This window comes from Adiantum capillus-veneris, chromosome 6, assembly GCF_014529385.1.
Source record: "Adiantum capillus-veneris isolate H3 chromosome 6, ASM1452938v2, whole genome shotgun sequence".
NCBI lineage: Eukaryota > Viridiplantae > Streptophyta > Polypodiopsida > Polypodiales > Pteridaceae > Adiantum > Adiantum capillus-veneris.
The window spans coordinates 64,786,532-64,917,342 of record NC_140936.1 but is presented as its reverse complement, the minus strand read 5'-3'; the positions used below and the strand labels follow the sequence as shown (position 1 = coordinate 64,917,342).

At 44.4% G+C, this 130,811-nt stretch overlaps 1 protein-coding gene across 2 annotated transcripts; it reads left to right on the top strand.

Annotated features, from left to right (window-relative positions):
- Positions 1-13,253: 13,253 nt before the first annotated feature.
- LOC147455625 (uncharacterized) lies at positions 13,254-106,112 on the top strand. Of its 2 annotated transcripts, XR_015188391.1 has the most exons (5): positions 13,254-13,442; positions 13,636-13,753; positions 102,548-102,700; positions 103,430-103,663; positions 103,985-106,112. XR_015188391.1 is itself a non-coding variant. In XM_086514361.1 (4 exons), exons 1-4 carry the CDS (start codon positions 13,435-13,437, stop codon positions 103,610-103,612), a joined length of 462 nt encoding a protein of 153 aa, XP_086370487.1. In that variant the 5' UTR covers positions 13,255-13,434; the 3' UTR covers positions 103,613-103,926. The 2 variants fall into 2 exon arrangements, 1 of the variants encoding a protein (XP_086370487.1); XM_086514361.1 differs by lacking the exon at positions 103,985-106,112 and having other exon boundaries at positions 13,255-13,442; positions 103,430-103,926.
- The last annotated feature ends 24,699 nt before the right edge of the window (positions 106,113-130,811 follow it).

The window sequence follows — 130,811 nt, the reverse complement described above, 5'->3', positions numbered from 1 at the left end:
AGTCTCATGTATTGTTGATTGCACGTCTGCCATGAAGGTACCTTATCTCTCTCGTTTCTACCCTCGTCTCTTGTCACGACCTTCTTTTGGGTGATGAAGAGAAAGAGAGAGAAATTTGGGCGATATGGGGAGAGAGAGAGAGAGAGAGAGAGAGAGAGAGAGAGAGAGAGAGAGAGAGAGAGAGAGAGAGAGAGAGAGAGAGAGAGATGCTTCCCCTTGACTATTAAATCCTCACTTGCATGCAAGATCTTTTGAGATTTCTCTAAATGAAATCCATTAATTTCTTTGGAATGAAAAGACTCTCTCTTAAGTGATAGCTAAAGTACAAAGGCATCACTTTTCCTTCTCTGAAGACAAAGGCATCTTCTGAGTTTCTTCCTTAAAGAAGTGCTTCCAAAATGGTAGGCATATACTGTATAACCATGTGGAGATCTTCTATTTTCTCTCTAATCACCTCAAAAGAGCTCCACAGTTTTCATGGCCCATACTTCCTATAGTGGTCTTACAAAAGCTACAATAATTTGGTAAACAAGGTGAATGTTCACTATGGCCTACATAATGCTATGGAGAGGAATTTAATAATAAGAGGCTTCTTTGTGAGAGAGAAAACAAGAAAGTGACTGTCACCAATATTTTAAAACATTTCTTATCACAATAAAACGTTATGTTTTTAAAAAAGAAGCATCTATTACATTATATTTCAAAAACACAAAAGACAGTGACTGAAAAAACACTTGGAAGCATCGTAACAAATTGAGAAAAACAAGGTGAAAAGGCAATAAGGCCTGCTAAGTATAAGGGGGGATGAGAGTTATGGAGAGTAGGTTTAAATGAGTGCTTACAATCACATGGAGTTTTTGTTGTGTTATAATATTAAATTGTATTATAAAAAATGTCAACACATCTCACAAGGGCTTACAAGAAATAGTAAAAAAAAGTTTGTTGCCATGTGGCACTAATGAGCAGGCTTTATCCAATTGTCCATAATTGCACCCAAAAAAATCCCTTTACTAATGTCTTATCAGTTCAAAAACCAATGGTTAATTAAAAAGGTTCTTACTAGAACTCAACTATGTGTTCAAGAAACATTCTTTCAACATTCCTTACATTAGGAAACATTCAAACCATATGTTTCAAGAAGAATGTAAATCATCACATTGTTGGTGGAGGTATTGGTATTTCTCAATAAAGAAAAGCCCTTTACATCTGCAAACTTTTCTTGATCTTTCCAGTATATCACCTGCTAATAACTCCTTCACCTTGCTCTTCCTTTGATAATTATACTCTAGTGACTTTATGCCCATGGACGGTCCCACATTCTACTACAGGCCACTAGAGGTAGTTTTTTTAAACCAGGACAAGGCATGCATACACATGAATCACTTGAACCTTTTGCTACATATCAATGCTATCATCTACTTCTCTATCTTTTGAGTTGGCTTGCAATATACAAAGAACAATACCTTTCAATGAACAAAACACACTAGGACATCATAAAATGACGATCAACGCTAAAAGTCACAATGAAACTCACTACAAGCATCAATATCGATTCTCCTACAAAAGAGAACATTTAAGAGGAGTTTCACGCATCCCAACGTCCAAGGTAAAGTTAATTTGACGGGATCATTTTTGTTGCCATGTCGTTGCTTGCTACGTTTGCATGGTGGGGGTATAGGAAGGGGTTTGTAACTCTACCAAAATTGGCATAGTTTGTTAAGGTAATCAAATGGGTTAAACTCCTATTGGTGTGAATTGCTCTAACTTGACGAGTCCACACGCCCTTTCTCTTTTAATTAAGAAATAATCTAGAAAACTCGGTATGGTAGCAATAGTCCTTTGAATACAAGTTGCATGGTAGTGAAGAGAAAGGATATGAGTTGCACAGTTTCTACATGGCCTTGTCTAATGGCTATCTCCTCAATGCAAAGAATGTTAGTGTAACAAGAGGAACATGTATGAGAGCTTATATGTGACTTATCTAGGAGAAGAAACCAATAAGAGAGGCGCACATTGTTTGCGACAACCATAGTAGACAAGAGGTATGTGTGTGTGTGTGTGTGTGTGTGTGTGTGTGTGTGTGTGTGTGTGTGTGAGAGAGAGAGAGAGAGAGAGAGAGAGAGAGATGTCAATGTTGGTAAATGCCACATACAACATGTAAGAAATGCGGAATACAACAAGGATCTAGTAGCAAGGAGAGTAGAGAGAGATATGAGGCAAAGTAGATTAGTGGAAAATCAAAAACTTTAGATTAGCACACTATTAAAGTGATGGCGTCATCCACCCATGCGCTCTCAAGGTAGAGATTAGATGGCAATTTAAACAACTAGAGAAAGTAGGAATACAAGGGACTAACAATACTTCACCAAGGATGTGTTGTGTGCGTCAAGTGTGCACACCATTCTACCGAATTATTCATGAAAAGGCCCCCTTATGTAGATGTAAAGGAGCCTCTAAACGCCCATGTGTAGCCCCCCTTAGATAGCCAAGTCCAACTCAGCCATGCGTCCATGTGTGTGGCTGCCCTTGTGTAACCAAGTCCTGGTAGGACTCTCCCATGAGCCCATGTGTAGCCGCTTTTGGGTAGACAAGTCCTTCTAGAAATCCCAAGGAAATCCGGGCACCAGCCAAAGACCATGGATAACTGGCCACCGGACGGTCATTTTTTTATTGTCTTCCGGCCGCCGTCCAGCCAAGATATTCCGGCGAATAAAAAGTCTTGGGGGCTTCTGCCCCCTTGCCCCCAAAGTTGGCTTGAATTTGCTTTGTACCATCCATGATCACAAATAGAGATCTCATCCGCATGCAATGTTGGAATCCACCAAATATATGTGCACCATTGGCTTCTCCTCATATGGGGGGCTTACAAATTGTGCATCATATATTGTGATGGCAAAATTGAGAGAGGTGGGCATTTCATGTATACCAACACCCCCCTCAATGAACACCCGAAGATGCTCTATGTTATTCGTGCGCCAACTCCAAGTTGATGAAGATGTTGAAGTAGGTGGTCTTTCCCTAGAGCTTTGGTGAAGATATCCGCACAATTATCTTTAGTAGGAAAATACTCTAGCTCCACAATTTCATTCTCAATTAGCTCTCAAACATAATGATACCAAGCCTCAATATGCTTTGTACGTGCATAAAAGACAAGGTTCTGGGCAATCGCCATGCAACTCTGGTTGTCGCATTGAAGTGTTGTTGTTGAATCAAGAGAAACACCTAAGTCCATGAGGACTCGCCTTAGACAAGTGCTTCACATGTTGCAAAACAAGCAGCTTTATACTCTGCTTTCGTTGAAGAAAGAGCAACGATTGGCTGCTTCTTGTTGACCCAAGGAAACACTCCAGAATCAAGTGAGAAACAAAATCCAAAATTTGACTTTCTAGAGTCACAATCTCTTGCCCAATTTGAGTCACAATACCCACTAAGAGTATTTATGTCAATGCCATAGAAAATGCCATGGCCCAAAGTACCTTTGATGTACTTAAGAACATGCATACTTGTCTTCTAGTGAGATTCCCTTGGTTGGTTGGATAGCCTGCTTAAAACACCTACTGCAAAGAAGTATCTGGCCTGGTGTTACACAAGAAAATTAAGCTTCCCACAAGTTTTTTGTATTTTTTGATGTCGACTAAGGGAGAATAATCTTCCATGGAGAGTTATGCATTTACCTCCATTGGAGTGCTCACAGGTTTGTAATCCATCATGCCAAAAGCTGTTAGGATCTCTGTTGCATACTTTTGTTGAGAGATGAAGATGCCTTTTGAGGATTGCCAAACCTCGTTCCCCAAACAGTAATGCAACAAACCCAAGTCTGTCATTTCGAATTCGAAACTCAAACTCTCACGAGTTTGTTGGCTGAGCTCTTTGTGGTCACCTGTGATTATCAAGTCATCGACATACAAGATAATAATGTCTCTCTAAGCACGTATAAATTCGCTTCAGAAGCACTTCTTGTAAATCCAAGTTTTTTAAAAACTTATCAATTTTGACATATGATGCTATTTCAGGCCATATAAAGCCTTCTTCAATCTGCAAATCTTCTGTTTTGAATGAGGCGTCTCAAACCCTGGTGGTTGCTCAATATACACCTCCTCCTTGAGAATTCCATTCAAAAATGCAGACACAACATGCATTTGGTAAACAACCCACAAATAGATAGCAGCAAGAGCAAGCACAAGACAAACAATTGTCATTCAAGCTGTGGAAGCAAAGATGCCAGTAACATCAAACCCTTCAACTTGAGAGAATCCTTGTGCTACTAACCTGGCTTTGTACTTCTACAAAGAGCCATCAGCTTTATGCTTAAGATTGTACACCCATTTTGTGCCGATGACTTTCTTCTTTGGAGGCCTATCCACTACTTCCCAAGTGTCATTCTTTGCAATGTTGTCGTACTCAAAGTGCATCGCTTCCTTCCACTTTGGATCAGCCATGGCCTCAACAACGGAGGGTGGCTCCTTCATAGAGCCCACAAAATTTGTCATGAGAGCCATGTTGACGATGTGTTAGGAGGCTCTCCTTTGCTCCTCTATTCTCTTTGACCTTCACAAACCCCCTCCTCTTCATGAGGATTGTGAACTTGAGGATTTCGAGTGTCAAAAAGCTGTTGATCCTAATTTGGTAGTGGCTTTTCTTGTGATGTTGCAACAAGTTGGTTAGATTTATTTGAGTTGTCATCATCTGACAACTCCTCCTCTACCTGACATTGGTTTGGCACATGGTGAGTTATTTCTTAATTTGATGAGAAAGTGGATGAACCTGGTTTCTCCATCGCATGTGGCCCTTCTTCAAATACCACATCCCGACTGGTGAGTATTTTCTTTGCCTCTGGATCATAGAGTCTATAAGCCTTAGACTCTTCGCTGTATCCGATAAACACACTTCTTGCTTTTGGCTTCTTTGTTCTTTGTGAATCAGGAATACATGCATAACAAAAATGCCAAATGCAAGACCAAAGGTTTTGTACCAGAATAGGCTTCTTGAGGCGTTTTCCCTATCAAAGCCTTTGTGTAGCTTTGATTGAGAATGTACACTGCTATACTTACTGCTTCGGCCCAAAAGGAATCTGGCATATCCTTGGCTTTGAGCATGCACCTTGCCATTTCTACCACCGTCCAATTGCAACGCTCCACAACTCCATTTTGTTGTGGTATGTGAGCTGTAGTACGGTGACCTTTTATGCCATGCTCATTGTTGTAGTAGTTGTTGAATTCATTTGAGATGAATTCTCTTCCTTGATCTGTGCAAAGCTTATTCACCTTCTTTCATGTTTCATTTTCTACAAGCTTTTGCCACATTTTAAACTTTCCAAAAGCCTCAGACTTCTCACAAATGAATTACACCCGCATCTTTCTACTAAAGTCATTGACTAACAACAAAAAGTAGAAAGATCCACCCAAAGAGGACATAGACATTTCAAGCAACATTGCATTCAGTTCCTCAAACATAAGAGGAGCTAGACGAACTTGAGTGTTGAGTGTAGTAACAAGACCATCATATCTCGCCTCCAGAAGTATGCAAATGCAGCATCGAGCTAGATCTTTCGGAGGAATAACCACACCAACGACAACTAATTGATCTTGGAGGTCCTTAATCTGCTTGATAAAGGCCTCCACCTTCTCTCTGTCAACAAGTTTCTCAGCAGCAAGCTAATTTTCCAGATTTTGAATTATGGTGTGATTGTGCACCTCGTATTGGCAAGCTTCATGTGCTTTAGTGGTATGTTGAACCCTCGCGGGATTCACTCTATATACAAAATGAAACACCATCTGCAAGTGGACAGCTTTGATAGAATCCCTATATACGACTCATATTAGGGAATATGACCCCCCTTTCTATGTTTATATGACAATCAATAAAGAAAACTGTCATACCCCTATCTTATATATAAAATTTAGGTCTCACATGATCTAACTGAGTAAAACTAGCTAAAGAGTGTGTAGCATAATGACTGGCAACATACTAAGGAACCACTTCTATTGATAACTAGATGTATCCTCAATGTGTCTTAGTTTGAAGTCCAAACTATGTGCCCAATCGGCCTGCACTCTAGCTACTCGTCCAATTCTTACCCATCCAAAGCTGGTGTGAATCTACCCTTGACCTATTCAAATTCATCCCTTATTAATGACTGGCTTGATGCAAAATTTGATGTGTGATCCGATGAAAAACTTTCCCAAAATTTCGTTCGAGTTCTAGTGCAAACCGATGACCAATCATTACAAGTAATCAACCTAGGTCAAGCCCCCTCCACCCAATAAATATGATACCCCCTCCCTTATTTTTAAGCTTGGGAGATAAATTATTGGGGGCCTACCCCTAACTTATATGCTTATGTAATGTAACTTGTAAAACTACCCCCCTCCTCTGCACTTACGTGGTGCGGTAATTTTTCCATTGTGAATCCCCCCGGGCTTGAACCAAAATGAGGACAAAATCACTTACACGCATGACAATGGCGCATAATACATCTGCATTCCTTCTTTTTCAGGCATGTAGAAGAGTAGCATCCGAGGGAATCACAATGCTTGGATTTGCCGGATCATTTTTTGCAGTGGGCTTCGGGTCTGCACCATTTGGCTCCAACACCGTATCCAAGATTCATATGAATCCAAAATTGCGGAAATTTTGAAATTCCACAATGTGTATTTGGTGTCGTCAAGATTTTCTTCTTGGTGAATGTTGGTGGACGAATGCGAAGCAGAGTAGCATTGTCATATGTCAGATGTACCACTATCTAGAATCCAAGGACCATCAATAAGCGGAGTTTGTGCTGATGAGCATACCTCTTTTATGTCGGCCCATAGTTCAAGGTCTATCTCAGCATTGTTGGCAAATTCTCTTTCCTTCCAAGAAGCTTTCATGGTGCCATTCTTCTTGCCCGCTTCCTTCTTTCTACAGTCTTTAATAGCATGACCCTTTTTGTCACAGTAAAAGCAGGTACCTGAAAATTTTCTCTTCTTGGGCTTCTTCTTAGAATATTTGACGTAATCCCCTTGCCTTTTGCATTGGCTGTGAAGGCAGCATCACCTCCACCATCCTTGGTCCTGAGTCGCAACTCCTCTTCAAGCAACATTGCATTCAATTCTTCAAACATAAGAGGGGTTGGACGAACCTGTGTGTTTAGTAACGAGACCATCATATCTTGCAAGAAGTATGCAAATGCAGCGCCAAGCTAGATCTTTTGGAGAAATAGCCACACCAACTGCAACTAATTGATCTTGGAGGTCCTTAATCTGCTTGATAAAGGCCTCCACCTTCTCTCTGTCATCAAGTTTCTCAGCAAACAAGCTAATTTTCCAGATTTTGAATTCTGGTGTGATTGTGTGCCTCATATTGGCAAGCTTCATGTGCTTTAGTGGTATGTTGAACCAAAGTGAGGACATAATTACTTATACACATGACAATGGCACATAATGCATTTGTATTTCTTCTTTTCTAGGCACGTAGAAGAGTAGCATCCGGGGGAATTACAACTCTTGGATTTGCCAGATCATTTGTTGCAGTGGGCTCCGGACCTATACCATTTGGCCCCAACACCTTATCCAGCATTCATATGAATCCAGAATTGCTAAAATTTTGAATTTCCACAATGCGTAGTTGGTGTCATCAAGATTTCCTTCTCGGTGAATGTTAATGGACGAATGCAAAGCGGAGTAGCACCAACAACAGCACTTGAAGACGCCGACATAATTGGTGTTGCACAGTAATACAAGTACTTATCGTACTTTCTTAGCTAGAGCACCTAGTGCTCTGATCCCATGTAAGAAATACAAAATACAATAAGGATCTAGTAGCAAGAAGAGTAGAGAGAGATACGATGCAAAGTAGATTAGGGGCAAATCAAAAACTTTAGATTAGCACACTATTACAAAGTGATGGCATCATCCACCCATGCGCTCTCAAGGTAGATCGCTAGATGACAATTTAGACAACTAGAGAAAGTAGGAATACAAAGGACTAACAATCCTTCAACAAGGATGTCTTGTGTGCATCAAGTGTGCACACCATTCTACCGAATTACTCATGAGAAGGCCTCCTCATATAGAAGTAAGGGAGCCTCTAAATGCCCATGTGTAGTCGCCCTTAGATAGCCAAGTCCAAGTAGAACTCGGCTATGTGCCCATGTGTGTGGCCGCCCTTGTGTAACCAAGTCCAAGTAGGACTCTCCCATGTGCCCATGTGTAGCCGCTTTTGGGTAGACAAGTCCTCCTAGAACTCGGCCACCGGCCAAAGACCATGGACAACCAGCCATCGGATGACCATTTTTTGATTGACTTCCGGCCGTCGTCCAACCAAGATATTCCGTCAAAAGGAATATTCCGACGAATAAAAAGTCTCGGGGGCTTCCGCCCCCTTGCCCCCAAAGTTGGCCATGATTTACTGTGTACCATCCACAATCACAAATAGAGATCTCATTAGCGTGCAAAGTTGGAATCCACCAAATATATGTGGACCATTTGCTTCTCCTCATATGGGGGGCTTACAAACTGTGCAGCATATATTGTGATGGCAAAACTGAGAGAGGTGGGCATTGCATGTATACCAACACAACAATGCACTAGAGTTTACAATTCGCTAACTTCTAGAGTTGTTTATAGGCAATATCCTTAAGCATGTATTCTCTCCAAAGGGTGATCATGTCCCAACTACAAGCTGATTTTCTTGAGATGGCAACCTCTCCAAGGAATGACAGAAAATACGCGGTATTCAAAACTCTCGTGCCTTGCTAACCACATGCTCGAAGTTGGTTGATGCCTTATGGAAGAAGAATTAATCTCTCCTCATGTCAAAAGATTACAAAATCTTCATCAACAAGCTTGATTTGAATGTTGCACGTCAATAAAACAAAAACCAGAATGACGTTACTGCCACTACTTTCTCAAAAATCACCTTGGAAATTGTAGTCTTGAGTAGCACAACCTGCCACCTCACTTAATTGGGGGATGGTGCAACATTTCTCTACATGAAAACCCCACCCATTGAGGTTACTAACACCACTTTCCTAAAAATATCCTTGGAAGCTGTAGTCTCAAGTATGAGAACGGACCATCTCACTTAATTGTGGGGCAATGCAACATCTCTTTGCATGAAAATTCTCTTTAGAACTTCAGAAGTGGAAATAAAATCTTTTATTGGGTTGTCCCATGTTATTAAAGTAGCAAGTCCTAATCATTCACAAAAAAGCAAAGGAGACATTCCCAGCCAATAGGTATAACCCAAAAATTTGTATGCATGTAAGTCCTCAATATTTGCATGCATTATTTACATAATGTAGGCATGGCTAGAACATGAAAAAGCTAAAAAAATAGTATATGCCAAGGTACCAATGTAACCATCGTCATCTTTGTTGGCATCATCTGGCTAATCACAAGGCGAATGCTTCTCTAGAATCACCCTCAACCTTCTGGTTTGACTGCAACTATAATACATGTTTATGTTGTTGTTAAATCCAATGTTGGAGATTTTAAATAACCCAAATATTTATGGCATAGGTAGAGGCAACTAGAGAGCTCCCAAGTGTGCGATTATGAGGTGGTGAGGTTCCTCCATCGCAAGTGTTAAAGAACTCTTAGTTGAGCAACTACAAGCATCAAATGCATCGTCTTGCATAGAGAGGTCACGAATGGGCCATAGCTCAGTCAATTGATCAACTGTCACCTCATTCACTTTTCTTTCTTACAATCTGATTGATGCTCCCGCCTCACTTCTTGATGAAGCTAAATTCATTTGATTTAATATCAAATTTCCAACTCATCAAACTTTGACCATAACTAGTAGTGTGCCTCATTGTTGTCATTTGCAGTTTGGTCATATGAACCATGCCAATTTTCCAATTCGCTTGTAATGATGTGGGAGGTTTGGTTAGCCTTTCAAAGTGATGACTCCACTTTCCTTGTCCTTCCTTTTCTATAGGTCCAAACCAGGGTGTGGGAAAGCCTTACTTCCCTAGCTGGTCAAATTTTCTCCTTGCTAAGATGGAAACCAGAAGTACTAATAATATTTGCAAAATTACAAGATTTCCAAAATATTTCAAGGTGCTTTTTACCGGTTTACTTTCTTCCTCTTACCCTCAATTGAAAGTTGAGTTTGCAATCGGCTCTAGGATAAGATGAGGCAAATTGTTCCTGCACATTGTCTCAAACTAAGTATTTATGGTACAATTTACCTTGTCCCAATAATGTAAGGTATCAACAAGCTAGAGTCCTTAATCATAAGAAACAGATTCTCCAAAGCCTTTGTCTCTCGGGTAGGACCTTGTTCTCAACCATGATTGGAGGTATTCCCTCCTGATGTCCACATAAAATGTTATTCTATTTTTTTGCTTGTAAAAATTGGTTCGTCATTGTATAAACTTGACAAAGGTGCCCTTACTTCTCTCACTGTACTATTGCCTTTTTAGCTCCCAAAAAACCAACATAAACAAATTTCTCTAACTATCTGTATCTACGTGCCGAAAATAGCTATAACTACAAATGTAGTCCCATAAACAATCGAGAGCAGTTTTGAAAATAAATTCCATAAATAATGATTATAGACATCAAGCACATTTTCAATTGCAGGGTTATCTATCCTTTTGGTAGTACTTTGTGCAGGATGTTATACTACTTACTTGTAAAGAGACATGAGTAACTCAAGCAGAACATGGATCTGGGCAACACTGCAAACGTTCAAGCATTATCTTATATGGACTAGATATGTTTACTGGTGATCTTTACGCTTAAAATTCAAGTGAGATGACCTTCAAGATTTTATGCATGCCTTCCAACTTACCTTGTTAGAAACATGCCCAATCTAGTGGCGTGCATCACTTAGAAAACACAAAGATTCATAAAATATGGTTATGTGCTACCACCTCTTAGCACATGCCATGGAGCGCCACAATTTGGGGCCATTGCAGTCTGGGGGTAGAACTCCGCCATTTGGCAGGGTTGCATAAGGGGAGAACCTCCATGCCTACAAGGTAGCTTAGCAAAAAATAAGGTGATTGCCATCATGCCTTCTTGAGCACCGGGGCCTCACCTTTGCCAAACATGTGTAAGCACCCATCCCACACCATCAATTTCCTCCCACCAAGACCCTGAGCATGCATCAATGAAGCTATTATCGCTCTTCAACACTGCAAACATTCCAAAGTTATACAACATTGCACAAAAGCTTGCATCCAAGTGAATGTTCTGTGATGTCAAGATGTAAAATGTTATGTGATGTCAGGATGTAAAATGCATTGTCAAGATTCCCCTTACCCTCCCTTGCATGATGTGTAGTCATACATCCCATGCTAGCAACCTACTGATGGCAAAGATTCATTGGGTATGTTCTCAAATACCAAGAGCCTATGGTGCCCCTTTGCGCAAAACCTTTAAGGTGAAGCAACTAACATGATTCACAGTTCCAAGGGATTCTACCTTGGCTCTTAAGTCCTCAATGCAGTCCTCCTTAGTCTCTTCATGGCCAAAAAACTTTACGAGAATCACCACCACCTAGCCTATTTCAAGTGAAGTTAGAAGTTGTAGTATATAAGTATGTATCTCTAAATATTGATGTTGTCAAGATCCCGCTCTTCATTTCTTTAGAAAGAAGTTTCTTCTTCTTGAGGAGTAATACTAGAGGATGCCCCTACAACCTAGTATTGTATAGAATGTCATGCAAGGGTTATGGATTTCCTTTAATCCCATCATGCAACATTTATCAATAGGGCAATGTTGTCTGATTTCACAAGCGCGGTGAATCTCTTGGCACTTTGCGCCAATCTAACACCTCCTTTGGCACTCTGCATATCTTCAATATTCTTCAACCGTCTTTCATCATGAATTCTTAGGCTATAACACATATAAAGTTAGCTATGGACCTTGTCAACGTCCTATTGATGAAAAATACTCTTCTCTTTCTTTGAGCTCATTGGTAGATCTGCATCTAAGCAATTACCTAGGGCAAGCCTACAACTTATACAAGAATTGCCAAGGGTTTCAAAGGATTTGAGGATGTCCAAGTAACCTTTACGAGCTTTGCCTCTAAATTTAACCTGCCTTAGACTCTTGTACAACAACATTTATTCAACCCAGTGGTACGTAGCTACATGAGCGGCCTGCACATTGTTGCCAACAATGCAACCATTAACACAATCATCACCCTTTCCCACCCTTTGAGGCCACAATTGTACTTTCTTGTCTTTTTAAATAGAATTTCAGTTTTGCTAAAAAAAACACAATCAACACCACCATGGTCGTGTATGCACGCGCGCGCGCGTGTGTGTGTGTGTGTGTGTGTGAGAGAGAGAGAGAGAGAGAGAGCCATTATCTTTGCACCATCACCCAAATTGGACTAGCGTGGCGACCTCTCAGGAGTCAACATAGCCAAAAGTACTATTGCTCCGTAGTGTAGTGTGTGGCCCACCTTCAACTCTAAGTTGTATGGCATCACTTCGTAGGTAGCCTTCCCATGTGCCTAAAGGTGCCTTTTCTGTGGCTAGCTTGCCGACCTCGAAGGTCCTTTGAAGTGAAGAACACGGCCCCATACCTCCCACTTTGACCGGTTGTAGCCAACCTCAATAGCCTGACATCAAGTCCCTCTCTCATGCGTGGAGTGAAATCGCTTTGGCTGAGTCTTTCAACGCACGAGTCAACAAGCAGTCACCGGTCTCGGAGGTGGGAGATCCTTCTAGAGCCACCCCCAAACCAAATGCACTGTTTGTTTCATTCGTGAATGGAGCGGGCCTATGGGCTTGGCTCTTTAAGGGGTCTAGGGTAAAGGGGCCAATAAAAAACCACCCCCCAAAGAAAGGACAATGACACCCCCAATAATAATACAAAGCTGAACCAACTTTGTGCAATTCAAAAGAATGCTCAACGTTCATTTTATTTGAAATGCAACCTTTTCATTGGGCAATGGATGACTTTAACCCTTGTTGGCACCCATGTCTTTCTTTTGGGGTTGGTGTGTCTTCTTTTTCACACCCATTTTTGTTACACAGGAATGCATAAATGGATTTATAACTTTCGGCTCCGATCATCAAAAAAGTTGAGATCAATTTTTTCGTAAAGCTCTCGACAAAGCGAATCAAATGAGCTACTGACTGGTTATAATTGGGCTTGGAGATCGAAGATCTAGGCTCCCTCTCTTAGGTGGCCTTAAGTGGGGGGTTTTACCCTACGGTCTAAGAGTCTGAACACGCATGCAATCTCCCTTTGTTAGATCCAGGCCGTCCAAGTGTAGGGCGTGAATGAAAGTACGCCTAGCCTACGCGAAGGACAACATTTGAACAAACCGCGAAGACTGCGTTGGCCATTTTCACCTTGCGTTTCACCTTGCGCACCGCAGCGTTTCTCAGCAAACGGAATAACGATCTTTGCAGGGGATGCAGTCCATACATGGCTTAGACTTCTTTTAGTCCTCCGTCAGCAGAAAACTGCTCTGAGGATCAGGAACATGAAAGTGTAAGACATCTCTTCCTTGCTTAAAGACATCAAATTTCAATATGATGTTCTTGAAAAAAAATTTCGATCAGAACTTTCTTATTTTCATGTCTACATTTTGAGCTTATGGCTTCAAGTTTGAGAGCATTAAGTCAATTTTTGGCTTTGCAGTATTCTTAAACTCAAACGCGTTTCTTTGTTTGAATGATGGCAGTAAAGAAGCAAACTCAGGGCTTTTGAGTAACTTTGAAGTGTTGGATTTGCTAAGATCTTGGGGAGCCAGTCAAGAAGATCTTACTGCATTTGGGACAGTTACACCCTCTGAGTGCAAGGTGAGTCATTATCGAGATGAGGTGCATTCGAATAACGCTCTTAGTTTCTTCATGGTAGAATTTAATTACTATGCTCATATAGCAAAGTTGTTCACATTCGACGTATGGGGCAACTTGTACGTTCTGTCTTGTACCACAGAGTAGTACGTTTTGTTCAGGGCTCGTTGACAGTTTTTAGGTCAACGTTGGGGTCTCTATTGATGGGCCTAAATGACCATTTTTTAATGTTGCAGGCTGCTTTTTTGGTCACGTTGAACTCTAGCCCTTTTAGCCCTTTATATTAGTAAGCTCTGTTCCATTGTGTTTATTCTTTAAAGACTCGACTCTCGGCTAAAATAACAGGACCCTATAACATTGTAAAAAGCACATTAAAAAAAAACACACTTGAAAATGACAGCCTGTAAAAGCCGAAGATTAGGGCTGAAGAGCTTGAGAGAAAGACTTCAAAGCTAACTTGAGAGGGACTTCCACAAAGATCTTGAGAGCTCGGATGTCATGGATAAGAACCGAGTGAAGTGACTTTGTATAGACCATAGAGTATAAGGCTTAAAGATTATTTCCATTCTTAAAAAATTATAAGTTGAAGGTTTTCAATCGTTAAGACAAATCATTATATCAAAAAGATTGGCTAGTTCCATGTCTAGAAAGTGTCTGAAGTCCATGAGTATGGTTATATGGAACAGACAACTTCAAGCGGTATGAGCTGGTTCCTCATAAGCAATATGGTTTAGTCAAGTGCACTTGCTTAAAGACTCTTATGAATTTTATCTAATCACACCCTCATTTGTCCTTTTCAAACTATTTGGGCTATTTGCAAGCACACCAAGTGAAACCGGCCGGTAGACTCGCCAAAGGGTGGTAGACTTTAGCTCTTACCCGATCTTTACATTGTTAAACTGTACGACTGAGAGGAACTTCACGAATAAGCCTGTGACTGGAAATTGCACTTCAAACAAAACACGGCCTAGGAGCTAGAATGCTTCCAAGCAGACAGTGACACCGCGTTGGCCCCAAAGGTTGGCACCCCTCTCGGTATCCCTTTCTTCAATCAAAACTTTGGAGAAAACTTGTAAGTTCCAACGAGCTATTCGACTTTTATCGGACTGGAAATATTAGGGATCAAAAGGGGTCAAAACCCTAAATCTGCAAAAATACACAGCAGGCTGTAATATACTGTTTCAGGCTCTGTTTCGCATGCTTGTATTTATTTTACTTATTTGTCAAAGTCTAGGTAGGGCAATTCACTGAGGATGCTATATAAGCAACCCTCAGCCCCCATTGTATATCATCATTTTCATTGCCAAGGTTGGTTGGTTCAGTAGTCTCTCTCTCTCTCTCTCTCTCTCTCTCTCTCTCTCTCTCTCTCTCTCCCCCCCCCCCCCCCCCCCCCCCCCCCCTTGGTGCCTATGCTTGTTGCTTCCGCATTGTCGACTTTGACATGGTATTAGAGCATAGTGCTCCATGACCTTGGACGAGCAAGACGGCTCGGAGAGAAGATCACCCGTGAAGAGAAGAAATGCTCCCCCTCTGCTGGCGGCGTCCATTCCCTCTACTGGCGGTGTTTTTCATTCCCCTCCCTCCTCAAGCAGCGTTCTAGAACGCTAGGGAACACCACTACCGTATCACCCTTTGCTTCTTCCCGTGGAGCGCCACTGAGTTATGCTGTCACCAGCATTTTGAATGTAGGCGTTTGCAAGCATAATCACAGTCGGCACCGGCTTCCCCCCTGCTGCATGTATTGAAACGTCGGCAGGAACACGCAGACCCCTCAAGGCGGCGCCGATGTGAGCCCCTTGCCCTGTCTCTTACGTTTTAAAACGCCCACCACGGCGTCGACCTTCTCCTCCAACTCAGTGGCTCACCCTCTGCTAGCGTTCTGAAATGCGCAACGAGTGGCAGTGACGTGCGTGTGGAGAACAATGACAAGACCCCCCCTTCTTTGCTTACAGTGCTAATGTCACAAACTAGTGATGTGGCAGGCCTCTGGACACACACAACCCCTGAAATGCACCGACAAGTTGATGTGGCAGCAAGCCAGCAGGAAAAGCTCTAGAAAATGCGTTGACATGTTGACGTGGCACGTTGTATGGATCGCCGCAATTTCCGCTAACATGCTGACGTGGCAGTGTATGGATTTCCGGAAATTACACTGGCTGATTTTGGCAGCTTTTGGATTACAGTTGCTTTTGAGATTAAGAAGCTTTTGAGTTTGAGATTTTGGGGCTCTGCTTTTGGGCATCCCTCGTAAGAATAAATAAGTTTGTTGGGCCCTCATTACTCAGAGCATCTGGACGCAGAGTCTGAGTGTGAGTGCTCGTAGTCTCCCTTGTACTTTGCACACAAATTAATATAAAGAAAGGGGCGCCAGTCTTTGGGGCCAATACTTCTGGGCACGGAACTATGCCTGGCTGTGTTGTCTTTTGTGAACTGTTCTAGAGTGAATCTCTGCTGTGTCGCGGTCGAATCTAGACTTGGGGTGTCCTAGTTTGTTACAGTGGTATCAGAGCATAGAAAGATTCTTCTTCTACGGAGGATCCGATCCTCTTTGCAGCACACAGACTTTCGTGAAAGAATCTTCGTGTCCCGACCCCGAACTTATTAGCCATTCCCACCCTTCATACATCGTGCATTGGGCGCGCTCCCGTCTTCATCTCTCTGTCTTACAGGGCATAAAGCCATAAAGAATCCCAGATTACACATGGGTTCTCGTGAAGAATCTGACAGAAATGACACCTCTCAGTGGGAAGGCAAAGAAAAGTTGAAAATTTGGCGCGGGAACTGAAGAAAAGAATGAAGATTTGGGCAATTTTTTCTTTTGGACAAGTTTGCCAAAACGGGGTACAAACGTCAACTGTAGATAGGCATATATGTGAAGAGATTGATTAAGTACTCTAGGGACTCGAGATTGGCATATGTGTGAACAGATTGATTAAGTACTCAAAGGACCCGAGATTGGCGAGACACCTGAAGAATTACCGGATTGATAAGATTTACTCTAGATGTAGGTGCAACGGAATGAATGTTTGATATTTGCTCAAGATGAGTGCTCTGAACTGTGCTCAAGGGTTCCTTTTACTTACGGAAGGGAGAGCCTTCTGTTCCTTCAGTGAGAGTGCAATGGACACTGTGAATGGAAATACATGAGATTGAGAGATAGAGAAGAGAATACGACACCAGAGACGTAAAACCCTCCTCCAAGGGCCCCACTCTCGATGGCGAGAGTGGTCTACTATTGATCACACAATCTCTACAATGCTTGGACTTGTCGACGCTGTCGGCGACGATGAGGACAACGACGAGACAGCTGAAAACTGAAATCGCTAAGGGCTGAAATTTGCAAATCTTTATCTGCTGAATTCTGACTCTATGTCGGTGACGATGTCGATGGCGACGATGCGACGACGACGCGCTGAAAACGCAGATGCTGAAATCTGCGTTTTTCGGGTTGAATCTGTAAACCTTGCGGAATTTGACCGTGCGGCGAGGATCTGCTGCGGGAAGGTGAGATATGCGAGGTTCGGGGGTTCTTCTGCGAGTGCTAAAGGCTGAAAACTGAAAACATTGGTGGTTCTTGATGTTCCGTCGCGGTGAATTTGCAAAACTCCGGGGCTGATTTGCAAACCAAAAACGCTAGGGCTGATTTGAAGTCTTCTGCAAAAACGCTAGGGCTCTTGCTGGTTCTGCTGTTGCCGAATGTCTTGCAAATGCAAAATGCTAGGCTGATCTGTGGTTCTACTATCGCCAAGAATCTGCAAGTGCAAAAATGCTGGCTGATCTGGTGCAAAAACGCTAGGCCTTCTGTTGAGAGAAAACGCTAGCCTGCTGGGGGTCCTGCTGAGAAGGTGCTTGTTGAACTGAGTTCCTGCTCCCTCCTCTGCCAAAAAGTGCTAGCGCTAGGTTTTTATTTCTACAAACTTGGCAAAATTGCCCTACCTACTTTCCAACAAAAGTCACTTAAAAATAATAAGTGAAAAATGTCAAAAATAGGGAAAATAGGTCTATGCACTGTAAAAATGCTATTGATTGGATCTGATTGGAATCTGATGGTCATGCTACGTACAACCAGAGGATATGCATCTAATCTAAGTGTCTGGACATGCACGGTCTGCGAACAGACTCACAAAAGTGCGAGATCACTCCCTATTCTAGACTTGACTTGACTGAATGAACCTTGATCATGTTGTAGCTTGTCCACGGACACAGGGTTGGATGTGTCACGTGACATCCCCTCCTTTTCAAAGTGAGGTACTGGTACCGAACTGTATGGCGTCGAGGGAGATCGCCAATAGCATCCGAAATCCTGGAAGAGACTCTTCGTCGGCCCACTCTGATGTGGGTCGTGCGGTACTTGAACTTCATAAAGGCCTGCAACGCTTGCTTCTTTGGGCCGCGCCGAAAGCGACACAAAGTCTTCTGAGTCTCCTTCAATGCTTCCACTTCTTCTATGGGCGTAGGTCCACCTTCAAGAATCTCCGAAGTTGAAAATTCCTGCAACCACTTCCAACACAAAAACATGAACATACCTATTGGGCACTGACGACGTTAGTGGGGATGTCGTGGTATTTAGTCAATACTATGCATGATGGAGCTGATGGTTATATTGTCTTGTGGGTGACTACCATGGGTCTATACCTTGCACTTTCCTTTAAGGGTGAGTCTGGGCTCATCCTGGATTCATCTAGGTACATATATACCTATTGCATGTAAGGTGACTAGAAAATCTCGTCTACCTAAAAGACTGTGCATGCAATGTAGATGAACAAATAGACGGAGTGCCAAACCGTTCACCACATACACACAAACAATGATAGTGAATCTTTCTCTTCTGATCTAAATCAATCAACTGTGGCAATTCACAACGGAAATGCCCATGCTTGGTGCTCATTCTTTCTTGTGCTCTTTCTACAATTGTGTCGTGCCAAGGAAGAGACATGGAATGTGCCTTCCTTGAATGCATGCTTTTCAGCTTTTCATGAATAATCCGCATACATCCGTGCTCATTCATGAGTGAAACGTGCTCAACGTACGATATGTCATGCCTAGGAAAAGGGATCACATAAAGACGTTGACTGAAATACAGGAAACGATCACGAATGAAACACTCGATCAATGCGTGCTGACTTATCATGCGAACACATAATACTTCCTGTGAGGGTTCTTTGGACATAGGCTCGAGAGCCAAGATCGGTTCATCGTGTTTGATTGAATCTTCCTGTGGGGATTCTGTGGACCTCGGCTCGAGAGCCAAGATCGGTTCTTTGTGATTGATCGAATCTGCAATGAGGTTAGCTTCACTAGAGAAAGTATCAACTAACACATCATCCTTGTGAACAATCACATCATCTTCATGCAAATCATCATGCTCGTGAGAAATCACATCGTGATCATCATGCTTGTCATTGTCATCTAAATCATCATGCTCATCATTATCATTCAAATCATCATGCTCATCATTATCATTCAAATCTTGTGTGTCATGCTTTGGAGAAGAAGAGACTGAGAGAGTCTCCTTTTCCCGAATCTCTTCCATCTGTGCTTGAACTTGAGAAAAGAGTCGCAACATCTCTTTCATGTGTCGGTCGTTCATTGCTTGTCTTGCTTTGTTCTCGCGATCAAATGTTGCTTGTCTTTCTTTGTTCTCGCGATCAAATTCTGCTTCTCTTTCTTTGTTCTCGCGATCCGATTCGTCTTGTCTTACTTTGGCTTCCAAGCGCGCTTGCTCGCACTCATGCGCTATGGCTGCCATTCTTTCTTCGTATTCATGATTTGCGGCTGCCATTCTTTCTTCTCGTTCTAACTTCCTTGCTTCGCGTTCTAACTTCCTTTCCTTAAACAACTGCTTCAACTCCTCCATAGGAGTTAGTGCAATCCTTGGTGTAGATGGGGAAGGGGAAGGGTCGGAAAAACCTCCTGGAGGGGAAAATTCTTCTTCGCCTCTCTCATGCTCACCACCTCCAAGCGAAGTATCCATTCCGCTTTGAGTGACGACCATCCACTAAAGTCTTGGGTTCTTGTGGTCTTGGGTTCTTAAGTTCACGAGGAACTTGGGTTCTTGGGGGTCTTGGTTCTTGGATTCTTGAGTTCTTGAGGTTCTTGTGGTTCTTCTTTCGCTTGCAATCTGTGTTAGAGAAGGATCTTCTCTTCACCCGAGTTCTGCTCTTTTCCGCGGGTGCACCCCTTGGCTGCCTTGCGCTCACACCAAGGTTGCTTTTTCCCACCTCACGTTGATTGGCCGGCCGCTAAGTGCACGGTCCGCTCTCAATGAGTGAAAAGAGGCACAAGGGGAGACTGGACAAGCCCTTCTTTCTTGGGATTCCTGTCACTCTTCAAAAACACGATTAGGAATCGACACGTCCAAGTGAACTTGGGTTCGTGCGACCTCAACAAACAAAAAAATCAAATTATGTGGTTCTTGTGGTTCTTTCCTTGAGTGATAGAGAACACTGCCAAAGCTCTGATACCAATGTAAGGTGCAGCGGAATGAATGTTTGATCTTTGCTCAAGATGAGTGCTCCGAACTGTGCTCAAGGGTTCCGTTTACTTACGGAAGGGAGAGCCTTCGGTTCCTTTAGTGAGAGAGTGCAATGGACACAAACAAAGTGAATGGACACTATGAATGGAAGTACATGAGACTAAGAGATAGAGAAGAGACACCAAAGACGTTGTAAAACCCTCCTCCAAGGGCCCCACTCTCGATGGTGAGAGTGGTCTACTATTGATTGCACAATCTCTACAATGCTTGGACTTGCCGACAATGAGACGGCTGAAAATTGAAATCGCTAAGGGCTGAAATCTGCAAATCTTTATATGCTGAATTCTGACTCTATGTAGGTGACGATGTCGATGGCGACGATGCGACGACGACGCACTGAAAATGCAGATGTTGAAATCTGCGTTTTTCGGGTTGAAACTGTAAACGTTGCGGAATCTGACCGTGCGGCGAGGATCTGGTGTGGGAAGGTGAGTTCTGCGAGGTTCGGGGGTTCTTCTGTAAGTTCTAAAGGCTGAAAACTGAAAACGCTGGTGGTTCTTGATGTTCCGTCACGGTGAATCTGCAAACCAAAAACGCTAGGGCTGATTTGAAGTCTTCTTGCAAAAACGCTAGGGCTCTTGCTGGTTATGCTGTTGCCGAATGTCTTGCAAATGCAAAATGCTAGGCTGATCTGTGGTTCTACTATCGCCGGGAATCTACAAGTGCAAGAACGCTGGCTGATCTGGTGCAAAAACGCTAGGCCTTCTGTTGAGAGAAAACGCTAGCTTGCTGGGGATCCTGCTGAGAAGGTGCCTGTTGAACTGAGTTCCTGCTGCCTCTTCTGCCAGAAAGTGCTAGCGCTAGGTTTTTATTTATACAAACTTAGCAAAATTGCCCTACCTACTTTCCAACAAAAGTCACTTAAAAATAATAAGTGAAAAATGTCAAAAATAGGGAAAATAGGCCTATGCACTGAAAAAATGCTACTGATGGGATCTGATTGGAATTTGATAGTCATGCTGCGTGCAACCAAAGGATATGCATCTAATCTAAGTGTCTAAACATGCACGGTCTGCGAACAGACTCACATATGCACTGAAAAAATGCTACTGATGGGATCTGATTGGAATTTGATAGTCATGCTGCGTGCAACCAAAGGATATGCATCTAATCTAAGTGTCTAAACATGCACGGTCTGCGAACAGACTCACAAAAGTGCCAGATCACTTCCTATTCTAGACTTGACTTGACTGACTGAACCCTGATCATGTTGTAGCTTGTCCATTGGCACATAGGGTTGGATGTGTCACGTGACACGAGATGGCATGTAGCCATTGTTTCTCCTCTCAGGTAGGGAGGAAAGCCGAAAGGACAGACGAGTGTAGAGAAGCTGTCACAAGCTTGGGCACCCCAAGTCAAGAATTTGTCGGGACACGAAAGAGAGAATCACTTAAAAATACTCCACAACTTTAAAATCGCAGTTCAATTTGGTCGACACGGCCCGACGTAGTTCCGTGCCCAGAGAGATTGGCCCCAAAGACTGGCGTCCCTTTCTGTATTTCTTTTATATTAATTTGAGCAAAGTACAACTCCCGAAGGGTCCTCTGCTCTCAGACTCCGCGTCGAAATGCCTGAAGAGTGAGGCCCTTAGGGCTCTTTTATTCTTACAAGAGATGCCAAAAGCAGAGCCCCAAAAGCAATTAAACTCAAAAGCAAATAATCCCTAAAACAATTTGTTTCAAAAGCAATTGATCCCAAAAATCTGCCCAGAAAAAGCATTAGCGCAATTTTCGAAAATCCGTAACAACAACCACGTTAGCATGTCAGCGCGATATGTGAGATCCGTACTGTCGTCCGTACAGTTTCTGCCACGTGAGCACCTGTCCGTACTGCCACGTCAGCATATCTGCTTGTACAGTTTTTGCAAGCGGGTGGTCATGCCACGTCACCACGTCACCATTTTGTGACATACCCTCCCCTTGAAAGGATTGTAATCACCCTTGATTACGCCTGCAAAATAGACATAGACCATAAATTATCTTAGTAGACACTGACTGTTAGTACCGACGCACTAAACACGACACATCTAGCACATGTACAAAGACAACAGACACATCACTACACATGACATCACAGAACATCACATGACAATCAATCACAGAAACATTCATTCCCAATCTCAGACAATGACTGCCAGCAACGTATTTAGTGACCACATCTAGATCCATTCTGGACGTCATTGATGTCTGGTTAACTAATCCCATATTGCGATCATGTTTATAGAGATTTTTTTTTTCCACTCAAGCACTGTCGTGTGCAAGTAGTCATTCGCCTCAAGCACTATCGTGTGTGAGAATCATTTCTGGGGATCCCAATCCATCACTAAGTTTATACTGAACAAAGTGGTCCAATCATTCATTTCATTGAATCAGTCATGATTCAGGATTCGTTATCAGGTTCATTTAGGAGCTGTCATTGCTCCATTTCATTCTTAGTTCTGCTCTTTTTATATTCTTTCATAAAACATTAGGTTTATTCAAAATTTTAAATCATCTTCCAAAAAGTCTTGTTTTTTAAATTTATAAAGCAAAATAATGCTAATTCAAAAATCTGTTCTGGAATGATATCTCCTCGTCTTGCCGTTCTTTCAATCTGTCAGTCATCCTAATTCTTGTGGCCTTTTGGGGCACCGTGTAGCGATATGTCCTTGTTCTCCACATTCAAAACACTTTCCTGCTTTGAAATATTCATCTCTTTGGTCTTGTGTGAGAGAAGGTCGTCTATCTCTTCGTCGATTGTTCTTGCTATGACTTGTTGAAAATTCATCTGATGGGTAAGTCAATTTACCCGAATGTATGGCAAATCCCCACTTCGCGTGTCCCATCAACTTTTGTATAGACTTGGACTTCCTTTCGAGGCAGTAGTCTCGAATTTCTTTGGGAAGCCCACAACAAAATCGTTCAATCTGCTTCTTAAAACTGATCTTCTTAAAGGATGAAACAGGTAGAAAAATTTTCTAGAATCTTTCACAGTAAGAATCCAAAGATTCTGTCTTGACCATCCGAACATGGTTCCATTCAATAATCACGTCTCATTCGTATTCTTGTGTGAGCCATGAAGAAATAAAGAGTTTCTTAAATTTCAACCACTTTGTCGGGGCTTATTTCCTTAACAACAGAGTGGACCACCATGTCTGTGCATTGCCTTTTGAGAAAGGATGCCGCCCGTTTGATCTTGGAGTGCTTTGTATAGCGGCCTCCATGCCTTCAGAAAATGCTATGTCAAACTTGGGAGCATCTCGAAACCCTGAAAGGTGCTCAAACTTTACTACCTGTCCTCCCTCTTTGAATTCTTTGGGCTTTTTGCCCTTGTCATCGAGGAAATCATATTGATTGGCTTTGTAAAAATGCTTTCTTTTTGCATAAAACATGTGATCTTTCCGTCGTGTCTTGCCCTTCCTGCATCACTCGAGTCAGAAGAAGATGAGGTGTCTGAGCTGTCAGAAGACGAGGACGAACTAGGGAATCCTTCAAAGCATACACGCTTCTTCTGCTTTCTTGCGTTTTCAAAAGTGGATTTTTGACCCAAGTAATCCGGGAAACTAGTTCCCTTGTTACGTTGCTTCAATTGCTTTTCTGACGGCTTCTTCGTGTCCAGAAGCTGATTGATTTGGGCATGGACCGGATCATGGAGTTCTTCTTCAGTAAACATTCTTGGAGTAGGAGGCTTCTTGATCGCTGGTTTGATTGGTGGCTTGGTGGTTTTTTGCCATTGAGTATGTACTTCAACGATGGATTGCTGAGACAAAAAATTTGCAAATTTTGGGTCCTTCGCAATTTTAATCATCTGCTTCATGGCCTCGTCAACCAGTTGTCGATGTTCCATCTCTTCAACCTCGAACTGAGTAGGCCGAGGTGGGCCATACTCTTCCTTTGTTTGCTCATGGGAATCTTCTTCGTGATCTCCTCCCGCATTAGCAGATGCAAAAGAAGGCGACTGGTCTTTGTTGGAATCCATAGGGATTCTTTATGGCTTTGTGCTCTGTAAGACAGAGCGATGAAGACGGGAGCGCGCTCGATGCGCGATGTATGAAGGGTGAAAGTCGCTAATAAGTCCGGAGTCGAGACCCGAAGATCCCAAATATACCTCAAATAATAATTTCCAAGAGTGCCTTGTTTGCAATTTGATAGGACCGATATGCTTCGGGAAAAGCACATGTCTGATGCTTTGATGCCACTGTCACAAGCTTGGGCACCCCAAGTCAAGAATCTGTCACGACACGAGAGAGAGAATCACTTAAAATACTTCACAACGTAAAATCACAATTCAATTTGGTCGACACGGCCCGGTGTAGTTCCGGGCCAAGAGAGATTGGCCCCTATGACTGGCGCCCCTTTCGGTATTTCTTTTATATTAATCTTTGAGCAAAGTACAACTCCCGAAGGGTCCTCTGCTCTCAGACTTTGCGTCCAGATGCCTGCCCTTAGGGCTCTTTTATTCTTACAAGGGATGCCAAAAGCAGAGCCCGAAAAGCAATTAAACTCAAAAGCAAATAATCCCTAAAGCAATTTGTTCCAAAAGCAACTGATCCCAAAAATCTGCCCCGAAAAAGCATCAACACAATTTGCAGAAATCCGTACAACAGCCACGTCAGCATGTCAGCGCGATATGCGGAGATCCGTATTGCTGTCCTGTCAGTTTCTGCCACGACAACACCTGTAAAGTATTGCCACGTGAGCACCTGTCCGTACTGCCAAGTCAGCATATCTGCTCGTACAGTTTCTGCCCGCGGGTGGTCATGCCATGTCACCATTTTGTGACAGAAGTGGAACCTGTACACGCAGAAAGGGATGGACGAGAACTCAAAGGACCACCAAAAGATAAACTTGAGAGTTACAGAGCAGCAGTCGAGTGCGGAAGAACATGAAAGATGAAAGCAGAAGTGGTACCACATTGAGTGGGGCCCGAACTGAATCAGATGAACGAAAGTACAAGACTTTGCTGCCCTTGGGGCAAAGTGAAAGATCAGGAAGCCCTCATTTTTCTTTGATGGAGGAGCCAAGGCCAACTTCTTGAATTGCCGGCTCGACTTGGAATTACACCCGACAGGTGGAGGCAGTTCTAGCGGCACCCGGACGGGATGTTGCCATTAGACCGATCATTGGCAAACGTCATTTGCAATGTCAGGGGTATTTAGGGCACGAGGACTTCTACGTAATGCCCTTAGGAAGGTTGTGATGTCCTCCTCGAAATCCCTTGGTACCACAAGAACAACGCCGTGCTTGACTATCAGGCCGAGAAAGCGAGTTCGACAAATGAAGGGCAAAGAGATTGTACTTGATGAAATTTAGTTTCTTTACTCAGATTTGAATGATGATTAAAGGTCGAATATGTTTGACCTCGATAAAGAATGACAAGATTTTTTGCAATAGGGGCTGATTGTTTCTCTGAAGGCGTACAAAGCGAGTTACCTCCTTTACGTCGTGAAGATCACATGATTGATTCGTGGTAGTACACCAAACTGGCCACCTTATAGAATTAGCCGAGGCCAAGATAAAGAAACAATGAACCGGAAGAGATTTCCACATTACGAGGATCGATGATATACTCGACAAACTTCATAATTCTACTTATTGAATTGATATAAAGAGTGATTACCATCAGATGTCTATTGCTCTCGGAGACGTCTACAAGATAGCTTTCAAGACGACCTTTTGGATTTTCATAGAATACCATTTATTTGTGGGTTTTCCAGACACTTAGGAAGCATATATTGCTTATAAATGTGAAAAAAAAGAGCAAGTTTTTTCTTGCGTGAGATGCATTTCTTGAGACACATCGTCTCAGTAGAAAGGGTACAATTAGACTCGGCCATATGCCATTTGACGTGGCCTTCTCTGGAGAGTGGCTCTCAGAACATTCCAGGGAGCGACAGGCGGCATATTACTTCAAAAGAACGGTGCGGATGGATGTCATCACGACTTGGCATCACTTGAAAATGACTAAGAAAGATACATTGGATGACTACTGCCAGAGATTTTGGGATACTTGTTTGCCAGCGTCTTCGTTTCGGAAGATTACTTTGAAAGACCAGATTGAGCGGTTTTGCTGTGGTTTGCTAAAGAGATTCAAGACTATGCTTTAAACCAGAAGTTTGGCTCCATTCAGAGACTTATGGGACATGATGTCACGTGACACATCCAACCCTATGTGTCCGTGGACAAGCTACACCATAACAGGGTTTCCGTCAGTCTAGTGAGTCTAGATTAGAAGTGATCAGGCACTTTGTGAGTCTATTCGTAGACCGTGCATGCCCAGTCACTTAGTATAGATGCATATCCTCTGGTTGCACACAGCATGATCATCAGTATTCCCATCAGAATCCATTAGAATCAGTTAGGGGATTTTTCCAGTGCATTTAACCTATTTTACCTATTTTTGACATTTTTCACTTATTAATTTAAGTGACTTTCCAACAAAAGTAGGTAGGGCAAATTGGGTAAGAAAATATATAAGCAAACCAAGGTTAGCCCTAAACAGCAAATGAGCAAGGAGAACAGCAGGCTTCGGCGACAGGTTCCCCCTCTCTCAGCAAGACTCGCCGAGATTCCCTTGGCGTTTTCCCTCACCCAAGACCTAGCGTTTTGCACCATTGCCAGCAGACCACCTTTGCCTTGGCGTTTTCAGCAAATGCTTGACCGCAGTACTCCCCTTTGCACATAGCGTTTTCATCATCATCAGAAGGCTGCAATTACCTAGCGTTTTCAGCCTTGACCAGCAGCACCAAACCCCAGCGTTTTCAGCATCAGATGGCATTAGATAGGCAGCGTTTTCAGCCCTCAAAAACAGCAGCACATCAGCGTTTTTATCAGGCTACTGCAGCGTTTTTCAGCAGCATAAAAACAGCCTCGAAATCAGTGTTTCAACTTGCAGCAGATCAGCCTTGAGCGTTTTTGGACAGCAGTCAGAAGATTGCAGATTTCAGCCCTTAGGTCAGTGTCGCCATTCCTGTCGTCGTCACCGACATAGCCTCGAGTTGCATCAGTCCATGCATCATCATTGTACCCATTTGTGCAATCAATCATAGACCACTCTCGCCTACGAGAGTGGGGCCTTCGGAGGAGGGTTTTACGTCTCTGGTGTCTTATCTCTCTTCTCTCTATCTCTCAGTCTCATACACTTGCACGCACAGTGTCCACTCACTTTGTTCGTGATCATAGCACTCTCCATTAAGAACGGAATGCTCTCCCTTCCATAAGAACTAAAAGAAACCTTGAGCAAATATGGATCACTCATCTTGAGAAAGTACAACATTCATTCTGCTGCACCTTACACATGACTAAGCAACAATTTGGAATGCATGCCGGCTCATTGACTTATGCGAAGGGCAGGATAGTATCCACCTCAAAAAGGCAAAAGTCTGCCAGTGAAGAGAATGAATCAAGGGAACTAGATGATAGCTCATCACAAGATTCTGGAGAATAAGAGGGTTCCGACGAACAAAGGGAACCAGATGCAAGTTCATCAAAGAAAGCAGAATCAGATGATAGTGCGTCTTAGGGTTCCGATGATTGACTCTGACATGCCAATGGATAGGAGAAGCGAAAGACGCTACCCGCAGGTCACAGGGCACAAGGAAAGAAAGGATAACGGGAATCAGAAAGGATAAAGGGAATCAGCTGGTAGATCAAAACATTCCCTAGACACAGGATAAGATTGAGACTATTCCCAATTGGCCAAATTGGAAGAAAGTTCATGAAGTTGGAAGCTTCTTCAGCTTGTGTTCTTACTATTGGCGGTTCATTTGAAAGTTTGCAGAGGTAGCTTCCCCCTTGCACATTCCGACACAGAAAGGAGTCCCTTTCTTGTGGGGACCCACAGAGGTGACTGCCTGTCAGACACTGAAAGAGAAATTGACTACTGGAGCAGTGTTGGCTTTGCCGGACTTGCAAAAGCCATTCGAAGTATATTGTGATGCTTGTGGTCGTAGTCTGGGTACGGTCTTAATGCAAGAAGGCCATGTGATTGCCTATGAAAGCCGATTGTTTTCAAGGCCAGAATTGACATCATAGATTTATGAGAAAGAGCTTTTGGCATTGATCCATGCTCTTACTCAGTGGCGACATTATCTACTTGGAGCCGATTTCACGGTCTTCACTGATCATCAAAATTTAGGCTACTTCTTGTCACAAAAGCAGCTTTCGGAAAAGCAAATGCGGTGGGCTAATATCTTGTCACAGTTTCACTTCTAGTTGTCCATGTTCAGGGATAGAAGAACTTGGTCGTAGATGCTTTCTCTCGGAAGCCGCTAGTTTTGGCTATTTCCGCGATTCATCATATAAGCTTCAAGGACATGGTTGATCAGTACGCCACAGATCCGGATTTTTCCAATGTGTTCACTCGAATACAGAATGGGGAGGTAGTAGCGAGATATTCCATACGGGATGGCTACTTGATGAAGAAAACGATGTTGTGCGTTACACAACCATTGAGGGAAAAGGTTTTGATAGAGTACCATTGTTCACCTTTTACGGGTCACCGCGGCATCGACACCACCTTGAAGTGTGGAGCGTTACTTCTTTTGGCCAAGACTCAAGAAAGATGTGGACGCCTTTGTACGCAATTGCTTGGTATGCCAAAAGGTCAAGTTTGACAGGCATAAAGCACAGGGATTGTTACAGCCTTTACCCATTCCCACCCGCGCCTAAGAAAGTATTGCTATGGATTTCATTTTTGATCTCCCGAAGACATAGAGTGGGCATGATGGCATTTGGATTGTCATCAACAGATTTAGCAAGCAAGCTCACTTCATTTCAGTGAAGAAAACAGTCAAGCCGGATCATTTAGGGAGATTGATCATTGCACAGATTTTTAGATTACATGGCATGCCTGAGACAATAGTCTCTGATAGAGATCCCCGATTCACACACGGTTGTGGTTCTCGTCATCTTTCCACCCGCAGACAGATGGGCAATATGAGATTGCGAATTCAATCGTAGTGGATTTATTGAAGTCTTACATTTCTCATCAGAAGACTCAATGGAATATTTTTTTCCCCTTGGTGGAATTTGCCTACAATAACACGATCCATTCTTCGACGGGGAAGGCGCCATTTGAGATTATTGAAGGTGCTCCGAAGGTTCCACCCTTAGCACGAAAGATAAGATTTTTGAAGCCGACCAGTACACGAGGGACTTGGACACTGCATTTGCCAAGGTCCGAGAGGCTTTAGCGAAATCTCAGGAACGACACAAAAAGGCAGTAGATTGACACCGTTCTGATTTGAAATTAAAGGAAGATGATTGGGTGCTCTTACGTTTTGAGAAGGCACGCCTAAGAAAGAAAAAGGGAAAGAAGCGGCTTTTTCCAAAGCTTAGCATGAGGTACTATGGCCCTTTCCAGTTAAAAGAAAAGATAAATGATCTCTCCTTTAGATTGAAGCTACATGATACTTGGAAGATTCACAATGTATTTCATGTGAGTCTCTTGAAGCCTTTTAAAGGCGATGTGCCCGATGATGGGGAGCTAGATGAGCAACTTGAAGTGGAGGAAAGCGAGGAGATACTCGTTCGAGAACAGATATTGGCACACAAGGATAGAAAGATTAGAGGTAAAGCGATTAGGCGGTTTTTGGTTAAATTCAAGAACTATCCTGCATTGGATGCGAAGTGGATGGAAGAGGAGGACCTAGCAGATACTCTCAGGTTTTGGAACTTTACCTTGAAGCATTCGGTTTAGCATAGTCTACTCCGATAGAACCCGGTTTTAGCATGGGTGAATCTTGTCACGAGCCTGTGGCAACTTTACTTGTTGATTTCTTTTTGGGCGAAATTTTATTTGACTTGTTTTAAAGCACCCCTCTGGAAATGCCAATGCCCGAGTTGCATGGTGTGAGGCGGACAGTGAGAGTCTAGGCCGGACGGCCATTGAGCACTGAAGTTGGGCAATTGGACTAAGGTTAGCCACGGTGGGGCTACGAGTGTAAATCACCTGATAGCTGGCTCACATTGCATTTTTCGATGTGGTTCCAGTGGTGATTGATGGTCAGATGACCAGTGTGAGTGTCATGGAAGCATCTCCTAAAATTTAGGGAACTGCTATTTTGGACCTGAAAATGTGTTCACGTCATCAGCTCTATAATGACAAGGGGAACATTTTATTGCTTTGCTGCCAAGTCAATTGACACACCAGTTGAGATATTTTTAGCCCAGTTGGCCAAAGTCGGAAATTGGGCGAGGTATCACTCTGTGAGCATTTCTGCCACTCTGGGAGAGTTGGGGCGAGCCTACAAGAGAAAGGGGGCACATGAGCTATGGAGTGCTTCCTTTCCCTCTTATGTACAATGCGGTGCCAGGAGTGATGCTGTTGCTAAATTGGCTTTATCTGACATAAAAATAATTCTAAATGAATTATTGGATTTATAAGTGAGAGGGTTTTCTCGCTTGGAACACCATGAAAAATAATTCTAAATGAATTATTGGAAGTTTATGTGAGAGGGTTTTTCTCCGTGGAGACATCCGAGTACAGAGTATTCCTAGTGCGTCATTGAAAGTAATGACGGGAGCACTGACAACGGGAATATCAGTAAGGCCACTCGGAACGGGTACTTCTGATGCGTCACATCGGATGGGTGACAGGGAGCATCGGAAAGAAGTATCCGACCGTCCGGGAACGGATATCTTTGATGCGTCATAGGCTGGGTGACATAGAGCATCGTGAAGGGGATTGTACCGTAAGTTCGGTAGGAAAGGACTAGGTGATGAGTATTCCTGATGCGTCACAAGGTGGGTGACGGGTGCATCGGAAAGGGGATATCCATAGTCGAGAGGAAATCCGAACTGGAAAGAGGAATATGCGTAAAGACGCAAGTACAAGAATAAAGATGGTTTTAAAGAAGCTTTTCTTAAAAAGCGGAAAATTTGAACGAGTTTTCCGGGAAGAGCAAACGCTTTCCCGTGAGGAATCTATGTCTGCATTGCATTTGTGCAATGTGGTTGCATCCAGGGACGCCTGGGAAGTGTTGTGAAAAGCATCGTTTTAAACTTATAAGGTTTTATTGAGTTTTTGGGCAGGTTCAGACCAATTTTAAAATATGCTGGCTGTCCACTTAATAAGTGGGCAGCCACTTAGAAAATAAAGCAACAAAACCAGCCAACGAATTCTCTCTCCCTATTTTGGGTAGAGTAGAGCCAAAAAAAAAAAAAAAAAAAAACCCGGCCGCGATCTCTACGCGGGTAGCTATTTGTGCCGTGGCCAAGGAGACATAAAAGCACCACATGCCCTCACTGAAAGAGGAGTTACCAATGTCAGCAAGAGAAGACTCTGCCGCCAGATAACGCAAGGATCGCAAGACTACGAAGCACGAAAGTCGCTTTTCCCACGCAAGAGCGACAAGTATCTATTGTGGATTCGCCATATGAATTGTTGTCGCGTGTTTGCGTGTGTTTGCAGGTACTTCATCGCGAAGGAGAAGCGAGAAGGCTTCGGCCTACGCTTGGGAATTCCGGAAACGGAATTCGGAAATTGTCTGCGGAGTCTCAACTCCGAGTACAGACGGAAAAAGGATTGAGAGCTCGTCACTCGGATTTCCCTTACGGGAAGGAACAACCATCGAGTCAGAGATTTAGAACGGAGGGGTTTTCTCCGGTTCTTGTGCTTGTAAAAAGATTCTCCCTAATAAAGGATTCTCTTTAAGGGGGGGGACCAACCCATCTTCTGGTCCCAGTACTGTGTCGATCTTCTCAGTCTCTCTCTCTCTCTATTTATTTCTCTCTATATCCTTTGGCTTCAGTATTAAGTGATAAATTCTATTCATCCGATTGTAATATTATATTGTTATGTGCTCCCGTTTGTGACAGTGGTATCAGAGCATGGTCTCCTCTCTTTTTCTATAAAGGAGGATGACTCTAGGAAGATACGGGAAGAAGCCATGACAAGCCAAGAGAGAAGTAAGCAGGCGGAACCCTAAGCCCTGCAAGAAAAAGCTGGCTGAGTTGGGAAAATTTTTCTCTCTGCAAGAAGTTGACACAAAACTTGGGATTCTCTGAGAAGGCGACAAGAGCATGATGCTCAAGAACCTAGAAAATCCAAGGAGCGGAATGCTCAAGATCCTTTAGAATCCAGAAAATATCCATGAACATCAATCCATAATCATAGCCAAGAAATTCCGTCATTCCGGGAAGGATATGAAGAAGGTCTTTAGACCTAGGAACACTCCAGTCAAGTTTGATACTTTTGACGGAAGGGAAGAGTTCTTGAAAGCTACTGTTTTTCATTCGACAATTTGAAGTTGCCTTTGCAAACGGCAATTTTTGAGAAGCGTTGAAGGTGAGGTATTGTGACCAAACACGTCAAGGGGATTGCAAGTACTTGGTGGTATACCAAAGCTCTGCAAGGAACTTACAACAAGACTTGGATTCAATTCAAGGCTGAATTTTCCGACATTTTTTTTTTTCCTCTACGCTTTTGAGGAAGGCATCTAAGAAGATTGGGTTCGGTTTACCCAATAGAAATACGAGCGAGTCCAAGGAAGTAGTGGTTCACTCTTGCCAAGGTAGCTCCACTCTTGACCCTCTCTGAGGGAGGAAAGATGAAGAAATTCAACAAAGGACTTTTGTCCGAATTTTGTAGACGCATCTTCAAAATACTTTGCAACAGATGGTAGAGTCAGCAATAAAAGCTGAAAGTGTACACCTTAGTGTACATAGAATCCAATCCCCGTAGTGGGACGGGAATCATTGAACATAGAAAGTTTGGAGTAAGGGAATTCAATCTAACTCCTGATTTTTTGAATAGAAGACCCTCAAACTTTAAGTGAGAGGGCAGGTCTTTGATCAAAGTTAAATCTTTGAGGAACTCATCAACTGCGTATTGCTTTTATATGCACGTGTCTAACCAGGACAATCACTCTCGAGTATTTATGAGAGTAAGGTTGAGTCAGAACATTGTTTTATACGATGAACTGCTTTGCTTAACCATTCGGAAGGTCCATGATTGATCTGGTATCTAGTAGTTCTCCAACAAATTACCTGCTATTGCGGGTAGGAAATCATGAAGGAACCATTCTGAGCTTTCAAGCAAAGGAAAGCTTTCATGAAGCTTGAGTACTGTTTAAGCTCACACCCCTTACCCGGTAAGGGAAGATATGGTAGTGCTTTTCGCACAAGTGAATGAACACTCTCTTTACGAGGGAAGGAACAAGCGACGACTATTGCTTGTGCTTGAGGAATCCAAGGATTGAAATCCTAGATTATTTGATGAGCGGGTTTTGCTCTAAGATCGAGCCAAGGGATCGTCAAGCTGAGCGTCCTCGCTCTAAGGATCTTACGAAGGGAAGGTAATTTCCCAGGTTCACCGAAACTTTAACACAGCTTAAGAATTATGTACACTTTTGAGTACATGGATAACACACGAAGATGCAAACCTATGTCAAGGAACTGGATGAGAGTTTTGTTATACTCTCTTGAGCGCCTTTTTGCGCGCAAGGATATTCCGACACGAGAATGTCTATTGGGCACTGACGACGTTAGTGGGGATGTCGTGGTATCTAGTCAATACTATGCATGATGGAGCTGATGGTTATATTGTCTCGTGGGTGACTACCATGAGTCCATACCTTGCACTTTCCTTCAAGGGTGAATCTGGGTATATCCTGGATTCACCTAGGTATATATATTCCGACACGAGAATGTCTATTTGAGATGTGTTCGGTAGAAGGAATTTGAGTTTCTCTACGGAGAAGAGGTTTATTGATGGTCGTTGATCATTGAGTATGCTATGTGCTTTTACCATTAAAGTAGCAACTTTTGGTTGCGGTATATGTTTCTCCATGAGCAGGTCAAGAAGCATTCACACGCTGCTGGAATAAATTCGAACTATTATGTTCGTAAGAATATAGTTCGCCAACCGTTTCAAAATGGTAAGAATCAAAGAGGGTTCGCTCTATTGTGAACCGGGTTTGAACGTACGTTCAGAAAATACTATGGCTAGAATTCTATCTGCTTAAGATTTTGCAAGACGTCATTGATGCTCGCAAGGTGAATCATTTTATATGATTTTGTAAGTAAGAGACGCTAATGGGCGTCGGGAAACACTGCCGGTGGTAATAACTCGCAGGAGGAAAAAGATTGGAAGGAAGTGCCGCTGTGCACAAAGAATCTTCGGATTGGAACCGTCCGCCTACGTTGAGCGACGGCCCGGAACACAGAACCTTCTTTAAGGTGATCGCAAACTTTGTTTGTGAAAGAAAGACATCGAGCTTAATGCTCTATGATTTGGGCATTCCCTATGTGGGAGGACACAAGAGGTTTAATATCCTCAGGACTAATAGCGCAAGGTTATGCGCAAGGACATAGACCTAAATTGATTTTTAGGAGGATTATTCTTCTTGGGATTGAGAAGGTGGAATTGAGTTAACAGATTCTTGGAAAGACGCAATGACGAGTTCTTACATGGCTCGTAAGTTTGATGAATGGTGAAGGATATCCTCGAAGTACTAGAGGAAGGACATGAACTGGTAAGGTAAGTATTGAATTATGAAATTTTTGTTTAATTTACTTTTTAAGGTCTGTACTGAGAAAGGACCAACTCAACTCACCATTGAGCAAGATTTGGAAATTTTCCGGCTTCTCCCCGGCAGTTCAGTTGGACATCTACAGTTGAGGACAACTATTTACAAGTGAGAGGGATGTTGCTAAATTGGCTTTATCTGACATAAAAATAATTCTAAATGAATTATTGGATTATAAGTGAGAGGGTTTTCTCACTTGGAACACCAGGAAAAATAATTCTAAATGAATTATTGGATTTATAAGTGAGAGGGTTTTTTCGCTTGGAACACCATGAAAAATAATTCTAAATGAATTATTGGAAGTTTATGTGAGAGGGTTTTTCTCCGTGGAGACATCCGAGTACAGAGTATTCCTAGTGCGTCATTGAAAGTAATGACGGGAGCACTGACAACGGGAATATCAGTAAGGCCACTCGGAACGGGTACTTCTGATGCGTCACATCGGATGGGTGACAGGGAGCATCGGAAAGAAGTATCCGACCGTCCGGGAACGGATATCTTTGATGCGTCATAGGTTGGGTGACACAGAGCATCGTGAAGGGGATTGTACCGTAAGTTCGGTAGGAAAGGACTAGGTGATGGGTATTCCTGATGCGTCACAAGGTGGGTGACGGGTGCATCGGAAAGGGGATATCCATAGTCGAGAGGAAATCCGAACTGGAAAGAGGAATATGCGTAAAGACGCAAGTACAAGAATAAAGATGGTTTTAAAGAAGCTTTTCTTAAAAAGCGGAAAATTTGAACGAGTTTTCCGGGAAGAGCAAACGCTTTCCCGCGAGGAATCTATGTCTGCATTGCATTTGTGCAATGTGGTTGCATCCAGGGACGCCTGGGAAGTGTTGTGAAAAGCATCGTTTTAAACTTATAAGGTTTTATTGAGTTTTTGGGCAGGTTCAGACCAATTTTAAAATATGCTGGCTGTCCACTTAATAAGTGGGCAGCCACTTAGAAAATAAAGCAACAAAACCAGCCAACGAATTCTCTCTCCCTATTTCAGATAGAGTAGCAAAAAAAAAAAAAAAAAAAAAAAAAGGGCTGTGGTCTCTACGCAAATAGCTATTCGTGCCGTGGCCAAGGAGATACAAAAGCACCACATGCCCTCACCAAAAGAGGAGTTACCAACGTCAGCAAGAGAAGACTCTGCCGTCAGATAACGCAAGGATCGCAAGACTACGAAGCACAGAAGTCGCTTTTCCCACGCAAGAGCGACATGTATCTATTGTGGATTCGCCATACGAATTGTTGTCGCGTGTTTGCGTGTGTGTTTGCAGGTACTTCATGGGGAAGGAGAAGCGAGAAGGCTTCGGTCTACGCTTTGGGAATTCCGGAAACGGAATTCGGAAATTGTTTGTGGAGTCTCAACTCCGAGTACAGACGGAAAAAGGATTGAGAGCTCGTCTCTCGGATTTCTCTTACGGGAAGGAACAACCATCGAGTCAGAGATTTAGAACGGAGGGGTTTTCTCCGGTTCTTGTGCTTATAAAAAGATTCTCCCTAATAAAGGATTCTCTCTAAGGGGGGGGACCAGCCCATCTTCTGGTCCCAGTACTGTGTCGATCTTCTCTCTCTCTCTCTCTCTCTCTCTCTCTCTCTCTCTTTATTTCTCTCTATATCCTTTGGCTTCAATATTAAGTGATAAATTCTATTTATCCGAATGTAATTTTATATTGTTATGTGCTCCCGTTTGGGACAGATGCCCCGCACGCTACACATTGCGCTCTCTCTCTCTCCCCTACGAACAGTTATGTTACGCCCCTCAAGTGGGCTTCTCATTTGACCAATGTACGGTTGTGTGGGTTCATGCGTGATTGTTGAGGCAAGAGCCTCTTGTAGAGGTACTGGATTAGCTAGTGGCTAATCCCCCGCAGGTACAGATGAATTCAGAGAGGTTTCACGTGAGAAATCTCGTCCGATTCAAAGGGCAAGTAGCCCTACAGGTGCGGGAGCTCGAGGGCTTGCTACGGATGTGACCGGCACGCGAAACGGAGCCCGAAACAGGGAATTACAGCTTGCTGTGTATTTTTGTAGGTTTAGGGTTTCGGCCCTAGACGGTCTCTAATACCCCAGGAGGTTCGGGGACGCGAAGGGACGGCTGTAGAGGTGATATGGCGCATTTTCGGGGCAGAAAACAGAGAATTCAGCGTGTTGCAGATTCTCGCCAAGTTTTGCAAAGTGACCTTATGCGTCGGAAAGTCATCTATTGCGTGGAGATACTGACTATGAATCGTCCTAGTACAATTATGTTGCCGAAATCGGGCCAAAACAGATGGAATTCAGCCCAGATTGTGCGGGGCAGCTTGTAGGAGATCACAGGTTTCATTCCCTCCGTCAAAGAATAAAGAATATCGAAAGGGGCGCCAACCTTTGGGGCCTACTAGTGTCAGTGTCTGCTTGGGAGCATTCTAGCTTCCTGGCTATGCTTTTGTTTTGAAGTGTAATCCCATTCCCAGTTACAGGTTCCTTTTAAGTCATTGCTTTGTGTCGTATAGTCAAGTGTTAAAGAATCAGGTGAAAGCTAACGTCTACCGCCCTACGAGCCGGTTTCATGGTTCCTTTTAAGTCATTGCTTTGTGTCGTATAGTCAAGTGTTAAAGAATCAGGTGAAAGCTAACGTCTACCGCCCTACGAGCCGGTTTCATGGTCCCGTCGAGAGTTCATTACCGCCACTGTCTACGCCTTTTGTTCGTGTGAATTCACAACGAGAACAGGTTCAAGGGTTCATGATTGGGCACTTTGAAAAGGATGCGTTCAGGACACAATTAGTTGCTGCTGTGAATGTCTTCACTCAGTTGGTGCAGAATCCCAAGTTTATGGATTATCTGCAAGCACCATTAAAGTCACAGCAGGCAAGGGAATGCCCTTAGTGTATAGAGCTCGTTGAGGCTCAAGCCCAGGTCCCCCATGCGACTGAGTAGGATAGGGAGCATTCACGTCAGGCTCCTAGACAGGTCCCTCCTGTGCACGAACAGGTGGCAAGGATCCCTACTCCACAGGTTTTGCTAGTTCAGCCCGCCACCTTTCAGGGTCAAAATGTTGCATTGAATGGACAGGGAACCAGTCTCCAGGCAATGCATCAGGTTTTTCCACCACCCACGGTACATCCTGGGTATTTCGGGGGTGGATCCGTGTTTCAAAGTATGGCTGGTTATGCGCCTGGAAATCAACAGTACATGCCTGGAACAGTGTTTGGGGGTATGCATGGCATGACGCCAAACCCCATGTGTGGTAACATTGACATGCAGCAAGGCTTTCAGAGCAATCAGGGCCAGTATGGTGTGCCACAAGTCAATCTTGGCATGGCTGGTTTTTCTGGACAACAGCCAGATATGGCACCTTTGATGTAGAATCTCAATGACCAAAGGGCACAGATGGTCCCTACTACAGTGCCCATGCTGCAGACGCTTCCCTATGACAATTTGGGGCCAATAGAGAAGCCAAAACCATACAAAGAAGGAGGTGCAGCTTTGAAGTTCAGCACCTTTAGTGGCTTCGAGGATAAAGCAAAGGCTCTTACTTTCCTCCAGCAGTTTGATAAAGCTTCTGCAGGAGGAAATTTTACGGAGGCCTCTAAAGTAAGAAAAGCTACCACTTTCTTAAAGGACAATGCTCTTACATGGTGGACGACATTGTTAGTGCAAGGGTGCCACTTGGGTTTACTTCAAGCAAATGTTTGCATCTGCTTGGCTGTTAGATGAATTTTAAGCCGACGTCATGACAGATTGGCATTAGCTTACTTCGGCTACATGCAAGAGTACAATAGGAGGTTTTGTAAAGCGTTACTCTCAGTAAGCTCCTACAGATTTGTGCCATTGATAGAGCAGATAGAGAAGTATTGTTGTAAGCTGTCTAAAGGGCTTCGTGATTACTGGACCAAGAACATAGTGGCTACCCTTACTCAGCTTATGGAAGTTGCTAACACTGGTCTTGCCTTGTTGAAAGGAGAAGATAGTGGGTTTCCGAACAACGAGAAAGGAGGGCAGCAAAAGAAAAATTCAGCAAAGCAGCCCTTTACGAAAGCGGCACTTGAAGCGTCTTAGGGGCCAGCGAGGTTCAATAAAGGCAAAGGTTCAGCCAAGACTTCTAGAGCGTAGGCAAAGAAGCAGAAAACGAAGCCTTTTATGCGTAAGATGCCCGAGGAAAAGAAGGTCTTGATGGCTGAAAACAAGTGCTTTATATGCGAGCAGACTCGTCATTTTGCAGCCAACTGTCCACAAAAGAAAAGGCTAGCTGACTCAGATGATAAAGAGGACAGGAAAGGAAAGAAGCCTATGCCCTCGGCAGGTTTAGTGCCAGACATGTTGGGCGACAGGCCTAGTACAGATGCCAGTGAGTTATGCAGAGCGTGGGGTAAAGTTAGAGACGAGATGACACTCATCTTCTTTGATCCAGGTGCCAAAGCGAACTTTATCACGCCAGAACTAGCTATGAAGCTAGGCATCAAAGCTGAAGAGATGGGGTACACCGCAGAGGCAGGATTGGTATGTCCTGGCCACTCAGAATGCGTCACTCCCATCATTGGAAAGCTGCATCTGCATATTCAGTCGTATGTGGACACAAAAGAGTTCTACATCATGGCGTTGGAAGGATGTGATGTCTTGTTGGGGATCCCGTGGATGTTCCGAGTCATGGAGTCTTGGATGCCTACAACACAAAATCACTGTACAGCATAGGGGCAAAACTCTTATCTTGGATGTAAAGTTAAAAGGAGAGTCAGTCCCTATTGTATCTGCTTCTGCTATCACTTCTGTAATAAAGAATCGTCTTTGTGCGTACTTGGTTTTTGCACGTGATGTTTCAAATAGCTGCCATTAAATTTATCTGTGTTAGATAAAGACAGGTTAACATTTTTGCAAAAGTTTAATGGCTGTTTTTCTGATTCATTACCGTCTCAACTACTGCCGGAGAGGCCCGAGGATCATGCGATTGATTTGGTGCCAGGTTGTAGCCCACCAAATAGGCCACCGTATAGGGTTAGCGAGGCGCATCGGAAAGAGATTATGAGCAAAGTGGAGAAGCTCTTAGAGAAAGGGCTGTTTCAGCCTAGCTCGTCACCCTATTGCTCTCCAGTGCTCTTAGTACAGAAAAAGGATGGCTCGTGGCGCATGTGTATTGACTACCGTGCGTTTAATAAGAATATCAGCAAGAATAGGTTTCCTATTCCAAGGATTGATGATATTCTTGACCGCCTAGAGGGTGCGGTGATTTTCAGCAGGATCGACCTTAAAAGTGGGTACCATCAGATTCGAATTAGGCATGAGGATGTGCACAAGACTGCATTTAGAACGACATTTGGTCTCTATGAGTTCTTATTGATGCCATTTGGTCTTACGAATGCTCCTGCTACATCCAATAGGATGATGGATAGGATATTTCGTCCATATCAAAACTTTGTTGGCACATTCTTTGATGACATGATAGCCTGCTCGAAGAATGAAGAGGAGCATAGGTATCACTTGACCATTGTGTTCGAAGAGTTGCGCAGGAACAAATTGCTCATCAATGGCAAGAAAAGCGAGTTCTTCTTGGAAGAGATCCCCTTCCTTGGACACATTGTGTCAAAGAATGGTGTCCGAATGGATGTTGCGAGGTGGAAGCAATCAAGACATGGCCAGCTTTAAGGACTGTGCACAATGTCCGTAGCTTCTTAGGGCTATGTTCTTACTATAGAAGATTCATTCACAACTTTGCAGAGATTGCTTCACCTTTACATGCTTTGCAAAAGAAAGAGGTCACTTTAAGATGGACCCAAAAAGAGATTTCAGCTTTTAATCTCTTAAAGGAAAAGATGACTTCAGCTCCAGTCATTGTTTTGCCAGATCTCAGGAAGTCATTTGTGGCCCAGTGTGATGCTTGTGGCAGTAGCATTGGTTCAGTGCTAATGCAAGATGGAAGGGTAGTAGTCTATGAGAGCAGAATCTTGCAAAGGCCAGAGATGACCATGCAGGTCTATGAAAAAGAGTTACTGGCTGTGATTCATGCCCTCTTAAGTTGGAAACACTATCTGCTAGGTGCTGATTTTGTTGTCCAAACGGATCATCAGACCTTGCAATACTTTCTGACACAGTCAAAGCTATTGGAAAAGCACATGCGATGGGCAAACATTCTCTCCATGTTTCACTTCCAGATTGTGCATGTGGAAGGCAAGAAGAATGTTGTGGCTGATGCGTTATCAAGAAAGCCACAAATTTCAGCTGTGTCAATTCCTTATCATCATGAGCTTGATGACATGAAGGAACAATATGCGAGTGACGAAGATTTTGCAAGGATCTTAGAACAATTACAGGAAGGACAATGTCATGAGCACTACCTCCTTAGAGACGGTTTTATGATGATGCATGGTAGACTCTGTGTCACTAGGCCATTGCGACATAAGGTCATGGTAGAGAGTCATGTCCCATCGTATGCAGGGCATCGTGGTATAGATGCTACAATGAAAGCGGTTGAGACATTCTTTCATTGGCCTACCTTGAGGAGAGATGTGGATGCCTTTGTGCGAGCATGCTGATTTGCCAAAAGGTCAAGTTTGACAGTCAAAAGGCACCAGGGCTGTTACAGCCATTGCCGATTCCAGATAAACCATGGGAAAGCATAGCTATGGACTTTATCTTTGATCTTCCCAGAACACAGATAGGAAATGATGGAATCTGGACCATTATTTGCAGATTCAGCAAGCAAGCTCATTTCATTCCTGTGAGGAAGAAGATAAAACTAGATCAGTTGGTACGTTTCTTTATATACAATATCTTTAAGTACCATGGTATGCCACAATCGATTGTCAGTGACCGTGACCCACAGATGACAAGTCTATTGTGGAGAGGCATATTTGAGAATATGGGCACTATGCTTAAGTTCTCATCCTCGTTTCATCCACAGAGAGATGGGCAGTCAGAAGAGGCAAATTCTACTGTCTTGGATCTGCTTAAGTGTCATGTGTCAGAGCACAAGGCGAAGTGGGAGCTGTATTTGCCGTTGGTTGAATATGCGTACAATAATATAGTGCATTCTTCAACAGGCAAAGCACCTTTTGAAATTGTCGAAGGTCATGTGAAAGTTCCTCCCATTTTGTATACCAAGGAAAAAATCTTTCAGGCAGATCAATATGTACAGAATACGGATGAAATGTACCAGAAGATAAAGCATGCCCTTGAAAGGACACAGGCAAAGCAAAGAAAGCTGTTGATCTCCACTGTCGTGAATTGCTGTTTTCACTTGGTGATTGGGTATTGTTGCGGTTTGAAAAGGCACGTTTAAAGAAGCTAAAAGGTAAAGAAAGTCTCTTTAGAAAGCTTAGTATGCGTTACTATGGACCTTTTCAAGTAACAGAGAAGATCAGTGACGTCAGTTATAGACTGAAATTGCCTGAGAACTGGAAGATTCACAATGCTTTTCACGTGAGTCTTCTCAGACCATTTATTGGTGATATGCCAGAGGATATGCCAGTTGAAGAGCAGCCAGAAGTTGAAGAGCTTGATGAAATTTTGGTCCTAGAACAGATCATGGCACACAAGGAAAGAAAAGTCAAAGGCAAGGTTATAAGACGATATTTGGTGAAGTTCAAGAACTATCCACCTATGGATGCAAAGTGGATGGAAGAGAGCGAATTGTTAGAGTCACCAAATGTATTGCAGCTATACCTTGAAGCCTTTGGTTTACCACCTACATATTCTCCAACTCAAGTAGAGAAAAGGTCAAAAGGAAAGAGACGTGCGCTAGAGGGGGGTGATCCAAGAGCTAGCACTTCTCATGTATCTATGGATTTAGTGCAATAGAAGTGTACCCTGCTTGGCAAGTGCCCTTAGGGAATAAAAGTTTTGTCCAAAAGTTTGTTCAGTGCTATAGAAGTACCCTGCTTGGCAATTGCCCTTGGGGAATAAAAGTTTTGTCCAAAAGTTTGTTCAGTGCTATAGAAGTATGTATGTCTTGTCAATTGTCAAGAGTACAGTAATTGCTTCTAATGAGTACATGTTCACGCATTTTTAAACTGTTGGTTTATTATGCTTGAAAGGATTCGAAGTGTACTAAAAGTTATGGACTCTATTAAAGCCAATGGCATAGTGTGAAAGCTATCTACTATGTCAATGAAACAGTCTCACAGATAGACCATACATGAGTTAACAAGTGTTGATTACACGAGTGTTAACTACGAGCATGTATGCCTCGTACCATGTCGACCAGGTGTGTACACACGAAAAGGTTGACAGCCGTGACACGGTGTCCATGAAGTGCTGTACACACTAATGGATTGATATTCATGCAAACGAGGACGTTCGCGATTTCAAGAGGGGGGTATGTCACGAGTCTGTGGCAACTTTACTTGTTGATTTCTTTTTGGGGGAAATTTTATTTGACTTGTTTTGAAGCACTCTTTTGGAAATGCCAATGCCCGAGTTGCATGGTGTGAGGCGGACAATGAGAGTCTAGGCCGGACGACCAGTGAGCACTGAAGTTGGGCAATTGGACTAAGGTTAGCCACGATGGGGCTACGAGTGTAAATCACCTGATAGTTGGCCGACATTGCATTTTTCGATGTGGTTCCAGTGGTGATTGATGGTCAGATGACCAGTGTGAGTGCCATGGAAGCATCTGCTAAAATTTAGGGAACTGCTATTTTGGAACTTAAAATGTGTTCGCATCATTAGCTCTGGAATGACAAGGGGAACATTTTATTGCTTTGCTACCAAGTCAACCGACGCACCAGTTTGAGATATTTTTAGCCAAGTTGGCCAAAAGTCGGAAACTGGGCGAGGTGTCACTCGGTAAGCATTTCTGCCACTCTGGGAGAGCTGGGGCGAGCCTACAAGAGAAAGGGGGCGCATTTTTCAACAGTGAGGCGGATTGCAACAAGTGCAAGAGCTATGGAGTGCTTCCTTTCCCTCTTATGTACAGTGCGGTGCCAGGAGTGATGCCCTGCACGCTACGCACTGCTCTCTCTCTCTCCCCCCTATGAGCAGTTATGTTATGCCCCTCAAGTGGGTTCTCAATTGACCAATGTACAGCTGTGTGGATTCATGCGCGATTGCCGAGGCAAGAGCCTCTTGCACAGGTACTGGATTAGCTAGTGGCTAATCCCCCGCAGGTACAGGTGAATTCGGAGAGGTTTCACGTGAGAACTCTCGTCCGATTCAAAGGGCAAGTAGCCCTACAGGTGCGGGAGCTTGAGGGCTTGCTACGGATGCGACCGGCACGCGAAACGGAGCCCGAAACAGGGAATCACAGCCTGCTGTGTATTTTTGCAAGTTTAGGGTTTCGGCCCTAGACGGTCTCTAATACCTCCAGGAGGTTTGGGAACGCGAAGGGACTGCTGTAGAGGTGAACTGGCGCATTTTTGGGGCAAAAAACAGAGAATTCAGCGTGTTGCAGATTCTCGCCAGGTTTTGCAAAGTGACCGCATGCGTCGGAAAGTCATCTATTGCGTGGGGATACTGACTGTGAAGCGTCCTAGTACAGTTATGTTGTCGAAATCGGGCCAGAACAGATGGAATTCAGCCCAGATTGTGCGGGGCAGCTTGTAGGAAATCATAGGTTTTATTCCCTCTGTTAAAGAATAAAGAAATACCAAAAGGGGCGCCAACCTTTGGGGCCTACGGGTGTCGCTGTCTGCTTGGGAGCATTCTAGCTTCGTGGCCGTGCTTTTGTTTTGAAGTGTAATCCCATTTCCGGTTACAGGTTCCTTTTATGTCATTGCTTTGTGTCGTATAGTCAAGTGTTAAAGAATCGGGTGAAAGCTAACATCTACCGCCGTACGGGCCGGTTTCAGAATCTAGTGTACTCGGCTTGCACAAGAGGGGAGTCACTCCGCTCCTTTGTCAACGGATTACCCCGATTTTGATATCGAGTCACTGATGTCTCTTTAGGTTTCGAGGATACTGCTGGGCTGACAGTATTCTGTTGTATGACTTTATGAACTGGAATTCCCGAAAATGAAACTCATTGATTTGTACTTGACTTTTTTGAGTGCAGGAACTGAAAGACGAAATAAATGCATCATTTCGGTCTCATAAATCTCTATAGACATGATTGCAATAAGGATTAGTTAATCAGGCATTCGTGAGGTCCCCACTGGATCTAGATGCGATAACTAAATACGTTGGCGATTAATCATGGTCTGAGATTTGGAATGAACTTGAATGTGATTTGTCAAGTGATGTCCGGTGATGACTGTTGATTTGTACAAGTGCTAGATGTGTTGTGTCTAGTGCGTCGGTACTAACAGTTAGTGTCTAGTAAGACAATTTATGGCCTCTGTTTGTTTTGCAGGCGTAATCGAGGGCGATTACAATTCTTTCAAGAGGGGGGCATGTCACAAACTAGTGACATGGCAGGCCTTCGGACACGCGCACATCTCCTAAAATGCGCCGACAGGCTGACGTGGTAGCAGGCCAATGGAAAAAGCATCGGAAAACGCGCTGACATACTGACGTGGTAGTTTACGGATTTATGAAAATTACACGGGCTGATTTCGGCAGCTTTTGGATATTAGTTTTTTTTGAGATTAAGAAGCTTTTGAGTTTGAGATTTTGGGGCTCTGCTTTTGAGCATCTGTAACAAACTTGGACACTCCAAGTCAAGATTCTACCGCAACATAACAGAGATGCACTTCAAAAACAGTTCATAAAGACGACACGGGCCGTCGTAGTTTCTTGCCTAGAGGTATTGGCCTCCAAGTTTGGCGCCCCTCTCGGTATTTCTTTTTATATTAATCTGTGTTCAAAGTACAAAGAGAGCCTGCGGTTGCTCACTCTCAGACTCTGCGTCCAGATTGCTCTGAGTAATAAGCCCCAAAGGCCACTTATAAAGATTACATAGGGTTGCTAAAAGCAGAGCACCCAAAAGCTTCAAACTTCAAAAGCAATAATTTTCCAAAAGCAACTGGGCGTCCAAAACTGCAAAAAGCTATCAGCGTAATTTTCGGCCAGTCCGTATGGTTGTCAACGCGATTTGCGGAGATCCGTACAGCTAGCGTGATTTGAGGAAATCCATATGCCAGCCACGTCAGCAGCCGCTTTGCATTATTTTCTTGTGTCCCCGAGGTCCCCTTGTCACTTGGCCGTAAGTTGGGACAACTTCTAGGGTTGCCATGTCACCAATTTGTGACATACCCCCCGCTTGAAAGAATTGTAATCGCCCTCAATTACGCCTGCAAAACAGACAGAGGCCATAACTTGTCTTAGTAGACTCTAACTGTTAGTACCGACGCACTAGACACAACACATCTAGTACTTGTACAAATCGACAGTCACATCACTGGACATCACAAGACATCACTTGACATCACAGGATATCACATGACAAATCACATTCAAATTCATTCTAAATCTCAGACCATGATTAATCGCCAACGTATTTAGTTATTGCATCTAGATCTAGTGGGGACCTCACGGATGCCTGATTAACTAATCCTTATTGCAATCATGTCTATAGAGATTTATGAGACCGAAATGATGCATTCATTTCGTCTTTCAGTTCCTGCACTCAAACAAGTCAAGTACAAATCAATGAGTTTCATTTTCGGGAATTCCAGTTCATAAAGTCATACAACAGAATATTGTCAGCCGAGCAGTATCCTCGAAACCTAAAGGGACATCAGTGACTCGATATCAAAATCGGGGTAATCCGTTGACAAAGGAGCGGAGTGACTCCCCTCTTGTGCAAGCCGAGTGCACTAGATTCACCCATGTTGAAACCGGGTTCTATCGGAGTAGACTATGGTAAACCGAATGCTTCAAGGTAAAGTTTCAAAATTTGAGGAGTATCTGCTAGGTCCTCCTCCTCCATCTACTTCGCATCCAATGCACGATAGTTATTGAATTTAACCAAGAACCACCTAATCGCTTTACCTTTAATCTTTCTATCCTTGTGTGCCAATATCTGTTCTGGAACGAGTATCCCCTCGCTTTCCTCAACTTCAAGTTGCTCATGTGGCTCCCCACACATCGCCTTTAAAAGGCTTCAAGAGACTCACGTGAAAAGCATTGTGAATGTTCCAAGTATCGGGCAGCTTCAGTCTAAAGGAGACATCATTTATCTTTTCTTTTAACTAGAAAGGGTCATAGTATCTCATGCTAAGCTTTGGAAAAAGCCGCTCCTTTCCCTTTTTGTTTCTTAGGCGTGCCTTCTCAAAACGTAAGAGCACCCAATCGTTTAATTTCAAATCGCGACGGTGTCGATCTGCTGCCTTCTTGTGGCTTTCTTGAGATTTCGCTAAAGCCTCTCGGACCTTGGGAAAAGCAGTGTCCAAGTCCCTCGTGTACTAGTCGGCTTCAAAAATCTTATCTTTTGTGCCAAGGGTGGAACCTTCGGAGTGCCTTCAATGATCTCAAATGGCGCCTTCCCCGTCGAAGAGTGGATCGTGTTATTGTAGGCAAATTCCACCAAGGACAAATTATTTTTCCATTGAGTCTTCTGATCAGAAATGTAAGACTTCAATAAATCCAATACGATTGAATTTGCAATCTCAGATTGCCCCTCTCTTTGCGGGTGGAAAGATGACGAGAACTGCAATCGTGTGCCAATGTTCTCCCAACTAGCCTTCCAAAACAAACTCGTGAATCGGGGATCTCTGTTAGAGACTATTGTCCCAGGCATGCTATGTAATCTGAAAATCTGTGAAATGAACAGTCTTGCTAAATGATCCGGCTTGACTGTTTTCTTCACTCGAAGTGAGCTTGCTTGCTAAATCTGTCGATGACAGTCGAAATGCCATCATGCCCACTCTGTGTCTTTGGGAGATAAAAAATGAAATTCATAGCAATACTTTCCCAAGGGCGGGTGGGAATGGGTAAAGGCTGTAACAATCCTTGTGCTTTATGCCTATCAAACTTGATCTTCTTGCACACCAAGCAACTGCGTACAAAGTCGTCCACATCCTTCTTGAGTCTCGGCTAAAAGAAGTAACGCTCCACACCTTTCAAGGTGGCGTCAATGCCGCGGTGACCCATAAAAGGTGACAATGGCATTCAGTTAGAACCTTTTTCCTCAATGGTTGTGTCACGCACAACATCGTTTTCTTCATCAAGTAGTTATCCCGTATGGAATATCCCGCTACTACCTCCCCATTCTGTATTCGAGTGAATACCTGGATTTGTGGCGTACTGATCGACCATGTCCTCGAAGCTTCTATGATGAGTTGTGGCAATAGCCAAGACTAACGGCTTCCAGGACAAAGCATTTGCCACCAAGTTCTTCTGTCTTTGAATTTGGACAATCAGGAAAACCGTGACAAGATGTTAGCCCACCGCATCTGCTTTTCCGAAAGCTGGTTCTGTGACAAGTAGTGTAAACTTTGATGATCAGTGAAGACCGTAAAATCGGCTCCAAGTAGGTAATGTCGCCAATGAGTAAGAGCATGGATAACCGCCAAAAGCTCTTTGTCATAAATCTGTGCTATCGATTCCGGCCTTGAAAACAATCGGCTCTCATAAGTAATGACATGGCCTTCTTGCATTAAGACTGCACCTAGACTACGACCACAAGTATCACAATATACTTCGAATGACTTTTGCAAATCCGGCAAAGTCAATACTGGTTCCGTAGTCAATTTCTCTTTCAATGTCTGAAAGGCAGTCACCTCTGTGCGTCCCCACGAGAAGGGACTCCTTTTTGTGTCAGAATGTGCAAAGGGAAAGCGACCTCTGCAAACTTTCGAATGAACCGCTCGTAGTAAGAACTAAGCCCAACGAGCTTCTAACTTCATGAACATTCTTCAAATCGGGCCAATCACGTATAGTGTCAATCTTGGCTGGGTACATCTCTACTCTTGCTGCTGAGACGATGTGTCTTAAAAAGTGTATTTCCGGTAAGAAAAATTCACTCTTCTTGTGTAAGGTGCAGTGGAAGTGAATGTTGAACTTTGCTCAAGATGAGTGCTCTGAACTGTGCTCAAGGGTTCCTTTTACTTACGGAAGGGAGAGCCTTCCATTCCTTAATGAGAGAGTGCAATGGACAGAAACAAAGTGAATGGACTCTGTGCGTGAAGGTGCTGAGACTGAGAGATAGAGAGAGAAGAGAATACGACACCGGGAAGTTGTCAAACCCTCCTCCGAAGGCCCCACTCTCTATGGCGAGAGCGGTCTACTATTGATTGCACAAATCTCTACAATGCTTGGACTTGCCCATGATGTCGATGACGACGAGAGGGGCTGAAATCTTAAAGTGCTAATGGCTGAAATCTGCAAATCTTTATTTGCTGAATTCTGACTCTATGTCGGTGACGATGGCGACGATTACGATGCAACGACGACGCGCTGAAAACGCAAATGCTGAAATATGCGTTTTCCGGGCTGAAACTGTAAACCTTGCGGAACCTGACTGTGCGGCGAGGAACTGTTGTGGGAAGGTGAGATCTGTGAGGTTCGGGACTTCTAATGCGGAGTGTGACTGCTGAAAACTGAAAACACCGGTGCTTGTGGAGATTCCGTCGTGAAAATCTGCAAAAATTCTAAAAGGCCTTGCAGATGCAGAAACGCTAGGGCTGAAAATCCTCCTACTGCTAGTGGATGTCCTGCAAATGCAAAACGCTAGGCTTCTTGTTCTGTCTTGCTGCTGTCGGGGCTGATCTCCTATGCACAAAACGTCAGGCTGCCTGTGGATGAAAACGCTAGGTCCTTGCAGATGCAAAAACGCTAGCCCTGCTGATGTAGTGGGTCTTGCTGAGAAGGTGCCTGTTGAACACATTGGTTCCTGTTGCCTCTTCTGCCAGAAAGTGCTAGCGCTAGGTTTGCTTATATTCAAACTTAGCAAAATTGCCCTACCTACTTTCCATCGAAAGTCACTTAAAAATAATAAGTGAAAAATGTCAAAAATAGGGAAAATAGGCCTATGCACTGTAAAAATGCTCTTGATGGGTTCTGCGTGAAATCTGATGATCATGCTATGTGCAACCAAAGGATATGCATCTAATCTAAGTGTCTGGACATGCACGGTCTGCGAACAGACTCACAAAAGTGCCAGATCATTTCCTATTCTAGACTGACTTGACTGACTGAACCCTGATCATGTTGTAGCTTGTCCATAGACACATAGGGTTGGATGTGTCACGTGACATCCCCTCCTTTTGAAAGTGAGGTACTGGTACCGAATTGTATGGCGTCGACGGAGATCGCTAACAACATCCGGAATCTTGGGTAGGACTCTTCGTCGGGCCACTCTGATGTGTGGGTCGTGCGATACTCGAACTTCATAAAGGTCTGCAATGCCTCTTCTTTGGGCCGCGCCGAAAGCGACAGTCTTTTGTGGCTCCTTCGATGCTTCAACTTTGTCTAGAGTCGTTCTTCTTTCTGCTTCAAGAATCTCCATGGCTGAAAATTCGTGAAACCACTTCCAACACAACAACATGAACATACCTATTTCATGAAAAATGACTGGAAAAATTCTATTCCTTTGAACAAACTGTGCATGCAATGTAGATGAACAAATAGAAGGAGTGCTAAACCGTTCACTACACACATGCAAACCATGAGATCGAATCTTGTCTTTCTGATCTAAATCAATCAATTGTGGCAATTTACAACGGAAATGCCCATGCTTGGTGCTCATACTTTCTTGTGCTCTTGCTACAACTGGGTCGTGCCAAGGAAGAGACATGAAATATGACTTCCTTGAATGCATACTTTTGAGCATTTCATGAATAATCCGCATACATCCATGCTCATTCATGAGTGAAACGTGCTCAACGTACAATATGTCATGCCTAGGAAAAGGGATCACATAAAGACGTTGATTGAAATATAGGTGTAAGGTGCAGCGGAATGAATGTTGTTCTTTCTCAAGATGAGTGATCCATATTTGCTCAAGGTTCCTTTTAGTTCTTATGGAAGGGAGAGCCTTCCGTTCTTAATGGAGAGCGCTATGATTACAAACAAAGTGAGTGGACACTGTGCGTGCAAGTGTATGAGATTGAGAGATAGAGAGAAGAGAGATACGACATCAGAGACGTTGTAAAACCCTCCTCCGAAGGCCCCACTCTCGTCTGCGAGAGTGGTCTACTATTGATTGCACAAAGTGGTACAATGACGATGCATGGAAAACTGATGCAACTTGAGACTATGTCGGTGACGATGACGGGGACGACGACGATGACCTAAGGCTGAAATTTGCAACCTTCTAATTGCTGTCTATAAAAACGCTATGGCTGAAAATCTGGAGCTGATTCGGGGCTGCTGAAAACGTTGATCTGACTGCGTTTTTGGGAGGCTGAAAATGGTGTTCTTCTGCAAGTGTCTAGGGCTGAATCTGCTGCTGTCCTTAATGCTGAAAACGCTAGTACATCCGCTGCAAAGAGGGCTGAAAACGCAAGTGCTTGCAGCCTTGCTGGCGTTAGTGAAAACGTTAGGGCTAGGGGGATGTTGGCGATGAGGGGAATGCTGAAAACGCCAGCTTGCAGGGGAGGATGGCGATGCTACAAATGCTAGGGCTGAAATGCGGCGATGAGGGTGGAACCAAAACGCCAAGTGCTTGAGGGGTTCTTACTGAGAGAGGGGAGTACCTGTTGCCTGGGGCTTGTTGTGCTCCTTGCTCGTCTGCCAAAGAATGCTAGCTTTGGTTTGCTTATATATTTTCTTACCCAAATTGCCCTACCTACTTTTGTTGGGAAGTCACTTAAATTAATAAGTGAAAAATGTCTAAAATAGGGAAAGTAGGCTAAATGCACTGGAAAAATCCCCTAACTGATTCTAATGGATTCTAATGGAAATACTGATGATCATGCTGTGTGCAACCAGAGGATATGCATCTATGCTAAGTGACTGGGCATGCACGGTCTACGAATAGACTCACAAAAGTGAAAGATCACTTCTAAATCTAGACTGGCTGGACTGACTGAACGCTGATCATGTTGTAGCTTGTCCACGGACACATAATGTTGGATGTGTCACGTGACAATAGGAAACGATCACGAATGAGACACTCGAACAATGCGTGCTGACTAATCATGCGAACACATAGCACTTTCTGTAAGGGTTCTTTGGACCTAGGCTCGAGAGCCAAGATCGGTTCGTCGTGTTTGATCGAATCTGCCTGGGGGGGTGTTGTGGACCTCGACTTGAAAGCCAAGATCGATTCTTTGTGATTGATCGAATCTGCAACGAGGTTAGCTTCGCTAGAAAAAGCATCAACTAAACCATCATCTTTGTGAACAATCACGTTATCTTCATGCAAATCATCAAGCTTGTGAGAAATCACATTTTGATCATCATGCAAATCATCACGCTTGTCATTGTCATTCAAATCATCATGATTAACATCATCATGCAAATCATCTGTGTCATGCTTTGGAGAAGAAGAGGCTAAGAGAGTCTCCTTTTCTCGAATCTCTTCAATCTTCGCCTGCACATTAGAAATGAGAGAGGAAGAATGAACAACGTTCTTGCGATCCAATTCTGTTTTTCTTTTTGCATACTTGCGATCAAATTCTTTGGCATCCAAGCGTAATCGCTCGCGCTCACGCTCCATGGCTGTCGTTCTTGCCTCGTGCCATGTTGTCATCATGTCCATCATCGTGTTGCACCAAGCCTCCATAGGATCTGGTGCAATCCTTGGCGTAGATGGGGAAGGGGGAGGGTCGCAAAAACCTCGTGGTGGGGACAATTCTTCTTCGCTACTCCCATGCTCATCACTTCCAAGCGAAGTATCCATTCCGCTTCGAGTGATGCCCATCCACTGAAATCGTGGGTTCTTAAGTTCACGAGGAACTTGGGTTCTTGAGGGTCTTGAGGTTCTTGGGTTCTTGAGGTTCTTGAGTTCTCGAGGTTCTTCTTTCACTTGTAATCTGTGTTAAAAAAAGATCTTCTCTTCACCCGAGTTCTGCTCTTTTCCGCGGGCGCACCCCTAGGCGGCCTTGCGCTCACACCAAGGTTGCTTTTGCCCACCTCACGTCGATTGGCCGGCCGGTAAGTGCACGGTCCACTCTCAATGAGTGAAAAGAGGCACAAGGGGAGGCTGGACAAGCCCTTCTTTCTTGGGATTCTTGTCACTCTTCAAAAACATGATTAGGAAGCGACACGCCCAAGAAGTCTTGGGTTACGTGCGACCGCAACAAGCAAAAAAAATTCTTGTGATGCTTGTGGTTCTTTCCTTGAGTGATACAAACATTGCCAAAGCTCTGATACCAATGTAAGGTGCAGCGGAAGTGAATGTTGAACAGTGCTCCAAACTGTGCTCAAGGGTTCCTTTTACTTACGGAAGGGAGAGCCTTCCGTTCCTTAATGAGAGAGTGCAATGGACACAAACAAAGTGAATGGACAGTGTGCGTGAAGGTGCTAATACTGAGAGAGAGAGAGAGAGAGAGAGAGAGAGAGAGAGAGAGAGAGAGAGAGAGAGAGAGAGAGAGAGAGAGAGAGAAGAGAATACGACACCGGGAAGTTGTCAAACCCTCCTCCGAAGGCCCCGCTCTCTATGGCGAGAACTATTGATTGCACAAATCTCTACAATGCTTGGACTTGCCCACGATGTCGACGACGATGAGGACGACGACAACACGGGCTGAAATCTGCAAATCTTTATTTGCTGAATTCTAACTCTATGTCGGTGACGATGGCGATGACGACGATGCAATGACGACGGCTGAAAATGCAGATGCTGAAATCTGCGTTTTCCGGGCTGAAACTGTAAACCTTGCGGAATCTGACCGTGCGGCGAGGAATTGCTGTGGGAAGGTGAGATCTGCGAGGTTTGGGACTTCTATTGCGGAGTCCGACTGCTGAAAACTGAAAACGCTGGTGCTTGTGGAGATTCCGTCGCGAAGATCTGCAAAAACGCTAGGGCTGAAAATCCTCCTATTGCTGGTGGATGTCGTGCAAATGCAAAACGCTAGGCTTCTTGTTCTGTCTTGCTGTTGCCGGGGCTGATCGGCGGTGCACAAAACGCCAGGCTGTCTCTGGATGAAAACGCTAGGTCCTTGTAGATGCAAAAACGCTAGCCCTGCTGATGTGGGGGGTCTTGCTGAGAAGGTGCCTGTTGAACACACTGGTTCCTGTTGCCTCTTCTGCCAGAAAGTGCTAGCGGTAGGTTTGCTTATATACAAACTTAGCAAAATTTCCCTACCTACTTTCCAACAAAAGTCACTTAAAAATAATAAGTGAAAAATGTTAAAAATAGGGAAAATAGGTGTATGCACTGTAAAAATTCTCCTGATGGATTCTGACTGGAATCTGATGATCATGCTGTGTGCAACCAGACGATATGCATCTAATCTAAGTGCCTGGACATGCACGGTTTGCGAACAAACTCACAAAAGTGCCAGATCACTTCCTATTCTAGACTGACTTGACTGAACTGAACACTGGTCATGTTGTAGCTTGTCCACGGACACATAGGGTTGGATGTGTCACGTGACATCTTGGCATTGATAACTAACTTGTGATCTCGCAATGTTTGAAAGACCTGAAGTAGATGGTGTCTATGTTCTGCCTCATCCTTGGAGAAGACTATAATGTCATCAAAGGAGGTGCCAACAAATAATCTGTACTCTCTAAAAATCCTATCCATTATTCGGTTGAAAGTCGCTGGAGCATTGGTAAGGCCAAAAGGCATGACCAAAAATTCATATAAATCGAAGCTCGTCCGAAAACCTGTCTTGTAGACACCTCCTGGCGCGATTCTGATATGATGATATCCGCTTTTTAAATCAATCCTGCTGAAACAAGAGGATTTTTGTAGTCGATCAAGAATATTATCGATCCTCGGAATTGGAAGTCTGTTCTTGATGGTGATTTTATTGAGAGCTCTGTAATCTATGCACATTCTCCAAGATCTGTCTTTCTTTAAAACCAACAACACCAGAGAGCAGTAGGGTGAAGTACTCGGTTGGATAAGACCCTTTTCCAAGAGGTCTTTCACTCGGTTCATAATCTCTTCATTCTAGGCTCGGCTAACACGGTAAGGTGGCCGGTTTGGTGGCGTGCTTCCAGGTATCAGATCAATGGTATGATCCTCAGGACGAGATGGTGGCAACTCGCCTGGCAAGCCCTCAGAAAAGCAATCGGCACGAGTGTAGAGAAAATCTTGGCGTTCTTTATCAAGTTCAGACATATTCGTTTTGTGTTCATCATTTAACTCTTTCAAATAGATCAAGTACACAAACAAACTGGATTTCATTAATTTGGAAACGGTCGAAGCCGATCCAATAGGGACAGTGTCACGAGGACGTGGCAGCTGTTAACTATGTCACGAGGACGTGGCAACTGCTAACCTTAGTTGTTGGTTTCTTTCTAGCGACTTTTGTTTTATTTTTGAGACCCTCTTTTTAAAGTTGCAAATGGTCAGACATTGTATGGCCAATGTGAACGGTAGTTTCACCCGCAGACGGGATGTTGGTCGGCACTGGAATTCGTATAGTAAGAGGATGTCTAGGCTCAGTGCAAGATCATGTAGGTCTCCCCGTCGCACTTAGCAAGTTGGTGGATATTAGGAAGTGAACTCAATAAAGGCATAAAGTCAAGGTGGGATCACCAACGGAAAGTATCTGACAGTTGGGCCACATTGCACTTTTGGATGCGGTCCCAATGAGGATAGATGGTCAGATGACCAGTGGAAGCCCAACGGAAACATCTCCTAAAATTTAGGGAACTGATATTTTGGGCCGTGAAATGTGTTCGTGTCATTACCTTCGGTATGACAAGGGGAACATTTTACAACTCTGCCGCGAAGTCAATTGGGCAACCGGTCGGGAGATTTTTAGGCGGCAACCCTGAAACGGGAAAATGCGTGTAATTGTGCCAAGTGGCACATTTCTGTGCACTTTCCTCATGCAAGAGAAGATAGCGCTGAATTTATAGCTGGGAGGCTCATATTGGAGTTCTCTGTCACATGTTAAGAGCTATGGAGTGCTTCCTTTCCCCTCTATGTACACTGTGGTGCTAGGAGTGATGCCTTGCACACTACACACTGCTCTTTCTCTCCCCTATGTGCAGTTATGTGATGCCCCACAAGAGGGCTTTTCATTTGATTGATGTACAATTGTGTGGGTTCATGCGCGATTGCCGAGGCAAAAGCCTCTTGCACAGGTACTAGATTAGCTAGTGGCTAATCCCCCACGGGTACAGGTGAATTCGGAGAGGTTTCATGTGAGAAATCTCGTCTGATTCAAAGGGCAAGTAGCCCTATAGGTGCAGGAGCTCGAGGACTTGCTACAAATGCGACCGGGTCGCGAAACGGAGCCCAAAACAGGGAATTACAGCGTGCTGTGTATTTTTGCAGGTTTAGGGTTTCGGCCCTAACGGTCCCTAATACCCCCAGGAGGTCTGGGGACGTGAGGAGACCGCCGTAGAGGTGATTTGGCGCATTTTCGGGGTAGAAAACAGAGAATTCAGCGTGCTGCAGATTCTCGCCAGGTTTTGCAAAGTGTCCGTATGCGTCGGGAAAGTCATCTATTGCGTGAAGATACTATTTGTGAAGCATCCTAGTACAATTATGCTACCAAAATCGGGCGAGAACAGGCGGATTTCAGCCCGGATTATGCGGGACAGCTCGTAGGAAATCACAGGTTTTATTCCCTCTGTTAAAGTATAAAGAAATACCGAAAGGGGCGCCAATTTTGAGGCCGACAGGTTGTCGGCGTCTCCTCGGAGCATTCTACCTTCCGAGCCGTGTGTGTGCTTAAGTGTTAATTCCCGTCACAGGTTTCCTTTGCACGTTCTTTGCGTGTGTGTCTAAAGTAAAGAATTTCGGGTGAAAGCCAAAGCCTACCGCCCCACGGGCCGGTTTCAGACAGACTCGCCCTTCAGTTTTACATCAAGTACAATTTTTCGGCCCTTTTCATTGTCAAAGTCTCTTGCTTTGCTCGATAATCGACCACGGCGTTATTCTTATGGTACCAAGGGACTCCTAGGAGGATGTCACAACCTTCCAAGGGCATTATGTAAAAGTCCTCGTGCCCCAAATACCCTTGACAATGCAACCAAAGTTTGCCAATGACAGGTGTAATGGCTGTCCCGTCCGGGTGCCGCTAGAACTGCCTCTTGTGGTGGTCCCATTTGATCGGGTGTAATCTCGAGCCGCGCCGCCAATTCAGATGAAATGAACTTGACTCCTCCATCAAAGAAAATTAGGGCTTCTTGATCGTTCACTTTGCCCCAAGCTCGACAAAGTTCTGTACTTTTATCGATCATGCTTGGGTCAATACCCATGTAATCTGGAACCAGTCCTGCTTTCATCTTGCCTTTTTTGCACGTTCCTCAGTTGCTCTCAAACTCTCTGGCGTGTCTTCATGTTGTTCTTGTTGCGCCTTTTTTGGGCACTTCGCGGAGACGTGCCCATGTTCCCCGCATCCAAAACACTTCCCTTCTTTGATGTAACTTTCTTGTCTTTCTTTTCTTGGAAACTCTTTTTCTTTCTACTTTCATTGTGGGAGGTCTGTTGGGTTCTCTGAGTCAACATCTCATCAGTGGGGTAGGTCAAATTTCCTGAATGTATCGCAAGACCCCGTTTTGCATGACCATCATTCTTGAATAGAACTAGACTTGTGTTCTAGACTATAGTCTCGGATCTCTGTAGGGAGTCCGCAGCAAAACCGCTCAATCTGTTCCTTAAACGAGACCTTCTTAAATGAAGAGGTTGGTAGAAAAGAGTTTCAAAATTTCTTGCAATAAGCGTCCAAAGAATCTCCCTTGATCATCCTAAAATGATTTTGTTAGGTGCAACGGAATGAATGTTTGAACTTTGCTCAAGATGAGTGCTCCGAACTGTGCTCAAGGTTCCTTTTTCTTATGCAAGGGAGAGCCTTCCGTTCTTAATAAGAGAGTGTAGTGAACACGAACAAAGTGAATGGACATGGTGCGTGAAGGTGCATGAGACTGAGAGATAGAGAAGAGAATACGACACCAGAGACGTTGTAAAACCCTCCTCCAAGGGCCCCACTCTCGATGGCGAGAGTGGTCTACTATTGATTGCACAATCTGGTACAATGCTTGGACTTGCCGACGATGTCGACGACGATGAGGACGACGTCGAGACGGGCTGAAATCTGGAAACGCTAATGGCTGAAATCTGCAAATCTTTATCTTTTGAATTTTGACTCTATGTCGATGACGACGATACGACGACTACGCGTTGAAAACGTAGATGCTGAAATCTGCGTTTTCCGGGCTGAAACTGTAAACCTTGCGGAAACTGACCGTGCGGCGAGGAACTGCTGCGGGACGGTGAGATCTGCGAGGTTCAGGACTTGATCTGCGGGGTCTAAGGGCTGAAAACTGAAAACGCTGATGGTTCTTGAGGTTCCGTCGTGGAGAATCTGCAAAACGCCGGGGTATAATGCAGATGCAAAAACGCTAGGGCTGAAAATCTGTTGCTGTCGTCGGTTGTTCTACAAATGCAAAACGCTAGGCCGATCTGCTGTGTCTTGACGACGCTGATGCTGTCTGTTGTGCACAAATCGCCAAGGCTGATCTGATGCAAAAACGCTAGGTCTTCTGTGTAGAAAACACCAGAGAAGTCGCGGGGGTTGGTCTTGCTGCGAAGTTTCCTGTTGAGCAAGGTGCTCCTGCTGCCTCTTCTGCCAGAAAGTGCTAACTTTGCTTTGCTTATATATCAACTTAGCAAAATTGCCCTACGTACTTTCCAACAAAAGTCACTTAAAAATAATAAGAATGTCAAAAATAGGGAAAATAGGCTAAATGCACTGGAAAATTCACTTGAAGGATTCAGATGGATTCTGATGGCAATCCTTATGATCATGCTGTGTGCAATCGGAGGATATGCATCTACACTAAGTGCCTGGGCATGCACGGTCTGCAAACAGACTCACAAAAGTGCTAGAACACTTCTAAATCTTGACTGAGTGGACTGACTGAACCCTTGTCGTGCTGTAGCTTGTCCACGGACACATAAGGTTGGATGTGTCACGTTACATCCCCTCCTTTTCAAAGTGAGGTACTGGTACCGAACTGTATGGCGTCAAGGGAGATCGCCAATAGCATCTGGAATCCTGGAAGGGACTCTTCGCCGGCCCACTCTGATGTGTGGGTCGTGCAGTACTTGAACTTCATAAAGGTCTGCAACGTTTGCTTCTTTGGGCCGCGTGCAAAAGCGACAAAGTCTTGTGTGGCTCCTTCAATGCTTCAACTTTGTCGAGAGTCATGCTTCTTTCTTCTTTAAGAATCTCCATGGCTGAAAATTCCTGAAACCATTTCCAACACAAAACCATGAACATACCTATTCCATGTGAAGTGAGTGGAAAAAATCCTGTCGTCCTAATAGACTGTGCATGCAATGTAGATGAACAAAGAGATGGAGTGCCGAACCATTCACCACACACACACAAACAATGAGATCGAATCTTTCTGTTATGATCTAAAGCAATCAACTGTGGCAATTCACAACGGAAATGCCCATGCTGGGTGCTCATACTTCCATGTGCTCTTTCTACGAATGTGTCATGCCAAGGAAGAGACATTGAATGTGACTTCCTTGAATGCATACTTTTCAGCTTTTCATGAATAATCCGCATACATTCGTGCTCATTCATGACTGAAACGTGCTCAACGTACAATATGTCATGCCTAGTAAAAGGGATCACATAAAGACACTGACGAAAATACAGGATAAGTTCACGAATAAAACACTTGAACAATGCGTGCGTATGAATCATGCGAACACATAATAGTTGTTGTGAGGGTTCTCTGGACCGAGGCTCGAGAGCCAAGATCGGTTCTTCCTGATTGATCGAATCTTCAACGAGGTTAGCTTCGCTAGAAAAAGCATCCACTAACTTATCATCCTTGTGAAAAATCACGTCATCTTCATGCAAATCATGACGCTTGTGAGAAATCACATCTTGATCATGCAAATCATCATGCTTGTCAGTGTCATCCAAATCATCATGCTCATCATTATCATTCAAATCATCATGCGTATCATCATGCAAATCATGTGTGTCTTGCTTTGGAGAAGAAAAGATTGAGAGAGTCTCCTTTTCCCGAATCTGTGCAAACTTTGCTTGCACAATAGAAAAGAGTCGCAAGAACTCTTTCATGTGTTGGTCGCTCTGTTCTTGTCTTGCTTTGGTCTCCCGATCAAATGTTGCTTGTCTTTCGTTGTTCTCACGATCCAATTTGGCTTGACTTACTTTGGCCTCCAAGTCGTACTTACGCTCTATGGCTGCCACGCTTTCTTTGTAGTCACGATCTATGGCGGCCATTGTTTCTTCGTAGGCCTTTCTTTCTGCTTCTCTTTCTTCGTGTTCTAACTTTCTTTCCATAAACAACTGCTTCAAAGCCTCTATAGGAGTTAGTGCAATCCGTGGCGTAGATGAGGAAGTGGGAGGGTCAGAAAAACCTCCTGGTTGGGAAAATTCTTCTTCGCCTCTCTCATGCTCATCACCTCTAAGCGAAGTATCCATTCCGCTTCGAGTGATGACCATCCACTGAAGTCGTGGGTTCTTGTGGGTTCTTGGGTTCTTAAGTTCACGAGGAACTTGGGTTCTTGTGGGTCTTGGGTTCTTGGGGGTCTTGAGGTCTTGATGTTGTTGAGGGTCTTGATGTTCTTCTTTCGCTTGCAATCTGTGTTAGAGAGGGATCTTCTCTTCACCCGAGTTCTGCTCTTTTCCGCGGGCGCACCCCTTAGCGGCCTTGCGCTCACACCAAGGTTGCTTTTTCCCACCTCACGTCGATTGGGCGGCTGCTAAGTGCACGGTCCGCTCTCAATGAGTGAAAAGAGGCACAAGGGGAGGTTGGACAAGCCCTTCTTTCTTGGGATTCCTGTCACTCTTCAAAAACACGATTAGGAATCGACACGCCCAAGTGAACTTGGGTTCGTGCGACCTCAACAAGCAAAAAAAGATAAAAAAATTCTTGCGATTCTTGTGGTTCTTTCCTTGAGTGATACAGAACACTGCCAAAGCTCTGATACCAATGCTAGGTGCAGCGGAATGAATGTTTGAACTTTGCTCAAGATGAGTGCTCCGAACTGTGCTCAAGGTTCCTTTTTCTTATGCAAGGGAGAGCCTTCCGTTCTTAATGAGAGAGTGTAGTGAACACGAACAAAGTGAATGGACACGGTGCGTGAAGGTGCATGAGATTGAGAGATAGAGAAGAGAATACAACACTAGAGACGTAAAATCCTCCTCCAAGGGCCCCACTCTCGATGGGGAGAGTGGTCTACTATTGATTGCACGATCTGGTACAATGCTTGGACTTGCCGACGATGTCGACGACGATGAGGACGACGTCGAGACGGGCTGAAATCTGGAAACGCTAATGGCTGAAATCTGCAAATCTTTATCTTCTGAATTTTGACTCTATGTCGATGACGACGATGCGACGACTACGTGCTGAAAACGCAGATGCTGAAATCTGCGTTTTCCGGGCTGAAACTGTAAACCTTGCGGAAACTGACCGTGCGGCGAGGAACTGCTGCGGGAAGGTGAGATCTGCGAGGTTCAGGACTTGATTTGCGGGGTCTAAGGGCTGAAAACTGAAAACGCTGATGGTTCTTGAGGTTCCGTCGTGGAGAATCTGCAAAACGCCGGGGTATAATGCAGATGCAAAAACGCTAGGGCTGAAAATCTGTTGCTGTCGTCGGTTGTTCTACAAATGCAAAACGCTAGGCTGATCTGTTGTGTCTTGACGACGCCGGGGCTGATCTGCTGTGCACAAATCGCCAAGGCTGATCTGATGCAAAAACGCTAGGTCTTTTGTGGAGAAAACGCCAGAGTAGTCGCGGGGGTTGGTCTTGCTAAGAAGTTACCTGTTGAGCAAGGTGCTCCTGTTGCCTCTTTTGCCAGAAAGTGCTAACTCTGGTTTGCTTATATATTAACTTAGCAAAATTGCCGTACCTACTTTCCAACAAAAGTCACTTAAAAATATAAGTGAAAAATGTCAAAAATAGGGAAAATAGGCTAAATGCACTGGAAAATTCTCCTGAAGGATTCTGATGGGAATGCTTATGATCATGCTGTGTGCAACCGGAAGATATGCATCTACACTAAGTGCTGGGCATGCACGGTCTGCGAACAGACTTACAAAAGTGCCAGAACACTTCTAAATCTAGACTGATTGGACTGATTGAATCCTTGTCGTGCTGTAGCTTGTCCACGGACACATAGGGTTGGATGTGTCACGTGACAGATTCCAAGCAGTTCGTATATCTCGTTCAGACTCCTGAGTCAGCCAAGAAGAAATAAAGAGCCTTTTGTATTTCAACCATTTAACTGGAGCTTGCTTTCTTCTTCTTTCCTCAGAAGAAGAGTGGACCACCATGTTCGAGCATTTCCCTTGAAGAAAGATGTAGCCCTCCTAATCTTGGAGTGCTCTGAGTAAAACTATGTCAAACTGTTGAATGAAGGCCAAACCCCTCTGAGCATCTCGGAACCCAGAAAAGGATTCAAACTTAATCCACTGTCCACCTTCTTTGAATTCTTTTACTTTCTTGCTTTTATCTTTGAGAAATTCATATTGGTTGTCTCTGTAAAACTGCTTCTTCTTTGCATAAAACATGAGATCGTAGTAGTCCGAACTGTCTGAGGATGACTCCTCTGTAGACTATCAGAAATTGGGTGAAATCTGGACTTCTTTGCCTTTTTCTTGCCCTGTCCGAAGCTTTGCTTTTTGCTTCGCTTTTTTCCTTCTTTGTCTTCCTTGCTCAAGTCAGAAGAGCTGGAAGAATTGTTAGAAAAGAAGAAGAAGAAGAAGAACTGGGTAGTCCTTCAAATTGTACACGCCTTTCGAACTGCGTAGTTCTGTGCCCAGAGGTATTGGCTCCAAAGACTGGCTCCCCTTTCGGTATTTCTTTTTATATTAATCTGTGTTCAAAGTACAACGAGAGCCCAACGTGCTCACTCTCAGACTTTGCATCCAGATGCTCTGAGTAATGAGCCCCAAAGGCCACTTATAAAGATTACATAGGGTTGCTAAAATTAGAGCCCCCAAAAGCTTCAAACTCCAAAAGCAATAATTTTCCAAAAGCAACTGGGCGTCCAAAACTGCCAAAAGCTGTCAGCGTAATTTCCGACCAGTCCGTACTATTGTCAACCCGATTTGCGGAAATCTGTACAGTCAGCGTGATTTGCAGAAATCCGTACGCAAGCCACGTCAGTAGCCGCTTTGCATTATTTTCTTGTGTCCTCGGGGTCCCCTCTTCACTTGGCCATAAGTTGAGACAACTTCTAGGGTTGCCACGTCACGAGTTTGTGACATATCCCTTGTAAGAATAAATAAGTTTGTTGGGCCCTCATTACTCATAGGATCTGAACGCAGAGTCTGAGTGTGAGTGCCCGCAGACTCCCTTGTACTTTACACACAGATTAATATAAAAAGAAATACTGAAAGGGGTGCCAATCTTTGGGGCCAATACTTCTAGGCATGGAACTATGCTGGGCCGTATCGTCTTTTGTGAACTGTTTTAAAGTGAATCTCTGTGTATCACGGTTAAATCTAGACTTGGGGTGTCCAAGTTTGTTACAGCTAACGGCCACCACTAACCCAAGGTTCAAAACGATGTGGGTTGAAGTGGAAATTGCAATTTGGAGCTTCATAAAGGGTGTTAAAGTTTGGCTTCTGAGAGGGACAATTTGTAACAGACTTGGACACTCCAAGTCAAGAATCTACCGCAACAGAATCAAATAACCACTTCAAAACAGTTCACAATTTACAATTGATTCAACACTGGCCTGGCGGAGTTCCGTGCCTAGTGATATTGGCCCCAAAGACTAGCGCCCCTTTCGGTATTTCTTTTTGTATTAATCTGAGTTCAAAGTACAAGAGTGCGGGTAGACGCTCACACTCAGACTCTGTGTCCAGATGCCCTGAGTTATGAGGCCTGCTCACATATTTAATGGTTACAAGGGATGCTAAAAGCAGAGCCCCAAAAGCTGAAAATCAAAAGCTCAAAAGCTTCTTGCTTTTCCACAGGCTCTCTCTCTCTCTCTCTCTCTCTCTCTCTCTCTCTCTCTTCATCAAATAAAGCAAAAGGGCATTTTTCTCTCTCCAATTGCGTGGAGCAAAATAAAGCAAAAGGGCTTTCTCTCTCTCCAATTGCGTGGAGCAAAATAAAGCAAAACTGCCAAAAGCTGCCGCACAAAAACTGCCAAAAAGCTGTCGTATGGAATCCCGCAATTTGTGCTGCCTGCCATGTGTCATTTCTGCCGTTAGGGTTAGGGTTTTTGCAATTAGGGTTTTTGGCAGAATTAGGGTTTGTTTGGCAGCCACGTCATCACTTTGTGACACAATTGCCCTGCGTTATTGGCTTGGGAGACAAAGAGGAGGACAGGATTGGCCTGGGATCAGCTTGGTTATTTTTTTCCGGCTTGGAATAAGTACAGAGGAGTGGATCTGCTTGGTAATTGTACGACCCTCGGAGTGCGAGGAGCAAAAGTATCCAGATCTTGCAACTACAACATGGCCCTCCCTTGCTCGAGCACCCGCGACATTGACCAAAACCAACTATTGGCTATGGATAGCAGATCACCATAACATCCAATTCTCAAGGAAACCGGCAAATTGTTTGGCTCGAGATTATGAAGCCAATATCAAATGGATGAGTTCACTAGAGGGCAGAGACAAAGGCAAAGGCAGGCTTGACACGGACGACAATACCGGTACTCAGTTAGCTGCGTCGGTACCCACGAGGACCACAAGTGTTGTAATTGTGACACGACTCTTTGTTTGGCTCGGGAGTTTGAAGCCAAAGGCAAAAGTAGGAACTCATAGATAGACAAAGACAAAGGCAAGCTGGACAGAGGTTATGATAATAAAGATTTGACAGAGGAGATCGGCACGTCACACGTGGCGGCGGCCACAGTGGCCTCGACGTCAGATTTCTAGTCAAAGTGCAGTTGTCGCCACTAGCTTCAGTTAAAGAGAGGCTTGTGAGTGCCAGAGAGAGGCAAGAATTACTCCGTATAATTAATTTGGACACTTGTGTTGGAGTTCAAGTTGTCGGTGTTTGAACCTGTAGGTCGGAGTTAAATGCACATGGATTTGGCAGGGAACCAATCAGACGTATCTAAAACACTATGGATGAGTGCACCAATCCATTGTTGTTGGTTGGATTATGGACAAGATGTGTTTCAAAGTTCATTATCTGGAAGGTATATTTGGACGTGATGTGTTCACAGTCCACGAATGGGGATTCTTGGACGTAGTGTGGTCTACAATTCAATTTTCTAAAAGGCAACCAACGCTCAAGATTGCATTCTTCTAAGGAGCAAAGTGGGAAGCAAACCCATATAGTTGCTAAGGTGTCCATGGTAGCTTCTTCATCAACTTGGTCTCATTATTTATGTCCACTATGAGTTGCAGAGAGGATGTTATAGTTTTGGCATCTCAAGTGAATTGCCCAATGTGATCCCATTATTTAGTTTGGCTTTTATGTATTTATTTTACTTATTTGTCAAAGTCTAGGTAGGGCAATTCACTGAGGTTGCTAGATAAGCAACCCTCAACCCCCATTGTATATCATCATTTTCATTGCCAAGGTTGGTTGGTTCAACTCTCTCTCTCTCTCTCTCTCTCTCTCTCTCTCTCTCTCTCTCTCTCGCGTGCTTTGTCCCCTCGGTTCCTACGCTTCCGCATCGTCGACTTTGACACTACGGATGTGTGTGTGATAGAGAGAGAGAGAGAGAGAGAGAGAGAGAGAGAGAGAGAGAGAGAGAGAGAGAGAGAGAGAGAGAGAGAGCGAACTTTCGATCAACTTTTACCATGTGTTGCACTTGGGCATACATATTAGACCAAAACAAAGCACTTGGGCGTACATATTAGACCAAAGCAAAGCAGTCATGGAGTATTTTTTCAACAAACCCTAACTAAAAATAACCATGATTTTTTTTGCCCAACCCAAGGTCTTGCATAATGCCACATGCTTGCAAACTGCAATAATTTTGAGTCAAACCCTGTCATTGCATTCAATGGAAATAGCCTAGAGCCTCCTGGCCTTAACTATTTCAAGTCCTTACACTTGCCATAAGCCTTCAAGATGCAAGCATAGGTGATCACATTTGAAGAGAATCCCACAGTATGCATCTTATGAAAATAGCATAGAGTATATTGCTCTCTTTTTATTAAGCCTTCCTTGCATCAAAAGATCGTTGTGCTTTCAAAAGTTCTAAGCTTTTTGTTTGAAACTCATGAGCCTGCTATTGTTGTGCTACCTTCAAGAAAGAATCCACTTCCAGTTGGGTGCATACTTGGCTACCCACACTATATGCACCTGGTGCAAGGTCTCCCCTAGACACTATAGTGTAAATTGATGGCTTGGATTTTCATGCTTCAACTCTTGAAGAACCAAGGGTATGGAGAATCTTCTAACTTCTAGATGGGAGAGAGCTTTTTGCAACTTTGCCACCTGCTGTTGGAGGAGGGTGAACTCTATCTCACGTCCTTCCATTTTTGTAGTTTGCCAAGAGTCGTCAATCCCTTAAGAAAGAGAGAGATGACCTTGCTCTGATACCACTGCCACAAAAATACGGAAGCGTAAAGTAACTTTTATATTGCAATTCATATACTCAAGAGAATTTGGTGAAAGAGAGAGAGAAAGCTTGACACATCATTGGGGACCAGAAGATCGGTTGGTCCCGGCCCATAAAGAGAATATCTTTATTACTAAGGGAGATTCTGTACAAGCACAGGAATGGGGCATCGTCCGTCCTCTATTCTTCTTTGTTTTGTTTTGACTACTGATTGAGAGTGTTTCCACTCTCCTTCTGCTAAGAGGAATTCCCCTCTTCTGTAAGTCTTGTTGGAAGCTCTCGCAACAGAGAGTTTATCTTCCACTATGTGTTGCCCTTCATGCGCAATCATTCATGCATCGAACTTAAGAGAGAAACAAGCAAAATGCACGCACATATGCTTGTTGTAATTTTTTGCACATAACCTGAAATTCTTACCTGTGCGGGCTCCTAGACCAAACCGAAGACCTTCTTCGCAATGGAATCGCACCAAACCTTGCGTAGGCGTAGGATAAGTAGAGAGGAGTAAAATTCTATGAGTGCTCCGCTGAAAACAGCCCTAATCGAGGTGATTAAGGCTGAAAAGAGAGAATTTACAGCCACTGTTCTCTATTGAGAGAGTTCCTGTTGCAAACTCCTCGCGACGAATCTTCACCAAAAGGTGGGCATGACTGTGAGAGCCCTTGTTCTAGACAATGGGAGCACGAGGCTACCACATATGTTGCAAGGGGCTGCTCTTAAGCTTCAATGGAGGGCTCCATTGCGTAGAGCATGCTCACATTGGGGGGGGGGGGGGGGGGGGGGGGGGCGCAGTGCACTGCCAACCTCAGAAGAGGGGGAGAGGCTGTTGTCATATAGCCAGCCAGAGAGGGGGCGCTAGAGGATGAGGGAGGGTGAGAGAGTCACTTTTGCATGGGTAAGTGTGCCAAGTGGCACACTTAACTTAAAAACCATTCAACTTTTAACTTTGAAATGTGCAAATTAACTCACAACTGCACACATGAATGTGCTAATAATGAAATGTGCAAATTAACTCACAACTGCACACATGAATGCTACTTATGAAAACGTTAGCTGCTCCCCGACGTAATGCCGTACCGGCACTACTCCTGCACCACTTGTTCGCACTTGTCCGGACATTTGGTCTTGGCACTAATTTAACTTAATTTAACTAGCTTATCCTAGGGCCTTATTAAAAACAATTCCGGCCCTAGGATCATTGTTCTAAGGACCCCATCTCATTCTTGTGTTCGCTCTAATGCACGTAGATTTTCTGAACCTGAAAGCTGAGGCTATTGCCTACCCCTTATTGAAGGCCCGATTTCCCAATCATTAGGGCTTCATGTTTTTTTTTCGCTAGGGTCTCTTTGAGGTGCTCTGCTATCTGGCCCACGTTTGGGCGCACTTGAGGCCCTAGAACTGCTAGCTATTTTGATGTGCACAAACTAATTAGATAACCATTTTCTCGTAAATAAATTAATTATTTACAAAGAGTGACATTGTTACACCTTGAGTCCTCCAGACAATTAGCTTTACAGGGGGACACATCATGGTGGTATGTGCAGATGTCCTCATGGTTCTAGATACATGGCTTCAACATGGACAGCTTGCCTCCATTCAATACTCCCTTGATGCACCATCATTGTCTCTTACACGGTGGAGATTACTAGACTCATTTGCCAAGACGTGGCCTAGTTGGACACGAGGAGGACATGGATAGAACCGACACACGAGTTGGGCACGAAGATGGCTTTCTATAGAGAGCATCTTCTCCAACTCACAGGGGATGGGTTTGCGATTCGACCCAGCTATAAGGATACACATCTCTCTTATGAGTTACGGTGTGCCATTGTCCAGATACAGACATCTTCACACCAGCTTGAGATTGAGACTGGTAGATTCAGAGGGATACCAACAACTAGCAGGATATGCCGCCTATGCCATACATAGCTAGAGACGTAGATGCATTATATATGTAAATACACAGTGTATTACGAGATATGGGGTCGCTTCTACTCTCTATTCAGAGAAGGCTTCGGACTAGTGTAACAGGGAACAGGCGGAACCCAGCCCAAACGTTCCGAAATGGCGTTCCGGACGAGTCCCGTTCCCGAAACAAAGTTGGGACGGAACACCGTTCCGGAACGGGGGGGGGGGGGGGGGGGGGGGACGAGAAAAAGTAGGCGTTTGGGGGCAAAAAAGTAGGCATTTGGAGGCAGATTTGGGACTGTTTGGGAGACATTTGGGGCAGTTTGAGGGCAGGTTTGGGGACAATTTTGGAGTTGATTTGGGACTAAGCTGAATGGAGGTAATTCAAGCTTTACTTTAGTCGACCATTCCATCACCGTTCTGTAACAAACTGCTGACGTGTCAAAGCCTAAAGAAGGGAGCCAACTTACATATGCCGGCCGAGGGGCCTAAACCCTAAGAAGAACAAGTAGCAGCAGAAGAAGAAGTCCTACCAACTTATGGGGACCCCGTCCGATGGGGTCCCAGTGACAAAGGGATTAAAATAAAGCAGGACCCGCACACACGCAAACATTGATAACGTGGCAGATTTTCGAAAATTGTGCTGGCATGATGACGTGGTAGGCTGTACGGATTTCCGTAAATTAAGCTGGCAGCTTTTGGCATTGCTTTTTGGACCAGAAGCTTTTGAGTTTTAAAGGCTTTTTACTGTAACTGCTTTTCAGGCCAAGGGCCTTTAAAAATGAGGTTAGGGCTCATTCTCTGGCATGCTTCCTAGAGAAGGTGCAGAGTCTGGAGTACCGGCTTGTACTGTCTTGATGCAATATAAAGAATTACCGAAAGGGGCGCCAAGGTTTGGGGCCAATACTCGGTGGAATTCCGCCACTCCGTGTCGCGTGTCGTCTCTCTCTTTTAGTTCAGTTGTTATCAAAGTGCTAAAAGTCTGTTCAGTCTGTTCTTTTGTATTGGCACGTGGTGCTTGTCTTGTGACACATTCCCCCCCTCCCCGTTTCCGTCCCGTTTTGGACCCTCCCATTCCCGTTCCCCGTTCTCGTTCTCGTTCCGGTTAATTGTGCTTCAAACCCTCCTCCAGAGTCATGAGCTATCAGGACCAGAGATGTCTTGGATTGTATCTATTGGAGTTACACAGACATAGAGATAGTTTACTGAGGAGATCTGGAGAGAGAATCCCAGAGACAAATTACTAATTTCTTCACTTCAGACACCAGACAAATAGAGGAGCAGCCACCACTGCAAAGCTCAGCTCATACTCACACCCGCGGTACTCTCATTGTCCAAGCATTGGAGCTAGGGAGATCGAGACGCCAACAACTGAGGAGAGGTGTCACGTGCACATCTAACCCTGTGTGTACGTGGACAAGCTACTTCATGACGTGGGTTTAGTTCAGTTAGCTTAGGAAGTGTTTTGGCACTTTTGTGAGTCTGTTCTTAGACCGTGCATGTTGAGGCACTTAGAGTAGATGCATATCCTCTGGTTGCACACAACATGATCATCAGATTACCATCAGAACCCATCAGGAGCATTTTTACCGTGCACAGATCAATTTCTCTATTTTAGCCATTTTTCACTTATTATTAATAAGTGACTTTGTTGGGAAACTGGGTAGGGCAATTTTGACAAGCAAGTATATAAGAAAACCTAGCATTGACACTTTCTGGCAGAAGAGGCAGCAGGGACCCGGCGTCCAACAGTGCACCTTCTCAGCAAGACCCCCCAAATGACACCAAATCTGCCCTAGCGTTTTTGGATCAGCCTCAAGCTCTAGCGTTTTGCAGATTTCAGCCTTACGACATCGCGACATGATCCTTGCTGTAGTAGATCTTCACCGCATCGGTTCCCCCATGACAGATCAGCCCTAGCATTAGCAGAAATAGCAGATCCAGCCCTATCGTTTTTGCATTTGCAGACCTACACCAGCGTTTTGCAGACTCGCCCGCGATAGATTCAGCGTTTTGCATTTTCAGCATATACACCGCAGGACAAGTCCGAACCTCGCAGATCTCACCTTCCTGCAGCAGATCCTCGTCGCACGGTCAGATCAGCCAGCGTTCTCAGATTCAGCCCGCTATTCGCAGATTTCAGCATCTGCGTTTTCAGCGCGTCGTCGTCGCGTCATCGTCATCGCCGTCGTCACCGACATAGAGTCAGAATTCAGCAGATACCAGCTTTGCAGATTTCAGCCCTTAAAGTTTTCAGATTTCAGCCCGGGTCCTCATTGTCGTCGACATCGTCGGCAAGTCCATTGCATTTAGACCATTATACGAGATTTGTGCAATCAATAGCATAGACCTCTCTCGCCATAGAGAGTGGGGCCCTTGGAGGAGAGTTTGACAACTTTTCTGGTGTCGTATTCTTCTCTCTATCTCTCAGTCTCAATACCTTCATGCACAGTGTTTACCCACTTTGTTTGTGATCATTTGCACTCTCTCACTAAAGGAACGGAAGGCTCTCCCTTCCGTAAGTAAAAGGAACCCTTGAGCATAGTTCGGAGCACTCATTTTGAGCAAAGTTCAACATTCACTTCCGTTGCACCTTACATTGGTATCAGAGCTTTGGCAGTGTTTCTGTATCACTCAAGGAAAGAATGCACTCAGCGGCCGGCCAATCGACGTGAAGTGGGAAAAAGCAACCTTGGTGTGAGCGCATAGGCCGCCTGTAACAGACTTGGACACTCCAAGTCAAGAATCAACCGCGACAGCACCAAATAACCACTTCAAAACAATTCACAGATCACAATAGATTTGCACTGGCCCGGCGGAGTTCCGTGCCTAGAGATATTGGCCCCAAAGACTGGCGCCCCTTTCGGTATTTCTTTTTATATTAATCAATCATCAAAGTACAAGAGAGCGGTTAGGGTTTCACTCTCAGACTCTGCGTCGAGATGCTCTGAGAAGTGAGGCCCTCACCACTAATTTAAAGGTTAAAAGGGATGCCCAAAAGCAGAGCCCCAAAAGCTTTTAAAATCAAAAGCATCAGTTCTCTCTCTCTCTTGAGAGTCTTTTCTCTTTTTTTTATAAAAAAAAAGCAAAAGCAAAATTCGCGTCGCTCATCATTTTCCAATTTTTTTTTTTAATTTAATAATCCGCCTCGGCGATTTCCGGAATTTAGGGTTTTTGGCAAAAATTAGGGTTTGCAGGAATTTTAGGGTTTCTGGCAGAAATTAGGGTTTCTGCTGTCCGCCACGTCATCACTTTGTGACATACCCCCCTCTTGAAAGCATTGTAATCGACCGCGATTACGCCTGCAAAACCGACAAAAGCCATAAACCGTCTTAGCAGACACTGACTGTTAGTACCTACGTACTAGGAACACACATCTAGCACATGTACAAAATCGACAGTCACATCACACGACATCACAGGACATCACCAGACATCACCAGACATCACAGGACATCACCAGACATCACCAGACATCACAGGACATCACATGACATTCAACATTCATTCGGATCTTAGACCATGATTTATCGGCAATGTAGCTAGCAATCACATCTAGGTCCAATCGGGACCTCATCGATGTCCGATTGACTAACCCCTATTGCAACCATGTCTATTCGAGATCAATCAGACCAAAATGCTGCAGTCATTTCGTCTATCAGTTCCTGCACTCACAAGAAGTCAAGAACAAATCAGTATCATAATCAGGAATTCCATTTCATAAAGTCATCCAGTAGAATACTGTCAGCTCTCAGTATCCCTGAAGCTCAAAGAGACATCAGTGACTTTAGTATCAAAATCGAGGCATCTGTTGACAAAGGAGCGGAGTAACTCCCCTCTTGTGCATCCCACTGCACGAGATCTTCGGCCAAGCTGAGTTTTTGGGTTCCGTTTGGAGTAGACTATGCTAAACCAAAACATCGAGGTAAAGTTTCACAATCCGAGGAGTATCTGCTAGGTCCTCCTCCTCCATCCACTTCGCATCAAATGCAGGAAAGTTCTTGAACTTAACCAAGAACCCGCCTTCGGACTTTACCCTTCTTCGTATCATTATGTGCCAAAATCTGTTCAGGATCAAGGATCTCCTCGTTTTCTTCCACTTTGGGTTGCTCATCAGGCTCCCCATCATCAGGCACATCACCCTTAACAGGTTTCAAGAGACTCACATGCAATGCACTGTGAATCCTCCAATTTTCTGGCAGTTTCAATCGGAAGGAGACATCATTTATCTTGTCAGTAATCTGCAAAGGTTCGTAGTATCACATACTAAGCTTTGGAAAAAGCCTCTCCTTTCCCTTTTTCTTTCTTAGGCGTGCCTTCTCAAAAGTAAGAGCACCCAATCATCCTCCTTCAGTTTCCAGTCGCGACGATGGCGATCCGCTGCCTTTTTCTGTCGTTCTTGAGACTTCTGTAAAGTCTCGCGAACCTTGGAAAAAGCCGTATCCAAATCTCGCGAATATTCATCCGCTTCAAATTTCTAATCTTTCGTGCTCAGGAAGGATGGAACCTTCGCAGCAGTTTCAACAATCTCTCATGGTGTCTTCCCCGTCGAAGAGTGTATCGTGTTATTGTAGGCAAATTCCACCAAAGGTAAGTTCTTTTTCCATTGAGTCTTCTGATGCGAGATACAAGACTTCAATAAATCTAAAATCACTGAATTGGCAATCTCAAATTGCCCGTCAGTCTGCAAGTGGAACGATGACGAGAACTGCAACTACGTGCCAATGTTCTCCCAAATTGCCTTCCAAAACCAACTCATAAATCTGGGGTCTATGTCGGAGAGAATCGTCTTAGACGTGCCATGTAATCGGAAAATCATCGTGATCATTCTGTATTCTCGGGAGATAAAAAAAAATGAAATCCATTTCAATATTTTCCCAGGGGCGGGTGGGTATGGGTAAAGGCTGTAACAATCCCTGTGCCTTATGCCTGTTAAACTTGACCTTCTAGCATACCAAGCAACTGCGCACAAACTCTTCCACATCCTTCTTCAGTCTCCGCCAAAAGAAATCTCTCTCTACCCCTTTCATGGTGGTAGCAATGCTGCGGTGACCCGTAAAAGGTGGACAGTGGCAATCAGTCATAACCTTTTCCCTCAACGGCTGTGTAACGCACAACATAGTCTTTTTCATCAAGTAGCCTTCCCGAAGGGAGTATCCAGCTACTGTCTCCCCATCCCGTATCCGTGTGAAAATATCTGCAAAATCTATATCTGTGGCACACTGATCGACCATATCCTCGAAGCTCCTATGATCTATCGCGGAAATAGCCAGAACCAACGGTTTCCGAGACAAAGCATCTGCCACCACATTCTTCTGACCCTGCACATGGACAATCTGGAAGTGAAACTGTGACAAGATGTTCGCCCACCGCATCTGCTTTTCCGAAAGCTGCTTCTGTGACAAGAAGTAGCGCAAACTCTGATGGTCTGTAAAGACAATGAAATCCGCTCCGAGTAGGTAATGCCGCCACTGAGTAAGAGCATGGATAACCGCCAAAAGCTCTTTCCCATAGATCTGTGCTGTCATCTCCGGCCTAGAGAACAAACGGCTCTCGTAAGCTATGACATGGCCTTCTTGCATCAAGACCGTACCCAGACTACGACCACAAGCATCACAAAATACTTCAAATGACTTCTGCAAGTCCGGCAAAGTCAAAATAGGTCTCGTAGTCAATTTCTCTTTCAATGTCCGAAAGGCAGTCACCTCTGTGGGTCCCCACGAAAAAGGTACTCCTTTCTGTGTCTAGGTATGCAAAGGGGAAGCAACCTCTGCAAACTTTCGTATGAACCGCCTGTAGTACGAACACAGTCCCAAGAAGCTTCTAGCTTCATGGACATTCCTTAAATCGGGCCAATCACGGATAGTCTCTATCTTGGCCGGGTTCATTTGCACTCCTGCTGTTGACACAATGTGTCCCAAAAAATGTATCTCCGGTAGGAAAAATTCACTTTTCTTAGCATTAATCACTAATGTGTGATCTCGTAATGCCTGAAAGACTTGAAGCAGATGATCTCTGTGTTTTGCCTGATTCTTGGAGAAAACAATGATGTCGTCAAAGAAAGTGCCAACAAATAGCCTGTACTCTCGAAAAATCCTGTCCATCATCCGGTTAAATGTCGCAGGAGCATTGGTTAAGCCAAAAGGCATCACCAAAAACTCAAATAACCCAAAAGTCGTCCGAAAAGCTGTCTTGTAGACAGCTCCTGGCGCTATCCTGATCTGATGATATCCACTCTTCAAGTGAATCCTGCTAAAGCACGAGGATCCCTGTAACCTGTCGAGTATATCATCGATCCTAGGAATCGGAAATCTGTTCTTGATGGTGATTTCGTTGAGAGTGCTATAATCGATGCACATTCTCCAAGATCTGTCTTTCTTCAAAACCAACAACACTGGAGAGCAATACGGTGAAGTACTAAGCTGGACAAGACCCTTTTCCAAGAGGTCTTTCACTGAGTTCATAATCTTTTCATTCTGTACTCGGCTCACACGATAAGGTGGCCGATTCGGTGGCGTGCTTCCAGATATCAGATCAATGGTATGATCTTCAGACCCTCTCAAAAGCAATCGGCATGAGCGTGGAGAAAAAAAATCTTGGCGTTCTTTTCTTCAGGTCAAAACATATTCAACCTTTATCCATCGTTCAGTTCTCCCAAAAGAATGAGTAAGAAAACTGAAGTTCATCAAGTACAACTCTAAGCCCTTCATTGATCAAAGTCACTTTCTCGGCCCGGTAGTCAACCACGGCGTAGTTCTTGTGGTACCAAGGGATCCCGAGTAGAACGTCACTCACGTGCCCTGAACACCCCTGTCATTGCAAACGAAGTTTGCCAATGCTCGGTGTAATGGCAACATCCCATCCGGGTGCCAGTCGAACTACCTCCGCCTGTGGCGTCAGTCTGTTAGGCGCAGTTCCAAATCGAGCCGCCAATTCCAAGTGAAAAGAAGTTGGCCTTGGCTCCTTCAAAAGAGCTTCCTGATCCTTCACTTTGCCCCGAAAGCGGCAAAGTTTGTACTTTCATTCATTAGATTCGGTGCAGGTCCCACGCCATGTGGTACCAGTTCTGCTTTTCTATCTGCCTTTTCTGCCACATTCCTCAGCTGCTCTCGAACTCTCAGACCTGTCGTCGTATTTATCATTCTGTTCTTTCTGTGCCTTATCAGGGCACTTTGCGGAAATATGTCCATGTTCCCCGCATCCAAAGCACTTCCCCTCTCTGATGAAGCGAGCTCTCTCCTCAGGAGTAAGCTTGGGTCGTGCATCCTTTTTTTTCTCTGGGTTGCTCTTTTTCATTCTACTTTCATTCCCAAAAGTCTGTTCGGCTCGTTGTGTCATGGCCTCATCTGTGGGGTAGGTCAGACTGCCAGAGTGAATGGCAAAGCCCCGCTTCGCATGACTCATCAACTCCTGAATAGAAGCCTACTTCTGTTCCAAGCAGTGATCTCGGATCTCTGTAGGTAGACCCAAGGTAAACCGCTCAATCTGTTCTCTGAACGAGATCTTCTTGAATGAAGAGGCGGGTAGAAAAGAGCTCCAGAATCAATCACAATAAGAATTCACTGTATCGCTCTTGGTCATCCGGAGATGGTTCCAAGCAGCTCGTATATCTCGCTCAAACTCTTGAGTCAACCAAGAAGAAATAAAAAGCCTCTTGAATTTCAACCATGTAACTGGCACAATCTTGCTTAATAGAAGCGTGGACCACCAAGTACGAGCATTCCCCTTAAAGTAAGAGGCAGCTCTCCGAATCTTGGAGTGCTCTGAATAGCGTCCTCCCGCGAAAGCGATGTCAAACTGCTGTATAAAAGACAAAGCCTTCGAAGCATCTGAGTATCCTGAAAAGTATCAAACTTGATCGAGTGGCCACCTTCCTTAAACTCTCGGACTTTCTTGCTTTTATCTTCGAGAAAGTCATACTGGTTGGCTTTGTAAAAAAAATTCTTCTTGTTCGCATAAAACTTTCCGTCATCGGAGTCTGAGCTGTAAGTAGACGAGTCCTCAGTAGAACTGTCAATCTCTGGGCGAGATGTAGCCTTCTTTGCCTTTTTCTTGCCCTTTCCGAAGCTTTGTGTCTTGCTTCACTTTTTGCTTTTTTCTGTCTTCTTCGCTCTAATCCGAGGAGCTAGAAGAACTGTCAGAAGAAGAACAAAAAGAACTGGGTACTCCTTGAAATCGAACACGCTTCTTCCGTTTCTTTGCTTTGTCGAATGTCGACTGACGACCCAAATATCCCGGGAAGTCAGTACCTTTGTTCTGCTTTTTGCCATGCTTTTTGCCTTTCTTTTGCACGTCGAAAAGCTGAGCAATCCGTGCATCAACCACGTTCTCCAGTTCCTTCTCCGTATATTTCTTGGAGGCAGAAGGTTTCTTGAGAGCGGGTTTCGGGAGTGGTGTTGTGGTTCTCTGCCACTCCATCTGTACCTCTTTCAAAGAGGTCTGGTTCATATATTTTGCCATCTTCGGGTCCTTGGCAAAATTAAGAGCATAATCTTTGTTGCATCACCAATCAATTGACGACGCTCCATCTCTCTTTGCTCCGCTTGAGTAGGCCGAGGCGGGCCATACTCTCTGTCTGAATCTTCGTTGTGATCCCAGCCCGCATCTCCAGATGTAGAGGGAGTCGACTGATCATTGCCTGAAGCCATAGGTGCCGCGGAAAAAAATTTTCGGGGATCGGATTTCCCGTAAAAGAGAAATCGGCCGTGCTCTGATACCATTGTAACAGACTTGGACACTCCAAGTCAAGAATCAACCGCGACAGCACCAAATAACCACTTCAAAACAATTCACAGATCACAATAGATTTGCACTGGCCCGGCGGAGTTCCGTGCCTAGAGATATTGGCCCCAAAGACTGGCGCCCCTTTCGGTATTTTTTTTTTTTCGAGAAAAAGATGCTTCTATTAGTTAATGAAAGCTGCCCATAGGGCTACATCCACCTTTGCAAGAGAGGGCTACAACAAACACGATGGGGAGACTCTCCCAATGAAAAAAACAGCATATATACAATGGGGCTAAATCAAGAAATGGGAGGAGGGAAAAGCCACACAGGTGGACAATAGTGCCATCTGAGCACCCCCTGGACCATGGAGTAAAACGGCCCAGGGCGCCAGAGACGAAGGAAAGCCTCGCGGCGCTCCCGCATGCGGTCGGAGCTGCCCTATAGTCCCTCAAGCTGTCCTTTGAGAGTGTGGATCAGCTCTAGCCAAAAGTCATGAACAGTCTCCGCTGGTGGTACAGGGCGAGCCTGAAAGATGCGGAAACAACGGGCCCGCCAGATGAACCAGAGAGCTAGGCCGCTAATGAGCTCCCAACACTCCCCTCTCTCACTGCTCCACTCCTGTGGAGTAAGGTCTGTAGCAGGCTGGAGTGTAGGTCGACCCCCCTGTATCACTATCATCCTGCTGGTCGAAGATAGCTCAAACTGAAGTGCCGGGCCCGTGAGGGTGGACCAAGCCGCCGCCCCCCAAGTGTACTGTCGAGCCGTGGAGAGGGCAGGCATCAGCCGAAGAACTCGTAGCCACACCTGCTGGGCCGAGGGGCAGTCCCAAAGACAGTGTCGCTGACTCTCCACCAACTGGTCATAGGCTGTACATGCGGCTGAGAGACCACTATGTACAAGCCAGCTCCCTACTGCTGTGGCTCTGTGTGCAACCAACCACTGGAACAAGGTGACGCGCCTCGGCTGTCTGGAGTCCCACAACCTCTGCCAAAAAGCTGCCAAGAACTCAACTGTGAGACCCTCCTCCTGCCAATGACGTGCTGCAGTGGGGCGGGCCTCTCTCTGTGCTGCAAGTATATGACGTCCAAGCCGAACAGTGTACTGAAAGAAAGGGACTCCTGGGCGGTCTGCAGAAGAGAATGGGTCCCTCCATAGCCACTCACCAGGATCCCACTGTACTCGTGCCAGTGGACAGCACTCCCAAGCCCATAGCCTCCAGTGTCCTGTCTCAAGAGCTGCTGGGTCAGGGTCTATGACGCAAGTCCTCCCACAGATGCCCACAACTCGGATCCTCTGGAAACAACACTCTGCTACCTGCGGGGCCTCTACTGCAACTCTCTGTAATCGTCCCCCACCCTGAAGCTCGAAGAACAGGGCTGGGACAGTCTCTGAGCAAGCCTTGACTGAAATGAGAACCTCCAGTCGTGTGAAGGCTCCCATCCACCGGGGTGCTATTGGCTCGAGAGGCGTGAGCCAATTAGCTGGAACTGACTCTGAGATGTCCTGACACATGCTCTGAACCCCTCTCATGCCCTGTAGCTGGACAACCTGCACCTCCTCTGACAAACCTGTGAACTCTAGCCAGTCACCTAGAGAGCGCGCTGGACCTGCTGCCATGGGACCCCAAGAAACATGAGGCCTACTCCCAACCAAGTGGCCTCTCTGAGTGCTAACCATGGGGTTCCAGACGAGGGGCTGCCGTAGGCGCTCCTCCGTGCACGTCGGCTGCCGCTTCTCTAGGCCACGCCGCAATAGCTCCCAAGAATGAAGCAAACTCACAGCGAATCGGTCCTCCAGTCTCCTGCTCAAACCAATTCGGCGCAACTCTGTAAAGATCCATCTGGTCGAAGGTTGCCAAGGGCCTCCTGACTGAGGCACCCTGGCACGAAGCCTCTGCAACAAGAACTCCTTCCAGGGCTCCTCGCCTGGAAGAAGTCCTCAGATGACGAACTTCCCAAGAAGGGCTCTGCTCTGCTGTGCTGGATCAATGATCCCAAGCCCTCCCTGAGAACAAGGAAGTGTGATGACCGACCAAGCCACCTTGGCTCGGGCAATCTGAGTGTCGCAACCAGACCAAAGGAAGTTCCTGATCAACCTCTCTACCTGGCTGATGCAAGAACTCGAGAAGATCCAGCAAGAAGTGATGTACCACATAGTCGCCAACAACACCTGGTTGGCAACTACTACTCTACCAGCCAGCGAAAGTCGTGCTGAGCTCCAATGTAACAGCTTTCTCCTGATGGATAGGAGAAGAGGAGCAATCTGCTGCTCGGGGGACAAATCCAAACCAACCTGACAACCCAAGTACCGAATTGCAGTCCCTGGAGGAATCCACCTGAAACCCTCTCCTGGCATCCAATCTGGCACAGGAGCACTACCAACTGAGAGAGCCACTGTCTTTCTCCAGTTGATCAGTGCGCCCGATGCACAGCAGAAGGTCTGCAAGGCCTGCCCACATCTGTGCAAATTGGCCTCCTGGCCCTCTAAGTACAAGGCTGAGTCGTCGGCAAACTCAGCGTCCAGAAGCTCATCTCCCCGTATAGGGAGTGCTAAGCCCCTCAAACCAACCTGCTGTGACACCAAAAATCTGCTCATCGCCTCCGCATAGAACAGAAAGAGAAAGGGGGCAAGAGGACAACCCTGTCTGACCGATCGTGTGAGCATGAAGCGCTCACCTCTACCTCCTGCCAAAAGCACCTGACTGTGGGCCTGCCTGTACAAAGCTGACACCCCTCTGATCCAAGCCTCTGAGAAGCCCATCCTACGTAGCGTGCCCTCTAGAAAGTCCCAGTCAACTCTGTCGTATGCCTTCTCAAAATCGAGAAGAAGAATCACAAGGTCCTCCCCACGTAGCCGTGCAAGGGCAGAAGCCTCCCAAAAAGTGAAGATGTTGTCAAGGATACTGCGTTCCTTGACAAAACCTGTCTGAGTCCCATGTATAAGGCTCTCCAAAAGTGGCTGAATCCTCAAACTCAGAGCCTTGGCAAGAATTTTGTAGGCTGAGTTGAGAATGGTGATGGGACGCCACTGTCGAATCTCATCCAAGGAGCCACCCTCCTTTGGAATGAGGTAAATCAGGCCCTCACTCATGCTATCCGGCATCACTCCTGTGTGTAGAATGTACTGAAAGGCACTACAAAGATCTGGGCCAAGCAGGTCCTAGTACTCCAAGAAGAAGGTGAAAGTCAGCCCATCCTCACCTGGACAGCTACCACGAGGGAGGGCCCTAAGGGCCGTGTGCAGCTCCTCAAGCTGAAGAGGTAACTCAAGCCTCTGCCGCATCTCCTCAGTCACAAGACAAGGTATCTATGCCCAGACCTGCTCCCTGCATGCATCCTGTCTCTCAGACTCGGGCTCAGCCGACAGTAGCTCACGGTAAAAGTCAGTAGCAACTGCACGCATATCCTCTGGCTCACAAACAACTGACCCATCGGCTCTCCTCAACTGATTGACCTTGGCATGTGAGTGCCGAGGTCCCACTGTCTCAAAAAAAAACACCTGTCACTCTGTCACCCACCTGAGTCCACTGAGATGCCTGTCGGTGGAAGGCAAACTCATGGCGCCTCTCCTCTGTGCAAGCAAGCTCCTGTCGAGCCTGCTGTAGCTGCTCCTCCAACCATGGACTGTCTGGATGCTGCTCCTGCATCCTCTGTAGTGAAGCAATGCCTCGTCTGAGACGCTGCTCCTCCTCTCTCGCTGTAGCCCGTCGAGCCAAAGACTCCTGGAGAAAGAAGTGGCTAAGCTGAGCTAGGCCTGAGGCCACTCTGTCTGCAGGTGGAGCCTGGCTGTCCATGCCCTCTGTCCATAGAGCCTCGACCCTCTCTCTGAGTGCTGAGTCCAACAAGACCCGCTCTGGGATGTGAAGCATCGTGCTCCCACTCCTCTGCCTGTCTGCCACTGTGAGGATCACTGGTGCATGGTCCGAGAAGGATGTCCCTGCCAGGATGCCCACTGATCCCCCCAAGTCACTGAAGTGGTCACTAGTGTAGAAGCGATCTATGCGCGATAGATTCACTCCTCCCACTCTGCGGTCCAATCTAGAGAAGGCAAGACTCTCTGGAGGCCTCACAAAGCCAGACTGCTGCCATGTATCCGAGACCCTCAACGTCATACAAAACCTCTCCCAAGCTGCTAACTCGACTCCATGCAAAGTAGCATGGCTGCCTCGGATCCTGTCAGAAGGGTCTTCCAACATGTTGAAGTCCCCTCCTACACACCACTGGTCAACCTGTGGCAAAGACTCAACAATCTGTGACCAAAACTCTGCACGAGCACTCGCCACATTGGGCGCATAGATGTTCAGGAAACCCACAAGGCTACCCTGAACCTGCATAGTAATCCACTGAGCCCTGCCTGGTACAATAATCCCTCTGCCCACAATGGCCTGCTGTAATGAGTCCGCAATAGTCATACATACCCCACCATGGATGCCTCCAGGTCCAAAAGCAGCTGACCAAAAGGTATCATAGCGTCCACGCAAAATCTGACCACATCGCCGAATGCGGCTCTCAGACAAATGGTGCTCCTGAAGCATAAGGAGATCAATCTCTCCTCCCACAAGGCAACGCTGAAGCTCCTGACGCAATCGGCCCCGCTGTCGCTGAAACTGGGGCCCACCTAGTCCCTGCACGTTCCACGAGACGATCCTCATGGGGAGCGAGAGAGAACAGATGTTGCCGCAGCAGCAAGACGAGCTATCTTCGAAGCAGGCTTGGATGGGGAGTAATCCGCATCCGAGCGTCCTCTAGATAGGCGAGACTGCAGTGAGTGCCTGGTCCAAGCCCAAGTAGAGCGAGCCGTGCGTAAAGCAACCTCCTCTGTCTAGGAGTCCTCATGAATGAATACATAGCAAGGCAAACACTGCGTATCAACAAAAAAGTACACCACAATGTGTCTACATCCTGCAGAATCTGGGGGTGTCACCGCAAACTTGGCCAGTGGCCACAAAGTCTGCAGCAAATCTGTAATGCCAAGTTCTCCCATGTGGTGAGAGAACTCGAGAACCTGTGTATGCAACCATCCCACCACTGAGTCGAGGGACCACTCTGTCTCAGTCCTGCCACATAGGGGGAAGGAGAAACCAACTGCTGAGTCCAAGGCCTCTGTCCCCCTAGCGGCGAGGAACAAAGCGTGGACTCTGAAGCAGGCTGCCTCGTGGTCTGCTGCGGAATCGCCAAGAAAACGAGTAAACCCGTAATCGAAGAAATCCCAGCGGCGTCGGAGGTCGAAGCTCGTCAAACCACGAGGGATAGCTGCAAGAGGAGAAGTCTGAATCTGCAGTGGGGGCCGCATGAAGGGCTGACCCTCTCTCGCTAGGCGACTCGTAGCGAAGGCGCTGCCAAGAGATCTCCTGGCCGCCGGCAAGGGTCTAGTCTCCTGAGCCGATTGTGGTACTGAAGCAGGAGGAGGGGGAGAAGGGGCTGGGGGGGGGGGGGGGGGGGGGGGGGGGGGGGGGGGGAGAGGAGAAGCGGGGTGGGGCGGCAGAGACATGGGGGGGGGCGAGGTGGGGAGTGAGCGGTAGCAGAGGGCGGGGGAGGGCATGAGGAGGAGGAGGGGAGATCGGAAGGCGGAGCGGCTGGCGAGGGTGAAGCGGAGGTGGTGGCTGGCGTAGGGGGCTCCTCCTGCTCAAGAGGACCAAAGCGGTTCCCCGTGGGAACCCAGTGCTGCTGAGAAGGCACCTGGGGCCCACTCTGAGTGCCAGGCTGTCGCTGTGGCCCCTGGCGTCGACGGCCACGGGCCTGCTGCCACCCCTCCTCCGCTGGAGCCCTAGGCTTCGAGGGTGGCGCTGAATCTGTGCTCTGTGTCGCTGGCTGTGGCTGCGGCCCAGCCTTGGCAGGCTGGGGCTGAGGCTGGGGTGCGGGTCGTGGTCTCCTCCGTGGACAGGCCTTCGCTAGGTGGCCCATCTGTCTGCAAATGAAGCACTGGTTCGGGAGACCCGAGTACTCCACACTCTGTCTAAACCAACCCCCACTCACCCGAGGTAGAAGGATGACCTTCGGGAGCGTGTGGGTATCTCTGACCAAAACTCGAACTGAAGGGATGCCAGCCGCCTTGGCAGCTACTGATGCTGCCGTACGAGGTGTCTCCAGGACAGTTTCGATGGCGGAGCCAATCTTGGAGAGAAGTGGAAGGTACTCCCTCCGTAAACCCGGAAAGCAGACTGAGATGGGGATGTCCGCCTCCTCTACTAGCACATCCGAAGATGGGTCAAAACCATGTCGCCACTGTCGAAAGTGGGCGCGTGATGCTCGGATGGCCAATGGACTCATAGCTATGACCTTGGAGGCCATCTCGGAAGTCTCGAACTCAATCTGGTAGTACCCCCGTCCGAGAATCTGGACATCCAAGATCTTGCCCACCTCTGCGAGGAGGCGGGCCTGGAGAAGGTCTCGCAGCTCTCCTCTGCTGGGACGAGTGTTGAGAACCTTGCAGATGACAGAAGTCGCCTGCAAGCGTTCTACCTCTGTGGCAAGGCTCGCTTGCTCTGCCGGCGTAAGAGCAAGTCGAATGGTGGGCTCAGCGGGGTCGAGCGAGGGGGCTTCATTGGAGTCCCTCTGCGGTGGAGCATGAGCTGCCATTTGTGTCTGCTACTGGTAAAGAAAAGGTGGAGGATCGTCGACGAAAAAAGGGGGGGAAGACCTGTTGGACCGAGCACGTCAATGGTGCTGGCGACGCCCGTCAAGCAAGAATGGAGAGGGAGAAGGCTAACGGTAAAAAGCAAGCGATGGGGGCGGACAGTGGGAGGGGGCGGGCTGGCGTGGTTGACTACGGGAACTGCTTCGGGCTGGAGGGGCAGCAGGCAGCAACGGGGGGCAGCGCGAGAGGGGGGGGGGGGGGGAGCGGCAGGGAGAGCTGGCTGAGCTGGGCAGCGGGCAGCTGCGGGCTGCCAGTGCAGCGGACAGCAGCAGGGGTAGCGCGAGGGGAAGGGGGCAGCGTGAGGTGGACAAGCGGGAGAGCAGCGCGAGGGAGTGAGGGAGGGCGATGGCGCAAGGGGGGAGAGGTGCGAGCAGCAGCGAGTCGTCTCGCCCCTTTCGGTATTTCTTTTTATATTAATCAATCATCAAAGTACAAGAGAGCGGTTAGGGTTTCACTCTCAGACTCTGCGTCCAGATGCTCTGAGAAGTGAGGCCCCCACCACTAATTTAAAGGTTACAAGGGATGCCCAAAAGCAGAGCCCCAAAAGCTTTTAAAATCAAAAGCATCAGTTCTCTCTCTCTCTCTCTCTCTCTCTCTCTCTCGAGTCTTTTCTCTTTTTTTTTATAAAAAAAAAGCAAAAGCAAAATTCGCGTCGCTCATCATTTTCCAAAATTTTAAAAAAATAAAAAATAAAAAAAATAATCCGCCTCCGCGATTTTCAGAATTTAGGGTTTTTGGCAAAAATTAGGGTTTGCAGGAATTTTAGGGTTTCTGGCAGAAATTAGGGTTTCTGCTGTCCGCCACGTCATCACTTTGTGACACCGCCAAGGGGTGCGCCCGCGGGAAAGAGAAGAGCTCGGGTAAGAGAAGAACCTTCTCTAACACAACGTGCAAGCGAAAGAAGAAGCTCAAGAACCTCAAGGAGTCAAGAACTCAAGAACCCAAGGACCCAAGAACCACAAGAACCCAAGTTCCTCGTGAACTTAAGAACCCACGACCTCAGTGTATGGTCATCACCTGAAGCGGAATGGATATTTCGCATGGAGGTGATGAGCATGGAAGTGGCGAAGAAGAATTTTTCCCACGAGGAGGTTTTTCCGACCTTTCCTCTTCCCCATCTATGCCAAGGATTGCACCAGATATTATGGAGGCTTTGGTCAAGATGATGATGGAGAGGAAGCCACAACGTGAAGCAAGAAAGGCAGAATTGGATCGTGAACATGAAGAAAGAAAAGCAGAATTGGATCGCGAGCACAAAGAAAGAAAGGCCGAATTGGATCACGAGCGCAAAGAAAGACGGTTAGCCTTTGAGCGTGAGCGTGAGCAAGCGCGCTTGGCAGCCGAAGAAAGAATGACAGCCTTTGAGCGAGAGTGTGAGCAAGCGCCCTTGGCGGCCGAAGAAAGAATGATAGCCTTAGAGTGTGAGCGCGAGCAAGCGCGTTTGGCGGCCAAATAGAGAGACCAACGCACACAAGAGTTGGTCCTACTATTTTCTAATGTGCAAGAGCAGATTGAAAAGAATCAGGAGAAGGAGACTCTCTCAGTCTTTTCTTCTCCAAAGCACGACACATGATTTGCATGATACTGATAAGCATGATGATTTGCAAGATCAAGATGTGATTATTCACGAGCGTGATGATTTGCATGATAAAGATGTGATTGTTCACAAGGATGATGGTTTAGTTGATACTTTTTCTAGTGAAGCTAACCTCGTTGCAGATTCGATCGATCACGAAGAACTGATCTTGGCCCTCGAGTCGAGGTCCAAAGAACCCCCACAAGAAGTATTATGTGTGCGCATGCTTAGTTAGCATGCATTGTTCGAGTGTTTCATTCGTGATGGTTTCCTGTATTTTAGTCACTGTCTTTATCTGATCCCTTTTTATAGGCATGCCATATTGCACGATGAACACGATTTAGTCATGAATGAGCACGGATGTATGCGGATTACTCATGAAAAGATGAAATGTTTGCATTCAAGGAATTCACATTTCCTCTCTTCCTTGGCGTGACATAGTATCCGAAAGAGCTCAAGAAGGATTGAGCATTAAGCATGGGCATTTCCATCGTGATTTGCCACAGTTGATAGATTTAGATCAGAAAGACAAGTTTCGATTCCATTGTTTGCATGTGTTTGATGAACGGTTTGGCATTCCGTCTATATGTTCATCTACATTGCATGCACAATCTTTAAAGAAGAGTAGAATTCTTCTAGTCACTTTACATGGAATGGGTATGTTCATGTTTTTGTGTTAGAAGTGGTTTCATGAAGTTTCATCTTCGGAGTCTCTTGAAGAAGGTAGACGCATGACTATAGGCGAAGTTGAAGCATTGAAGGAGCCACAGATAACTTTGCGTCGCTTTCGGCGAGGGCCAAAGAAGCAAGCGTTGTAGACCTTTATGAAGTTCAAGTATCGCATGACCCACGCATTAGAGTGGGCTGGCGAAGGGTCTTTTTCAGGATTCCAGACGCTGTTGGCGATCTCCCTCGACGCCATACAGTTTGGTAGTGCCTCACTTTAAAAAGGAGGGGATGCCACCGTGCACAATTAACCCTATGTATACGTGGAGAATCTACTTCATGACATGGGTTCAGTATTAGGAAGTGTTTTGGCATTTTTGTGAGTCTGTTATTAGACCGTGCATGTCAAGGCACTTAGAGTAGATGCATATCCTCCGGTTGCACACAACATGATCATCAGATTACCATAAGAACCCATTAGGAGCATTTTTACAGTGCGCATACCTAATTTCCCTATTTTAGACATTTTTCACTCATTATTAATAAGTGACTTTGTTGGGAAACTGGGTAGGGCAATTTTGACAAGCAAGTATATAAGAAAACCTAACGCTAGCACTCTCAGGTAGAAGAGGCAGCAGGGACCCGACGTCCAACAATGCACCTTCTCAGCAAGACCCCCCAACAGACACCAAATCTGCCCTAGCGTTTTTGGATCAGCCTCAAGCTCTAGCGATTCGCAGATTTCAGCCTTACGACATTGCAACATGATCCTTGCGGTAGAAGATCTTCACCGCATCAGTTCCCCCGTGACACATCAGCGCTAGCGTTAGCACAAACAGCAGATCCAGCCCTAGCGTTTTTGCATTGGTAGACCTACACCAGCGTTTTGCAGATTCGTCGCGACAGATTCAGCCTTTGCATCAGCGTTTTGCATTTTCAGCGTATAGACACCGTAGAACAAGTCCCGAACCTCGCAGATCTCACCTTCATCAAGCTTTATCAATGACCTTCGACTTTGAAACAAGCAATGTCCTCTTCTAAATCAAAAATTGGTTGATCTCTATCTATGCAAGCATAAAAGGGGGAATCATGATGAGGAATGTAGCAACCGGCTATAAAAATGGGTGATTTTTTTGGTGTCATAATTTTTAGCCATACATAATGTTTGTACTTGTCATCTTTCACAATAAATCCAAAATCTTTCAATCCTTTCTTAACCATACATGCTACCCCTCCTTGCCCTCTTTGTTGCTTGAGATTCTTTGACTACATCAACAAATGTACATTGTAATCCTCCAAGCCAATAATCCTTTGTATATCATGCTCCCAAGTTTCAACAAGAAGTACAACATCGGCTTACATGGTCGGTGAGGTGGATGTCCGGTTTGCGGAAGAAGCCTCCTCCCAAGGGAGACTGTGTACTCAAGAAAGGGTAGAGGGGCTCCATCATTGCTCAAGAAAGGCCAATGTGTCACGTGCACATCTAACGCTATGCGCATGTGGACAAGCTACTTCATGACAAGGATTCAATTAGCTTAGGAAGTGTTCTAGCACCTTTGTGAGTCTGTTCGCAGAGGCCGTGTATGTCCAAGCACTAAGAGTAGTTGCATTTCCTCTGGTTGCACACCGCATGATCATGGGATTATTGTCAGTATCCATCAGGAGCATTTTACATTGCATAGAACTCATTTTCCCTATTTTAGCCATTTTTCACTTATTGTTATTAAGTGACTTTGTTGGGAAACTAGGTAGGGCAACGATGAGGACTGCTTGTTGATCAGGTGAAACCACCCTGGAAATCGTGACGTCCATGATGGTGAGTGTCAGCGATGCTAAAGACTAGAGTCTCTTGCTGAGCAACAATTGGGGCTTCTGAGAGGGGATCGAAGCACATCCACCATCCTTGATGAGAAGGTAAAGGAGTTTGTCCCTCGATGCAGGTATGCCAGTAAGGTGGAATGGCCTCATCAATCTCTCGTCGCCCTCTTCTTACGTCACAGCAGTAGACACAGATGGAGGCTCTAGCTTTGCCACAGAGGGGCTCACCAGAAGCCCCCTCGGCCGACCCCGCTGAGCCCACCATTTGACTTGCTCTCTCGCTGACAGAGCAAGCGAGCCTTGCCGCAGAGGTAGAGCGATTGCAGGCGACTTCGGTCATCTGCAAGATTCTCGGCACCCGACCTAGCAGAGGAGAGCTGCGATACCTTCTCCAGGCCCGCCTTCTCGTAGAGGTGGGCAAGATCTTGGATGTCCAGATTCTCGGATGGGGTTACTATCAGATCGAGTTTGAGACCTCCGAGATGGCGTCCAAGGTCATAGCTATGAGTCCACTGGCCATCCGAGCATCACGTGCCCACTTTCGACAGTGGCTACATGGACCCGGCTTCGGATGTTCTAGTAGAGGAGGCAGACATCCCCATCTCGGTCTGCTTCCCGGGTTTACGGAGGGAGTACTTACGACTTCTCTCCAGGATCGGCTTTGCCATTGGGATTGTCCTGGAGACACCTCGTACGACAGCATCAGTAGCTGCCAAGGCGCTGACATTCTCTCAGTTCCAGTTTTGGTCAGAGATACCCACACGCTCTCGAAGGTTATCTTTTTGCCTCGGGTGAGTGGGGGTTGGTTTAGACAGAGTGTGGAGTACTCGGGCCTCCCGAACCAGTGCTTCATTTGTCGACAGATGGGCCATCTAGCGAAGGCCTGTCCACGGAGGAGGCCGCGACCTGCACTACAGCCTCAGCCCCAGCCTGCCAGGGCTGGCCTGCAGTCACAGTTAGCGGCACAGCGCACACATGCCGAGCCACCCTCCGAGCCTGGGGCTCCAGCGGAGGAGGGGTGGCAGCAGGCCCGTGGTCGACGACGACAGGGGCCACGGCGTCAGCCTGGCACTCAGAGTTGCCCTCAGGCGCCTACTCAGCAGCAGTGGGTTCCCACGGGGAACCGCTTTGGTCCTCTTGAGCAGGAGGAGATCCCTGCGCCAGCCCCCACCTCCGCTTCACCCTCGACAGCCTCTCCCCGCCCCAGAGTTCCCCCCCTCCCTCATCCCCCCCCCCCCCCCCCCCCCCCCCCCCCTCCCCCCCCCCCCCAGTTGCCCCATCCCGCCCCTCTTCTCCACCGCTCCCCCTAGCTCCTTCTCCGCCCCCTCCTACTCCAGTTCCACAGTCGACCCAGGGGGCAGGGCCTTCTCCGGCGGCTAGGAGATCTCTTGGCAGCGCCTTTGCCACGAGTCGCCTAGCGAGAGAGGGTCAGCCTTTCTTACGGCCCCCTCTGCAGATTCAGACATCTTCCCTTGCAGCTATCCCTCGTGGTCTGACGAGCATTGACATCCGGCGCCGCTGGGACTTCTTCGACAACGGCTTCACTCGTTTTCTCGGCGATTCCGCAGCAGACCATGAGGCAGCCTGCTTCAGGGTCCATGCTTTGTTCCTTGCCGCTAGGGGGACAGAGGCCTTGGACTTAGCAGTTGGTTTCTCCTTTCCCCTTTTGTGGCAGGGCCGAGGCAGAGTGGATCCTCGACTCAGTGTTGGGATGGTTGCATACATAGATCCTAGAGTTCTCTCACCACATGGATGAACTTGGAGTTATAGATATGATGCAGACTTTGTGGCCATTGGCCAAGTTTGCGGTGACATCCCCAGACTTAGCAGGATGTAGGCACATTGTGGTGTACTTCTTTGCTGATACGCAGTGTTTGCCTTGCTATGTATACATTCATGAGGACTCCTGGACAGAGGAGGTTGCTTTACGCACGGCTCGCTCTGCTTGGGCTTGGGCTAGGCACTCACTGCAGTCACGTCTATCTAGAGGACGCTCGGATGCGGATTACTCCCCATCCAAGCCAGCCTCGAAGATAGCCCGTCTAGCTGCTGCGGCAACATCTGTTCTCTCTCGCTCCCCATGAGGATTGTCTCATGGAACGTGCAGGGACTAGGTGGGCCCCAGTTTCAACGTCAGCGGGTCCGATTGCGTCAGGAGCTTCAGTGTTGCCTTGTGGGAGGAGAGATTGATCTCCTTATGCTTTTGGAGCACCATCTGTGTGAGAGCCACATTCGGCGATGTGGCCAGATTTTGCGTGGACGATATGATACCTTTTGGTCAACTGCTTTTGGACCGGGAGGCATCCAGGGTGGGGTATGTATGACTATTGCGGACTCATTGCAGCAGGCCATTGTGGGCAGAGGGATTATTGTGCCAGGCAAGGCTCAGTGGATTACTATGCAGGTTCAGGGTGGCCTTGTGGGTTTCCTGAACATCTATGTGCCCAATGTGGCGAGTGCTCGTGCAGAGTTTTGGTCACTGATTGTTGAGTCTTTGCCGCAGGCAGATCATTGGTGCATAGGAGGGGACTTTAACATGTTGGAGGATCCTTCTGACAGGATTGGTGGCAGCCATGCTACTGTGCATGGAGTCGAGTTGGCAGCTTGGGAGAGGTTGTGTATGACTTTGAGGGTCTCGGATTGTTGGGGGTAAAGGCCCCCTGTGGCCCCCTTTTCTTGTATAGTGTACACATACTTATACTTAAAACTCACTTATAAGTGAGTACACACATTTTTTATTAAGTGTTCGGCCACTTTGGCCGGACAACTTATAAGTGTACTTAAATAAAACAAAGAACCCTCAAAATGTAGAATCGTGGGTTTCTTACGTTGGAGCTCTCTCTCTCTCTCTCTCTCTCTCTCTCTCTCTCTCTCTCTCTCTGCTGCGCACCCTACTTCCTGCAGTGTGTGCCCATCTCTTGCTGCTCTCACACACTCCCTGCGCTCAACAAACTGGTATCAGAGCAAGGCTACGTGCCTTGGGCGAATCTCTCGCGCGTAGGAAAGAGTTTCTCTCTTCTGTGCAGATTTTCTCTCTCTAGAAACAGTAGCGCGCAGCTTTCTCTCTCTTCTCCAAGTACAGTACGTCGACTACCGTTGCTTACACGTTGAAAACAGGGAATTACAGGTCCTAAACAGGTGTTTTTGGCTAAAAACAGGCCATTTTTTGCATATTCAGGTGTAAAAACAACAAAAACAGGTTTACAGGTTGTCACAGGGCACTTTGGGAACCCAATTTCACGTTTGGAATTGAGGTTTTCTACCACTTTGCTGAAATTTGTCAAATTTCAGCAATTATTCGCGACAAAACTTGGGGCTTTTGCTAATTTCAGCAAAAACTATCAAGTTTACTCCTTACAGGTGCAGGTGGCAAAGCTACAGTGGAGAATTGAGCTGTGAGAATTTGGGGTTTTTGCTGAATTTTGAAAAATTCGGCAAACTTTCACTTATGTACTTACATTTGTGGTCAATTTGAGTAGAGAGATTGAGGCTTGTGGAGCCTACAGGTGTTTATTCAATTATTTGAGCAACTTTCACCTCTTATGTGTATTGCCAAATGTACTTTATGTAGTGAAACTGTGGCATGTACATCATTGGGGTCATTGCAAATGCATTTGGTGATGTATACTTGATGTGAGGTCGTTCTATGCGTTGAGTTTGACATGCTCAATATGTAGTCTTGCTGAAAATTTTACTTTTGAAGTAAATTACAACATTATATTTGCTCTTGCAGACACTTTTACAGTGTATATTTGCATTTGCTTTTGCGGTACAGTGATTGTACTTCTTGGCTGAAAATTATCAGTTTTTGTTTTGCCTCATTATGGCTGACACTTCGTCATCCTCGGACTCTAAGAGCCTCTTTGAGATCCGTAGGTTTGATGGTACAGGTTTTGATTTGTGGAAGAATCGCATGCAGGGCATTCTTTTCTTGAAAGAGTGCGATGATGCATTGTCTGCAAATAAGCCAGAGGGTATGTCAGATGCAGATTGGACTAAGCTTAACAGGAAAGCCATTACTTACATCAAGATGGCTGTGACTGATGATATCCTTGTTGACATCAAGGGACTTGACACAGCTATGGCTGGATGGGATAAGCTTATAGCTACTTATGAGAATACGACTCCTGTAAATCAGGTCCATCTCATGAGGAAGCTTGTAAGCTTAGAGCTTGATGAGTCCAAATCTGTCTCTGATCACTTGAATGCCTTTAGTGGGATTTTGAGTCAGTTGAGTGATTCAGGTTTGTAGGCTTTTGAGGATGATAAGCTCAAGGCTATTTTTCTACTTATGACACTGCCAGAGTCTTGGGAAGCATTGGTTGTTTCTTTGAGTAATAACTCCAACTTGACCTATGATGGTGTGCGTGGTTCTATCCTCGATGAGGAGATTAGACGCAAGTCAAGTGGGAGTGGCAGTGGATCAGCCTATAATGTGCGTGGACGCAATGAAAAAAGGCAAAATGTTGCAAATAAGCAAAGAAATCGCAGCAAAAGCAAAGAAAAACAGCAAGACATCACTTGCTATCAATGCGGAAGAAAGGGGCATAAAAAGCCCGATTGCAGATATTTTAAGAAAGAGCAGGAGCGCAAGAAGCAAATGAATGCAAAAGGCAAGAAAAATGACAAAGAGGGCAGCTCTACCCCTAAGGAAAGTGAGCCTGAAAAGGCAAATGTGATCTCTAGTGTTGTCATTAAAGAGATTGATGAAAATGAAGACACTAGTGATCTTTATGTTGCATCTTTAGATCCACATGTCATGACTGTTGAGGATATGCATATCACTAAGCATGATGTGATAGATGCTTTGCTTTCTACTCATGATGGCCTGTTACAATCTTGGATTGTTGACAGTGGTGCCTCTTTTCATGTAACTCCCTCTTTGGAGTGTTTTGCCTCATACACTGCAGGAAACCTTGGAAAAGTGTATTTGGGCAATAACTATGCTTGTGACATTGAGGGAGTTGGCACCATACACCTGGCACTTGATAATAGCCAGGAACTCACCCTTCATGATGTTAGATATGTGCCTGGTATCAAGAAGAGCTTGCTTTCAGTTGGGCAGTTGGATAGCAGAGGCTTCTTCACTACATTTGGTGGTGGCATGTGGAAGATCCAAAAGGGATCTATGCTTGTGACTAGAGGCAGTAAGAAGGGTACTTTATACTATCTGCATTGCAAGGCATTACCTGGTCGTTTTGTTGCAATTGCAGAAGTGCAATCACACATGGAGCTTTGGCATAAGCATCTTGGACATATGAGTCATAAGGGACTGCAGACTCTTTCCTCCCTTGGTAGGATTGATGTAAAAAGCTCTAAACTTGATTTTTGTGATGATTGTGTACTTGGGAAGCATGCAAAAGCTTCTTACTCTCATGGAGCCTCTAAAAAGGCTAGTATTTTGGATCTTGTACATTCTGATGTATGCACAATGCCAATAAAAATTCATGGTGGTTCTTGTTACTTTGTGTCTTTCATTGATGATTGTTCACGTAAGCTATGGGTTTATTTGCTCAAGGACAAGAGTGAGGTTTTAAATGCTTTTAAAAACTTTTATGCCTTTGTTTGTACTCAAAAGGGTTTGAAACTTAAATGCATACGTACAGATAATGGGGGGGAGTATGTTTCTAAAGATTTTAATGTTTTTTGTGATGAGAATGGGATTAAAAGGGAGCTCACTGCCCCTTATAATCCATCTTCAAATGGTGTGGCTGAGCGTATGAATCGCACGTTATGTGAGAAGATTCGGTGCATGCTGTCTACAACTAATCTCTCGCAATTGTTTTGGGGAGAGGCACTTAAAACCGCGGTGCATATATGCAACCGATCTCCACATCGTGCACTTAATGGTGGCATCCCTGAAGAGGTTTGGTCTGGCAAACCGGCTTCATATGACCACTTGAAAGTCTTTGGTTGTGAATGCTATGTACATGTGCCTGTTGACTTGAGGACCAAACTCGATATGAAATCCTTGAAAGGCATCTTCTTGGGCTATGGAGATGAAGGTGAAATGGGATATAGAGTTTGGATTCCGGGGTCACATAAGGTAATTCGCAGCCGGGATGTGGTATTTAATGAACCTAAGCTGCTGAAAAATGCCACATCCAGTGACTTTGATAAGAAAAAGGTGAAATTTCAGCATGATCAGTCACTTTCACAGCCATTTTCTACTGAAAATTCAGCTCCCTTTGATGCTGGTCATGAGGGTCAGCGTGTTATCATTGAGCCAGATGATAATGGACAGCAAGGGGATGTTGAAATTCAGCCTGAGGGTCAAAATCAGCATGCTGAAAATCAATTACAGCAGGGTATAAATGCTGAAAATCAGCCTCTAATTGATGGGGTTAATGTTCCGCATGATGTAGAACCCTTGCCGGTTAATGTAGATCATTGGGTGAGGCGGTCTACACGTGTAAGAAGACAACCAGAGAGGTTTCAGCCCTCTTTGGATTGTGTCTTGTTGACGGATGAGGGAGAGCCTCTTACATACAAAGAGGCCCAGTCATGTGAAGATAAGAGTAAGTGGGAGCTTGCTATGAAATCTGAGATGCAATCATTGTATGCAAATAATACATGGGAGCTTGTGCCTTTGCCCAAAGGAAGGAAAGCTATTCCTAACAAGTGGGTTTATAAGGTCAAATGTGTTAATGACAAACCCAAATACAAAGCACGTCTAGTTGCTAAGGGTTATGCACAGAAGGAAGGCATTGATTTCCAGGAGATTTTTTCACATGTGGTAAAGATGTCCACTCTCCGTGTGTTGTTTGCTTTATGTGCTATCTTGGATTTGGAGCTAGATCAAATGGATGTGATCACTGCTTTCTTACATGGTGGCTTGGATGAAGAGCTGTATATGCAGCAGCCTGAGGGTTTTGTCATTCCAGGGAAAGAGCATTTGGAATGCAAATTGAAACGTAGCTTGTATGGGTTGAAACAATCCCCTAGACAGTGGTACAAGAAGTTTGATACTTTTATGCTCAACCATGGGTTCAAACGCAGTCATGCAGATCACTGTCTTTACACTAAAAAGGCTGAGGATGGAAGCCTTATTGTGTTGGTCCTTTATGTGGATGATATGCTACTTGTAGGAAAGCATAGAGCGACATTAGATGCATTGAAGAAAGAGCTGAATTCAGCCTTTTCTATGAAGGATTTGGGTGCAGCTGAAAATATTTTGGGCATGTGCATTAAGCGAGATAGAAAGAAACGATTGTTGTTTCTCTCACAGGACAAGTACATCAAGAAGGTACTTGAACGTTTTCATATGGCTGATGCTAAGCCTCTTGGTGTGCCTTTACCGCCACACACAAAGCTTAGCAAGCTTGATTGCCTAAAAGATGATGCTGCCAAACAAGTCATGAAAGGGATTCCTTATGCATCCGCCTATGGTTCTTTGATGTATGCCATGGTTGCTACCCGTCCAGACATTGCTCATGCAGTGGGAGTTGTTAGCCGGTTTATGTCCAACCCTGGCAAACCACATTGGGAGGCAGTGAAATGCATCTTTAGATATTTGAAAGGTACACAGGACATATGTATATGCTATGGTGGGAGTACACTTGCGCTGCGGGGTTATTGTGATTCGGACATGGCAGGTGATCTTGACACTAGGAAATCTACCAGTGGGTATGTCTTCACACTTGCTGGAGGTGCTATTTCTTGGTGTTCAAGGTTGTAAAAGATTGTCGCACTGAGCACTACAGAGGCTGAATATATTTCAGCCACAGAGGCTTCTAAGGAAGCCATATGGCTTGGCAGGTTGGTCAGGGATTTTGGTCTTCCTGCACATGCTCCAGTGCTTGGTTGTGATAGTCAGAGTGCTGTATGCCTGGCTAAGAATGCCATGTTTCATGCTCGTACCAAACACATAGATGTGCGGTACCACTTTATACGACAAGTCTTGGATGATGGTCTTGTCTCATTGACAAAGATCAAAACACAAGACAACCCTGCAGATGTCCTCACTAAAAGTCTTGCAAAGTCTCAACATGAGCATTGCATACGCTTAGTGGGAGTTGCTTAAAGGTACCACATTGGGCCTTTAAGTGGGAGGTTGTTGGGGGTAAAGGCCCCTTGTGGCCCCCTTTTCTTGTATAGTGTACACATACTTATACTTAAAACTCACTTATAAGTGAGTACACACATTTTTTATTAAGTGTCCGGCCACAACTTATAAGTGTACTTAAATAAAACAAAGAACCCTCAAAATGTAGAATCGTGGGTTTCTTACGTTGGAGCTCTCTCTCTCTCTCTCTCTCTCTTTCGATCTGCTGCGCACCCTACTTCCTGCAGTGTGTGCCCATCTCCTCCTGCTCTCACACACTCCCTGCGCTCAACACGGATGCATGGCAGCACTCTGGTTTTGTGAGGTCCTCAGACAATCTTGCCTTCTCTAGATCGGACTGCAGAGTGGGAGGAGTGAATCTATCGCGGATAGATCGCTTCTACACTAGTGACCACTTCAGTAACTTGGGAGGATAAGTGGGCATCCTGGCAGGGACCTCCTTCTCGGACCATGCACCAGTGATCCTCACAGTGGCAGACATGCAGAGGAGTGGGAGCACGATGCTCCGCATCCCAGAGAGGGTCTTGTTGTACTCAGCACTCTGAGAGAGGGTAGAGGCTCTCTGGATAGAGGGCATGGACAGACAGGATTCTCCTGCAGACAGAGTGGCCTCAGGCCTAGCTCAGATTAGCCACTTTTTTCTTCAGGAGTCTCTGGCTCGTCGGGCTGCAGCGAGAGAGGCGGAGCAGTGTCTCAGACGGGGCATTGCTTCATTACAGAGGATGCAGGAGCAGCATCCAGACAGTCCATGGTTGGAGGAGCAGTTACATCAGGCTCGACAGGAGCTTGCTAGCACAGAGGAGAGGCGTCATGAGTTTGCTTTCCACCGACAGGCATCTCAGTGGACTCAGGTGGGTGACAGAGTGACTGGTGCTTTTTTTGAGACAGTGGGACCTCGGCACTCGCATGCCAAGGTCAGTCAGTTGAGGAGGCCCGATGGGTCAGTTGCTTGTGAGTCCGAGGATATGCGTGCAGTTGCTACTGACTTCTACCGCGAGTTACTTTCTGTTGAGCCCGAGTCAGAGCGGCAGGATGCATGTAGGGAGCAGGTTTGGGCACAGATGCCATGTCTTGTGACTGAGAAGATGCGTCAGAGGCTAGAGATGCCGCTTCAGCTTGAGGAGCTGCACACAGCTCTTAGGGCCCTCCCCCGTGGTAGCTATCCAGGTGAGGATGGGTTGACTCCCAGCTTTTTCTTGGAGTACTGGGACCTGCTTGGCCCAGATCTCTGTAGTGCTTTTCAGAACATTTTGCACACAGGAGTGATGCTGACAGCATGAGTGAGGGCCTGATCTACCTCATTCCCAAGGAGGGTGGCTCCTTGGATGAGATTCGACAGCGGCGCCCCATCACCATCCTCAACTCAGCCTACAAAATTCTTGCCAAGGCTCTGAGTTTGAGGATTCAACCACTTTTAGAGAGCCTTATACATGGGACTCAGACAGGTTTTGTCAAGGAACGCAGTATCCTTGACAACATCTTTACTTTCAGGGAGGCTTCTGCCTTGGCACGGCTCCGTGGTGAGGACCTTGTGATTCTTCTTCTCGATTTTGAGAAGGCATACGACAGAGTTGAGTGGGAATTTCTAGAGGGCACTCTACGCAGGATGGGCTTCTTAGATGCTTGGATCAGAGGGGTGTCAGCCTTGTACAGACTTGTACAGACAGGCTCACAGTCAGGTGCTTTTGGCAGGAGGTAGAGGTGATCGCTTCATGCTTACACGCTCGGTCAGACAGGGCCGTCCTCTTGCCCCCTTTCTCTTTCAGTTCTATGCGGAGGCGATGAGCAGATTTTTGGTGTCACAGCAGGTTGGTCTACGAGGCTTAGCACTCCCTATTCGGGGAGATGAGCTACTGGACGCTGAGTTTGCCGATGACTCAGCCTTGTACTTAGATGGCCAGGAGGCCAATCTTCACAGATGTGAGCAGGCTTTGGAGACCTTCTGTTGTGCATCGGGCGCACTGATCAACTGGAGAAAGACAGTGGCTTTCTCGGTTGGTAGTGCTCCTGTGCCAGATTGGATGCTAGGAGAGGGTTTCGGGTGGATTCCCCCAGGGACTGCAGTTCGGTACTTGGGTTGTCTGGTTGGTTTGGACTTGTCTCCCGAGCAGCAGATTGCTCCCCTTCTCCTGTCCATCAGGAGAAAGTTGTTACATTGGAGCTCAGCACGACTTTCTCTGGTTGGCAGAGTTGTAGTTGCCAACCAGGTGTTGTTGGCGACTATGTGGTACATCACTTCCTGCTGGATCTTCTCGAATTCTTGTATCAGCCAGGTAGAGAGGCTGATCAGGAACTTCCTTTGGTCAAGACGTGACACTCAGATAGCCCGAGCCAAGGTGGCTTGAGCCAAGGTCATCACGCTTCCTTGTTCTCAGGGAGGGCTTGGGATCATTGATCCAGCACAACATGGCAGAGCCCTTCTTGAGAAGTTCATAGTCAGAGGACTTCTTCCAGGTGAGGAGCCTTGGAAGGAGTTCTTGCTGCAGAGGCTTCGTGCCAGGGTGTCTCAGTCAGGAGGCCCTTGGCAACCTTTGACCAGATGGATCTTTACAGAGATGCGCAGAGTTGGCTTGAGCAGGAGACTGGAGGACCGCTTCGTTGTGAGTTTGCTTCGATCTTGGGAGCTCTTACGGCGTGGCCTGGAGCAGAGACAACCGACGTGCACGGAGGAGCGCCTACGGCAGCCCCTCGTTTGGAACCCCATGGTTAGCACTCAGAGAGGCCACTTGGTTGGTAGTCGGCCTCATGTTTCCTGGGATCCCATGGCAGCAGGTCCAGCGCGCTCTCTAGGTGACTGGCTAGAGTTCACAGGTTTGTCAGAGGAGTGCAGCGTTTCCAGCTACAGGGCATGAGAGGTGTGCAGAGCATGTGTCAGGACATCTCAGAGTCAGTTCCAGCTGAGTGGCTCACGCCTCTTGAGTCAATAGTGGGAGCCTTCACACTATTGGAGGTTCTCATCTCAGTCAGGGCTTGCTCAGAGACTGTCCCAACCCTGTTCTTCGAGCTTCAGGGTGGGGGACGACTGCAGCGAGTTACAGTAGAGGCCTCGCAGGTAGCAGAGTGCTGTTTCCAGAGGATCTGAGTAGCGGGCATCTGTGGGAGGACTTGCGTCATAGACCCTGACCCAGCAGCTCTTGAGATTGGACACTGGAGGCTATGGGCTTGGGAGTGTTGTCCACTGGCACGAGTACAGTGGGATCCTGGTGAGTGGTTAAGGAGGGACCCCTTCTCTTCTGCAGACCACTCAGGAGTCCCTTTCTTTCAGTACTGTTCGGCTTGGACGTCATATACTTGCAGCACAGAGAGAGGCCCCCCCCCCCCCCCCCCCCCCCCCACCGCTGTAGCACGTCATTGGCAGGAGGAGGGTCTCACAGTCGAGTTCTTGGTAGCCTTTTGGGAGAGGCTGTGGGACTCCAGACAGCCGAGGCGCGTCACCTTGTTCCAGTGGCTGGTCGCACACAGAGCTACAGCAGTAGGGAGCTGGCTAGTGTCTTTGGGACTGTCCCTTGGCTCAGCAGGTGTGGCTATGAGTTCTTCAGCTGATGCCTACTCTCTCCACGGCTCGACAATACACTTGGGGGGCAACGGCTTGGTCCACTCTCACGGGCCCGGTACTTCAGATTGAGCTATCTTCCACCAGCAGGATGATAGATACAGGGGGGGCGACCTACACTCTAGCCTGCTACAGAGCTTACTCCACAGGAGTGGTGTAGTGAGAGAGAGGAGTGTTGGGAGCTCATCAGTGGCCTGACACTGTGGTTCATCTGGCGGGCCCGATGTTTCCGCATCTTTGAGGCTCGCCCTATGTCACCAGCAGAGACTGTTCGTGACTTTTGGCTAGAGCTGATCCATACTCCCAGAGGACAGCTTGAGGGACTACAGGGCAGCTCCGACCGCATGCATTTTCAGCGTGTAGACACCGCAGAACAAGTCCTGAACCTCGCAGATCTCACCTTCCCACAGCAGATCCTCGCGGCACGGTTACCTCAGCCAGCATTCACAGATTCAGCCCGCTATTCGCAGATTTCAGCACCTGCGCTTTCAGCGCGTTGTCGTTGCATCGTCGCCATCGCTATCGTCATCGCTGTCGTCATCGAAATAGAGTTAGAATTCAGCAGATTTAAGATTTGCAGATTTCAGCCCTATGTCAGCGCGTCGTCATTGCATCGTCGCCATCGTTGTCGTCATCGTTGTCGTCATCGAAAGAGTTAGAATTCAGCAGATACAAGATTTGCAGATTTCAGCCCTTAGCGTTTTCAGATTTCAGCCAGTCTCATCGCCGTCCTCATCGTCCTCGACATCGTCGGCAAGTCCATTGCATTGTAGAGATTTGTGCAATCAATAGTAGACCGCTCTCGCCATAGAGAGTGGGGCCTTCGGAGGAGGGTTTGACAACATTCTTGTGTTGTATTCTTCTCTCTCTATCTCTCAGTCTCAGCACCTTCATTCACAGTGTTTGCCACTTTGTTTGTGATCATTTGCACTCTGTCACTAAAGGAAAGGAAGGCTCTCCCTTCCATAAGTAAAAGGAACCTTGAGCATAGTTCGGAGCACTCATCTTGAGCAAAGTTCAACATTCATTTCCGTTGCACCTTACAAGAGGAGCTTCACAGCATCGACGGAGACTACAACAAAGGATTCAAGCCATACTATCTCGACATCCAGAGTACAGATGAGGATGGATTCATCACCCATTATATCTCTCTTGTATTTTGGCACCCAATTGTATCAATCATCACACATACCCCACACAGTTCCAGCTAGTAGCACTTCTAGATTCAAAATAGTATCTCTTTTATTTGTACTCAGATATGGTATCAGATTCACCATTTTGTAACAGATTGGTCTCATAGGTCATTTTGGCCTTTTGAAGACGTTAATTTCCTCTCTCTCTCTCTCTCTCTCTCTCTCTCTCTCTCTCTATGTGCGTGTGTGTGGGAAAAGGGGCTGTATGCTGTGTACAGAAGAGACCTCTGGAGATGCTCAATGACCTCTGTGTGTGTGTGTGTGTGTGTGTGTTGGAAAAGGGGCTGTATGTTGTGTATAGAAGAGACCTCTGGAGATGCTCAGTGGCCTATCACCCAGAGGAAGTACAAAAGTGGGCTCTCGATGTGTAGGCTTTGTAAACATCAAGGTGGCCTGTATGATGAATGTAAAATGAACCAATGGCGGTGCATAATGTCACGTGATGTGGGCATGATCCCGACGGAACAGAATTGATGATCTCGCCCATGTGTAAAGAAAGACGCATCGACGTTGCTTCGTTGCCCTGGAGGAGCCGGCTGAAGAATCCCATTGATTGCGAAAAGTATCTAGCAGCTATGTCTAAATGGTTGTCAAAATGGTCAACGTAGGGAAGGACCAAGAGCCCAGAATGTGGGCACACCGAGTTTTCCACATGGTCGGTGAGGTGGATGCCGGGTTTGCAGGAGAAGCCTCCTCCCAAGGGAGACTGTGTACTCAAGAAAGGGTAGAGGGGCTCCATCATTGCTCAAGAAAGGCCAATGTGTCACGTGCACATCTAACGCTATGTGCATGTGGACAAGCTACTTCATGACAAGGGTTCAATTAGCTTAGGAAGTGTTCTGGCACCTTTGTGAGTCTGTTCGCAGAGGCCGTGTATGTCCAGGCACTAAGAGTAGTTGCATTTCCTCTGGTTGCACACCGCATGATCATGGGATTACAGTCAGTATCCATCAGGAGCATTTTACATTGCATAGAACTCATTTTCCCTATTTTAGCCATTTTTCACTTATTATTATTAAGTGACTTTGTTGGGAAACTGGGTAGGGCAACGACGAGGACTGCTTGTTGATCAGGTGAAACCACCTTGGAAATCGTGACTTCCATGATGGTGAGTGTCAGTGATGCTAAAGACTAGAGTCTCTTGCTGAGCAACAATTGGGGCTTCTGAGAGGGGATCGAAGCACATCCACCATCCTTGATGAGAAGGTAAAGGAGTTTGTCCCTCGATGCAGGCATGCCAGTAAGGTGGAATGGCCTCATCAATCTCTCGCATACGGGCATCAACCCCTCTGCGGATGCTGTAGGTTGCTTCAATAACATGTGCCCCAACCAAGGAAGCATCTGACCAACGGTGTAAAGAGCTTGCTGGCCCGTCATCACATCCAGCCTAATCACTGTGAGTCCTCTCGCCTAGCTGACGACCTTTTGCATTTGTCATATATGCGTTCCATACAAGTGGCTGCCTCGCTACCGGTTTTTGGATGCATGCCACTGGTTGGCTTTTGTGAAAACATTACTTGGTGTAGGGTTAAGCTTCCTAATATCCATGAGTGGTGCTAATGCTGTAGATGCTTTGTTCTATTTGTGATTCTTTTGTGTTGTTACTTGTGTGCCAAATAAATATTATATTGATTGTGAGCGACATATTGGCTCGTTTCTAGTTCTATTAGCCCGAATCGTTGCAGATACCTTCAAGATTCCTTCCATTCTTCACAATCTAGAGTAAAACTTTCATGCAAGAGATGGATCCGAATCACAGACGTCGCGAGCAATGGACTTGATTGTTTTCCACTAACCATCACACCCATGCCTTGTCGGTGACTCGGTGCCCATCCCATGAAGCCCGCAATATAGCAAAAAAGAATACTCTGCCTGTTGTTATTCCCCTCCCTCACCTGGACCTGGCACTCATTGCTCTTGACACCATTGCATGTCAGATGCGGCGGCACCTGCAGAGACTCGTCGCCTCCTACGGGCACCAGGCCCTTGCGCTCCTTCGCCTTGATAGCGTTTTCGTTTCCTTTCATTGCAGGCAGAATCAACATTGATTCTCCTCTTCCTTTCTATTTTAAAAATCGTTGGCACATACTGTCATTCTTTGGTTTGGTATAAAAAAAGCTCTTGTGGCTCTGACATGGCGGTTTTTCTTTTTGTTGCCCAGCAACCAAGCAAAGTTTGTTTACTTGTAATGTCTGACTCTCATAGGTGACTGATGCAGGTGTATGATTACCTTGCTCAAACGCCAGCAGGTACTCAATCACGAGATGTGTTGCACAATTTCATTGAAAAAGTAGAGAAATACAAGCTAACAAAAGGGGAGCGTCTTCAAGCCATGAATGTCAGGCCCTCATCAGCAGTGGAAGTTCATCTGGTAATACTCTGTATGTGAAGCTAACAACAACCCACCTTGATTCTAGCTACCCGTTTATTTCAAAAAAAAAAAAAAACCCAGCCTGAAGTTAGTGAGCTTGCAGTGCTGACATGATGTGGCTTAGTGAGAAGCTTCATGCATCCAGCTAGAATACGTTTTTCTTCTTTTATTGTTTGTCCTTTTCGTGTGTTGGAACATTGGCTTTTTCTGTAATGGTGGAAGGTATATGGATGGGGAGTGGTTTTAAAGAAATTGCACAGTGCTTATCTTAAGTCATTACTTTTTTATTTTATGATGGACAATTAGTGCTTACTTTACTGTATCTAGTTAGGAGTACGTCCTTGGTGTCACAAGTTGGACTTGATGCTATGAAGTATAAAAAAGGTTTTCAGAACAGAAAGCTAGAATTTTGTAGCAAATTGATAGGTTGATTTTTAACTGATCTGAGTTATGAGGAGGTCCTTGAGATTTCATAGAGATAATGAGCTCTGCACAGAATATGAAAAACGGAACTCCAGAATAGTTCTGGATTTCTGGGGAAGCAGTTCTTAAAGAGACTAGGCAAGCTTTCAGCAAGATTATTTAGAAGTACACATTTAATTATCCTTAAACAAAAAATGAAGTATAGTTATAGTCAATGCAAATCTACAGTCATGGCAGGGATTGGATTTTCTTGAATCTACCTGAATTGCTGCTAAAATATTAGTGTTATTGGTTGTCATTTGTTAGATTGTGGAAGATTGCGAAGAGAGGATGACGGTGGAGTCTGTGGAGCAGTTCTTAGAGGAGGTAAAGATCTTGCCGCAGCCTCCAGAGAAGCCAGAGGAAGAAGTGAAAGAAGAAGATGATGGGGCTGAAGATGAGAATGATGATGCAGAAGAGGGTGATGAAGAGGAGGATATGGAGGAGTGAGATTTTATGGTCGTTGAGACCTACGGCCATCCCCTTTGTAGTCTACACCAGGTTTACCAGTTCATAATAGTTTTCAAAAACATTTTGTAACATGTGAAACTTTATTTGTTTGTGTACCTTGTCTTTTAGTATAAAGGCTGATGTATGAAGTTTCACCAAGCTTGTTTGTGAGACATGAAACAAGGTTGTTTATTTGTGTGCTCTCCTCTTTTAATCGGGTGACAAAACAAGAAAGCTTCAACCATTATTGCATAGTACTAATGGAAATGACGAAAGAAGTACGCTACTTATCTCGTTGAAGTTACTTTAGTCTACATGTGGCTGAGCAAATGCAATTATGGAGTAATATCTAAATGTTGTGATGTTTAACAGGATCCACGTTTATAATGCCTACGAAATAAAGTTTGATCTCTTAAATCGAAAGTTAGTGAGTCAGCTTGAGGTGGCAAATCGGCCTACAACACTAGTGCAATGTGAGTCATTTGGGGCTTGGCAACAACGATCCCTATATCGGCACTGACCTGACCACTATGATGCTGCACACTTTGGTGGAGAAAGTGGTCAAGGCACAAAGACTCAAGGCTCCAATAGCACAAGCTAGTGGTCCTTCAACAAGCAGTGTGGGTGTTTTGGGTCCACCGTATGCAGGGGGAAGTGACGGTTGTGCCAGAGGCTCAAAGAGGAGTGGGCAGATGTAGCTGTGTTTAGCACACGTGGCAGGTTTGCATTACATGCTACCCACGTTGGCAGGTTTGCATTAAGGGCTTCTGACCTAGGATTTGGTGTGGACACTACATAAGGGAATAACACATCGGCATAGAATATCTGGAGACACCTTGGTGTGACATTTGCCATAATAATACACACGGAACAGAAGTTTGTGTATATAATGGCTGAAGCCAAAGAATGGGCAGTCTCCAGTCGACCGGGTATGGGTCGAGCAATGGACAACTTTCTTAGCCGGTAATATCACCCCAAGCTCCCATATACACACCAGCTGCTCAACCCCATCCCCCGGCAGTGTATGCTCAGTTGCCAGCCTATGCAGCTCCTATGCTGGGAGAACAATATTTAACACCACAAAACATGTAATAGTATTTGCCACAAGGGTGCGCCAAACATGCAATAGTATTTTCCACAAGGGTGCAGCCAAGGCTGCACTCATCGATATTATCATCAGTTAGTTGTTGCCAATGCCGAGCCAGCCGCACCAATTGAACAAGCCAAGAACCAGTCCAGCATGGAGGATTTGACAGAGGCTTTGGCCGAGGTTATGGCCAAGGCTGAGGAAATCAGAGTGGCGGTGAAGGAATAGAGGATGTTATTATTGAGGTATTGAGGCAGTTTCTATTGTGGAAGTAGACAACCTAGGACCTCCTTTATCGGTGCTTGCAGTACCCAAAAGTAGAGCTTCAGCCAAAGGTGGGCTTGCACTTCTTTAGGCACATCAAGGCTGGTCAGCAAGCGGCGGTCAAGTGGGCCAACAGCGGGAACAGGTTATCAAGATGGTTAAAGAAGCTTAAATGCGGATGCAGACAAAAGCACGCTTGGCTTAGCAAGCAACCAAGAAAAAAAACCAGTCCTAGGCATTGGCCAATGCTATTCCACTAAATATACACTGGTTAAGCAGGACTAGCAAAAGTCTCGGTCAGAGTGCAAGGCACATGAAGTGCAGGACGAACAAGAGGCCCAGTGAGCAAAAGAGGTGCTAGAACTTGCTGTCAAAGAAAGCAATCCACAATGCAGAGTGCATTTGTAGTATTTGCTTCATAGGGATGAGAGATTTGAAGCAAACTTGACTAGGAAGCAGAAGAAGAAGGAAATTGGTGAGTTCTCTCTATGGGAGCAGTTGAGGTACTTACCTTTGTTGATGATGACAACGCAGTTGCTTTAGTTGGTGCCAACATTTTGAGAATGACTGGTGAAGGAAATTAACCAAGAGGCCAAGCAGGGTTGACCCAAACTGGTTCAGGAAGAAGCCGCGCTAGAAGTGAACAATGTAGAAGTTGTGCAATTGTATTTGATGAGCAAGTTCCTGTTGTCAGCATACAAGGAGTAGCTATGCCGAATGTCTTGCGGGATGGTGGCACTGGGGTAAATGTGCTATCAAAAGTGCTTTGTGCGTAGTCTAGTGTTAAGGAGCTTGAGCCAACACCATTTGTAGTAAAGATAGCTGACCAAAGAAGAATACAACCACTGGGCCTTGTTTTAAACATCTAGAGGTTCAAATAGCTTGCATGCTGTTCATCAATGCGGCTGTAGAATGGAGGACATCAGTGGAGCCTATCAATTGTTACTGGAAAGGCCTTGGATTCAACAAGCTAGGGCAAAGCAAAATTGGGCAGTGAACACATTGAGAATCCAAAAGGCAAACGCAAGATAAAGGTTTGTGTGCATGCCATCAAAATGTGGCACCTAGTGTGGCCAAAGTATGCTGAGGGAGTATACCTGGAGGATCTGTATATGACCGAGAATTTGAGATTTTTTGACTTGTTTGAGATAGATGTTGCCAAATTATTATAGAATCATAACAAAGAGGAGACAATAGTGCCTAGGATATGCCGGTACATTGATTAACTATGAAGGATGCAGACATGACTAAGGAAGAGATTGCTGAGTTAAAGAAGTCTAAAATTAAGGAGGTATTAGAGGATTGGCTAATGCAACAAGCAGTTTTTGTAACAGCTGAAGGCCACAATCGGCTACAGAAGAAGACATTAGAAGCTCCTCTAATGCAAAGCTGAAGAAAACGCTTTTATGAAAGATTGAATCTCATAACTATCAAGCATCCTAAGCCAGTATGGATTAGTGCCGATTTGCTCAAAACAGAGCTCGAGGAATTGCTTAACACTAGTTTGGTACCAAAACAGGACACTTATCTTTTTTTAACAAATTTGAATTAATAGCTACTTGCATTAGATAGTGTATTTAAGAAGATCTTCGACATGAAATATGTTAGCTAGATTGTCTTTTAAAAATGTAACCTTGCATTCTAGAAGCTACCATGATCAAGAACTATACTAATCAAGTTGACCCTCATAAGAATGCGATTAAAGCTTTAAAGAGATCAACTTTATAAGCTCAAGAAGCGACCTTGTAGAAGATTTTACGCAAGTTTTCCATAACTTTGTTATAGATAATTGAAAGTTCCATGTGCAAAAAGAAAATCACTTGCGAGTATATATAATAATGGAAAGTTCTACATGTTTCATATGGCCATTTCAAGCATATCATTGTATACAAAGGAAAATATGTTTTTGATGTATTTGTGAGTTAAGTGAAACATTGCTTACCCTTTCCATTGAGGACTCAAGGTGGCAAGTAGAAGGGCTTTGGTATGCAACAATTATTAGATCATTTCAAATATTCAAATTGCACAAGAGAAACTTGAGACATAAGCATTCAAAACCTCAACTTATATTAAACTTTCTACGTAGATAAACTAAACCGTGTGGTACATACACAATTGTGGTACCTAAAACCTTATTCTCAATGTTATTAAGATTTTCAAGAGTTTTTGCACAATAACTATTTCAAGATTGAGTTTAAGTAATGAGATTTAACCGAGTAAGGGAGCCCAAGTAATACGTAGTTTCTTGGTATCAACATATTAAATAATTTGTAGTTGTTAAATTGCACTAAAATAGTCCCAATTCCATGAGGGAACCTTTGGAAGACAAAAAATTATGCTCTTATTCTACCCGTGCTTAAGTACGAAATTATTTCTATAACTTGTATGTGACTTGGAAGATATCGTCTTTGAAGGAAATTCCATTGTTTTGTAACATTAAGTACTAACACTTCGCTTTTATAAACATAAAAAAGGTTAGGTCTGTAAAATTTTTATAATTTTTTAGGTAAAACAACTCGAATTTTACTAAAATTTATGACTTAGAATTTATCATAATTCTCTTCGTAGGGCTTGCATTTTGACATGGAGAAAAATCGAGTGTTTTCTTTCCCTCATAGCCAACCTATGGTAGAAGCAAGGCAAATAAATTGACAAGGATAGGGAAAATAACCAAGACATTGTGTTATCTGGATATTTGCCACATCTTATTGTACGTATAACCATTGGGCATAGACACTTGTGTCCAAAACAAAAGTGTTTAGCTCTATTATCCCTTTTTCATGTTCTTTACTTGCGCTTGAGAGTTGCTCCATGATCATATTCATATTAGTCATTTCTTCTAGTTGCTTGCGGATAGTCTCTTGCAAGCTTTTGATCTCTTCTTGGGATTGATCATGTAAGCCACTACATTCTTCCAAGAATGCATCTGCCACTTCAAGACGTGGTGAAGTAGTGGCGAGTACTCTATTTCATGAATACACTGTTGGAAAGTGTATACTGCATTCTTCATTTTTTCTATGATGTGATGAGCAAAGCTAGTGTAATCTTCAATGTCCTTTGTGGGAGCTATCTGGGATATACAAACTTCCCAAATCTTCATCTTTTTGCTCAACTTGCTCTTTTCTAGTTTCTTGAGGTGTTTGGTTTTCTGCTTGGTCTTCTTTGCTTGTGTCGTCTTTTGTCTGTCTCCATACTTGTAGTTGTTTGCTATGGAGTTTCAATGGGGGGACTTCCTTCATGAGGTTCTTCAAGGATAGGTGACAATGTGGTATATTGGGTTGTTGAACCCTTAACGGTGGGTGTGGTTTCGACTATCATTGAATATCCTTGTACGTCTTTTCCCTTTGTATCCCTTTCTTGGGCTCTTTCTCTCTCTCCTCTAGACCATAGAGCAACTCTAGCCTTGCTAGTGCTCTTTTCTTTTTTTCTTATCGAAACATTGGCTTCCTTGTTCTAAGTTTTTTGGGTTTGATTGCAAGAATTCCTCAAGTCTCCTTGAACCACTCTTTCTCTTTTAAATGCCTTCTTTTCTCTTTCAAGCTAGGAAACTCGTTTTGACGGCTCCTTGATGTGCTTGTTGCTTTGCTGACCCACTTCTTGCTTTCCATTGACGACCCTTTTATTTTCTTCTTTTCTTTAAAGTTCCTTGTGTACCTTTGACGGGTTCCACTAGAGTTTTATCCATGAGCACATCTTCTAACCCTTAATCTTTAAATTCCGTATCATCTTCTTTATCTTTCTCCTTGTCTTTAGAGCGTTCCATCAACTTTCTCTTGGAACATGTAGCTAGGGAACTATCCATTTTGGCTTCATCTTTTGCTTCTTCATTCTTTACTCTTGTTGGAAATAGGGTTGCAGGGAAACACACACGTCTTGGAGAAGATGAAGAAGCTCAAGGCACACAACAGAGAGTAGTATTACTTAGTGTGCAATAGAAAGATAATATAGCCCTAAAGTGATAGGCATATATACAATGCACAGGGGAAAAAACCTCCTAGTGAGAAAAAAAATTCCCCGGCGATCCTAAGTGTGTTCACACACATCACTACCACATATGTATTGTAGCAAATCCTCCCTAGAGTGATGCGGTGAACGGGAGATGGCACATAGTGTATAGGGAAGTGTCATGCCTTGAGTGCATGATAAATCTACAAAGGGAACTAAGCCCAAAACTTTGCGAGAAGCTTCAAACTTCTCACAAGGCAATGCCTTTGTGAATAGATATGCAAGGTTGTCCTGTGTTGGCACATAAGCCAAGCTCATCACTCATGGTGAGAGTCTCTCCTTGACATAGTTATAATGCACCTCAATGTGTGCTTTGTGCGAGCATGAAAAATTGGGTTCCTCGCAACTGCCAATGCTCTCTGACTCTCAGTGTATATGATGTTGGCAATGTCCTGTCCAATACCCAAATCAACCATAAGGCGTCTGAGCCATACACACTCCACCATAGTTGTTAAGACTGCCTTGTACTTAGCCTCACAATTGGAAGTGGACAAAATAGGTTGCTTCTTGCTTAACCATGATATGCATGAAACAAAAACCACTTGTAGACACTCACATGTAAGAACAACTAGTCCAATCCTAGTCCAAAAAAACATGTAAATATGGTGCCATCGATCTCCCCTTGGGATAAAAAAACCCAAGATGCAATGTGCCACTCAAGTAGCGAAAAATCCTCTTGACAGGTTGCCAATGCTTAGGCTCTGGGCTATGCATAAATTTGCTGACCTATGAGATTGCAAACGGAATATCAGGCCTCGTGTTGCATACATAAATAAGGCATTCAACAACAATTTGGTAAACAGTGATATCACCAGGATCAACAGCATCATGAAGACTCAATTTCAAATCTATGTCCATGGGAGTACCAATAGGTTTGTAGTCTTCAAGTCCAAACTTACATAGCAATGTCTCTATGTAACTTGTTTGACACAACGCAATACCACCATCACATTGTTTAAACTATATGCCCAAGTAATGATGCAACAATCTCAAATCTTCTATCTTGAAAGTAACATTCAAATTGGATTTAAATTCAGGAATGTGTCTCATTTGGTCCAGTGATCAACATATCATCCACATATAGAACAGCAATGAGAAATACATTATCCTCACGCTTAACATACAAAGTGCTTTTTGTTGGACTATAAGAAAGCGTCATTTAACCAAATGAGTGTCAGGTTTCTCATACCAAGCACGAGGAGATTGCTTCAACCCATACAAAGCTTTCTTACATTTGCATACTTTATCTTCTTGTCCTTTTATGACAAAACCGCAAGGCTATGTCACATCAAATTTCTCAAATATGTCACCATTCACGAAAGAAGTAAGAATATTTGATTGTACATCCCATTCAAAATGAGCCGCTAATGCACATAGAAAATGCACAATAGTCATACGACAAGTGGGAGCAAAAGTCTCTTCATAATCTATGCCTTTCTGAGGTGCATAACCTTTTGGTACAAGTAGAGTCTTATAGAAATCAATCTCACCATCAGGATTCTGTTTCAACTTGTAAACCCACTTTGTACCAATGGCCTTTTTGCCAGGAGGAAAATCACATAAAGTCCATGTGTCATTTTTTATAAATGCATCTTATTCTAATTGCATGGCAACCATCCATTTTTTTTAAATTCTGTGCTTCATCAAAAGAAAGAGGTTCCTCTTCAGCACATTTGCTAGAAACAGCCAAAGCATAACAATATGATGCATAAGATGCATGGCGAGAACATGAACGAGTACGGATAGACAAAGGTGCATCCAATTTATTGTCACGCAAAGTATGCACTAGCCATTTTGGCATGCCTCTAGCCTACTCATTCTCAACCCTCTCCCCATCAAGTACATCATGTACATCTTCGTCAGTAATAGGATGATCCGTAGCATTTTTTGAAATCCCCATAGGCTGTACATTTGCCTCATTGAAATTTACATTCAAGTTTCCACCACTGAAAAGAGGCAACAAAGTGTCATAATTGTCTCTAGTACATGATCGCAAGGACTAAACATGATCTTCCACAAACAAAACATTTCGTGAAACCAAGATACGCTTTGTTCATGGATGGTACAACCTGACTACTTTGCTTTTAGTACTATAACCAATAAAAAATGCATTTAACAGCGTGATGATCCAATTTTCTATGGTGCATTTCTGGCAACAAAGCATAAGCCAAACAACCAAAAATGTGCATGTAATCAATAGATGGCTTCTTGTCATGCCATGCTTTATAAGGAGTCATAGACTGCAAAGCTTTTGTAGGACACCGGTTAAGTACATAAGTAGCACACATGGTAGCCTCAAGCCAAAACGAATGTGGCAAAGCTCGACCTTTGACCGTACATCGTGCCATTTTCGTAAGTGACCTGGTTTTCCTTTCAACAACACCATTTTGCTGATGTGTATACGACACTGTACATTGGCGTTTTATCCCAAGACTAGCCAACAACACATTAAACTCATGAGACATATACTCCCCCTCTAGATCTCCCTCGATCTGAACGGAGGGTGTCCATAGTACATTTAAAGACATTTTTAGCCATAGCAGAAATTGCTTGAAGCACATAAACAATTCAAACTTATATTTAAGCGGATATAGCTATGCATGCCTAGAGTAATCATCAATGAAAGTCACGAAGTAAAGGTAATTGCCTAAGGACGGATTTTGCATAGGCCCACAAACATCACTATGCATAAGTTGCAATTTGCATTTACCCCTAACTGAACCATCCTTTGGAAGCTTCAAACACTGCATCTTACCCAAAAATACAACCTTCACAAACATGCTTCATAGGTGCTTCAAGAGGCAACAACAAAGCAACCATATCATATTTTTGCAAACACAGCAAACTAACAAAATTTAGATGCCCAAAACGTGCATGCCAAAGTTTTGCATCTAAACCAACCGTTGAATCCACAATTGCATTTGCAAAATCTTGCCCACACTTGTTATACAAAGTGAACTTACACATTTCATGGCATAAAATTCCAGATGTAAGAATTCTATCACCAAAACTGAGATCACGAATTGTACATCTGTCATCCACAAATTTCACAACAAGACCAAGTCTAGCAAGTGCAGATACAGACAAAAGGTGATTTTTGATCCCAGGTACATAAAGTGCATCAACAAGTGTGAAACAACTATCATTCTAAGCAGTCAACACAATCTTTCCAACTCCCTTGACCAAATAAGAGGCATTGTTAGCACAAGTGACTGTATTCCCATGAGGGACAGCCTTGAGAGAGGTAACCATGTCACAATGTGAGTGATGTGCTTTGTAGCACCACTATCAAAGTACCACACATGTGAATCTGCAACAACTGACATACATGCATCATGGACAAAAGGATCATAAGTGCACTCTGTTTTTAAAGCCCATTCTACATCCACATCTGCATCACAATCTCCTTTCACAGAAGACTTCACAATAGTTGCACTCATAGTGAAACTAGCCTCTTTCTTCTTGGCCTCTTTTTCCTTGAATTTAGGACACTGCTTGATCAAGTGATCATTAGCCTTACAATAATGGCAACACATCTTATTTTTGCCCTTTGTATCAAAATTCTCAGACAAGGTTTTTCTAGTAGAAGCATTGGAAATAAGTGATTTTTCACTTGTTGAAGAACCATGAGAAGTGGTTACATTGCTGTTACCACCTTTTCTTTGAGCAACAACAAAAGCCTGTTCAATTGTACATTGTTTAGCTTTGCTCTTTCTTGAAAGTGACTCTTGCAACAACAATGTGTATAATGCATCAAACTTGACAACATCAGGATTTCCTTGGGCCGTAAGTCTCCAACTACTAACTAGCAAAAGTCTGGTAATAATGTGGCAAAGCATCAAGAATAGTGTGCACAAGGGAATTGTCAGAAATGGGTTTGCCTATGGAAATGACTCGCTCATTGATATCCTTCTTACCAAGAAGGAAAGTGTCCATGTCATCTTCCTCATGCATAATCTTGAATTCCAGATCTTTACGCAAGAATGCAATTTTAGCCTCATTGTGACTTGCATAAAGACTAGCTAGAATATCCCAAGGAATGTGTGTGTGTGTGTGTGTGTTTGTATGTATGGAGAGAGAGAGAGAGAGAGAGAGAGAGAGAGAGAGAGAGAGAGAGAGAAGGGAAGATAAAGAGAGGGGAGAGGGGGAGAGAAAGAAAAAGGCTCGCTCCAGAAGCTTCCTCTGAAAGCTTTGTTTGGAGTGAGCTTTTTGGAGAAAACTTTCAACGTGAGATTTTGTACTAATTTTGGTTAATAGAGCAATATCCAAAAAAAAATTCACTCCAAAGCTTATTCCATATCAATCCCCTTTTAGGCAAAAATTGATCTTAAAGGAAATGTAGAAGCACCGTGACAAGCTAAAGCCAACATTGGAGAGAATTTTTAAAGGTTTATAAAGGAAGAGATTGTTACCTCTTGTGTGATATTTGCATGAAAATCAGATTTTTAAAGGCCAAAAGTGCTTGAAATATATTGTAAAAGACCTAATTAGCTCCAAATTTTCAAAAAATTGCAATTTTAGGCTAGTTGATAATAAGCGCTTTTTTTTGTCTGAGAACGAAATTGAGCTTTGAGTCAAGTGTTGTCTTGCCGAGGTGAAGTATAAGAAGTTTTGTGAAGGCTCAACAAGTTTTGAGCTCATTTGATTCAAAATTGATGCTAGATCTACTTCCATCTCTGATCAGTTGGTAAGTGAAGGTGAGTACATCAAAGTTGATCCAAATTTGTTGAAACTTTTGAAAATGAGAATTTTGGCAATTTGGGTACATAGATAATAATCATGCTTATTATCTCCACCTATAGAATTGCATTTTTTTTTTCATCAAATGAGCATACCACACATTCGGCCATAGTGTATTGAGCTTATATTTTGATGTCATTTGGATTTACTGTGTGCCAATTGTACCAAATTCTCTTTGGAATCTGATATCAGCTACAAAAAGTGGGCTAGAAACTTGAAAATTAATTTGAAGCTTTTGTATTAGTACATGAGTAGCCATTCAAACCATGCATGGACATCATTTTATGAATTGGTTTGAAGTGCCATTGGTAGGTCTTGTCAACTTCACCAAGTTTAATGTACCAAAAAACCCTTGTCTTTCCGAAGTGGCTAAACTTTTCCCTCAAGAAATATACCACATCGGCTACACATTTTAGAGGAGTCCCATCTACCTTCAATTGCTCATGAGTGAGTGCCCTTTTTATCAATGCACCGGTGCCATCATGTTTGGATTTTCCATGATTGGAACCAAAAAATTTCTAGCATATGTCAGCAAGCAAGCAAGCACATTTTTTTCCTTTCAAGACAATGAGAAAACCTCATCATACAACTAGTCGTTCTTTTTCTCAAATTTTTAAATACCATGGCTTGCAAATGTTAGTTGTCTCTAACAAAGACCCACATATGAAAGTCTCTTTTGGAAAGAATTGTTTCATAATCTAGCTACAAAGTTGAAATTCTCTTTTGCTTATCACCCACACGTAGATGGATAAAGTAAATTTTTCAACTCCATTGTGTTGGATCTACTTAAGTATATTATAAATAAAATGAATCAAAGAAATTGATGGGGTAAATATTTGCCACTACTAGAATATCCTTATAATAACAAAGTGCATACTTCTATCGAGAAGTCTCAATTTGACATTGGTGAAGGAATATCTAAGGCTCCTCCGATTTTGAGTACATATAACAAGATCTTAGCTATTGATGGCCATATGTTTTGCATAGTGGATTTAAAAATCTTGAAGATGCCATAAGTTACTCTTAACATAAATTACAACTACATGCAGTTAAGCACTACCTTACTCTAAACATCAGTGATGATGATTGTGTTTTCCTCAAGTTTCTAAAAGCTCAATTGAGACACACAATGGAAAAGAATAGTGAAGGTGATAAAACTAGACATCAAATGCTCTAAACAAAGCTAGCTTGCTACTATTATTGGCCATATCAAATTTAGTACAAGACAAACAATATGGCATATAAGCCCAAGATTCTATCTCACAAAATATACGTTATTCTTTACTACTAAACTAATCTTCACTAAAAATAGTGCCCTCATTCCATCTAGGTGCACGCGCACGCGTGTGTGAGTGACATATAAGCCCAAGATTCTATCTCATAAAACATATGTTATTTTTTTACTACTAACCTAATATTCACTAAAAATAGTACCCTCACTCTATCTAGCTGTGTGTATGTGTGTGCGTACACATGTGCATGCCTAGAGCCTTTTAGGGAAACATAGGGACACCTAGGCTCTACTAAAATATTTTTCAAAGCTTTGCTCTACTCCCTTATCTATGCTTAATGACAATCATCAATGAATATACCACCACATCTTCTACTTGTACTTCATGGAGCATAGTATGAACACAACAATGGCTGAGAAGTGTGGTGCCTTTTAGAATTAAAGAGCTACATCAATTTCATATAGAGGCATTCACTCTTTCCTTCTCCTCAATGTTGTGTTATATACCACACTAGTGGGTGTCTTCTTCATAATATATATAACCATAGAAACAACCTCAACTCAATAACAATGAGGTGCATTCTTCTCATTCGTAATTGCCCTTGTAACTTTTAAAATGTGCCTGTTCTTTCACTTAAAAATATTTTTTGAACTATGAGGACCAATACATGTACGATGCATGACGAGTTACAATAAATCATGCATGTGTTGTGTTCTCTCAAGCCAAATGGAAAATACACACTGCACATTGGAGTGGAAATATATATCTTGTAATATAAAGGAAGATCATGAGGGCTTGCTTAAGGGATTTGTAGAGGCTAATACATTAGCTAAAATAATGGTAAGCTCATTGGTCTTATGTTTTAGCAGGTGGGACTGTCACTTACACTTGCCTTGATTAGGCATGTTGCTTATTCTTCTTGCTAATTTCTACAAGCACAAGTACTTCTCTAATAGCTCTTACTCCGGTATGTCTACTTTCTACTTTCTCTTGCCCTTAGGGTCTATCGGGACTTGTTCTTGGGTGATAGCGTTAGACTTGGTCAATGACTCCACCAATCCTCCCTCATCAACAATAATCTTCTCGATAAGTAGTGGAATGGGAGTTGGTCTCTTCAGACAGCTTACTCCAGTGTCAAAGTTCAAAGCTATTGATTATTCGGTAGTTCAATTAGTGAGAACTGGAACAAAGTACTGGACTGTAATAGAGAACTAAACTGGAATGATATACTAAAATGAAAGTCAACAACGGAAAGATGGGAATTGATATTTGTAGATTTAGATCATTAGCTCATGGATAACTAGTACAGAGTATAATAGACTTAAGCTCAAATGGATTACATGAGTAATGATTACAAGGATGAATCTAGAAGCTAAGAGCTTGTAAACCAAAAGTGTTTAGAAAGCCAAAAGCCAAAAAGTCAAGAAGCCCAATTACAGTGTAGCGGGTCCTATTTATAGCTCTCAGGAGTTACTATAGTAACTGCCTGCGGTAATTATTGCCAATGTAGCTGTTTTCGCTTCCCACTGGTCGGCCTTCTAAGGGGTAGTTCTCGCCTTCTACATCCTTCCCTCCTTTCTTGAATTTTGGTATAGCTCCCAACTTTTTGAAAAAACTCCACCACTTGATTTTGATTTGGTGTTGAGAAACCCATCTGGTTTCCTCACTTGGCCGATGTTCCTCATGATAGTATTCTTTTGGTATTGCTAGCTTTATGCCATACTTCATGCTTGTTGAGTGCTTGACACCCATATAGTTGTAATTCCAAAGGTACCCAGTATCCTTCCACTGAACCTGCTTCCTTTTGTTCTTCTTCTTTGTTGGTGCCTCATAAGTCCCAGTGCCAGCATTGTCCTTCTGAATAAGTCTGTAAATGGACTCCTGCTCAAGCTAATCCCGTCTTTCAATGGAAATCTCAAATTCATAAGGCATGAGGGCATTGTAGGTTTTGGTGTCGGGATCATACAAATTGCATTTACCCTTTGTCAGACGGGTTCTGGCCAGTTTATGACAATGTGAGGCTGTGTGGATCCATCCTTGCGAGAGAGGTTGATTCGCCTTAATTCTAGCTTCAAAGAGAATCTCAGCCATCTCTCTGTATTGTGGTCCCAATCTTGGTTGGCAGTGATATCCTTTTCAAGAATCTTGGAAGACTCCATAGTTAGTTGAAGTAACTAATTTGTGATCTTCGTTAATCCACAGAGCTGATCTTCCACTGTCCCATACAAAGTTTGACCTTTTGCATTCCTCCATGCAGATCCATGACACTATCCATTTTGAGGACGTCATTGATCAGTGATTTCCAGGCTTTCCATTCCATAGTGGCTCGCTCATACCGATCCTTGAGTTCATTAATGATGCTGAAGTAAGTGAGCGGATCCACTGTGTTCTCAATGCTAAGGATACAAGGCTAGGAAAGATCTAGGCCGTTCAACCTCTTTAGCACGTAATACATACAAGAGAACTGGAGAATTAGGCACAAACTCCAAAAAATTAAGAACAGCTTGGTTCTCCTGCTGCATCATCTTCCTAGTAACTCGGACCATTTGAAAGAGTTTTTGGAGAGCAGTTGCCTATTCTCCTACTATCATTTGAGTTTGGGGTCCTTTACTGCTGGGAGATTGATCTTCAATTATGGCCTGCACCCTCTGATCCAAAACTCCTTTGGCAATTTGCAACTGAAGCAAGACATCTTTCAGTTGAGTCTTGACCTCCTTCATACATCTGTATGTCGGTCTGTTTCCTAGTAGTAGATCCAGTTCAAGAGCTAGAGAGTGTCGATCTGCAGTGGACTGTCGCTGCCAATTAGAATTGACTGTCATATCATCAGAAGTCAACGTCCACTCAGGTACCCTTTCCAGTAGCTGGATTCTACTGGTATGCACAACTAATTGACACAACTCTTGATCATGAAAGGCAGCTGAATTCCAATGCTAAATCATTTCTCTGGCTTCTACATACAGCCTTTCAAAGCGTTCCAGATTAGAGATAAGAGTGTCATCCTCCAAATACTTTCTAGTAATGGGAGCTTATTGATGTCGCAATCTCTTGTTCAGTGTGATGAGCTGTAATGAGTGTTGCTCATCACCCTTAAAGAATGCAGTCACAACTTTGGCTTTTCCTTTTTAATTTGCAATGTGTCGTGGTTGGTGTACTGGAGAATCTCTAGTGTTGCCCTGATTGTGCTGTCCACTACCTACTGATCATCAGGCTGCTGGTCATCCAACTGCTGGTTTGGTTGGTCTTTGTTCTGGTATGGATGGTCTTTATTGGGTTGACTGTCCCTTGTAGCTGTTGATCCACCAGCTCCAGACAGAGCCCGAGGGTGGGACGGAGAAAAATCATCATCATCATCATCAAGTTTGTCTGCCTGGTTCTCCTCCACTTCCTTATCCTGCTCTTCTTCCCTCTCAAACTCCTCATTAGGATCATTTTGCTGATTGATATAATCTATGATGGCCTGATTTACTAAGGCTATGTTGTATTTAGAAAGCTTTTTTGGCAGATCACTTTGCATAGTCTCCACAAGTGCCTTCAAATTTTCCTTATTCAGAGTGACATTGCCTTCTGAATTTATCAGAGTAAGATTATTATAGATATCTCTCTCTGTAAGGGAAGCCTTCAATGCAGTGTGGGCTGTCAGCAGTTTGTTGAAGTCTACACGCTTCATTCGTAGCAGAGTATGAAATTTGTCATCATCTCTTGAGGCTGCTGCCTTGTCTTCCTTTAGTCGTCGATTCTCTGTTTCTAACTTGACATCTTTGTTTGTAGATCCTTAATTGTTCTTATTGACTGATTTTTAGCTATAGTATGCCTGAGAGATTGTGCAACCCCGTTCTTCTTAAGTTTCTGAATTTGTTGCTGGCTGCTTTCTAGTTCTTCTTTTAGCTTAGCCACTTCCTCATTGGAAGCTGACGCATCCATCATCTGGCCTAAGGCATTGACAATGGTGTTCCATGATGCTTGGATAAGTGCTGAGCAGCCATTAGCTACTGTAGCTGAGTCAGATTGAGTTGGCTCATAAACCATGACGGGAGCTACGTATGGTAGTGCTGCCAAATCTAGTTTTTGAAGAGTCATTCTTCCTTTGAGAAGATTATGCTGTAATTGTTGAAATCGATCCTTCTTGCTTCTTGGCTACAGATAAAGCCATTTCACTGAAAAGAATTTTAGTGGCTCGGTTGGTTGGTGCTAGACCCTTTCCTTGGTCAGTATTGACTGCTGCCTGTCCAGTACTTGGCGTTTCTTGCTAGCCTGTTCTAGAGCTGATTTCTGTTGGAGTCTGCTCTTCAGGTATTGCTGAAGTCTGGCTTGCTAAGGATGTTTCAGTAGGCAAGGGTTTGACCTGACTCTGCAGTTGCTTCAGTAGAGCAGTACTCTTTGACAACATAATCCTTGGTTTCTTTGAACTACTGGCCTCCACCTGTACAGCCTTCCTCTTCTGTCCAGTTATGGCCAACTGATTGCCTAGAGCTTCTTCTTGTGAAGATAGCTCTACATTGTTAGTGACTGGAATGGGCTTCAGGTTCCAAGCCATCTTTACCTGGAAAGAGGATTTTGGAGCAATAGCCCAATACAGAAATTGCTAGACATACCAAGCTTTGAATACACTATGAGATTTTAGCTTGGTAGTCTGCCGTAAAACATTGTGAGACAAGATCTGGCACAAATTGATTTTAGCGTTAGCATTCAGCCTTTTTGTGAGCAGCATGTCAAACACCTTCTTCGACACATATGTAGGGTTGTTCTTCAAACTGACAGCCTCAGCAACAAAAAACCTATAGGCTGAGGGGGTGTCCAACCGTACTACTAGAACCCCTTGTGCACCAGCCTTCCTTTTCTTTTTGGCTGCTTCATCCTCCTTCAGAGCCAGACTTATCTACTCGGCAGATGTCGAGGTTGGCTTCTTCTTGTTGGGCACTTTGAAAGCGTAGTCAACGTTGTCAAAAGTTGCTGTGATTTTTACTCCACTAACAATGGCTCTACCCTCCTCGGCATTAAAAGAATTAAGAACCTGTTTGATAATGGCTAAGTCAAAATCCAACCTTTTAGCCTATGCAACCACATGCAAATTCCATAGCTGCAGCAACGATTCTGCCCGCACAGTAAACACATATCTGTGTATTTTGCTGTGTGGGATAAGTGATCGGGAGGCTTGAAGAGAAGTGATGATTGCTGGGTGCTCGTCTATTGTATCTTGCATCTTTTCTGACATTTTCTATCTACCCATACACTGTGAGGGTGGCAAGTCTGTAGAGGAAGAAGACTTTCTTGAATATTCAAAGCCGCAACAAGGTGTGTCAAGTAGAGACAAAGAGGGATCAACAGAGTCTTTGGACGAGGAGGTTTTTGGCTGTAGTGAAGGGTCTTCTCACAGCTTGGCGGTGGCAAATGTATAACAGCATGTAGTCTTCATGCAGGAGACTTGTGAGGAAGAATGCCTACCCGCCTTACTGTTATACGCATACGCGCCATAAAAGCTCCACTACTTGCCGTTCCTAGAGTTTTGTGCACCTTTGGCGATGTGGCACACATGCATTGGCCAATTTTTTCCATAATCCCTTTAATGATTACCACATTCATTCCCATTGGCCCTTTTCCCCATAGGAACTGGTACTGACTCTGGAACTCGCTTGACTCTGTCACACTGGTACTGTTTTGTCACTTTGAGACTTTTTTGGCACTGTCACTAGTTTTGGTACTGGTTGTACATGGAAGAGATTTAGAATGGCTAGGTCTGAAAGTCCCTGGTCATCAGTACCTAGAATACCAGTATCCTCTCCTCTGGAGGTCTCTTTTTCATTAGAATAATATAGCTTGATCTTGGCCCCATTGTAAACACCTGGCAGTAGTAATCCAGATAAGTCCTTCAACCTTATTGTGCCATTGGAAAACACCCAATCGACTTCATATGGAGCAGCCCAAGCTATCTTTAAATTAGGTTTCTTAGGGCCCAATTTGGACTAATAAATCAAAACTAAGCCGCCCTTTAGGAACTCCCCAACCTTGATTCTTCTATCATGCCAGTGCTTTCTTCTTTGCTGAACAATCTCCTGTTCAGGCATGGCTCTTTGTCGTAACTCATCCAATTACACTAATTCCTCCAGTCTATGTTTGAGATTATGATTAAAATCTAATCCATACTCAACCGCCATTCTGAGACTGGGAATCACAAATTCCATAGGCAGTACAACTTCAGTACCATACACCATTCTGAAAGGTGTCATTCCAGTGGTGACTTTATAAGCTATTCTGTAGGCCCATAGAGCACTCTGGAGCTTAAAATCCCAATGGTGTGGCTCCTTCTGCACAATCTTGGTGAGAATATTCTTGATGGTTTTGTTACTGCTCTCTGCTTGACCATTGCACTTGGGATAATACAGAGTTGATTTCCTGCGCTTAACTGAGAGCATCTCTATCAAAATTTCCATGGTATCATTAATAAAATGTGTCGCTTGATCAGACACAATCTCAATGGGACATCCATAGCATAAAAGAATGTTTTCAAAACACAGCAATGAACTTCACAGTATTATCTAGAAGAGCCTTGGCCTCTACCCATTTAGTGCCATAACAGGTAGCCATCAATATATACCGGTTCTTCCTTGGAGTGACCTTCTTGAATGGTCCCATGAAGTCCAGACCCCATTTCATGAATACTCCCAGTGGTTGAACTGGAGTAAGTGGAGTCATATCAGCTGCTATTGGTCTATCCATTCTCTGACATATATCACAAGTTTTGCAAAAACTTCCCAGCATAATCCAGCTTACAAAATCTTCTTATAAGTGATATCAGTGGAGAAATGTCCTCCAGAATTTCCATCGTGTGCTTCAAAGATGACTTGCATCCTTCCTTCCATTGGCATACACCTTTGAAGAACCCCATCTACACCCAATCTATAGAGAAATCCTATGATGGTGAACTTCAGACTCTTAATAATCAAAGATCCTCGTCCCACTTACCCTCTTGCAATGAACAGGGCTAACCTTTCATGGACAACTTAAGGACCTCTCTTCTTAAGCAAGAAATGGGAAACCAATAGCTCTAATACCAATGTTATTGAAATGGCCTATGAACATTGAGAATAGTGGAATTAAGAAAACTGTAGTGAAAATTTTTATGAGACTACTTTGAGAAAATAGAGAGTGAACTTGAGTAGAGGTAGCAACATAACCATTATACTTAATTAAATTGGCATGAACAATAATTTGTCAAGATTAAGCATTGAAGCATGGTTCTTGGTTGGATTTGCATTCCATGGCCAAGAGTGTTGGTGTAGGCTCTCAACTTCTCAACAAGCTTGGAGAAGGAGATGAAGTTCTTGCACTTAGCACTTCACACAATGAGAGTGTGTGTGAGAGAGTATATGCCCCAGGCTAGCCCTCTACTTGCATGGTGGACTCCCTCTTCTAGCTCATGCTTGTGGCTGATTGGTTCTCTCAAGCCTAGCAATTCACAAGCCTTGGTCACAACTAGGCATCCCACCAACCGCGAGGAACAAAAGAGAGCCGATAACCTCAGCTTAATCTTCACTAGACACGGAATCATCTCGCTAACCGCGAGGCACAAAAGATATTATTTAAACAATACTTCTCTTTAAATGATTCTTCAAAAACGATCAACCAACTCTTCATATCAACCAATAACAACTTATAAGACAATAACAATTTATCAAGCAATAATAATTTAACAAACAGTTCTTTCACTAGTCTATGAAAACGTATGCTTGTCTCTTGTGATTTATCACGTTTCCTAGATAGTTTAAGGGAATCCATATGCTTAGCTTCCCAAGTCAACATGCATAGCAATGCAAAATTATAAATTTGTCTTACCGGATTAGCAACATGTTTGATTATTTCCCGTATTGGAGGTTGGACGATTTCACCTTCTCTCGGAGTCGATACCTCCGCTTGAGTTATGATTGAAGTAGATGATAAATTCTTTTGCACCTTCCTTGGAGGTGGAACGACAAGAGTATCCTTGGAGCTTTGAGTCACTCGCTTCGGGGCCATCGCATTGAGGTAGGGAAAAGGGAAAGAGAGAAAGAGAACTCAAGAATTTGAAAGGCAATACGATGATGGTAGAGAGGGAGTTGGAGATAGAGATGGGTTGAGGGCGAGAGGGTAACTCCGACGTTATGGCAAGAGCACTTCCGCTTATGATAATTTCTGTGTGTGTGTGTTGAAAGTGGGGGAAGAGGGGCCTTTATATAGACTCTCAAGAGGAGCCAAAAGCACAATCTAAGAATAGCGAAAAATAGAAAGATAAGTTCGCGGCAATTTTTATTTTTATTTTTGGCCATGAAGCATTTCGATACGCGATTTCGATTCTCTAATTTTAGAAAATGCTTGGATTTCAAAACAAGAACTCTAAACTTGACTCCCTCTTCTTTATTTTCTAAAAATACTCCTTCTACTCTTTCTCTTCTGAAAATACTCTTCCTTTCCTCTCTCTTTCTTAAAAATACTCCTTCGTTTTTTGAGGGTCAACTCTTATCTTTAGAAATCGATTTGAGGCTTAAGTTTTCTATATCAACCTATTGTTTCCAAGTGAATAAAGACCATAATTAATAGTTCAAGAACTTGATTTTTGATCCGATCGTAACGCTTTATGACTTAACAAAATTCAAACCTTAAATACTTTGCAAAGTAAATGTAATGGTTTTATCGAAAAATATTGGGTACATTACAATGTCCCCAACTTAGGGATTTGAGATGTCCTCATCTCGAGAAAAAGTGAGTATACTCCCACTCTAATTACTATCTCGATCATCATTATATCCAAAAGAGTGGTGTCCTTAGTCTACTTCAATTGTTATTGTTGCTCCATTAGTCAAACATAGACAAGGGTTTTGATAATGTCCTAACTCTCCACATTCAAAGCATCAAACATTCAAGCGTGGAGGATCTTGCGCATTAGCCGCATAAGCTCTTTGTGGTTGTGTCTCTCTGAAGCTTTAATTTTGCTCAATTCTTTTTGTAATCCCTTCTTTCTTCATCAAAGGTTTAGCTCGTAGTAAAGCATCTTGTACAGTGATAGGTCTCAGAGCTTCTGATTGCGAGTTAATTGGTTCTCTTAAACCTTGACAAAAGCGAGCTACCTGCTGCTCTATGGTCATTGGTGGTGCGTAACGTTTAAGCCTTACAAACTTTGAGTAGTACTCTTTCAAGGATAAAATGTATTGTTTCAAGCTAAAGAACTCATTCATCTTTATTGCTTCATGGACAGAGGGTAAGTATCTTGTTTGATTTCCCACCAACTCTAAGAGTTCTCCAGCACTCCCATGTCACGACAATGTTATTTCCACCATAATTTCGCTTCCCTTGAGAGGTGAAACATCCCTAGTATTGCTTGATTTGCAGGTGTGGTCATTGCAGCAGAAGAGTAATCATCCATAGCTTCAATCCATACTTATGCATATTTCTCAATATCAGCACCCTCTCCTTTAAAAGAAGGTGGTTGCATTTGTTTGAGCAACAATTTCTTCTCTTGAATCTCTGTATAAATAGCATCGTATTGAGGGTTTTCCATTATAGGAGTGATTTGAGGATTTCCCTGAGTGTACATCAATGTTTATAATAACTCAAATAAATAGGATATTTATTAAACTTAAACTTATCCAGTCCACTAAAATCTCAATTGTATGAGTTAACCAATCATTACTTATCTGATTCATTAAAACTCAATCACCTGACTTATCCAGTCCTTCAAAACTCAGTCACATGACTTAACCATTCATTATTTATCCAATCCATCAAAACTCAATCACATGACTTAACTAGTCATGGGTTATCTAATAACATGACTTAACCAATCATGGCTCATCCAATCCACCAAAAACCTCACTTACATGACTTAACCAATCAAACAATTTCTTTGTAAAAAAACAACTCAATCTTCTATTCATAAAGTCATCAAAAGGTCATATAGGGGTCTACAAAATATCTCTCCATGACAAAACATAATAGAGGTTTCAACCATAATTATGGTACATATCAATGTACATAATATCATATCTCTGCGAGTCGGGTAATGGATATAGAAAACCATACACACAAGGAATCTTGAAGTAGCCAGTTAAATATTTTTAACCTAGGCTCTAATACCAATTGTGAGGTCCCCAACCCCAGAAGATTGGGGCGACTTGATAGATGACCTTTCTTTATTACCCTTTTCTATTGACACCCTACTCCGTTTCCACAAAGTAGAGATACGAGCAATAGAAGAGAGGAAGTCCTGTATCCATCATGTTCATGGTTATACACCATAGGCTAGGTCGATAAATCAAGGATTCTAATGGAACCTAATTCCTATAACATAGAGATGAAATCTCATTGACATGTGTAGAATCCATAAACACCGTCTTTTTTCCCACATTTAAGAGGCACGGCCTCCATTCATAAACTCTGAATATGATATGAGATATAGTCTAAACTAACTAGTAATCTTGTGAAAATTACCCGACTAATCGGGTTCATAGCTTTCAGGGGCACGTATATTTGGGACTTCTCGACTCTTGGCAGAATGAGTCTCTAATTTTGCTTCTCTTATCAAGAGGGAGTGGAGAGTTTCTTGACTATTGATGATCACCCATCCTTGACTGGCAACCTAAGCCAGCCCCCCACTTTCCACCCCACACTCACACATTTTAACTTTTTTTTTAAAAATTACTGCCACACTTTTTTACATATACAAACAATGTTCCTCAATTAATTCCAGACACAGGTTCTTTTATACAGCCCTTCAAAAAATACCAAAACAATTCAAACAAGGCATAATAAAAACAGTCCTATATTTCAACAAAAAGAACTTTTCCAATTTCTTATGAGTTTGCCGCTATCTGCAGACTTTCTCAGTCACCAACAGAGCCTTTGTAAAGGATTTATTCGCTAATCGCGAATTACGCAACGTTCCCATCACGCTAATCGCAAGGCATCCCACTAACCTCCAGGCATCCCGCTACCGCCAAGGCATCCCGCTAACCGCAAGGAACAAAAGAGAGCCGATAACCTCAACTTAATCTTTGCTAACCGCGGAATCATCTCGCTAATCGCGAGGCACAAAAGATATTCTTTTAACAATTCTTCTCTTTAAATGATTCTTCAAACATGATCAATCAACTCTTCATATCCACCAGTAACAACTTATCAGGCTATAACAATCTATCAAACAATAACAATTTAACAAACATTGATAATTTATTAAAAAGTTCTTTCACTAATTTGTAAAAACTTATGCTTGTTTCTTGTGATAGAATCACGTTTCCTAGATAGTTTAAGGGAATCTCTTTGCTTAGCTTCCCAAGTCAACATGAATAGCAATACAAAATTATAAATTTGTCTTACCAGATTAGGGACATGTTCGATTATCTCTCGTGTTGGAGGTTGAACGATTCTTTTGGAGTGGACCTCCGCTTGAGTTATGATTGGAGTAGATGATACATTCTTTTACACTTTCCTTGGAGGTGAAACAACAAGAGCATCCTTGGAAATTCGAGTCACTCACTTGGGGGATATTGTATCGAGGTAGAGAAAAGGAAAAGAGAGAAAGAGAACTTAGGAATTTGAAAGGCAACACGATGATGGTACAGAGGGAGTTGGAGATAGAGATGGGTTGAGGGTGAGAGGGTAACTTTGACGTTATTGTTGGTATACTTGCAATGCCCACCTCTCTCAGTTTTGCCACCACAATATATGCTGCACAATTTGTAAGGCCCCCATATGAGAAGAATCCAATGGTGCACATATATTTGGTGAATTCTAGCTTTGCACACTGATGAGATCACTATTTGTGATCGTGGATGGTACGGAGTAAATTTAGGGCCGACTTTAGGGGCCTCGAGGATGGAAGCCCCCGAGAGTTTTTTTTTCCTTTTGCCAAAATATTCCGCCGAAATATCTTGGCCGAAATTTCTTGGCCGTCCGGTGGCTGGTTGTTTGTGAAATTTGGTCGGTGGCCAGATTTCCTTGGCCGGTGGCCGATTTCTAGGAGAACTTGTCTACCCAAAAGCGGCTACACATGGGCGCATGGGAGAGTCCTACTTGGACTTGTCTATCTAAGGGTGGCTGCACATGGGCGTTTAGAGGCTCCCTTACATCTATATAAGGAGGCCTTCTCATGAGTAATTCGGTAGAATGGTGTGTATACTTGACGCACACAACACATCCTTATATAAGGATTGTTAGTCCCTTGTATTCCTACTTAATTTAATTGTCTAGATCGCCATCTAAGCTCTACCTTGAGAGCGCATGCGGGGATGACACCATCACTTTGTAATAGTGTGCTAATCTAAAGTTTTTGATTTGCCACTAATCTACTTTGTATCGTATATCTCTCTACTCTCCTTGCTACTAGATCCTTATTGTATTCCGCATTTTGTACATGGTATTAGAGCACTAGGTGCTTGTAGCTAAGAAAGTACGAGAAGTACTTGTATTACTTTGCAAAATCAATTATGTTCGGTGTCTTCAAGTGCTGTTGCAGGTGCTACTCCGCTTCACATTTGTCCACCATCATTCACTGAAGGAAAGCTTGACAACACCAACTACACATTGTGGAAATTCAAAATTTTTGCAATTCTGGATTCATATGAATTGTTGGATACGGTGCTGGGGCCAAATGGTGCAGAGCTGAAGCCCACTGCAACAAGTGATCTGGCAAATCCAAGCGTTGTAATTCCCCCGGATGCTACTCTTGTACATGCCTGGAAAAGAAGAAATGCAGATGCATTATGTACCATTGTCATGTGTGTAAGTGATTCTATCCTCACTTTTGTTCAGCGTACCACTAAATCATATGAAGCTTGGAACATATTGGCTCACCAATATGAGGCACACAATCACACCATAATTCAAAATCTAGAAAATTAGCTTGTTGTTGAGAAAATTGCTGATGGAGAGAAAGTGGAGGCCTTTATCAAGCAGATTAAGGACCCAAGATCAATTAGCTGCCGTTGGCGTGGCTATTTCTTTGAAAGATTTAGCTCGGCGCTGCATTCACATGCTTCCGGTGAGATATGATGGTCTTGTTACGACACTCAAAACTTAGGTCCGTCCAACCCCTCTTATGTTTGAAGAACTGAGTGCAATGTTCCTTGAAGAGGAGCTGTGACTCAGGACCAGGGATGGTGGAGGTGATGCTGCCTTCACAGCCAATGCAAAAGGCAAGGAGACTACGTCAAATGCTTCTAAGAAGAATCCCAAGAAGATAAAATTTTCAGGTAGCTGTTTTTACTGTGACAAGAAGGGTCATGCTGTTAAAGATTGCAGAAAGAAGAAAGCAGACAAGAAGAACAGCACCATGAAAGCTTCTTGGAAGGAAAGAGAATCCGCCAACAATGCTGAAATAGACCTTGAACTATGGGCCGTCATAGAAGAGTATGCTCATCAGCACAAAACTTTATTGTTGATGGTTCTTGGATTCTAGATAGTGGTGCATCCCGACATATGACTAGTAACAAAGATTGGTATAGTTCTTGGAAGCCTCTACAGGAACCTATAAGTGTAATTGTTGGGAATAATGCCAAATGTCCAGCCGAAGGGTCTGGGATAATTTTTTTCAGCAGCTACATGTGAAACTAAGGAGCTCTCTAATGTGTTGTACGTGCCTCAAATCAAGAATAATTTGTTGTCCATTGTTGCAATCACTCATCGTGATCTTGAAGTCCGTTTCAAGAAAAATGGAGCAAAAATCTTGGATTCTAAAGGTAGCACAGTGGGAAAGGGTGTAAGGTGCAACAACCTCTACAAACTTTCTGCACTTACTATTACTACAGAAAAAGGTACAACTCAATTATGGCATGAGAGATTTGGTCACTTAAGAATTGCTGTGCTAAAAGAGATGCAAAAATGTGGGATGGTGGCATACATGCCTCAAATCTTAGATATGAATGAAGTTTGTGAAGCTTGCATGATGGGCAAGCAACAAAGAAAGGCATTTCCACAAGAGAGTAGTCTCATCTAGAGTTGGTACACGCAGATCTCTGTGAAAGAATGTCTACATCCACTTTGGGTGGATCTTTCTACTTTTTGATGTTAGTCAATGACTTTAGTAGAAAGATTTGGGTGTATTTCATTCGTGAGAAGTCTGAAGCTTTTGGAAAGTTTAAAATGTGGCAGTAAGCTTGTAGAAAATGAAATAGAAAGGTAGGTGAAGAAGCTCCGCACAGATCGAGGAGGTGAATTCATCTCAAATGAATTCAACAATTACTACAACGAGCACGACATAAAATGCCACCTTACTACAACTTATACACCACAACAAAAAAGTTGTTGTGGAGCGTTGCAATCGGACGGTGGTAGAAATGGCAAGGTGTGTGCTCAAAGCCAAGGGTATGCTAGATTCCTTTTGGTACCGAAGCAGTAAGTACATCAATGTACAATCTCAATCAAAGCTACACAAAGGATTTGAAAGGGAAAACACCTCAAGAAGTCTATTTTGGTAAGAAACCTTCAGTCTTGCATTTCAAAACATTTGGGTGTTTCTTTTATGCACATATTCCTGATTCACAAAGAACAAAGTTAGAAGCCAAAAGCAAGAAGTATGTATTTCTCAAATACAGTGAAGAGTCTAAGGCTTATAGACTCTATGATCCAGAGGTAAAGAAAATACTCACTTGTTGGGATGTGGCATTTGAAGAAGGGCCACATACGGTGGAGAAACCACGTTCGTCCATGTTCTCATCAAATGAAGAAATAACTCACCATGTGCCAGAACAAAGTCAAGTAAAAAATTAAGAGGAGTTGTCGTCTGATGATTACTCAAATAAATCTAACCAACCTGTTGCAGCATCACACGAAAAGCCACTACCAAAGTGGGCTCAACAGCTTTTTGACGCTCGAAACCCTCAAGTTCACAATCCTCATGAAGAGGAGGGGGATTTGCGATGGTAAAAAAGAATAGAGGAGCAAAGGAGAGCCTCCAAACATATTGTCAACATGGCTCTCATGATAGAAATTGTGGGCGCTCTGAAGGAGCCAGCCTCCGTCAAAGTGGAAGAAAGCGATGCAGTCTGCATACAACAACATCACAATGAATGACACTTGGGAAGTAGTGGATCGGCCTCCAAAGAAGAAAGTCATCGACACAAAATGGGTGTACAAGCTTAAGCATAAAGCTGATGGCTCTTTGCAAAAGTACAAAGCCAGGTTAGTAGCACAAGGATTCTCTCAAGTTGAAGGGTTTGATGTTTGGAAAACTTACTTAAAACACCTACTGCAAAATAAGTATCCGGCCTAGTGTTGCACAAGAAAATTAAGCTTCCCACAAGTTTTCAGTACTTTTTAATGTCGACTAAGGGAGAAGAATCTTCCATGGAGAGTTTTGCATTTACTTCCATTGGAGTGCTTATAGGTTTGCAATCCATCATGCCAAAAGCTTTAAGGACCTCTGTTGCGTACTTTTGTTGAGATATCCAGATGCCTTTTGAGGATTGCCAAACCTCAATCCTCAAACAGTAATGCAACTAACCTAAGCCTGTCATTTCAAATTCAGAACTCAAACTCTCAGGAGTTTGTTGGATGAGCTCTATGTGGTCACCTGTGATTATCAAGTCATCGACATACAAGATAATAATGAATTGTTTTCCATTCTCTCTAAGAACATATAAATTCTCTTCAGAAGCACTTTTTCTAAAGCCAAGTCTTTTTGAAAACTTATCAATTATGACATACCATGCTCTTGGAGGCTGTTTCAAGCCATATAAAGCCTTCTTCAATCTGCAAACCTTTTGTTTTGAATGGGGCGCCTCAAACCTTGGTGGTTGCTCAATATACACCTCCTCCTTGAGAATTCCCTTAAAAAATGTAGACACCGCATCCATTTGGTAAACAACCCATAAATAGATAACAGCAAGAGCAAGCACAAGACGAA

Excerpts from the sequence above, each read along its gene's own strand:
- LOC147455625 (XM_086514361.1), top strand. Across the intron at positions 13,754-102,547 it reads TTACACCCTCTGAGTGCAAG|GTGTATGATTACCTTGCTCA; the intron begins GTGAGTCATTAT and ends TGACTGATGCAG. Across the intron at positions 102,701-103,429 it reads CAGCAGTGGAAGTTCATCTG|ATTGTGGAAGATTGCGAAGA; the intron begins GTAATACTCTGT and ends GTCATTTGTTAG.